Source organism: Neofelis nebulosa, chromosome X (genome assembly GCF_028018385.1).
Source record: "Neofelis nebulosa isolate mNeoNeb1 chromosome X, mNeoNeb1.pri, whole genome shotgun sequence".
Classification (NCBI taxonomy): Eukaryota; Metazoa; Chordata; class Mammalia; order Carnivora; family Felidae; genus Neofelis; species Neofelis nebulosa.
Window position 1 is genome coordinate 89783264 of NC_080800.1, and position 132602 is coordinate 89915865.

General features: G+C 40.2%; 1 protein-coding gene across 4 annotated transcripts; it reads right to left on the reverse strand.

Annotated features, from left to right (window-relative positions):
* Positions 1-5425: 5425 nt before the first annotated feature.
* Positions 5426-93578, reverse strand: ACSL4 (acyl-CoA synthetase long chain family member 4). 4 transcript variants are annotated; one of them, XM_058714110.1, is made up of 16 exons: positions 93311-93578; positions 60916-60966; positions 47585-48112; positions 47165-47342; positions 45703-45812; positions 45445-45583; positions 43197-43347; positions 42918-43041; positions 39641-39712; positions 35718-35857; positions 34165-34337; positions 32097-32171; positions 28036-28227; positions 26794-26908; positions 23619-23776; positions 5426-8350 (listed from the first exon to the last, which is right to left on the reverse strand). In XM_058714110.1, exons 3-16 carry the CDS (start codon positions 47933-47935, stop codon positions 8193-8195), a joined length of 2136 nt encoding a protein of 711 aa, XP_058570093.1. In that variant the 5' UTR covers positions 47936-48112; positions 60916-60966; positions 93311-93578; the 3' UTR covers positions 5426-8192. The 4 variants fall into 4 exon arrangements, with proteins under 4 accessions (XP_058570093.1, XP_058570095.1, XP_058570096.1 ...); XM_058714112.1 differs by having other exon boundaries at positions 47585-47824; positions 93311-93568; XM_058714113.1 differs by lacking the exon at positions 93311-93578 and adding an exon at positions 64449-64516 and having other exon boundaries at positions 47585-47824.
* Between the last annotated feature and the right edge of the window lie 39024 nt (positions 93579-132602).

Genomic DNA, 132602 nt, shown 5'->3' on the forward strand with positions numbered 1-132602 from the left:
TTTTTTTTTTTAAAGAAATGAAACAAAATAAAACCACATCCATCAACCACTTGCCTCATCCATACCACAGGGCTGATGGCTGTCCCTCATCTCACCACAGCAGAACACTGAAGCAGAAAAAACAGCAGACATTGGGCACAGCACAGGGGAACTGTGCAGAAAACAGGGTAATTAAGCAATGGTATGTGTGATGAATGTAGAAACCACCGACCCCCAACCTCCTTGTACATGTTCCCCCAGAACACTGGTCATTCAAGGTTAACCCTCCATACAAGAGATTGGAAGAGACTTCTCTGAAGGGGGCTGGCCCTAGAGGGGAACTCCGAAGATACTGACATGGGGTTTGCCAAATGGTGCGGCCAAAATCACCTGATAGCAAAACTCTTTTCATGAGCTCCACCCACACTTTCAGACCTTCCAGTCAGCTTTCTAGTGCTTTCTTTTTTTTTTTTTAATTTTTAAAAAAATGTTTATTTATTTTGGAGAGAGAGACAGAGACAAAGTGCGAGCAGGGGAGGGAGAGCAGAGAGTAAGTTGAGATAGAGGGAGACCCAGAATCCGAAGGAGGCTCCAGGCTCTGAGCTGTCAGCACACAGCCCAGCATGGGGCTGGAACCCACAGACTGTGAGATCATGACCTGAGCCGAAGTTGGACGCTTAACTGACTGAGCCACCCAGGCGCCCCTCTAGTACTTTCTTCTTAAATGAACAGGCAAGAATTGTCAAACCTTTAAAGAACAGAGAAAAAATCAAGCATCAAGCAGGAAAAAGCAAGTAGTTGTAAACTGGCTCTGCAGAATACAGAAAGCTTAAAAACTTAAAAAAAAAAAACCCTACCATTCACTAACAGAAAGCTTCAAAAAAGGAACGTATAAAAAACAAAAAACTCCAGCTCTTAGAAATTGTTAACATGTTATTTTTTATTCCCTTCCTCTATGTTCATCTGTTTTGTTTCTTAAATTCCATATATGAGTGAGATCATATATTTGTCTTTCTCTGACTGACTTATTTCACTTAGCATAATACACTCTAGTTCCATCCATGTTGTTGCAAACAGCAAGGTTTCATTCTTTTTTTCCACTGAGTAGGATAAAAAATGAGAGGGAGGCAAACCATAAGAGACTCTTTCTAAAAAAATGTTTTGATGTTTCTTTATTTTTGAAGAGAGAGATAGCACAAGTGGTGAAGGTGCAGAGAGAGAGGGAGACACAGAATCTGAAGCAGGCTCCCGGCTCTGAGCTGTCAGCACAGGGCCTGACACGGGGCTCAAACTTACAATCTGTGAGATCATGACCTGAGTGAAGTCAGATGCCCAACCGACTGAGGCACAAGAGACCCTTATATACAGAGAACAAACTGAGGGATGCTGGAGGGGAGGTGTGTGGGGAGATGGGCTAAATGGGTGATGGGCATTTAAGGAGGGCACTTGTGATGAACATTGGGTGTTGTATGTAAATGATGAATCACTAAATTCGACTCTTGAAACTGTTACTACACTATATGTTAACTAACTTGGATTTAAATAAAATTTAAAAAAAAACTAAAACCAAAACCAAAAGAATAGCCATTTACTGATAGTGAACTGTGTTTACCATTAAATATGTCTTTGTTTGAAAAAAAAAAAAAAGAAATCATAAACACAATAGCAGAAATAAAAAAAAAAAATCAGGAGTTTGAAAGAGCCAGGAGAGGAAATCTCCCAGACAGAATTTTTTAAAAGATGAAAAATAGGAACACAAAGAATATTAAAGGATCAGCCCAAGTGATTCACCATTTGAACAACAGACGTGAGAGAGAGAACAATGAAAATGGAAAGAAAGAAGTCAATGAAATAACTCGGGAAAATTTCCCAGAACAGACGTACATGAGTTTCTGGGTTGAAATGGCCCTAGCACAATGGATGAAAACATACAGCAAAGCTCAGTCATGAGATTACAGAGAACATGGAGATTTTATGAGCTTCTGGGGGGAAAAATCAAGTCCTAGGGAAGGGGTGGGAGAAATCAGAATGCCCTTGAACTGCCACAGTAATACTGGAAGCTTAATGTCAGTGGAATAATGTTTTCAACAGGGAGGGGACATGTTCTATCTAGAATTCTACACCCAAGCAAATGATCAATTGAAGGTCTCAAATGTACCTCCCATATATCCCTTCTCAGTAAGCTACTGTGGGATGTGTTCCATCAAAAAGAGGAAATAATCCAAAGAAAAAGACATGGTATACAGGAAACAGGAGGTGCAACCTGTGATTAAAGGTGACGGGAACTCTCAGGATGATAGTGAAGTTAGATTCTAAGTTAATGGAGGGATAGTCTTAAGGTAAAGGAAGGTGAACGATCTAGCTTGAAATTGGTTGGAAGGTTCTAGGAGATACTTCTTCCAGGGATGAAGAATTGTTCGAATTCTTATTATCTGCAAACATTGAAAAGAGATATATGGACACTTGGTGGAGAAACTGGGGTTAAATCCTTAGAAAACCAAGCAAACGCATGAGAGACTTCTTATGAGCACTATGGGGTTCAAAGTGCAGGAAAGGATAATTCATCATAGCTTTCCTCCACACGTTTCAGCCTTGACTAGCATAGTTATTCTAACTGAAACTTACTGATTTGATTACACTTCTATACTGACAGGATGGAAAGTGTGCCCCTGTATCGCGAGAGGTCAATGGATAAGGACAAAGCAGAGATGTAGCAACACACGCACGTTATTTAGATACAAGTCAGTAAATACCAAAACAATCCACTAAGAGTCAAAAGTGGATGGGCCGCCTGGGTGCCTCGCTTGATTGAGCTTCCGACTCTTGATTTCGGCTCAGGTCATAATCCCAGAGTCGTGGGATCAAGTCCCAAGTTGGGCTCCATGCTGAGTGTGAAGCCTGCTTAAGATTCTGTCTCCCTCCCTCCCTCTTTCCCTAAAATGACATCATTTTTTAAAAAGTGGTTGCCTCTGAGGTAGAGGAAGCAGGAGGAATGAGGGCAGGGGATGGCTTTCTTTCACAAACTTGGTAGGGTAGTGGGCTTTAAACCTATGCTTTCCAAAAGTGTCTTGCAAATTCCCTAGAGGTGTGCTAACAGGAGAATGAAATTAGAGATTCAGTTCCTCAGTCACACTAACCCCTTTCAAATGCTCAGCAGCCACACGTGGCTAGTGGCTACTGTAAGGGATAGGAGAGATCCAGGACATTGCCAACTTCACAGAAAGTGCTGTTGGACCGCAGTATTTTACAGGGTTGTGAAATCAATAGGGGGGATCACAACCGGAATTTAAATAAATGAAATAGAATAGAAAGTTGGTGAGCAAGTCATTAATACTGTTTTTTCACATAAACAGTTTCACAGAATATCGCTTTACGTACATGTCAGTGGATGTGCACAGCTTTGTGAATCACGGTAAAAAAAAAATGTTTGAAAGCCCTTCTTTAAATTATGTGTACAGAATGAGGATTTTTTTTTTTTTAAACAAGAGAGTGGCAGACTCCTTGTACCTAGCAGAATCCTCACTTCTTGTGATGGCATCATCCACAGCCTCATTTCCTTGAAGGAAACTTTGGGACCTAGGGCATCATTAAAAAAAACAAAAAACAAAAAAACAGGGGCACCTGGGTGGCTCAGCCGGTCAAGCATCTGACTCTTGATTTCAGCTGGTCATGATCCCAGGGTCGTGGGATCAAGCCCTGTGTCCGGCTCCATGCTGAGCATGAAGGCTGCTTCAGGTCCTTTCTCTCTCTCTTTCTCTCTCCCCTTCTGCCCCTCCCCATGCTCACACTAAAATAAAATAAAAAAACAAAGGGTATCTTTTTTGAAGTTTGGCCTTTGTATTTATTTTTTTAATATAGGAAGAAGACAGTAAGGCTAAGTGGGTATTTTGGGATTTGCCCATGGTTACAAAGCCAGTGATAGAATGAGCCAGGTCTCCCTCACCTCTATATCCAGAACTCTCCACAGTCTTCAGGGACTGGCGATCCTTTTGGGCCGGAGTATGTTGATATGTTAAATAACCTGACAAAGATTGGCTACAATGATGATGATGATGATGATAGCTAACAAAAGCTTACTATGTTTCAAACATTTTACCTGGACTAACGCGTTTTAACCCTCACAACCCCCCTGTGAGGTAGATCCTATTATCAACCAACCCCATTTGTTCAGATGGAAGAATGCAGGGGAGGGGTGTAGATTAACCTGCTCACAGTCACCCAGCTAGTGACCAGACTGAGGCAGTCTGGTCCCAGGGCGCTAACACTATATGACAGACACCCTCATAGAGGTGCCTGGTTGGTTCAGTCCATGGAGTATGTGGCTCTTGACCTCGGGGTTGTGAGTTCAAGCCCCCATTGGGTGTGGAGATTACTTAAAAATAAAATCTTGTGAAAAAAAAATAAAAATAAAATAAAATAAAATCTTGTGGTGCCTGGGTAGTTCAGTCAGTTAAGTGTCTGACTCTTGATTATGGCTCAAATCATGATCTTAGGGTTGTGAGATCGAGCCCCGTGTCGGGCTCTGTGTTGACAGTGGAGCCTGGTTGGGATTCTCTCCCTTTCTCTCTGCCCTTCCCATTGCTCACGCTTGTGCTCTCTAAATAAACGTTTAAAAAATAATAGTAATAACATACACCCTCATATAACTCAGATAAACTGACTTCCTAAATTTTAAGTAGCCTAAAGATAACAGTTATCATTTATTAGCACCTACTAATAATCCACACGGATAGGACTGTGTTTTGTTCCACAATTAGCAGTGTTACAAAGGAGGTCTACTCTATGAACTGTATCAATGTAACAGCTTTGGGTTCCAGCACTCCAAACTAATGGATGGGATTTACACAGGCCAGGTTAGCTGCTTAATGCAATTCCATAAACCTACATTTGAGTACTTTTTATTTTTTTTTTAATGTTTATTTGTGAGAGAGAGAGAGAGAGAGAGAGAGAGACAGGGCGTGAGCGGGGTAGGGGCAGAGAGAGAGGGAGACACAGAATCCAAAGCAGGCTCCAGGCTCTGAGCTGGCAGCACAGGGCCGGATGAGGGGCTCGAACCCTCGAACCGCAAGGTCATGACCTGAGCCGAAGTCGGTTGCTCAACGGACTGAGCCACCCAGGCGCTCCTACATTTGAGTACTTCTTAAATATGCATTTAAAAGTCTGGCTAACAGGGGTGCCTGCCTGGCTCAGTCAGAGGTGCCTGTGACTCTTGATCTTGGGGTTGTGAGTTTGAGCCCCATGTTGGGTGTAGAGATTACATAAACAAACAAACAAACAAACAAACAAACTTTAAAGAAGAAAGGAAGGAAGAATGGGAGGGAGGGAGGGGGAAGCAAGAGAGAGAAGGGAGGGGAGGGAAGGAGGGAGGAAGGAAGGAAGAAAGTCTGGCTAATATTCTGGATTTTTATCTGCAGATTTTTATCTTGGCACATCATTAGGCACAAACTGGCTTGATATGGGTGGTTTTATTTCTTAAGATTCGAGTGCAAACTTAAAAACAAGAACAAACCAAGTTTTTCATTAGGAATAAACACAAAAATCAAAGTAACAATCCTGCAATCGTGCATTTTTAACAGAAAGTACAAAATATGAATACATTATCATTTGTAACTACATTTGAAAATTAAAATATTTCTCTCCAAGTTCCAAATACCACACAATCATTAACCTGTCTTCTTGTCACCTCAAAGACATTTGTCATGTGCTATCAAGAAAACATAGGCAAGGATTATTATGAATCAGTCTTTATGCCCCAAAGAAACATTATTCTCCTTAACTTCTGACTCTGAATCATTCACCTGTATCTCGGTTTTGAAAAGCCATACAATTATATCCTTCCACTCTAGGAAGAAAAACAAGAAAGAAGCAATACAAGTATCAAGGAGGCAAGATATTTTCATGTAATTAAAGCAAAAGTCACAAGTGTTCGATTTAGAAATATACAGAACTGTAGTAAAATCTTTAAGTACAACTTCATTTGATGGCTGACATGTCAGAATAATAGTGAACAGTTTAAATAGGTATAAAAATGTAGGATTAAAATCTTTAGCCTCAAATACTCGAAAAGTCACTATGAACATGGAAAGACCGGTTTACATAAACATGTATATATATATATATTTTTTTGGGGGGGGATGAAAAATCAGGGGGTAGTGGCATCTCCCTGGTCCCTTAACAATATTTGGATTTTCCCAAAGAATTAGCAGCACCCAACTTGAAGTGTTAATTCCATGTTTCTAAAGGACCTATACAACAGATTAGTTGGCAGTGTTCTAGCTTTCTGGAGATGGGAATGGGTCAGGGTGAAGACACTGGGGTATGCATGCATTCACATATTTAAAATCACCATTCCAAATGGGGGGGGGAAATTCACATATTGAATAAAAGATCTAAGGAAATCATCCTTAAAGGATCAACAGTGGGCCAGAACAGCAGAAGCTGACCAGTAGTCTACTTGATGATGATGGTTATTCACTCTTCAAAGGCAAGTCGGGAAGAATGACAATACTCACATACACATAACTTCAGAGTGCTTGCCTTGAATTTGACATTGCAGAACACTGAACAGAAATCTCAACAAAAACCTTCATTCTTGCTTATAACAACACCAGACTATTTTTTCCTTTTCACCACCATATACAGAACATTTAAATATTTTCATTATAAATATCTTAGAGCAAAAAGAATGTATTTTGTTGCAGTGGTGGCCCATGTCTGTACAAAGCAATGTCAGCAACATATATGTGTGTGTATGTGTATATATATATATATATATATATATATATATATATATATAATGATTAAGAAAAAAGTGCAAAGAATAACAGTATTAAGAAGTTTTGCTTTTTACAGTAACTATGGTTCAAGTGTGAAAATCTGTCAGATGTAGAATCCCAGATCTTAATGAAAGATTCAAAAAGAAGCCCGCATTGCCAAGTTACTGCACAAGTTATCAGTCCCTTATCGAGTATCTTCCCTTTTCCCTGATCTAGCATTTCCAGTTTCTCAACTCTTCCCACAGACAGGAAAATAGGGGTAACAGTGTATCCTTCCCTTTAACTTCCCCAAACTCCTCCGAGCAAATCATTCAGAGATTCAAACAAAATACTGGGGAGGTCATTCATCATCACCCGCTTTGCTCAAATTAAAGCTAAATGAATCAAATCAGCAACAGCAAGCAGACCTTAAATTACAAGGCTAATTTAATATGAGTACACTTTCAAATCAATCCCTGTTATCAAAGATAAATCCAGAACTGAAATCCTTTCCCAGGTGGTAATTCTAATGGATTTCATCACCTTTTTGAACACAGAAAATAAAAATACTTCCTGTTAAAATGTGATTTCACTTTTTACCATTTTACCCATGGTCTCAGTCCTTTCTTTTGAACAAACCTAGAAAGACAGCTCTCGACATTCTTCAAAATGTACTTTACTCTTAAGTCGTTCCAATAATTACAGTTACTGATTTCAGACCTCTGAGTTTCCAAAAAAAAGAAAGAAAAAACCAATTTCCCTTTAAATATATCACTAAGTAATTTTTGGTGCATTTAATGTTGTTGTATTCAGACTTCAGGCACTGTAATTATTCACAACATTACAATGATTCTATGTCTAACCTACGCCAACAATTATGAATCCTAAAATGGTTTCCAAGGTACTGTTTGATTCTGCAGATTATATTATGATTGAATTTTGCCTTCAAGATAAATTGTTGGAAGAGAATTTTAAGGCCCTGCAACACTTCTGCTTTGAAGTAGTGTTAGTACATATTTCTTTTGTCATACTTAATATTTAAGCTTCTTCTGAACTAGGAAGACAGTAGACATTGGAAGATACAAATTACCTCAAACTACATTCTACACCAACTCCAGTTCATTTTGTTCAACATTCAATATTTTCCTTTAAGAGAGCAAGCAGATGGTAGGCTAATTTTTAAAAACAGAATTTTTACTCTAAAATTAATGACACAGCTAACGGGAAACAACTTTTCGATTTCAGCTTCATGAGAACTAGGCAAAAACTAAGTTAAAGTAGACTCCATGACTATTTTAATCACTTTGGGTTTCTTTCTTTCTTTTTTTTTTTTTTTACCATGTCTTTAGAATGATATGCCCCTTACATTCTAACAGACAGCTCAATAAGGCTTAAAACTCTAGAACTGAAAAACCACCAGACAACCTCCCGCACACCTGTAAATTACAGAGCAGAATTTTATTTGCCCCCATACATTCGCTCAATGTCTTTGAGGTAATGGTTCTTCAGTTCCTTTCTCTTCAGTTTGAAAGCATCAGTGACCAAACCAGTTTCAGGGGTCCATGGCTCTGGACTCAAGCGGACCTTGATAGGAATTTCAAATCGCTCCAGATTCACTGAAATGAGAAAGGTAGGGGGAAGGTGGGAGAGAGGGAAAGAAAGGGGAGATGGGAGGGAATAGTTAATTAATGATTCCGGTGCCTTCCAATTTCATCGTAGAGTTCTCAAACTATACCTGAATTGTTTCAGTTGAATACAGTTTTAGCCTACAGAGATTTTATTCTACCATATTCCTACCATATGTAGGAAAAGCCTTCAGAGCCTTCCTATTTGTTGTTTCTTCTGCCTGCGATGGTCTTCCCTTTTGGTAGCTGCATGGCTCATTTCCTTACTTCATCCACGTGTCTACTCAAATGCTACTCCTCGGAAAGGCTTCCCTGACCCTTCAGAACAGATGTCCCCGTACCCTCTTTGTCCATCCCTTGGCACGAGATTTTCTTCAAAATACTTATCGCCACCCCACACATCATGTATATTTGTCTCACCTGCTAGAACATAAGCTCCATGAAAGCAGAGTTTTTGTTTCGTTCATTGCCATCCACAGGGCCACATTAAGAGCCCTCAGGAAATACATACGTATGTATTTATTCATTCTGCAGGGACCTAAACCGCTAGCCAGCCGTTCTTCTTGAGCTTTACTATGTATTCAAATTAGAATCAAAAGGGGGATTGTGGATTTCACACTTAAATGGTCTCAAGAATTGAGGTGGCACATACTGCACCTGAGTTAAACAACTCAGCACATGCTGAGATGTCAGAGCACAGAAGAAAATAAGGACACAGAATCAATCAATAGAGTACTCAGTAATTTTAAATTCAATTACACTCCATCAAGTTATTATTAGTAGAAGCTCATTCCTAAAATCCTGAAGGCCCATTAACAGCAATGCTAATCTACAGATGAGCTTTATTTTTTTTATTTATTTTGAGAGACAGAACACGTGTAGGAGGTGCAGAGAGAGGGAGAGACAGAATCCCAAGCAGGGTCCTTGTTGACAGTGAGGGAGCTCCCAGATGAGGTTTATTTTATATGCAATTATTTAAAACAGCAATTTTGGGGCACCTGGGTGGCTTAACTAGTTAGGCCTCCAACTCCTGGTTTGGGCTCAGGTCATGATCTAAGGGTTGTGAGACTGAGCCCCGTCAGGCTCCATGCTGGGTGTGGAGGCTGCTTAAGATTCTCTCTCTCCCTCTCTCTCTGCCCCTCTACCCCTTGCTCATGCTCTCTCAAAAAAAAAAAAATATTAAAACAGCAATTCTGAAGGAGCACACATCTGCATGTTTAAAAACTACTGCTAAACAGCCTAGGTGACTTTAGAAACAACTTGGTTTCAGTGACAAGCACAAAAAGAAATCAAACTCAGGGATGTTTTTGACCTACTACCAGTCCTGAGTTTTTCAAAAGCTGGATTAAATTACTGAATTTCTCATTAAAATCAGAGAAAAATATAAACTGGAGTGTGGAAAAATAATCTTTCCCATTACACAGAACCAAATCCCTAAAAGTAATACCTGAACAGGAACATGAATCTTGCCCAAATTAACCAGGTCTGCTCTGTTGATACATTACAGCTCAGATATGGGGGAGGTGCCAGAAATAAGCCCATCTGTTCCCAAGGTCACATCTGGATGTTAAGGATACAGTTACATCCTCAGCTATAGATTTGGCTCCCAAACCTTTTATTTCATAATACAGTAAAACCTTGGCTTGCGAGCATAATTTGTTCCAGAAACATGTTTGTAATCCAAAGCACTTGTATATCAAAGCAAACTTCAAGATCCATTGGCCCAGTTGTGATCATGTGACGGACTATTTGCATTGCAAGACATCGCTTGTTTATCAGGTTAAAACTTACTGGAAATGTTTGCTCATCTTGTGGAATGGTCACAGAACAAATTACTGGCAATCCAAAGTTTTACTGTACTTCCCTTATTTACATAAGTCCTATTCTGGAAACACTGATAAAATCAGGACAAGGTAGGCATATTATTTCAGTTGCACACAAGCAAATTTAGGTATATTTATAAAAGTGACTCTATTTAACCTTCATGAACTAAATTCCTGTTCAAAGGGGGAAAAGGCTACATTCTGGGAAATGTACATTTTGGGAAATTTCATTTTGGGAACTCCTAAATATTATCTAGTACCACAAGCTTCAGAGAACAATGGGTAATACCCCAGTTTCTTATAAACAGGATACACTGCCAACAAGTGAGAAAGAGCAGGGGGAAGAAAAAACAAACAGGATTTTTACACGTGGCATTTTATATGAATTACCTGTAACATTATGAAATACAGCCTGCAGGTGGCAGCAAATATTGTTGGGTTTTTTTGTTTGTTTCCCTAGCCATTGGTAGTTGTCAAATCACTACAAAACTTTTCAGTTTGTATTCTTATGATAGGTAACCTGAAAGCAAGCCCCACTGGGGTTAATGAGGTTGAAACTAACAATTAATTTAAAGCTTGTTTTTCAGAGACGTGTTTCTCCCTAATCAGCTATGGTTTCTTGCCAGACCCCACTAGCAAACCTGCTAGATGTCTCTGCAGAGGCATAAACTGAAGCTCATGGATATGGCTCCAGCCTGTGAACAAGCATTCCTTCCCCGAGATAATGAGCTTGACACCGATCCAGTTTATACTGACTCACAGAGCATGCACCTAGCCCCTCACCTTGTCCTAAGAGGACCTCCTGAAGGCTGGGGCCAAATTTTGTCTCCTCCTAATGGTAAGTCTGCACCGCAAAGTGAACATGGGATGTATGTTACTTATATGTGCAAGCTCCATCTTTCTTCATTCAGTTATAAGTTTCCCAGCCCTTTTCCTCAAGGTGCATGTAATCCCAACCCGTATGATTATTTTTTAATAATTTTGTTTGAGAGAGCGAGTGAGCACAAATGGGGGAGCGGCAGAGAGGGAGACACAGAATCTGAAGCAGGCTCCATGCTCTGAGCTGTCAGCACAGAGCCCGACATGAGGATTGAACTCGTGAACTGTGATATTATGACCTGGGCTGAAGCTGGACGCTCACCTGACTGAGCCACACGAGGACGAGGTGCCCCCCAACCTCTATGATTATTAATAAAGAAAAGGAAAGGAAAGGAAAGGAAAGGAAAGGAAAGGAAAGGAAAGGAAAGGAAAGGAAAGGAAAGGAAAGGAAAGAAAAAAGAAAAGAAAAGAAAAGAAAAGAAAAGAAAAGAAAAGAAAAGAAAAGAAAAGAAAAGAAAAGAAAAGAAAAGAAAAAAGAAAAGAAAAAACCTTGTCCTGTTCCCCTTCAGGAAGGCAGATTTGAGGCTTGCCCTTCTGTCTCTTTGTTTGGCTGCCTCTTAAACCCTTTCCTTGCTGCACATTCAATGTCTCAGTGATTGGCTCTGCTGAATGTCAGGCATGTGAACTCAAGTTTGGTTACAAATGTGGTGAGCCAGCCAGGAGCTCATTGCACATGGTTTGTCGGCTCCCAGCCGGGAACAGGAGTCTGATGATGAGTCCAAGCAGCTGCCTAGGCTCCTTGTCGCAGGGACAGTTCCTGGGGCCCCAGCTGGACTGGGCACCAGACCTTTGCTGCTTAACTTTTGCAGCAATAGTTTTGGGGTTTGGTTTGGACAGACCTCTCTTGATGAGTACTTCACGTGGGATGGCACGTGAGCTTATTTCTTCCTCCCATTCAGTTGCCTTCAAATAGGGGGTTTTGGTTTGGCTTTCTTAGCTTGAGTAGGAAGCCATGTGGTTGAGTCAGTAAACCTCTGACTTTTAAGAAGAACTAGCAAGTAGGAAGCTGTTTCGTTCAGTTGGTGAAGTTCCGACTTTTGACGAGGACCCAACACTCTTCTGGGCTTTATTTATTGTGTTTCTTGCTGCAGTGTTTGGTATCTTTCGATCAAATGGGCCACATGCTAATTGGAAAATTGGAAATGCCTATTCAGTTCCAAAATGCAACCCTATGGGCTGTATTTCCCCAAACTTGACAATGTTTCATTATGAACCCATGAAAAGGGGGAAAAAATGGAGGCACATGGGTGGCTCAGTCGGTTGAGCATCCAACTTCGGCTCAAGTCATAATCTCACAGTTCCTGAGTTGGGAGCCCGGTGTTGGGCTCTGTGCTAACAGCTCAGAGCCTGAAGCCTGCTTCAGACTGTGTCTCTTGCTCTGTCTTGGCCTCTCCTCTGCTGGTGTGCTCTCTCTCAAAGATAAATAAACATTTTTTTTTTAATTAAAAAAATGATCTTCTTTTTGCAACATGCAACACTGCTTGGCCACAATGTTCATTAGACTCTGGAGAAAAATAATGAACTAACAGACCCAGAAATTATAATGTTATCTTGCAATTAGCTTTGTTCTGTAAAAGGGAAGAAATGGGATGAAATACCCTATGTTCAGTTTTTTAGGATGCTGTATTAGAATAAGCCCATGCAGAAGAAATGTAATATTTTATTTCAACACACAGAGACAGACTTGGAAATTGGGCTTTTAATGTCCTCTCCACAAATATTAGTAAAACAAAGGCTATAAGACTTTGTTTGTATCTTGTGTATTTGTAGGTGTGTCCATAGATGTTGTAAATATATATTCTCTACCTCTGGGTGGTACTGTTAAGATTAATTCATAAAAGAGCTCTATTTAGTTGGTTTATAGGCAAGAGCTTGCTAAGAATTGGGCATTCTTGGGGCTCCTGGGTGGCTTAGTCGGTTGAGCTTCCGACCTTGGCTCAAGTCATGATCTCACAGTCCATAGGTTGGAGCCCCATGACAGGCTCTGTGCTGACAGCTCAGCCTGGAACCTGGAGCCTGCTTTGGATTCTGTGTCTCCTCTCTCTCTGCACCTCCCCCACTCACACTCTCTCTCAAAAAATAATTGTTAAATTTTTTTTTTAAAAGAACTGGGCATTCTTAAAACTCAGAAAGATAGAAACCAACCCAAATGGTTTTCAAGTTCACATGATCTGCAAAAACAGTCAGTATTAAAGCTAACTTAAGGTTGTTTGTTTAATTAAAATGGAAATGTCTTTCAAGTTGCCAGCATTAGATGTAAAACTTTTATTCTGCCTGCATTTACTTAAGTCAAATAAGTTGATAGGATCTGTTACAATTTTTTAAAAATATGCCTTGGGAGAATGACTGTGATATCTTATAAAGTTTTTATGGGTGATCAAAATATAATTGTTGAGAGCAAGTAAATTAAGATAAAAAGGTTTCTAGGTAAACTTTTAAATAGCTTCCAAAATCTTTGGTAACCTGAAACCTTGAAGTTAAATTCATTAAATATCCAGATCATTTCCAAATAAGAGAAAATAATAAAACATTCCTTACCGACCATAGGTTTATGCACTTTTGGTTTCTTTATTACAGAGAATCTAAAGATCAAGTGGGGTCTCGGGGCACCTGGTGGGCTCAGTTGGTTAAGCATCTGACTCTTGACTTCAGCTCAGGTCATGATCTCATGGTTTGTGAGACTGAGCCCCGCATCAGGTTCTGCGTTGACTGTGCAGAGCCTGCTTGGGATTCTCCGTCTCTCTCTCTCTCTCTCTCTCTCTCTCTCTCTCTCTCTCTCTGCCCCTCCCCCAGTCATATGTGCTCTCTCTCTCTCTCAAAAATAAATAAACTTAAAATAAGACAAAACTAACAAGATAAATTGGGGTCTCTTAGTAAACATGTTTTGTGCTTTATTAAGAGATTATACTATGAAAAAAATTATTAAATAAACTCATAAATGTGCCGAGCTAAAAAATTCTGGTGTAAGAGTCAGTTCACAATCGGTTACTATTAGTTTTCACTAGAAATTGAAGTTATAATAGTTAAGAATTCTAATAAATGTAATTAAGACTACTGGAAAAGGGGAACAAGTCTGTATGCAAAGAAAATGGTGTATAAAAGTGTTGAATCACTGTATCGTACCCCTGAAACTAATATTAACAGTGTATGTTTACTATACTGGGATTAAAATAAAATTAAAAGAATAAAAATAAACCAAAAAAAAATCCAAAGGAAATGGGATATGTAATTTTGGTTAAAAAAAAAAAAAGGTATGAAGAATGTGAATACATTTTTGTTGAGGGAAAAGGATTTTGTCCTAAAATAATGAGACTAGTTATTTAAAAAAAAAAAACTGAGGAAAAAAAATCTTTTTTTTTTATTTTATTTTTTTTAAGAGAGAGGGGTTTGTGGAGAGAGAAAGAGAACCAAAAGCAGGCTCCATACTCAGCATGGAGCCTGATGCAGGGCTTGATCCCACGACCCTGGGACCCTGACCTGAGCTGAAATCAAAGGTTGGATGTTCATTGGGTGTTGTATGTAAGCCACTTTGACAATAAATTATATTTAAAAAAAGAGTGGGACACTCAACGGACTGAGCCACCTAGGCGCCCTGGAAAAAAAAATCTTAATGTGAAAAAAAAAAAATTATGGAGGGTTTACAAAGGGAAAGTTTTGAAACAGAATTTTATGTGTGGTCAGGACTAAACTTGTAATAAATGAGTTTTAATATTAATAGTACACTAGTATAAGACTGGAATTTGTTTTTTCTCTGTGTTAAGATAACAAAGTTTTCTTAGATTGTTGGTATGCTCTTGATAGAAAATTACAAACAAAGGTTTTCTTCATCCGCCTGGAAAAACAATTTCTATGTTTTGTCTTTATCAGGCCATTGAAAATACTTAAGAAAGCTGAATCTTCTCCATATTGAAAAAGTTAAGTTTTGCTAATGCCTATGCAACCTTCTGTGTTTACCTTTAAAATCTCGTATTGTCATCTTGGTTAAACAGATAATTATTAAGTTTTTTTAACGATCTGTAATCGTATTTTGGTATGTATTTTAAAACGTTCTGGGGGCGCCTGGGTGGCTCAGTCGGTTAAGCGGCCGACTTCGGCTCAGGTCACGATCTCACAGTCCGTGGGTTCGAGCCCCGCGTCGGGCTCTGTGCTGATGGCTCAGAGCCTGGGGCCTGCTTCTGATTCTGTGTCTCCCTCTCTCTCTGACCCTCCCCCATTCATGCTCTGTCTCTCTCTGTCTCAAAAATAAATAATAAAAACGTTAAAAAAATAAAAAAAAATAAAACGTTCTGATATTTTTGACAAACTTCTCCAAATTCAAATTGTAAATGAAATCTTTTCAACCAATTAGGCTTATTTATTTGGTTTGTCCAATTACACAAGAAGCATTGTCAAATAAGTGCTGATAAACTTTCTTTTTTTAAAAAATTTTTTTAACATTTATTTTTGAGAGAGAGAGAGAGAGAGAGAGAGCATGAACAGGGGAGGGTCAGAGAAAGAGGGAGACACAGAATCTGAAACAGGCTCCAAGCTCTGAGCTGTCAGCACAGAGCCCGACGCGGGGCTCGAACCCACAGACCGCGAGATCATGACCTGAGCCGAAGTCGGACGCTTAACCGACTGAGCCACCCAGGCGCCCCAGTGCTGATAAACTTTCTTAGGCTATACTGTGTAGATAAATGTTATGACTGTTCCAGAAATTATATAAAATTCCTAAGGTCTTGATATGTCCTGGTATAATGTCATCACTTGTAATTCTGATTACTGAAATGTTATGTGTTTGCAGAAGTAACCAAATTTGCCTGTCAATTGCATTATAATAAACTCTTATCAGATTTTTAACCATGGCCAATTTTTACGTCTTTGATCATTTACAGACAGTTATATTTTTGCTCAGATGCTTTTACAAAAGCATCCTGCAAATGTGTTTCATCATGAGAGAGATTCATAAAAAAGACTTTCAACAATTACAGGTTTCTGATAACCTTAAGATCATAAAACTAACACTGGTTAAGAATCCAGAAAAACTGGATTCAAACAGAACAAAAACAACATGGGCCTGAAAGAACTGACAAAGAGGATTATATTTTTTATGACTCTTGTTTGAAACATGCTGGCTCTCTAATGTTGGCTCTTCCAAATTTAAAAAAAAAAAGCTTTTTTTTTTTCTCTTAAGCTAACTGGTCTATAGCAATTTGATGAATTATACCTTTGTAAGCATAATCGAAACATTTATCTTTTCCTCCCCACTTGGTCCCCCCAAAATTCAAAACTCCCAGTGATTATTCTTATTTTCATGGCAGTTACAATTGTTTGCTGAAGTTCAATAAGAATCTGTTCTCCTTGTAATAAGACACTACTGGAAACACTGGTTATATTACCAAGGCTTTGACTGGAAAGTCATATTTGAGGGCAACATGCACGGACCCGAACAGGACCAGACAGCTTTAAAGAACTAAGGTTCAGGGGCACCTGAGTGGCTCAGTCAGTTAAGCATCTGACCTCAGCTCAGGTCATGATCTCCTGGTTTGTGAGTTCAAGCCCCACGTTGGGCTCTGTGGTGACAGCTCAGAGCCTGGAGCCTCTTTCCAATTTGGTGTCTCCCTTTCTCTCTGCCCCTCCCACACTTACTTTCTCTCTCTTTCTCTTTCTTTCTCAAAAATAAATAAACATAAAAAATAAAACAATTAAAGAGCTAAGGTTGAATTTATGGATCCAATAGCGCCCCTGGGAAATATCACCCTGATACCTTGCTCACAGAGTTCCCTGCAGCCATTCCAGGTGAGTAAAGAAGTCACTTCCTGGCAGGTGCAGGAACCTCAGGATATCTTGGTGGGGCCAGGGGGAAACCTCAAGAAGGGAGGAATTCACCCAAATCTATAGGTGTTGCAGGCAAGTCTGAGGGCAATTATTTGGCTTGGCTTCTTAGCCTCAAGAGGCTCTTCAAAGTTCAACTCTGGGGCACCTAGGTGGCCCGGTCAGTTGAGCATCCCTTGATTTCAGCTCAGATCATGACCTTGATCGTGGGATCAAGCCCCTCATTGGGATCCTCGCTGAACCTGCTTGGGATTCCTTTTCTCTCTCCCTCTGCCCCTCCCCCACTCGAATGTGGGTACATGTGCTCTCTCTCTAAAATAAAAATAAAATTAAAAGTTCAATTTGAAACTTCCTTATGAAAAGTTCCAGCAAAGCAGATTCAAAAAGAACATATACGGCCAATCACTGTTTTGCTGCACTTATGTAAATAATTAGGCCAAGTTAAAACTGGATTTATTTTACAAATAAATTTGTCTAAATGTGGCAGATCTTTGATGGAAATGAGGGTGATTTAGACAGAAAAATTATGTTTCAGTAATACAGCTTTGTGGATGTTACATGCTAGTTCTAATTACCTGTTTTTTTGAGTGTTTGTTGTTTCCCCATAAAACTGGGCTGGATAGTCAATTATTCTGGTTTCCTCGGATATCTAGCCATGACTCTTCAAACTAAGATTTCCAATTTTCTCCCACTCCCTTGACTTGAAATCATTTAAAACTAAAACTGGGGGCGCCTGGGTGACTCAGTGGAGCATCCAACTCTTGATTTCTGCTCAGGCCATGATCCCAGGGTCGTGGGATTGAGCCCTGTGTCAGGCTCTGCACAGAGCATGGAGTGTGCTTGAGGTTCTCTTTCTTTCTCTCTCTCTCTCTCTGCCCCTCGCCCAAGTCTTCTCTCTCTCTCTCTCTTAAAAAAAAAAAAAAACACCAAATAACTAAAACTTCCCTTTTCCTCAAGCGCTCTGAATTGAAGCTAGACTGCTCAAAGTAAACTTCAGAGAAATTGCCACAATAGCTCATGTTTGGAAAATCTTCTTGCCTACTGCTGTATCAAGGCCACCCAGAAAGGTCGCCAAAGACATCTGAACTACAAACCAGGAAAATATGTCAGACTGCCACTGCCTGCCCTCACTCCATCTAAAGATGCTTCAAGCCTGGGGATGCCTGGGTGGCTCAGTTGTTAAGCATCCAACTCTTGATTTTTGCTCAGGCCATGATCTCACGTTTCATGAGTTCGAACCCTACATAGGGACCTGTGGTGACAGTGTGGAGCCTCCTTGGGATTCTCTTTCCCTCTCCCTCTCTCTATCTTTCTGCTCCTCACCACCCCCCCCCCATACACACACTCTCTCTCTCTCGAAATAAATAAAAACTTTTAAAAACATGATGCTTCAAGACTGACATCTAGAAACCTTCTCACTGGCAGCACTGGGTTTGTAATTTGCTACAACCACTAACAAGGGGTTTTCTTTTGTTTCCATAGAAATTCCACTTAAAATTAATTACTTGCTTGCTTGCACAATATAGCCCTAAGTTTGAGATCCTGCTGGCATGACTGCCTCCTGAAATGGGACAAGTGTTCTAACTGAGCTGACCTTTTCTCAAGACTAAGACTGGTTCATGCGATATGGAGCAAACTTCTTACCTAAGGTCCAGAACAGAACAGTTGAACCCCAGCTACTAGTGAACCATGTTGATCTGTGTGATCTTTTTCTAAGAAAAATCTTGGTCAAAGGGGGTATCTTCCAATTACTTCTAACCAGCCCTGGGTTAGCCATGCCTTGGCAGTTGGAAAATAAGAGAAATCTACTTATTTAAAAATTAGGTTTCCCTTTCTCTATTCGCAATCTCAATGAAACCAGTTATTGTACCAACCCTCTTAAACCTTTTTATCAAACAAAAAGGGAATGAACACCAGATGGGAGTTACCTGCCTGGTTACCAAGAGGGCAGATTTTGACATCAGTCTGGGAAAACATTTTTACCCTGGAGGGGAATCAGGGCTCATGATCAAGAATCTTTCTATCACCTTAGGCATGCTCACCAACAAAACTGCTGTTGCTGTTGTTGTTGCCCAACAAAAAAGAAAATAAACGTGTTAGCCAAGGTAGTGTTTGATAAGCACGCTGCTTTGGACTATGCTTGCAAAACAGGGTAGGATATGTGCCAGTGCTAACACAACTTGCAGTGTTTATATAATGCTTCAGATTAAGAACAAACTCATTCAGATAAAAGCAGAGAGTAAGCCACTTGGCTACAGTAAATTTCCCCAGAGGGTTCTAGAGAAATTGATTTGGTTAGTGGACTCTTTTCCCAGATTCCTCAAAGGATTAGGTCAGTGTCACAGGGAATACTAAGATTTGGGTTATCTATACTTTACATTAATTAGATAATGTAATAATCAAATATGCTTTCCAATGTTGTTTCAAAACAATCAAAAAAGGAACTGATATTTTGGTCATGCCAAATGTACATGTTAAGTCAAGTACCAGGGAATATTCCCAAAGGGGTACAAAGTTGCTTCATTCCTCAAATCCAGAAACTGTGCCCTTTTGCTGCAGGAAGCAGCCAGAGTGGCCACTGTCCCAACTCCTTCAAGACACAAGAGAAAGCGAAACCATGCCCATAGGTTAATGAGGTTGAAACTAAAAGGAAATTTGAAGCTTGTTTTTCAGAGATGTGTTTCTCCCTAATCAGCTATGGTTTCTTGCCAGACCCCACTAGCAAACCCGCTAGATGTCTCTGCAGAGGCATAAGCTGAAGGTCACAGATATGGCTCCAGCCTGTGAACAAGCATTCCTTCCCCGAGATAATGAGCTCGACACCCAATCCAGTTTATACTGGCTCACAGAACATGCACCTAGCCCCTCACCTTGTCTTAAGAGGACCTCCCGAAGGCAGGGGCCAAATTTTGTCTTTTAATTGTAAGTCTATACCCCAAAGTGAACATGGGATGTATATTACATGTATGTTTGCCAAATGTGCAAGCTCCATCTTTCCTCCTTAAAAGTCGTAAGTTTCCCCACCCTTTTGATCAACATGTATGTATTCCCTGGCACTATGATAATTTAAACAAAAACGAAAGCAACAACAACAACAACAACAACAAAACAACAACCACCAAAAAACCTTGTCCTGTTCCCCTTCAGGAAGGTGGATTTGAGGCTTGCCCTTCTGTCTCCCATTTTGGCTGCCTCTTGAACAAACCCTTTCCTTGCTGCATACTCGATGTCTCAGTGATTGGCTTGGCTGCGTGACAGGGCACACAAACTTCGGTTTGGTTGCAGACCTCACACTTCTATTTAAAACATGAAGAGGCCCACTATAAAAGTTGTGTGCTTTCAGGCAGTTTTAGCTGAACATAGTCAAGACTATTTTATACTTTTTTGCCTTAAGTCTCTGAAATTATAACTGGAAGCAAAAGGTTGGCAAGATAAATATTTCGTGGCACAGAAAAACTAGGACTTATACATTTAAGCTCATGATTACTGTATATTTTCCAAATCACTGATCGTTCAATTTCATGCCTCAATCTAGGAAAGTTATGGGGGTCCTGCAGATCCTAGAACCTTATTCCATTTTTCACCTGGTTGTGATCCAGGTTGGCTTTCCCCATTATTGCTTTTACACAGTGAAATACACAATGACAAATTATTCAAGTCGCATTTTACCCATTAGTACATTCAGCGGGTGACTAAGAATAACAGCCTATTTGCTGAAATACTTTTTGAAATACTACATGAAAAAAATTCTGGTAGCCTGGTGATAACAACATAAAAAGTGTGATATGTCAATAATACTATAACTGACAAAGCCATCTTTGAGAAAAAAAAAAAACATTAAGCCCCTGTCTTTATGGTCATAAAGCAACTTACCTTTCAATCTGATTATGTTAACAGGCATCTGTTATGTAAAACTTTATAGTGTCCACAGTTAACTACAAGCATGTTCTTCTTGGGGAAAAATAGTTTTTCAACTTCCACCCAGTAGCTACTATTACAAATCATATTTTTAAGCCAAAATGGAACCTAAGTAGTTAATTAAAAAAAAATAAATTATATGTAGCCTAGTTAGGGAAATAGGAGTGCTTGTGTACCTCTGATAAAGGTATAAACTAGTCTACAGTTTTTCTGGGAGAAGAGGGAGTTATGTGACAACAGAGAGGAAAAAGCCTTTTAAAAATAGACATTTTCTTTGACTCTGAAATTCCATTTCTAGGGATTCATAGTAAAAAAATAATTAAAAAAATAATTTGAGTATGTAAGATATGTGTTATATTTGTTTACAGTGCAGGACAGAGGAACTCACTTAAAAAGTCCAACAAAGACTTAAGTGGATACCCTGATACTGGAATACTATTTAGCTGTTAAAAATGAAATGCAATTCTGTATCTACTGACTTAGAAACAGGTCAATGATGCTGATGGGTTGGGTATGTTTACCAGAATGTAAGGTCACCATCCAAAATAACTACTGTAATCACATGATTTTTACTTCCTCTTTTATAATTTTCTGTACTGTCCAGCATTTTACAATGAATATATATAACCTAATCAGAAAATGATATTTTCACTTTTTAGGAGGGGAAGCAATAAGGTTAAAAACTGGGTTAATTTAAAAAAAAAAAGAAAATTTATTGGGGCACCTGGGTGGCTAGGTCGGTTAAGCATCTGACTCTTGGTTTCAGCTCAGGTTATGATCTCACGGTTCGTGAGTTTGAGCCCCGCTTTGGGTGACCTCGAACCCTGCTTCGGGTGAGTCCCAATTCTCTCTCTCTCTCTCTCTCTCTCTCTCTCTGCCCCTTGCTCACTTGGGTCCTCTCTTTCTCTCTCTCTCTCTCTCTCTCTCAAAAAAAAAAAATTAGGTTAACAGCCTCCAATTAAGCATGAGGAGTTCACAGTTTCTCTACGTTCCCCTTGGAAAATCATGTAAACAGTTTAAAATAATTTTTAAAGTGAAAAAGTTATTAACCACAAGGAAACACCTGAAAGGAGAGAAAGAGGACACTGGATGAGAGTTCAACAAAATTTTGGAAGACCTAAAGCAAGCAAACTAGCAGTAACTGATGGGGAGCCGAGAGCTAAAAGCTAACGGCCAACAGAGGACACTGACGAGAGGCATTCCCCCTGAGCCCATGCCTCTGAAGACAGAGATGAGGGATACGCTGAAGAAAGAGGGTTGGCCCTCAGCTTGCACAGAGAACAGTTCTTCTCCCTGATCCTGCTCTTCCCCAGCTGGGTTGGAGACAGGTTTTCTTTTCAGAAAAGCGAACGAGAGAAACTCTGGACTCCAGGACACTAGGTACAACAGAAGGAGGGAGTAAAGCTGAGACGAAAAGGATGCTGTGGGGGTAAGAACCACCCACCCTGCCCCCAGCCCCATTCCAATTTCCTCTTTTTGGCTACCGGAAGAGGCAGTGAGGCTAATATCCTCCAGGCAAGGGGCTGAAGAAGTCTGCTTTGTAGAAATGGAATGACTCAAGACACCAACATCTGAATAGCCTGTTGGTAAAGCCCAGTGAGCTTTCCAAACAGTATTTTAGTGCCTCGTTCTCAAATATGAATGGACAGACAAGGATCTGCAGATATAGGAGAAGCTGTGACCAAAACAAGCAGGAAGTGGAACTTGGAGGAGATAGGCAATAACAGGAGAAGAATCCTTCATAAAAGGAGTCCCTTGAACATCCTCGAAGGAATAAGAGACAAACACACTGACTGCATTCATGAAAGAGCAACAGGGTGCTACGGAAAGAACATGGAGGAAATGGGAACGAGCTCTTGAAAATTAAAATTCTGATACTGGAAATGGAAAATCCAATAGCTAGAAGAACTGATAAAGTAGAGAGGCTCTGGGGGCGCCTGGGTGGCTCAGTCATTTAAGCATCTGACTTCAGCTCAGTACAACAGAAGGAGGGAGTAAAGCCGAGTAAAGGAGGGAATAAAATTCATGGTTCATGAGTTCAAGCCCCACATCAGGCTCTGTGCTGACAACTCAGAGCCTGGAGCTGGCTTTAGATTCTGTGTCTCCCTCTCTCTCTGCCCCTCCCCCACTTATACTCTGGCTCTCAAAAATAAATAAACATTAAAAATGTTTTTTAAAAAAAGTAGAGGGACTACGTCAGAATGTAAAACAAAAAGGATGAGATGGAAAACAAAAGATAATAAAACCAGAGGATGAACGCAGGTGGTCCAACAGTCACAGAAACGTAGTCCCAGATAAAGACACAAAGAATCTGGATGGGGAAAAACTATAAAAATAAGAAGGAGCAAACAGACAAAAAAGATAAATGGGTATTTCCCAGGACTGAAGGGCAGAGATCTCTAGATTGAAGGGGCCCACACCAAGTTAGTATCCACAACAATAAATGGTAAGAGATCCACACCAGGGCACCTCATCATGAACTATCAGAACAAAGATGGACCATTCCGAGCACAGGCTGGGTGACCAGTCAGCAGGGATGGTTGTAACATGCAATAAGGAACTAGATAGGTTATTCTACTCTACGACATTTAAGGATCTTTCCGACATACAAATACATTTATATATGTTTCTATATATTTATTATAGTATAATACATAATGTATATATAATGTATGTGTATATACAATTTTTTTTCAAGAGGCAGGTTTTTAAAGCCCTGTATTTTATCATTAAAACAAAGAAATAGACGTCTCAAAGAGACTAATGCACAAGACATCATTAAATGACATCCAGGGACTTCAACAGACAAGTGATTTCTTACTTACTGGCATTGGCAGCTTCTCTAATTTCTTTCAGTATTTCAGCTTCCATGGCAGGGTTATTGCAGATATCGACCCAAGTTCCTTCCACTCCTTTCTGTTGTGCCAAAAGTGTCAACCTTTTCTGATTAGGAACCACAAAACTAATCACATACGACTGATCACTAAAAAATTAGAAAATAACACAAAATAGAAATTAAAACATTGAGAAAAATTGTAAGTTACTGAATGGAACAGTATACATAATTCCAAATACATATTTCTCTTATGTGTTACAGCTTCATTAAGAAGTAATAAAACCCATAGTCCTGGCATAAAGACAGACATTTAACAATGGAACAGAACAGAGAGCCCAGGAATAAATCCTTGCATATATGGTTAAATGATCTTCAAGAAGGGTGCCATCACCACTCAGTGGGGAAATGACAGTCTCTTCAACAAACGATGTTGAGAGAATTGGATATCCATATGCAAAGGAATAAAGTTGGGCCCTTAGCCCATACCACATACGAAAATAAACTCAAAATGGATCAAGGACCTAAACACATAAGAGCTAAAATTATAAAACATCTAGAAGAAAGCACAGGGAAGAAGATTCATGACACTGAATTTGACAATGCTTTTTTAGATATGACACCAAATGCATAGGCAACAAAAAATTGATAAATGGGACTACAACAAAAATTTAAAATTTCTACGTTACCAAAGGACACAATCAACAGTGTGAAAAGTCAATTTATGGAATTGGAGAAGATACTGGTGAGCCATATATCTGAGAAGAGGTTAATATCTAGAATATAGAAAGAACTCCTATAACTCAATAACAACAACAAACCCCCCGAAATAACCCAATTAAAAAGTGAGCAAAGACCTGAAACTATAAAACTCCTAAAGGAACACACAGGGGGTAAGCTCCCTTGACATCAGTCTCAACAATGTGTATTGTTGGTTTTGACACCAAAAACAAAGGCAACAAAAGCAAACATGAACATGCGGGACTATATCAAACTAAAAAGCTCTGCACAGCAAAGGAAACCATCAACAAAATGAAAAGGCAACCTACAGAATGGGAGAAAATATTTGAAAACATATATCTGATAAAGGGTTAATATCCAAAATATGTGAAGAAGTCCTATAACTCAAGAGCAAAAAAAAAAAAAAAATCAAAAAATGGTCAGAGAAACCAAATAGACATTTTTCCAAAGACATACAAATGGCCAACAGGCATACAAAAAGACGCTCAACATCACTCATCATCAGGGAAATAAACGCAAATCAAAACCACAATGAGTTACCACCTCACAACCGCAAGGTTGGCTATCATCAAAAAGACAAGAGATGACAAGTGTTGGCGAAGATGTGGAGAAAAGGGACCCCATGTGCACTGCTGGTGGGAAGGTAAATTGGTGCAGCCACTGTGGAAAACAGTACAGACATTCCTCAGAAAATTAAAAAGAGAATTACTGTACGATCCAGCAATCCAATTGCCTGGACAAAGAAAGAAAAATCCAAAGGAAATGAAAACAAGATATTGAAGAGAGACGTGCATTCCCATGTTCACTGCAGCATTAGTCACAATAGGCAAGGTATGGAAACAACCTGTGCTCATCAGATGTGGGATATATATACAAGGAAATATCATTCAGTCATGGGAAAGAAGAAACTTCTGCCATTTGTGACGACATGGATGAACTCAGAGGGCATTATACTAAGCGAGATAAACCAGACAGAGAAAGACAAATACTGCATGGTATCACTTATTTGTGGAATCTTAAAAACAGGAAAAGAAGTCAAACTCCTGAAAACCAAGTAGAAAAGTGGTTTCCAGGGGTTAGGGGAAAGAGGGACAGGTTGATAAAAGGGTACGAACTCTCAGCTATAAGGTAAACAGGGCCTGAGGATCTAACGTAAAAACATGGTGACTACAGTGGAGAACACTGTATTGTATAACTGAAAGTGAGAGAAAAAATGTTTAATGAGCAAAGGACTTGACATTTCTCCAGAGGTGACATACAAGTAAATGGCCATCAAGCGTATGAAAAGATGCTCCATGTCACTGATCAATAGCAGGGAGAGATCCCCTCGCACCCATTATGATGACTATCAAAAAACTAGAAACAAGTGTTGGTGAGGAGGCGGGGAAATTAGAACACTTGCGCATTGCTGGTGAGAAGGTAAAGATGGTGCTGCTGCTCTGGAAGACAGTACGGCGGGACCTCAAAACATAAAAATAGAGCTACCCTATGATCCAGCGATCCCACATCTGGGTAGATACCCAAAAGAATGGGAAGTAGGATCTTGAAGAGATATTTGTGTACCATGTTCATAGCAATATTATTCACAATAGTCAAGGGGTGGAAGCAACTGAAGTCCATCAGTGGATGAATGGATACACAAAATATGGTCTACCTGCATAATGGAACATTATTCAGCCTTAAAAAGGAAGGAGATTCTGACACATGCTACAATATACAACCCTGAGGACATTATGCTAAGTGAAATAAGCCAGTCACAAAAAGACAAATACTGTACAATTCTATTTATATGAGGTATCCAGAGTAGTCAAATTCACAGAAACAGAAAGGAGAATGGTGGGGAGCCAGGGACCACAGCCAGGAAAAATGGGGAGTTGTTTAATGGACAGAGAGTTTCAGTTCTGCAAGATAGAAAGCTCTAGAGATTGACTGCACAACAAGGTGAATATACTTAACACTAGTCACCTATACACTTAGAAATGGTTAAGATGATAACCATTATATTTTGTTTTTTACAGTTACGTTTCTTAAAGGGTGTAATAAAGCCCATAAAAATAAACCATATTAACGTATAAAGAAAAGGATCTAACCTCTTAGGTTTCTGATTTAGAAAACTTTGACTAGCGGTGTTAACTTCTTAGGAAATTTACTTATGCTATGTCTCAGCTGTTAAGGATGTTGAATGAAGTAAGTGCTGTGGCATAGCTAAGTACTTAGCAAGACACAGAAGGTGTCCAATAATTAGTTAAAACGTCTCAATCATCTCAAATGATCTTCAAACTGTTGAACTTTCAGAAATGCGTAACATTCCCCATTGCTGATGAAAATTTGATGTTTCCCTTATGATTATACGTAATCACAATTTTTTTTTCCAATCATCCTTTTTCTGGAAGTATAGGAGACACAAATGCAGCCTTTAAAATTACCTTTTGGCAAAAGCACAGATGTTGTCTATTAGTGGACAGTTCTTCAATGCAGCTTCAACTTTCCCAAGGGATACATATTCTCCTGCTTGTAACTTCACCAGATCTTTCTTCCGATCTAGAAGTCATGAAGAACGAATGGTAAATTATCCGGTCCATTTTATTAAGATCCGCACAATTCTGATTTTCCCTCAATCTCATTGCCTTAATCTTTATTTACACAGATACTTCTTCTAAAATTCTGTTATAGAATAATGCTTGTTCATGCACATCCATTACAAGGAAAACACCTAGCTGAAGAAGTACTAGCTAAAATGCTCAGTATTTTATTATAATCTTAAATACTATGATAAAGTTAATGGAAGGGAGAGGGTCTTACAGCATTAGATTTGAATGACAGCTCTGCCCATCACAAGCTACATGATCCTGGGCAGGTCAGTTGACCCCACCAACCCTCAATTTTATCAGAGATACTGACACCTACCTCATATAAGAATATAGGACAATGTCTGGCATACAGAACATGGTTAATAAATGTTAATTCCCCATTTTCCTTATTTGACATTACCTTATTAAAATGACAGTGCTCTAAGAAAGAATGTGCTGGCACAGGATGGCACAGCTTGAATAATCATCAGTGGCCTTACAACTCCATATGAATTCTGACTTGCTTACCCATAGCCTGGGAACCCACTCTACATGCCGACAGAAACCCACCTTTGATACCAATGCAATTAAGGATCAAGAAAAAAAAAGTAGAGGGGATTGGTTCTAGATTAAATCATGTTTACCGGGGATTTCCCCAGTAGATCAAACTTCAGGATGAAGAACCAATTTTCCCAAGAAATCTTTAACTACATTCAGGTCAGGTACAGGTCCAGAGACAGATTTAAATGGACCGACCGCTAGAGATATGACTGAGGAAATTTTATGGCTTAAAAAGGACCTGAATGGGACTCTACAGAGTGGTCCTTCCCAGCTGGCTAGTCAAATTTTTATTTTATCTTTTGCCTGATTAAAGGAATAACAGAAGGGCTATTTTGGAGCTAAAAGTCTATTTCACTAGGCTTAGTGAGGGCAGTGCCAAACCAACTGACATTCTCAGAAGAACAGATTATTGTTGAGGATTTATGATTTTCTAAGGTTCCAGGATAGCTGGAGCCATATGTATAGATAGCCACTAGGGAAAATAATGTGTCCACACTGCCTCTTGGATAGGAAGGAAAATGGTGAGAATATACTGACCTATAATCTGTAAACATCCATCAGGGTGAAATTCTCCAATATCTCCAGTACAAAACCACCTTTGGCCATTTTCATCCACAGAGTAATCCTCTGCCGTTTTCTCTTCATTTTTAAAATACCCCATGGAGATATTCTGTCCACCAATTACAATTTCCCCTCTGGGGTTTGGCTTGTCATGAATTGTGTAGCCGCCTGGAAGCCATTAAATTAGTTATTGTTCTAAAACAAAATGTACTTGCATTCATTCTTAACACTCCTGTGCTAATATTTTTCTGCAGATCAAATTTTGTTACTCCTTGGGAGAACATTAGTTTCCATGTATTCACATTGACCTGAGGATAATGGGTAACTGTAATTTGGGGGGTACTGAGGAAGGCGCAATGATAATAACCAACCACCACCCATCCCAAACCTTCCCAATGACAAAATTTCACACTTAGAATGCCACTGAAGCTTGGGGTTCATAGAGCTTTGTTAAGAAAAAATTACCCCCAAGAAGGGTAACGCTTGAAGCTGTTTTAAGTAAATTAGTAATATGCTGGTATCAATGCATTTCAGATTTTTTTCTAAGGAGGTTTTAATACAGGGGCGCCTGGGTGGCTCAGCTGGTTAAGCATCTGATTTTGGCTTAGGTCATGATCTCACAGTTTGTGAGTTTGAGCCCTGCATTGGGATCTCTGCTGTCAGCACTGAATCCGTTTTGGATCTCATCTCCCTCTCTGCCCTTCCCTCTCTTGTGCTCTCTTTCTCTGAAAAATAAAAAAAAAAAATAATAAAACATTAAGGAGGTTTTAATACAAGAGAGCAGGTAGGGAGTGTCTACCAAAGGCAACACCATGAAGTGAGAGGGAAAGAGAAGCTATGGGAAACCAGCAGGAAACTGGATTTTCTTAACTTTGGCCTATGGCCAGTCACGACTTTAGACTTTTTAAAAAATTTTTTAATTTATTTTTGAGTGAGAGACCGAGCATGAGCAGGGGAGGGGCATAGAGAGAGGGAGTCACAGAATCTGAAGCACGCCCCAGGCTCCAAGCTGTCAGCAGAGAGCCCAGTGCAGGGCTTGAACCCACGAACTGCAAGATCATGACCTGAGCCAAAGTCAGATGCTTAACTGACTGAGCTACCCAGGCACCCCACCCAGTCACAACTTTAAAACACTGAAATGACTGACAAGAGCTCTAAAATATTTTACCACTACTCATTACCTATTTAATATTGAATAAAGCTTAATTTAAGGGAAATATACAAAAATCTGAATTCATAAACTGAGATATTGATTAGGTTTTATGTTTAATTTTGTAATGTTTATTTATTTTTGAGAGAGAGTGCTAGAGGAGGAGAGGCAGAGAGAGAGGGAGACACAGAATCTGAAGCAGGCTCCAGGCTCTGAGCTGTCAGCACAGCACCCAATGCAGGGCTCGAACTCACGAACTGCAAGATATGACCTGAGCAGAAGTCGGACGCTTAACTGGCTGAGCCACCCAGGTGCCCCTAGCTTTTAAGTTTATTTATTTATTTTTAAAGTTTATTTATTATTTTTGAGACAGAGAGAGACAGAGCATGAACGGGGGAGGGTCAGAGAGAGAGGGAGACGCAGAATCCGAAACAGGCTCCAGGCTCCGAGCCGTCAGCACAGAGCCCGACGCAGGGCTCGAACTCACGGACCGCGAGATCATGACCTGAGTCGAAGTCGGACGCTTAACCGACTGAGCCACCCAGGCGCCCCTAGCTTTTAAGTTTAAAAAGGATTCAAGCAGAGTCCTTTCAGCTGTTAGCTGCTCTTAAAAATTTTAAACTATTCAATATTTAAATATGAAATCCATTGCATATAAAATATTAAGATCATTCCTATTATATAAAACAAAGTTTCCCTCATGGCAAGGAAAACTCCAAAGACATATGCAAAAATGGCCCCACTCCCCAAAACTGATAGATACTGAAGTACAATAACAGAAAATCAGAAAATAAAAATTAGGGGCAAAATTTGCCTTACCAAGTTGTACGATATACCTGCTTTCTCTAATTTCACTGCCTAATAAATAACCCATCTAATGAAACAGTTGTGCTGCTGAGGCTCAACACACCCAGACACATATTGTCTATGATGTCTTCATATTTTCATCCTAAAATCGGAACAGCATTGCCATGGGAGACAGAAGGAGGACTTAGTCCCAGGATGTAAAGATCTTGGGAATGCAACTGGATTTTAAATGTGGTTTGTAAAAAGAAGTAGTTGTAGGGCACCTGGGTGGCTAGTCAGTTAAGTGTCTGACTTCAGCTCAGGTTATGATCTCATAGTTTGTGGGTTCTAGCCCCACATCAGGCTGTCTGCTCTCAGCACAGAGCTCACTTTGGATCCTCTGTCCCCCACTCTCTGCCTCTCCCACGCTCACATTCTCTCTCTCTCTCAAAAGTAAAATAAACATTTAAAAATAAAATAAAGGGGCGCCTGGGTAGCTCGGTCGGTTAAGCGTCCGACTTTGGCTCAGGTCATGATCTCACGGTCCGTGAGTTCGAGCCCCGTGTCAGGCTCTGTGCTGACAGCTCAGAGCCTGGAGCCTGTTTCAGATTCTGTGTCTCCCTCTCTCTCTGCCCCTCCCCTGTTCAGGCTCTGTCTCTCTCTGTCTCAAAAATAAATAAACTTTATTATTTTTTTTTTAATTTTTTTTCAACGTTTTTTATTTATTTTTGGGACAGAGAGAGACAGAGCATGAACGAGAGAGGGGCAGAGAGAGAGGGAGACACAGAATCGGAAACAGGCTCCAGGCTCCGAGCCGTCAGCCCAGAGCCTGACGCGGGGCTCGAACTCACGGACTGCGAGATCGTGACCTGGCTGAAGTCGGACGCTTAACCGACTGCGCCACCCAGGCGCCCCCCAAAAAAAAATAAATAAACTTTAAAAAAAAAAATTAAAAAAAATAATAAAATAAATAAAATAAAATAAAAAGAAATAGTCATTTGCTCTTTGAGCACTGACAATAATGCACATAGGCAGAAAGTCATAGAGGAGAAACACTTAGGAACTCCAAGTTTATGTCAGATACAGCCCATTCACGGTCTTGGGTTTGAACAACCTAAGAGAATTGTCCTAGAAGGTAACTAACTGGTCCTTTAAATTTTCAGCCTATGGCTCCATTCAATAATGAATATTCCCTTTTAAGATCTTAAGTTTTTAAAAAAAAATTTTTTTAAGTTTATTTATTTATTTTGAGAGACAGAGAGAGAGAGAAAGAGCACATGTGGGGGAGGGGCAGAGACAGAGGGAGAGAGAATTCCAAGCAGGCTCCACACTGTCAGCACAGAGCCCCATGTGGGGCTCAAACTCATGAACCGTGAGATCATGACCTGACCTGAGATCAAGAGTTGGACACTTAACCAACTGAGCCACCCAGGCACCCCTAAATTCTTAAGCTTTTTAATTACTTTTCCTTTATCTGGCAAGGCCAGGCTGTTCATTATTTTGCAGTTAATGCAACACATTTAGTAGTTTTCAGTTTTACCAGGAAGACTGGTTTACTTCTGCCTCCAGCTGCTTTATAGAAAGGATTATCACCAATGTCTATAAAGTGCAGCCCTCCCTTTGCAATTAAATATAAAGATAAAATCATACAAATGGCCTGAGAACTGAGTCTCATCTGTGAAAATGTTTGCGGGGGTCAAGAGCTAAGAGGTTGGAGCATGCATGTGTGATTAGTCAGTCCCTCAATCCCTTAAAAATCTGGGGTTTCATTTCCTGGCCCAAATGTCCTCGCTAGCAAAGTCAAGCTTCCAAAGATCGGATATACATCCTTCTCCAGACCTAGGGAATGCCCCACTAAGATTGTTCTTCCTCTTTACTATCAAGTATTCTCAAGTTCAGAATCATCATGCCTAAATTCCAGAGGTTTTTCTTTTCCTCTTGGGACCCTCTTTACTGAGGAAAAGAAAGCACCGGGAACCAGCAACAGCAAAGAGTCCCTTGCTATCACAGACGACCTAACACTTTAAAGACTGGGTGTCTTGGGGCTCATGGTGGTTTTCAGCGTATCTAGAACCAGTAGAGCTGGTCATAAAACTCTTACCTTCCTGCCAGTCTTTTAGCTTAATTTCACAGCAAATAAGAGGGGCTCCAACTCTGCCCGTAGTATAGTCAGTAACTAGGAGGAAAATGCAACAAATATATTAGCATACCACACTTCAGACTCGTGCCCATGGGAGACCAGGGATATTGGAGTTAGAACCAGAGTCTCACAGATGATAAAAGGCCACTGTGAGTGCAGCGCAACGTGTGACCATGCTTCAGTATTTCAACTCTATTTCAACAGTGCAATCAGTACCAATGTTGTTACATCACTTTCGCTTCTCACGGGCTCTATTTCAGATAATAAGTACAAAAACCTCTGTGAAAGGAGGAAAGCTGCCCCTACCATTATCTACCTAAGATTCCAGGAGGACAGATTTGGATTGGAATTCCTTTTCTGCCACTCACTGATTGACTGTGTAACTTGGACAAATTACTTAACCCCACTGGGCCTCCATCTCCCCATCTATTAAAGGAGGAGAGTAAGAAAACCTACTTCTTATAGAGATATGCTGTAGGGATTCAATGAGATGATGCGTGGATGGTGCTTAACACTTCTTGGCACAAACTCAGTTTTCAATAAATGTTAACTGCTATTACCAAACAGGATGATGACGATATTCTCCTTTTGTAATTTGTAAGTACTGCTATCAATAATCAAGTATTTATAGATACCCTATAATGTACCTAGCATTATATTAAACACTGAAAGGAGGAAACACGTAAAAGATAAGGAGACTATGCCCTCAATGAGCTTACAAACAAACTACCTGGGACAAAATGCGCATGAAGAAACTCAGAGCACATTTAAATACTCAATTTCATGGTACTGGAAGTGCACACAACGGTACCTCAGGGACTTGAAAGATCAATGTGAAATGAAATCACTGGCAAAGACTTAATTGAAGAGTTGGGCATTAAAAGGTGGCTGTGTCCAGTTAGCAAAAAGGGCATTCCAAGACAAGGGAACAGAAAATACAGAGAGGTGAGAGCAAGAATGCCCGTAAGAGAAAGAGAGGAGAGCAGAGCCAGGGTGTGTGTGTGTGTGTGTGTGTGTGTGTGTGTGTGTGTGTGAAATAATGGAAAATAATGATGGATGGGGACAACGGCAACAGATTAAAGATGTCTGGAAGCTAGGTCCACCAGGGCTGAAGCAGTGAGTGTTTGAGGTGGAGATGCCCAACAGAAATATACAGGATCAATCACAAGTGATACAATAGAGGCAGGAATGGCCGCCGAAAGGCTGTTACCTCAGAGGAGTGTGAGGCACTAAGAGGCCAGGTACGAAAGGTGGCGTGCAGGGGAGGGAGCAGTCCAATGAACAAATGGGAAGATCCAATTGAAGTTAAAGTTTTAAAAAATAAACAATTAGAAGACTTCAAAGCTAATGCTGTGAATGGTTTTAAGGATGGTAATACCACAGTCACCAACCATCTGCCAGGTGGACAGAAGGTCTGGGATGATGGCGTTGATTTTGGGCACATGAATATAAAGTGAAAGTGGGATGATCCAAAAAGTATTACCTACCCCAGTGTTTCCCAACCCAAGATGATTTCACCCCTCAGTGGGTATTTGGTAATGTTTCGATTTATGTTCCATTGCCACAGCTGGGAGAAGTGAGTTACTCCTGATACCTACCTGGCTGATAAACATCCTATAATGCACAAGAGAGCCCCACCAATAAAGAATTATGTGGTTTGAAATTTCCATAGTGCCAAAGTTGACACGGCTATCGGGTTTTGAAAAGAACAGAAAACAAACAAGAAGTCATGGCAGGAATATACATTCAAGAGGGAGCATAAAAGTGATGCTTTCTTCCAAGAGTGCAGTTCTCCGAGGAAACAAGCATTTAGACAGAAGAGACTAAAGGACCAGGGTGACAGAATTTTGAGGACTGACAAGATGGCATAAATACAGACAAGGCTTAAACATAAAGGGCACACATGATAGTTCAACTGGAAGTTTCTAGAACTAAACCTGTTCAGGATTACACTGAATCTGTTATTACTTAAGGGGTATAAACATTAGTGGCAACAAACAGAATTATTTGCCATGTTACCACTACTTACCTTCAGTAACTGTGCCGGCACCACATGATTCTGTCAGTCCGTAACCCTGACCCACAGGGCAGCAGAAGCAGACATTCATGAATCGGTGTGTCTGAGGAGACAGCGGGGCTCCACCAGACAGCATCATGCGGACATTCCCTCCCAGCAAAGCCTTCACCTTTTTAAACAGTAACCTTGAGAAAAGCACAAGGGGCAATAATTTGAATACATGCATACATTATGCTTGGTCACATCCTACTGTATAAGCTCTGGGAACTATTTCTTGACTTTGGTTGGACACCTACATTTCAGAACTATGGTGGTAATTAATGAGAGGTTCACAAAGCAACGACTAATAACACCTTGAAAAAAAAATGCCAGAAAATGACAGATGGTAGCTATACTTGTAGCGAGCACAGCATAATGTACAGAGTGGTCAGATCACTATGTTGTCCACCTGAAACTAAGGGAACACTGTGCGTCAGCTATACTTCCATTTTTAAAATGCCAGAAAGACTCTTAAAAATTAAAAAAAAAAAAGAGGCAGTGTTGGGAAACTGCTCTCACATACAGCAAATGAAAGAAAATGATGATGTCAAAGGAAACAAAAATTACAATTGTCTTTAGAACATTTAGTTATTGACCTTATCTCCCTTTTAATGAAAAATGTTTCCCTATCTCCACCCTCCAGCACAACATTTAAAATAGCTGTTATGCTCAGGGTGCCTGGATGGCTCGGTCGATTGAGTGTCCAAGTTCTGCTCAGGTCATGATCTCATGGTTTGTGGGTTCGAGCCCCACATTGGGCTCTGTGCTGACAGCTCGGAGCCTAGAGCCTGCTTTGGATCCTGTGTCTCCCTCGCTCTCTGACCCTCCCCCACTCGTGCTATGTCTCTCTCTCTCAAAAATAAAATAAACATTTAAAAAAATTAAAAATAAGGGGCACCTGGATGGCTCAGTCAGTTAAGTGTCAGACTCTCAATTTTGGCTCAGGTCATGATCTCACAGTGTGTGTGGGTTCAAGCCTCTCACTGGGCTGTGTGCTGAGAGCTCAGAGCCTGAAGCCTGCTGCGGATCCTGTCTCCCTCTCTATGCCCCTCCCCTGCTCTCTCTCTTTCTCTCTCTCTCTCTCTCAAAAACAAACACTAACCAAAATAGCTGTTATGTTCATATCTTTATTACACTGTTTTATGAATACAATAAATCAGAAACCTTCCTGCAGATTAAAATCTTGAGTATCACCTTTTGTCAGAACTGACCCTTTGTAAACTCACACATTTTGATTCCAAAGTCTAATCTAGTTTTTCTTCATAAGACCAAATTCTGCAATAACGTCTTAAACATTTACTCAATTATTAAAATCTGTTCAACTGCCAAGATCAGAGCTCAGAGTCCTCTGTCCATGTTTGCTATGGAAGCAATGAGGGTTAGAAGTGAATAAAAGGGAAATGCAACCTTATGATGATGGTGGTGATGCCCAAAGTAAATTAGCTTGCCATTTACTTCTTCATCTTCCAGATGTAAACACACGATATCTCCAGGCTCACACTACAGAGTCTATGAAATGTACTTACATATTGCAAAGTGGTGCATCGTATCCCTTTTTGATCTGTTCCAACTTGTAATCATACCCTATCTTGAACAGTGTTTTCTGAATATAATTCATCTCTTGGACTTTGCTCATAACATTCTTATAAATTCTGTCCATGATTTCCTAAAAGGCAAGCAAAATATTCAATAATCTGAAAAGAATTACACCAACACGGAGATGGTCTTTAGTTGAAGATACCTTGTTTCTGACCTCTTAGGTCAAAGTTTTTAGTATAATGGATATATTTACTTTATTATATAATTAATTTCACTGACTTTACTTGTTCACGATTTCAAAAAGACTAGGGTCACGTATAGGGATTTTCCGGTTCTATACACTAAGTTTATCTAAAAATTTTAAAAAATGTCTACTAGAGTGTAAATAATTCATTCACCTCCCATATAAGTATCATTTTTAATTCTTTTTTTCAAATATATTCACTTATTTTCCAATAGCACCGAAAAACACCCAACTATGTTGAATCTAATTCTGATGTTTTTCTCGCTACTACCTTGTGACTCTTATAGCATGGCAGAGAGATTTACAGAGTTTCTTAAGAGTTGTCTTACAGAATTTTCTAGAGTTCCTTAAAATTCTTATGTCCCTGTAATTTAGGCATTTCTACTCCCTTTCAGTAGAAGCTAGGATTACAAAAACGAACAGGATTCTTGCTCATGGCTCCTTGGAAAATTCAAGGAGGACTAGGTTCGAGATACAGTGACTCCCAAGGTAATACACGAAACAACAACAACAAAGAACCCTGAAACAAACCAGCAAAAAAGCCCAGACTATCACTAAATGATGTTTTCTTGAAATGAGTAAGCACAAATTAATAAGAATTATTGCATAAAGCACATCTATTTATAAACACCTAGTTTTAAATAGTTAAAGTGGCAATTAGTGGAAATTCAGTTGTGCTACCATGAATAGTTTTATGAATGGCTCTTTCGATATCATAACAGAGCCATTCACAAATAAGGACAGCAAAAACATCTCTTGCCTTATGCTATGGGAAAGTAGTCAGAAAGGAAAAGACAGATACTATATGGTCTCACTTCTATGTGGACTCTAAACCGGCCAACCTCAGCAACAGAGAGTAGACTGGTGGCTGCCAGAAGCTAGCGGGTGGGGCAAATAGGGAGATGTTGGTCCAAGGATACAAACTTACAGGCAGAAGATGAGCAAGTCCTGGGGATGTAATGTACAGCATAGCACAGGGAGTATAGTTAACAAGACTGTATTATATGCTCGAAAGTTGCTAAAAGAGTAGATCTTAAATGTTCTCATCACACACATACACATGGTAACTTTGTGAGACGATGGGTGCGTTAACGTTATTATAGTAATCTTTTCACAATACATACGTATGTCAAATCACTGTACACTGTATACCTTAATTGACACGATAGTATGTGTCAATTATATCCCAATAAAGCTCATGGGGGTGGAGGGAGGCTGCAATGGCATTCAAGGATGGCACAATGTTGTCCTGTCCATTTCCACAGATGGAATCATTGTGTTAACTGACATATTTGTCTAGATCTGTGATTGAGAAATTCCACAAGTTCCCTACAGGACTTTAATATCCTGTAACTATCCCACTTAAGAAAGTGAATAGGATGTCAGGTGGAGGAAAAAAGCCTACAGGAGTGAGACAAATGTGACAGAACTACCTCCACTGCTCTTTCCAATAGATAAGAGTCATGGGCACTGGAAGGCCTCTATGAGTAAGGAACACAAATGATAGTCGTAACAAATTGGCAGGATTTATTATTAGCACAATAAGTCACCCTTCACTTCAACCTAATGTTACATAATGTTCAACTGAGTCAGTGCTTACAAGAAGCAGTGATGTATTCTAAATTCTCAGCTTGTGAATATGTGACTGTACAATACTAAATGGATCTTTCATTCTGATCCAGGAAAGAAACAAACTCAGATAATAGAATCTATCGATTTTCAGTAAAAAAAAGATTTTTTTAAGGCCTATTTATACAGGAGGGGGAGGAGTTAAGGGAACCAACAAAGTTCAGTGAAACACCCATGGACCAGCAACATGAGAGTCTGTTTACTATCCTCAGGCCTAAAGAACCAAGAGGAGAGATGTATTATTGGAACCCGGTGAAGACTGTAGCCACGGGCAAGACCTGGTTACAGCCAATGGGAAAGAGATTGTTCAATGGACGCTTGACAACAGCCCCAAATCGCAGCCCAACAGGGAAGGAGCAAAGGCAGTAAATATGCAAAACCCCTCCTCTCTCCCTGCCCTGTGATCTCTCCTGAGCGCCAGTAATTGGCTGAACCCAACAAAAGACAAGCAAGCCCTGGTGATTCATCCACAGAAGTTAGCCTTCCAAGGCACAAAGTAAAGAAGAATGGACCATGGGCAATTAGAAGATACACAGCATATCCACAAACTCCTGCTTATCCTTCAGGCCTAAATTCAGACATTGCTTCCTACAGTCCTTGGTCTTTTTCCTTCCTTATGTTCTCTGATAGGGTTTACTAGGGACTCCTGTACTTTGAGTAATAAACCCAAAATATTATTTCCCAAAACACCAAACATAATCACAATCCTAAACAGACAGGCATAGTAGTTAAGAAAAGTCTGGTATCAGACTGGTAGAGTTCGGGCTCTGTGACTTTGGGAAAACTTTTTTTTTTTCTTTATAAAACCAGAAAAATAGGATCCACCTAGGAGAGTCTTAGGGAGGATTAAGTGAGATAATCCATCTAAAGCCCTTAGGGACAGGTCCTGAAAACAGCAAGTACTGTAGTACCTATCATTAGCATCACTTTATTATGTTTTAATCAGAAGCTTCTTTCAGTTTCCAAACTTGCCGAATTCTTCAGCACCTCTAAATAAAAAGGCAAAGGCTACTCTGCCCTCTTTTAATTCTTTCGTTATTTAATAATTTTGTAATAAGAAGCTTAAAAAACAAAGTGGCTGAACACTTCATTATCTCATCTCCAATTTTCCATGTACAAAAATAATTCTGGGAGAGATACTGGGATGAGACTTAAAATCTGATCGCAATACAAGCAGTCACGGTATACAGTCCCGCTGGAGTTTCTAAGCCTAAAAGTGCTAGAACATATCTGATTATGCACATTTGAAACACTGTGTGAAATGTTTATCATTACAAGGCCAAAAACGCTGTAACATCTTATTTTGATGTAAGGCAGTATTTCACATAAGGATTTTAAACGTCTGGAACTAAGCTTTTTTCTTTGGAAGATCTCTCAAGTGCCGGTTTTCCTAGTCATGATTAGGGTCAGGAGGCTTGGATTTGAGGCTCAGTTCCATAACTTTGGATATGCTGCTTCAGTTCTCTGGGATGACCTACGCTTCCTTATTTGTTTGAAATTTGTGATTAGGGGCGCCTACGTGGCTCAGTCAGTTAAGCATCCAACTTAGGCCCAGGTCATGATCTCGCAGTCCATGAGTTCAAGCCCTGCATCAGGGTCCACGCTGTCAGTGTGGAGCCTGCTTGCGATTCTCTCTCCCCCCTCTGCCCTTCCTCCGCTCATGTGCGCATCGCGTGTGCACACTCTGTCTCTCTCTCTCAAAATAAACTTTTAAAAAGTTCAAAATAAAAATAAAATACAATTTGTGATTAAACAAAAATGAGATCTAGAATATCTTCTACCTTTGAAATATTATGGCCACTTCTCACGCTAGGTAATCTGAACTAGGTCATGTTCATCACTAATTTTCCAGGATCAGCAACACTAACAGGCATACGTGTCAGAAGTTTGCCAATGCTGATCTCAGATTTTAATGAACACACTTGCCACAATCTCAATTGAGTGAAGTTGTTTAAAACTGTATGCAAAACCCTGAGAGCATCACCTTTTAAAAAGTCCAAGTGCAAGCAATAAAGGACATTTATATTCTGTACTCACCGGAACGGCCGCCATGAGTGTCGGCTTCAGCACAGTACAGTCTCCTTTGCTTCCCTTTTTAATTTTGCTGGACTACATGAAAGAAAAAGCAAATAGGATCAGGAGAGCCAGCCTCAGCAAAAACGTGTGATAATTCAAGTACTGACAGTGACAGAAATTTACACAATGGAATCTGATCTTCTATGGCCCCATTGAGTTATTGGTTACAACTCTCATAACTTGCAAATGTCTAAAGTGGAAGTGGCTTTAGTGCTTTAGCCTGGAGATGATTTCTTCTAGTACATTTCGGCTTTCCTTAGAGGAGAAGCTCTGACTTATAATAAAGGAGAGTGGGATATTTGGGTAAAGTGCGCATTCTTATCTCGCATGTATCAAGCACAGCACAGATCATCCATTAAAAAAAGAGAGAGAATACAAAACCTCAGCTAAGGTACACTGAACACTAAAAGAAAATGGAAAATATTTTAACTTTCTTTGATTAGCCAAATGGCAAAGCCACCTCTTGAAGTCACTGCCGTTGATGAACATGATGGAAAAACACTAATTCGGTAACATTGTGGTTGACAGAATATTGAAGACCCTGCCAGTGACCATGTGGGGATATGCACATATATATCTAAGTATGTATATATTTCTCCTTTCTTTTGTTTTCTTTCATTGCTTACACACATAAATACTATTTGGGATTTCAAATATCAGAGCAACAGGTAGAAAAACTGATAAAGCAGCCCACTGAAAAAGGAAGATGAAAGGAAGAAAGAACCAGCTATAATGCAGTTCATTAGTCTGTAAGTTTAGATGTATGATGTGTCTATTAGTCACGCTGACACAGGCGGGAAGTAAACCAGCTCTTAAGGGACAGTGTGATATGCCAGGACCACCGGCTTCATCATAGAGAACTTTCTGCCAATAGAACCAAATTGCTTTTATCCTGCTTTTCTTTAAGATGGATAAAGGAAACAAAATAACTGCTTGTTGTTTTATGTACGTGCGAGTGTGTGCACATTTGCAAGTGGAAACCAACACCCGCACATGCATATGACACATGGGAGGGCAGCTCTGTAGAGAGAAAGATGGGCTCTCATGTCCTGCAAGTCCAAGCTGCCCTCCATGTAGTGCTGACCAGTTGTCGCTTTAAAGAGCTGTTCCAGGGTAGCACTAGCCACAAGGAGCCCTTCTTCACTTTCTTTATGACTCTATGTAATGGTATCAGTTCTCTTCTTATGATCGCAATAATCTCAGGACAGCATCACGCTTATCTGTTGGCTTCAAATGTGGCACCTCTAATGTCCCACCTGTTTCTGATTTCCTATCTGAGGGAGATTCCTGGGTTTTTGATTCCTAGGAAGATTGAGACTTTTTATTAGGAAGTTCGTGAAAAAGACAGGTGGGGCATTCACTCCAACTGCCCCCCCTTCCCTACACTGAGGCTATTATTTCCAGAAAGGCAGTGAAAGCTAGGGTTGCTAGTCCCTGACTTCTGAACTTCCCTAAGGTGGGGGGGAATCATACTCAAAGCTTATTGAAAGGTGTTTCACATTTTGAAACATTTCTAAATACAAGAAAAGCCCACTACAGTGCATCAAAAACATAATCGTTGTGGATTTTTTTTCTTTTAACATTACAGAGTTTTCTAAAAATTTTTTTTTACAGTTCAAGCCCCAGTCTTATTCATAGATCAATTTTAACTTGACTACATCAAGTCTCGTTTATTACTTTACTTGATCACGTCTTTTCTCCATTACTTTTCTAGCAGATTTTAAATGTGAACTTTCAGCTGAGTAGTTCATACGGCAGCTCTCCATCTTACAAAGAGGTTGTGTTCCCTAAAGTACCAAGTAGGTAGTTGTCTAGAACACAGAACATTTTTCTCATGATAAAGCCACTTCAAGAGGTGGTTGGATTATCCTGGGAAGTTGCAGGGAGGTGGTCATCATTCAGAAAGGACACAAGGACGTTATGGAGTTCCAGGAATGTTCTTTTTTATCTTGATCTAGATATGGATGGTTACAGGGGTCTATGTGTGTACATTAAATGCAATCAAGCAGTGTACTTAAGATTCATGTCCTTTAAGTTATACATCCAAAAACAATTTTTTTAAAAAGATGGTTGGAAAAAAAAAAAAAAGATGGTTGGAATCTCAAATCCAAAGACATCCATTTAACTTTTCTGCCTTAATATCACACAACCTACCTAACCTCTCCCTAAAACCAAGTCATTCCTATCTATACTCGGAAACTCTTTTTTGCCTCAACCTCTGGTTGACATTTTTCTATAGCAACAGATCCAAAGAAGAAATTAAACAACTCTGGACAGTAGGTATTAGCTGTGTAATTTCAAATGCACGTAAAATACGTGAGTTAGCTCTAGCCATTGTTGGGCTTCCTACTGTGAACAAAGGAGAAGGGAGAACCCAGTTGGACTCCAGGCGCAAAGCTGAGGGCTGCCTTTGGATACGCAACAGAACTTTCCATGATGATGGAAAGGTCTGGTACCTGTGCTGTCCAAACTGGTACCCACTAGTGACACTTAGCTGCTGAGAACTTGAAATATGGCTGGAGGGGAGGGGGACAAAACATAAGAGACTCTTAAATACAGAGAACAAACTGAGGGTTGCTGGAGGGGTTGTGGTGGGGGGGATGGGCTAAATGGCTAAGGGGCATTAAGGACGATACTCATTGGGATGAGCCTTGGTTGTTATACATAGGGGATGAATCACTGGAATCTACTCCTGAAATCATTATTGCACTATATGCTAACTAACTTGGATGTAAATTTAAAAATTAAAAAAAAAATAGAAAACAAAAAGAAATGTGGCTGAAGCAACTGAGAAATGAGATTTTTCTCATATCATTGGAATTATCTCTACTTCAGCGTGCTGTTGTGGACAGCACAGTGTTAGAGAAAACTGAGAGCAAAACTGGGCCACGATCCTACCACCACATCTCCTCCCAGAAAACCTATCCCTGTTTATGGGTAATGTATTCAAAAGACTCGGTGCATTTATCTTCTCTACCCAAGCTATCCAGAGTCAAAATCTCATAAAACAAAATGAAAGTAACTGTAAGCTTCAAAATCATGTAAGAAGATGTAGATGAAGCAACGCTAACAAATCCATAACTCTTTTTTACAGCTACATATTTGCCCACAGGGGCTATTTTTGAAGTCGAGGAGAAAGCTGCCAGTGAACTGAAGTGTCTCACATTGGCAGTAATACGTTCTCAGCCAAACAGCGCAACTTAATAGGATGGCGCGGAAAGAGTAAAAGGCTTGTCACCTGGTCAGAGAGTGTAAGTGGAGAAGAATAGCCAATCCTACAGCCGTAGGTAAAGCAAGATATCTCTGCTGTCAGTTCTAGCACATGAGCCAAAGGCAAGTAGCCAATGTAAGTGTCCTTTGGTCTAAAATGAAATAAGAGAAACATGTCAGCCATCAGGAAAAAGGCATGGTTAAGTAGAAACATCAATAGCATTCTCGTTTCTACACAGATGGAGTTTAGACGATGTCGAACAGGAGCTCTCATCGCAAAGAAGAACATGGAATGAGTCTCTCTTACCCCAGCCCAGGAATCCTCTCACACTGGCCTGTCATTCCAGCTATCAAATTGCTATGGTGCATCATCACTCCCTTGGGGCGACCGGTAGAACCACTGGTATACATGACAATAGCCATGTCCGAAGGAGTTGGTCTGTTCGGAGGAACGCTCGCTAAAAGAATGAAAAAGCACTTCATTTTCTTCAGTTTAGAAGTTCAACTGCTTACACAAAGATTAATAAGAGTTTTTAGGTATTTTTTGCATAATGATGAACCATGTAAAACAAATGCTCTCTACTGACAACCGACACAAAAAATGGTGATCGAATTTCTGGTTACCTGCAGTGAGAGTCTTGAACGCCACTGTGGCCCTTTTTCTGGGTGTTGAGCCCAATCCCGGTCTACCCCTGCCTGGCTGAGGTGCTGCACACACAGCAGTGCTGTGGAAAGCTAGCCAGGATTTTGGAAAATCAGGGAGATAGACTATCGTGTGCAAGCCCTTCAGGCCTCAGTTTGCTCACCTTTAAAATGAGATGGCTGGGCCTGATTATGGTTCTCAACCACTGAGGGGCATGAGAATTACCTGCAGAACTTAAACAAAATACAGTCTCTGTCTCTGGCCCCCACCTCTGAGCATTCCGGGTCTGGGATGGATCAAAGGCTCCACAGGTGACACTCATACACACCCCTGATTGAAAGCCACTGGACTTGGTATTTTTCTCACTTTTTATAAAAATAATTTAATAATAACTGAACCATGGACACTGAATTAGATAACCATTATGCATTTAACAGATTATTTTAAGATTACATTCCAAGCAGCACATATAATCCAAAGAACACCAAACCAAAATGATATTTTCTACTGTTTTTAGTGTTGCTTCTTGAAATCTGTATAGGAAATCAGTTTTTCAAAGTACTGAAAGTGTACCTAGATAAAAATAACACCAAGAGGTCCTTTCTCTCTTCTCTCTCTCTCTGTGACTCACTCGCTCACTCACTCCTGTAGTTACAACCCATGTTATGTGTCTGGCTTTGGGACTCTTTTGGGTCTTCCAGATTTAGTGCTTATTGCCCTATCTGGATTGGACCATACTTTGATTCGGTCTAATCAAAATGAGACGGGAATTTTATGATACTGAGAGAGACCGTGTGGAGAGGTTTATAAACACTTCATTCCCTATCAATGGTAATATCTAAATAGTATCTAAATTTCACTTCTCCTAGCCCTCTGTCTGAACTTAGGAATATTATTGTTGTTGTTATCGTAATTTATTGTATTTTCGAAAGAGAGAGAGTGTGTTTGCATAAGTTGGGGTGAGGGGAAGAGGGAGAGAGAGAGAACCTTAAGCAGGCTCCATGCTCAGCGTGGAGCCTCACACAGGGCTCGATCCCACGACCATGGGATCATGACCTGAGCCAAAATCAAGAGTCGATGTTCAAGTGACTGAGCCACCCAGGTGTCCCTGAAGGTACAAATGTTATACCATCTTAAAGGTCCTGAGCTGCAGTGCTATCTTTGCTTTTACTGAATGACTGGGGGAGGAAAATAGAGAGGTCTTCCCAACAGATTATATTCAGCCATCTTGAGCAGGGGTCGGCAGACTCCTTTTCAGAAAGGACCAGACGGTAAATATTTTAGGCTCTGCGGGCCATACAGCCTCTGCCAAAGGTACCCAGCCATAGACACTTGTTAAATAATTGTCACGGTATTCTAGTCCAACTTTATTTACAGAAACAGACAGCAGGCTGTAATTTGCCAACCAATGCACTAGAGTCGTGCTTCTCAAACTATGTGTTGTGAGGACCTTTTCCCCTCTAATGATTTATGGATGGATGCTTTTGTAAAATATAATAAAAAGGCATTATTGGAAAAATGAAATGAACATAACACACAAACTTAAAATTTTTGCATTAGGGGTGCCTGGGGGGCTCAGTCCGTTGAGTGTCTGACTCTTCATTTCAGCTCAGGTCATGATCTAGCGTTTCGTTGAGTTCAAGGCCCACGTCGGGCTCTGCGCTGAGAGTGGAGCCTGCTTGGATTCTCACTCTCTCCCATTCTCTCTGCCCCTGACCCACATGCACACACTCTCTCTCACACACACACAAAGTAAATAAACATTCAATCATATATGGTCTTGATAAAAATTTTAAAACTTTTTTTTTAAATCCAAGAAGTGTACAGTTTTCACTTGCATTACTTCCTTTCCTGACCTACTGACAACAAACCTTAAACAGACGGATAAATTTGTTTTACCGGCTTTACTTACCGTTTTCTGGCTTGGATCCCAACTCTTCTACTGATTGCATGCTGTGAATCTCAAATCCTTCAGGGTATTCTGCTTTATTGATAGTCTTATTGTCCACATAAATTATATGTTTGACACAGTTGATATCTAACAGTGCAGTCTGTTGAACAGAAACAAGATCCAGCTATTAAATACGGGCCCACGGTAAACTCAGTTATTGGACATTTTCATGACCTGTCAGATAACACCATATTAATTAAGAGAAATATTTTTATTTACCTTAAGTTTACTTTCCAGAAGTTCAACGCTAGTGATCAGGTAGGTGGCCTCGGATTCATTTAACCCATGAACTACAGCTTCTTTGCCAAGCGTGGCATATAAAGTCACAACTACATAATAAAAAAAAATACAAATGTGAACTAATTAAACAGTTAGGAGCTACATTATTTAAGTCAGCCTTTTGTGATAGAAACATTCATGGATGCACACGTCTTATAATGTAATTTCATTTCACAGTCTCTGCCAATATCTTTCAACACTGCCTCAAACTTCGAGGTAGCCCCAACTTTTCCTTATAAATTCACAGGATTCTAACATCCTAAACCTGAAGAAACCCAGAAATACTAGAAGTGCCACAACTGTTCAAAAATTAGGCAATCATGATTCTCGAGGTGAGTAAGTTTCTGGCTGAACTGCTAATTCCGGTCAGAGCTAGCCTACCTAGGACTACCCTGTGACATGTAGGTTCACTGGCCATGGCACCAAACAGTGGGTAAGTCCTTGAGAATCTTCAGACTGAGGATCTCAAGTCTGAATCATGTTCTCACTCCTTCTAGGGAGTTTTTTATGTGGGCCCAACGTCCACGCTGCTTAGTGACCTCTAAGCCTTAACTGGGTGGCCAAGGAGATCTAGTCTTTAGGAGCTACCAGAGAAAGGAAACATGGGCTGAAACCAGGACCAGTTAGTATCAAAGGACATCTGCTAAACCTAGATCGGATTGGAAATTCAGCTCTAGGCTCGTAACCAAAACAGCGACGTGGGTAAGAAGAGCCACTTTTCACAAGCTATTGTTTATTGAAGTTGGGTGATGGGTACATAGGGGATCATTTCATATTCATTTTTGTTTGCCTGAAATTCAAACTCCTGATTCCTACACTACACCTGTAGTGTTCTACCTCATTCAGTAAATAACTTAGTGCCTAGCACACAACAGGCACTATTCTGGACTTAGAATTTTTTTAAACCATTTCATGCACAATTGCAAAAACAAATGTTTGTGAAGCAGGAAGACACCCAACTTTACCTTCCGGCCAACATATCTAATGTGCTCATTTCACACGTAAAACAGAATGAGTCAAATGAGATGCCCTGGACGTGAAGCAACAAATTAGAATTATCCTAAGCAATGGTATTTTTGTTTTTAATCATTATTTTGTGTGTCACTTCCTAAAAAACACCCCCAGGTCCCAAATATTTCAGGTACAATTCACTTCCAATTGAAAAGCAAAATCCTAAATTCTATCCATTCAGCTGCCAACTAATTCCCACGCTAGCTCTTAGAAATTACTTTTAACAGGCATTATCAGATATCTTTTAACTACATTACGTACTGCTTTATGGATACAATGGATGCAGAAAAATTGCTAAAGAACACCTACCTTGAAAACAATAAGGTTGCAGGACAATTTCACATGTTACTAAAACCCTTTCTGTCTCCCTTCAAAAACACAAGGCACTTACGAGGGAAGTTGTACTTAAAGCAGGTCTGTGCCGCAATCATCCATTCGGCCCTGGTCTCACAGAAAATGGCAATAGTGTTCTTTGGTTTTAGTCCCAATGCAGTGAGTCCACTACCAAAATTATTCACTCTGCGGTTCACTTCGAGATAGCTCATCCACTTATAAGTCCCAAGAATTAACTGTTAAGGAGAGACATTCTCTGAATATTAGTACATTCAAGCAAGCAATTAAAATACCGTTCAAAGTGTAGAGCTCTAAAATTGCCTTTAAGTGAATATACAGAAGCATGAGCACCTTCTGAGAATTTGTTATGCAGCATATTTAAATGGAATGGCAGCATATTTAACATGCATTTGATTTATGATAAAGTAAAAACATACCTTCCCCTTAAAACCAATTAAAAAGCACAGAAATGCTATACCTTCTTAAAAACCTTTCCATTTGGCTGCATTTCATTTTCTTCACTTAGGATCTCTCTGGTCCCAAGGCTGTCCTTCTTCCCAAACTTGGACACAGCATGATCAAATAACTTATCCAGAGTGTCTGCTCCAGGGATGTCTATGACAGCTAGCGAGTCGAAGTGCGTGACAGAGCGATATGGACTTCCAGGTTTGTCTGAAGTGGGCTTAGCTTTTATTCTCTTTGCCATAGCGTTTTTCTTCTTCGCATTGGTAAGAAAATACCATGGAATAAATATAAGGGCACTGTATATTGTTATTAACAAGTGGACAGGCAGCAAAATAATGGTGAGCACGTTTAGCCTAAGTTTCATAGTGGCAAGGCTTCTACAATGGTGTTTATTTCTTGTTATTCTTTGGCTGCAGAAAGCCTTATTTTGCTGAAGAAGGCAATAATGGAAGCAGCAGTAAGAGGAGTATAGCCAAGGCAGTTCAATTTTAATGATACAGATAAAAGTTAGTAATCTTTGGAAGCCGACAATAAAGTACACCTGTAGGTGAAGACAATGAACCAGGCAGAGAGCAGGAAAAAAAAACAAAAACAAAACAAAACAGTATTAACAAGTTGATAGCAACATTGATTTAAATACTCAGGTCTTCAGTAGTTTATATAATTGATTTGATACAGCAAGTTGAAATAACTGGTCTGAAAGACTGGTATTTTCCATTTTAATCATTATTACCATAAACTTCTCAATTTATTTATTTTTTTGGTTTTTAGGTATATTCTGCCCATCACTCTGCAAGTCACTTGAGTGACACTACTTTAATGCGTACACGAATGCACGGATGTGGTATTTCAGCTTGGCTAAACTTAGGGAATGCCAATGATGAGGTTTCTCTTAAGTATGCCCATGTGAACCAGGTAGTTTTAAACAGGAATGGGTTTTGTAGCCCAAAGGGGAGAAATCCACCAGTTTAAGGCTTACTTCTCAATGCTCAACCCAGAGATACTATTCTGAGTTCCTCATCAAGGTAAATTTCTGCACTAATGCTATGCATTATCTCCAGTCCCCCAAAGTGGAACAATACAATCATAAAGTCATTTCCTAAGTGTCCGTTTTGTGCTCAAAATTGCACCCGTGGCCTGGGAGGAGGAGGAGTCAGAAAGAGGTCCGAAGTAGTGTAAGTCCCGGCCTTCGCTCATTACCAGTTACCACTAATGAGGCCATCTGCACACAAGACAGAGCCAGTGTTTTTCAAATGTTTTGGAGGGAGAGGGGCAGCGAAACAAACCACTCCTTTGAATAAAAACTCCTGCCAACGTCCCACACATGCAAGCAAAGTGGAACTGCTCTGGCTGAACCCAGGGGTGAAGTGTGCCGAGTCCCACCCCGGACTTCCTGGAAGCCTGCTCCCAAAGTGCCCACCGAAGCATTTCCAGTGAAAAGCCTGCTGGAAACACCTAAGTGCTGTGGCATGCGGTACAAACAATGCGACAGACATCATGAGGAAGTGCAAAACGGCCAGCAGTAACTAAGGGGAGCTCTGTGAAGAGTGGACTTTTAAAGTGGACCTGATGTTGGGGATCTGGAAAATTAAGGAGAAAGAATGGAGAGCATTCCGGGCAGGGAAACCACATGGCAAGATGCAGAGGTAGGAGTGAAAGAGCTTTGGGAGAGTGGGAGTGCCCATAAGGACACTAGACAGACTGGGGCATAGAGTGAGTACATGTTGGCTAAATACGCTATGGGTAGTGCAGGATCTGACAAATCAGACCAAGTAATTTTGATCTGATTGAATCAGACAGAAAACTGGGGGCCTCTGCAGGTCAGAAAGAGAGTGCCAATTGGAAAGGAATGGCAGAACCGGCCTCAGGGATGATTATAACTCACAGGGAGCTTGCCTTCAGCTGAGAAAGCTATTTTGGTGAGTGGAAGAGTATTTCAGCGATAAAAACTAAAATAATAGTTCGCTTTGGGACACCTGGGTGGCTCAGTCGGTTAAGCATCTGACTTTGGCTCAGGTCACGTTCTCACAGCTTGTGGGTTTGAGCCCGTGTCGGGCTCTGTGCTGATAGCTCAGAGCCTGGAGCCTGATTCGGATTCTGTGTCTACCTCTCTCTCTGCCCCTCCCTCGCTCATACTCTTTCTATCTCTGTCAAAAATAAATAAACATTAAAAAAATTTTAAATAATAGTTCACTTTGAGGAGACAAATTGAATGAAGCCCATCCTTCTGCAACTCTGGTGGAACCTACTGAACCCAGGACAGTTGTTTGTTTTAACACCAATTACCTTAATCCTGCCTCCACTTTAGTTCATGCCCTGCAACCTAGTGGGGCAAGATGAGCAAGAAACTACAGAAACAAAGACCTGGGTTTCAGTCCCTATCTCTGTCACCAAATTGCTGTGGAAGCTTGAGCTGAACAAGCTATCTGAGCTTAAAATCAAACTAGATCGGTAGCCCTTAACTTCTTAGAGGTGATGGACCCTTTTGAGAATCCAACTGCGACCTATAAACCCAAGATATGCAAAAGGGTCTACGTGATTTTAGGGGGTTTGTGAGTTCCCTAAAATCCATCCATAAACCCCAAAGGGTGACACCAACTCTGAACTAAGAACTGCTGGCTTATATGATTTCCTGGGGTCTTTCCGACTTTAAATTTTGGGATTTACCCTACCTAGAAATTGCTGCCTTGGTCTGACAAGTCGGGTCATTCATCTCTTCAAAACAAGGTATGTCAAGTGTCCATCATGGTGTCTGGTCCTCAATATGCAAGATCCCCGCTAACAATCCTCCATCATTCATTTCACGATGACTTAAATCCACAATAATCTTTCCTTTTTCTAACTTCCTACATCACTTGAAATGTCTACCACTCATTTCAATCCTTGATTATATTATGGATATTCTAAACATCTAAGCCCCTAAGTCCACAGCAAGGACCAGTAGTTCTCAACCTGATCAAACCCAACACCTTTTTCTTAAAACAAATATTCTGTAATACTCTCTTATCAATCTTGAAAGGTAGTCATAGATGATAACCCACTTACATACATAATTTTAAAAAATAATTCCTTACTGGTAATAGAAAGGAGTACCAAAAGGAAATTAATTCAAGACAACAATACTTACTTCGATACGTAAATTGTCAGAGACAGTACCAGAAGTCCCCCCAAAAAAGTCTCTGAATTGATATTATGCCCTAATGAGTACCACCTGACCTTCAATTGAGACATTGTCAGACTTGGGGCTGAAGATATAGACAGCTTTTGAAGGGTTTATAATTTAATTGTATTAGTTGCATTATACATTTTTATTAATCTTTTACACATATTTGCCTTAAGGCTCAGAAGTAGGGCAATGTCTTTTGCTTAATTCTCGTAATAACAGAGACACATTGGTGTAAACACACACACACAACACAACACATACACAGCAGACAAGCCTCAAAGAACATCCAGGTGAGGAGAGCTCTGAGACATCAGTTAGTTCAGGTGTTTTCAAATTCTTTCTGGTGGTGATGAGGGGGGCCTGGGTCATCTACTGGAATAAAATCTTATATGAACATGAAAATACAAAGGTAGATATAGATAGATAGATAGATAGATAGATAGATAGATAGATAGATAGATAAAAGGAAAACGCAGAGCTGCTTTGGGAGGGGAGGACTGACAGCCCCTGACAGGACTCCTTGGAACCCCCGGTTCAGCTGAATGTTTGAACCATCGGCGTTTTCAGTGAATGAGTGACAGCTGAGGCCTGTCCCCTGGTCAGTTGCTCATTCAAGCCAGCCTCTGCCCAGCGTCGCCTGTCATCTGAAAATCTTTCCTTGCCAAAGGTTTTCCAGGGTTACATTCAGGTCTATTGATAAATTGATTTCAAGAAAAGAAGAAAACACCTACTCTGTGTAAGTTTTGAGCCCTTAGTACAAAGATGAGTAAAGCACACATGCCTCAATCATTTACATGCATTACATATGTGTTCATATGTATGGTAGGGGGCAGGGAGATCAGTTCACAAATACATAGAAAATGTAGAATGTAATATATCCCATAAGAGGGGTGCCTGGCTGGCTCAGTTGGAAGAGCATACAACTCTTGGTCTTGGAGTCATGAATTCAAGCCCCACGTTGGGTGTAGAGATTACTAAAAAAAAACAAATACTAATAAACTTTTTAAAACGTGTGTGTGTGTGTGTGTGTGTGTGTGCGCGCGCGCGTACATACACCTTCAGTAAGAACAAAAGGCTAAACATATTCAAGGGGGGGAACTGCATCAGTTTTGGGGGAAAAAGAGATGAAGGAGGAAGTAGAACCAGCTGGAAAGATTTCACAAAAACCATAGTAGTTGAGATAGGTAGGTTTTCAAAAGGAAAAGGAAAAGAAAAAGAGTGGAGAATGAGGACAGTCCTACAGAGAGAACAAATGGATGAGCAAATGGACGGAAGCAGAACAGCACAGGATGGAGGTGAGAACCGGCCAGTAGGGTAGCAGGTGCCTGATGCTTTCCATGTAAGATCCTGCTCCACTTTGGGGATCTAAGTCAATGAGAAAACTGCATTTTTTCAGAGCCAACTTCACTAGCATGTAGCTCTACTGTAAGAGTCACATGCGTATGATGATTTAGCAACTCAAGATTCACCCCCTGGCTATCGCATTACGGGGATATGTCCTCTGCAGAAGAGAAAGGCTGAGTTCCTGGGTGGTAAATGGGTTAAACCGAGGTGGGAGATCTGGGTCTGACCTCGTATGTGCTATGAAGTGTGACTCTGAACAGGTAATATGACCTCTCACAAGCTCTGTATCTCTGTCTAAGCTCATGTATAAAACAGGAATACTGCTTGTGCTATTTGGTGGCATTGTTGGGAGAATCCTTCCCCATGGCCAGCTTACATTCCATGGGCAATAATAATCAGTCTCTGGAATACCCTCTCGAGTTTCTGGCCCCTCTCCCATTTTGTTGTACTTCTTCAGCTAAACTACACCTGGGCTGAATCCAATCCTCCACTGAAGTGTGCACCTGCACCCATGCAGCTGAATTTGGCTAGAAAAAAACCGGATGTGCTGAGCGTCCCCCCTTCACCCCTATTTGAGAAGGACCTGGTGGTGCTGCTCCACTGACTCTTCCCTCACCCACCCCATTAATTTTCCCTGCTTGACTGAATCGTTCCCATAAGCATTGTAACAGGCTATTACCTGTCACTTTAAAAACCATTCCCTCTCTCGGAAGCTCTTCTCTGGCCCCAGCCCCCTTTCTTCTCTTCGGGACTCCTTGAGAGTTGCCTACACTCTTCATCTCCCAGTCCTTTCCCCCTATTTCCTCTGGAACCTACTACTCAGGCTTTTACACACTACCACTCCACAAAAGTGCTCTGATTGAGGGCCCCAATGACTTCCATGCCATCACATCCCAAGGTCAGTTAAGGCTCCCACTTCTCCCTTGATTCATCAGCAGACTTTGACAGAGCTGCCCCCTCTGTTCCTCAATGAAACGACTTCACTTGGCTTCCAGGAGACCACAGTTCTTCCAGTTTTCTCCTGACTTCTCTCGCTGTTCCTTCTCAGTCTTCTTTGCTGCTTCTTCCTCATCTCCCTGACCTCTAAATGCAACAGTCCTCAGTCCCTGCCCCTCCTCTTGTCTTTCTCTCCACCCATGCCATGGGGATCCCATTTAGTCCCACAGCTTCAGATAGCATATATATACGGTGATGACTTCCAATTTTTTCCCCCTAGCCTGGAGGTCTTCCTTAAACACCAGATTTGTCAATCCAACTTCTTCCTCAACAGAGCCCTATCAGTTAAATACCTCAGACTTAATATGGTCCAAGTGGAGCTGCTGATCATCTGGCCTCACACCTGCTCTGCCCAGTCTTGCCCATCTCTGTAATTCCAGTCACTCTGACCAAAAACAAACAAACAAACAAACAAACAAACAAACAAAACCCTTAGAGATTCACCTCCACTCTTCTTTCTCACACATTCCACACCAATCAGCAGCAAATCCTACCAGCTCTGACAAGACACATACCCAGCTGAACTGCTTCCCGCCACTTCCACTGCTACTGTACTGGTTTCAGCCACTATCATCGCACCTGAATAAATGCATTTGCCCATCTGATCTCCCTGCCTCCACTTTTATAACACATTCTAAACTCAGCAGCCAGAGTGCTCTGCTGCAAATGTAAGGCTGATTATGTCATTGCTCTGCTCAAAACCTTTCAAAGGATCCCCATAGGACCCCCTCAGTCCTCACTCTACCCAATGAGACTATGTGATCTTTCCTCTATCTCTGAAATTTCTGACTTCCTCTCCTACGCTTTCCCCTGGCTCATTCTGTTATAGTTCTACCTGTTACTTGCTGTTTCTGAAACACATCAGGCATGACCCTGCCTCAGGGCCTTTGTACACACTATTCTGCCTGGAATGTTCTTCCAAGATACCTGCATAGCTTATTCTCTCATCACCTTTTTGTCTTTACTGAGATACCACCTTCTCTAGCCATCCAAAAATTGCACCCCAACAACCTGCAGTCCCTTTCTCACTCTGTTCTTCTCCTTAGCACTTATCACCAATATGACATATGCTTTCTTCTTCATATTTATTATTGACATCCCCATTAGAACATAAGCTCCATGAGACAGGGTTTACAGTTTGCTGCTGAACCCACAGTGATTACTGTGGTCTTTCCAAGCATTAGCAGTTCAATAAATTCGTTGACTGAAAATAAGAATATACATGGAACTACTCTAAAATAATAAAGTAAAAATGTATGCAAGGACCACAGCCTGAAGACCACCAACCTTAGTCATCTTTAAAAAAGAAAATCACTCTCTATGTCAAGAATAAATAAAACATTTAAAAAAAGAAGAAAAAGAAAATCAGGGGGGTGCCTGGATAGCTCAGATAATTAAGCTTCCAGCTTCATCTCAGGTCATGATCTCACAGTTTGTTGAGTCAAGCCCTGCATCAGGCTCTGTGCTGACACCTGGCAGCCTGGAGCCTGCTTCAGATTCTGTGTCTCCCTCTCTCTCTGCCCCTCCCCCCCCCACATTGTCTCTCTCTCTCTCTCTCATAAATAAACATTTAAAAAAATTTTAAATCACTTGTCCATGCCAACATTCTATGAGAGGGTATCCTGTTAAAATCTGTGCTAATTATAATAAATTTGAACATGTTCTTAGTCACTTAATATGGGGACGCTTGAGTGGCTCAGTTAAGCATCCAACTCTTGATTTCAGCTCAGGTCATGATCTGACTGTCATGAAATCAAGCCCTGCATCAGGCTCCATGCTAGGTGTTGAGCCTACTTAAGATTCTCTCTCCCTCTCAAAAAAAAAAAAAAAAGTATAAATCTGCCTGTTGCACAGAAGTGAAAGATTGCTGTTACAAAAGCCTGAAGGCTTGGGGTGCGCCTGGGTGGCTCAGTCGGTTAGGCGTCCAACTTTAGCTCAGGTTATAATCTCATGGTTCGTGAGTTCGAGCCCCATGTCGGGCTCTGCGCAGACAGCTTAGAGCCTAGAGCCTGCTTCGGATTCTGTATCTCCCTCTCTCTCTGCCCCTCCCCAGCTTGCTCGCTTGCTCTCTTTCTCTCTCTCTCTCTCTCTCTCTCCCTCTCTCTCTCAAAAATAAATAAAACATTAAAGTTATTTTTTTAAACAACAAAAAATAAATAAAAGCCTGAAGTCTTGGGGCAGCTGGGTGGCTCAGTCAGGTAAGACTCTAGATTTTGGCTCAGATCATGATCTCACAGTTCTTGTGTTCGAGCTAGGCATGGGGCTCCACGCTGGCAGTGTGGAGCCTGCTTGGGATATTCTCTCTCTCTCTCTCTCTCTCTCAGCCCCTCCCCAGCTCACTCACTCTAAGGAAATAAACTTAAAAAAAAATAAAGAAAAGCATGAAGGCTACACAATTGGTACTATGTGCTTTTTCACAAATGCCTTTCACAAAGGTATGCTGTCCTTACATGTATGAAGAGTGATACTGCTGCCCTACCAGAGGACATGAACTCTCAGCTGTGCTTCCTTGAAATCAAGTAATTTCACTTATATGGCAACCAGGAAAGGGAAGGCCATCCTTTTCAGTCACAAAATAATTCACTGTCCCTGCTGATGTTCACCGTTCCACATGGAAATCAGATTAATAACTACATACTGAGCATTTACTATGGGCTAGGCACCATGCTTGATCCTTTAGATGCATTATCTCATTTAATCCTTCAGGAAACCCCTTTGAGGTAGTCCCCTCATTTTACTGATGATGCAACTGTCTCAGAGAGATAATATGCCCAAGGTGACACAGCAAAGCAGGGATTTTGACCCAGGTCTAACAGATTTTAAAGTCTATGCTTTCAGCAATACTGTCTATGACCCTGATCATACTGGTATAATCCAAATAGGTGAGAGTGACAAACCTTGTGTATGAAGAAATCCTGGCAGCAATTTTGAGCACTGATCTGTCCCAAATCCTAAGGCATTTTTATGGGTGGGGAAAAAAAGCCCTTTAGGCATCTAGTAAGTCCTAGAAGTCTTAGTGGAAAATCAGATAAAATTTTCTTTTACTTTTTGTCCTGAGGTCAAGTTTAATGTTAAGTATTTCATTCCAGTTACTTCAAACGCTCTCAGATAGTTAGGTTAAAACACAAAAGCATTAGTGGTACATTTAAGCTTTAGCATATGCAAAGTAAACACATACTACATATTGATTAAAATCTGAATTTAAAAGAAGAAATCATCTCCCCCAGAAGCATGTGACACATCAATTTAAGAATGAAAGAGAAAAACTCATAAACTGAAGTCGATTAATGCTAAGACATTTTTTTTTTCAGAAGTTTGAGAAAATGGAGTAAACCAAGCAAGGACCCATGCATTTGCCAACCTGAAACACGCAATAAGGACAAATTAACTTCACCTGTCCTTGCACAGGACTTTATCAAAATGTAAAAGGCATCAATTTGAAAACCAACGATGAACTGTGTGAGTGCTACTTGAAGAAATCACATTTTCAAGTCACACGTTATTTAAGGATAATTTAAATACCAAATAAAGAAACAAGTTGCCTTCTGAAAAGGAGTAGCCATATGCACTAAACATTAAATCAGGAAACAATTATAAAATTTCAAAGAGATTAAACAGATAAAGCGTACCTGTGGCTCTTTAAAAGATCATATTTCTACACAGATGTTGCATCACCAAGACTTTTGTAAAGGGGTGGAGTGCTTTTTTTAAAATCCTAGTTTGTTTCACACATTCTTTAAAAAGTTCCAAACGATATTAACATACAGGAGAAAGCTCAAATACAATGTTAAAAGAATAGCTGCATTTGGTTAATGAAATCAAACTTTACAGGAGCTATATTACAATAGAATTCACTTAATATTTTAAGAGTAAAACTTTAAAAATATTACTGTTTTAAGAAAACAAAAGGCATTAAAAGAATAGCTAGTAGGATCTTTTGCTGTTAGTCTGCAAGACTGAATCATCTTGTGAAAGATATATTCATCAGCCCCTTGTAAGTCTCACCTGATTCAAATTGACAGACCAATCTAATCAATATGGCATAATCTGTACAATCAAGCTTTAAATCCGATACATAGCAATTAGAAGAATACATTTGAAAACTGAAAAAGCAAAACAGAAACAAAGACCTAGGGTGAACATATACATGCCCTATCCCAACACACTGCACCTGTGCCTAGCAAGCTATTTTTTTTTTTTTTTTTTTTGACCAGCAGCGTCTCACAACTATGACTGATCTTTGGGTGCGTCTCTAACAAGATTAACCAAGCCTGTCTACTTCATCACCTGGAGAGTTATTAACTCCTGAAGTCGCCATCCTGCCAGTCTCTTCCCAGCTTTTCCCAGCAAAGAAAGCACCTCAGCTGCCATGTTGAAGATGCTCTTTCACACTGCAGCAAAAGTTCCCTCCCATAATGCCTTAAGAACATCCCCAGCATGCATCAGATTATGTTTTTTCTAGGTCATAGGATCTTGTAATTGGGATCCTATCTATATGTGTTGAAATAAGGTGATCTAATGTGTTGAAATGAGGAGATCTGGGAGCCAATGTTGCTGCCTACATATTTCACATACATTGTGTAATTATATATCTATTCCCCATTTTAAGTGATCACCACACACTTGATTTTTAAATATTAGGACGCTTTCAAAAGTCAGGAGTTGGTTGTATGGATTTTACCCAAAGCTTGCATTTAAGGAATTGTGAGGATAAACCATGCTAGTAATGGCCACATACTGACAAAGCATGATGTTACCATCCAACTTTATCAGACACCTGGAAAAGGGAAGAAAAACTAAGTTCCGAGAGGTACGTGTTTGGAGAAACATAAAAAAGGGTTCAGTGCCATAAAGGGTGAGTAGATAGCACAGTGCCCATTTCAATGTTCTGCAGCTACTGCTGAAAATTAACTGCTACAGATCCCTGTAAACAAAACCTTGCTGCTGAATTAGGGGGCGCATCGCACCGTGGCGTAGCCTTTAATTTTGTCTGTAAAGTCTTCTATTGCCTAGGTAATTTTTCTCCAAAGGAACACAGTTATGGTTTTAACAGATGCTAATGAAAAATAATTGGGTTACAGAACTTCACTTTAAATTAGGGGAGCCTGGGTGGCTCAGTCAGTTGAGCATCCAACTGCAGCTCAGGTCATGATCTCACAGTTCATGAGTTTGAGCCCCACATTGGACTCTGTGCTGACAGCTCAGAGCCTGGAGCCTGCTTCGGATTCTGTGTCTCCCTCTCTCTGCTTCTCTCTCTCTCTCAAAAATAAATAAACATTTAAAAAATTTTTTAAATCAAATTAACTTAGTTATAATAAATGTATTTTGTCCAAGTGAAAGTTACACAGACTGTATCTCCTGTCATGTTACCTACTTGTCAACAATAAAGTAATACAAACCACAAGTATAGATTACAAAAAAAAATCTGTGACCAGCAGTAATACTCCCATAGTAATAACTTTGTGTAGCAGGGAGAATTTTGCAACTATACCTTTTTTGCCACATGACTTACCCTCCACATTTGCTAGAGGAGCCAGTCTAACAGGTTAGTTCTTTGTTAATGTAGTTACCCAGTACTTTATACTGTTAAAAATTATGCAACAACGTAATCTTTATTTCTTACAAAATGGCCAATTAACTCACTAAAATTCAACCCCATGGCCACCATGTGAAACTGGATGACCCTGTTTTGTTTTTTTTTTAAAGCTCACTCTGCTCTTCAGTATTAAATACATCTTTATAAGTGAGACTAATAAAAGAACTCAAAGACTGATCAATCTGTTGAAGACTGAAATCCTGTAACCATTCAGTCAACTCTCAAATATTAGCACTGGTAAAGAGAAGGGCACAGATATTCCAAAGACAGATCATTCAAAATGTATATTATGGGGGGTGGGGTGCCTCACATTTTAGAAATTAAAAAATTATTAACTAAAGCATGTATTTATGAAGCTAAATACAAGAAGCCATGGAAAAGTACTCATAGAGTCAATGTCTCCATACTAGGGATGAGGAATACTTTCCATTCTGCTCTCTTCACGTTCATTTGTTTACCTGGCCCATGCATGTTTCACTAAGGTGAGGGAGGGAGGGAAATGGAATTCGGTATTTCTGTTTTGAAGTGTATTTTGGGATAAGCAAGGCCAAGCTCTGCCAACTGAAGAGGAGTCTCTAAAGTGTCAAAGACACTCCCAAGAACCTGTACACACTCCTGAACACAATTGGCCATATGTTTCTGCTAATGCTTTTTGGCAACTCCCACTCTTTGCCTTGGTAGTTTTTTCTCTTACCTATCTAGATGGGCTGTAGGCCGATTGCTATAAATGTTTATCTATGTTTGCAGTGTGTGTGTGTGCGTGAGAGAGAGAGAGAGAGAGAGAGAGAGAGAGAGAGAGAGAGAAGTAGGGAGGGAGAGAGAAAGGAAACAAACTCTCTGTGGATAAATAAATTAACTATACAAGTCTGAATACTACTGCCCTCACAATGGAACCACAGTCTATTTCCCAAAGGAAACACTAACCTCTCTGGTATCTTACTTCTTTGATCAATCCCGGCGTAGTGTGCTAAGTAGCTGAATGCAGAGACAGTGAATTCAGGTCTGCTTATGAAAATTTCTGGCTGCGCTTAAGGTTTTTCTAATGCAAACTAATAATTGGTCGACTTTAGCACTGAGCTGTACAAGAACATCAAGTCTTGAATTTCTTTACACTTGCAATTCAAAAATAGTTATTAGCACATGAGAACTACCAGTTCGTCTGTTTCAAGTTTATAACCTATTATAATTAAAGCGATTCGTAGAAAGACCAGAAATACAAGAGAGGCAGCATCGTATACAGGGTTTTGGTCCTGGTTCAGCAGCTTGCTGAACTGTAAGACCTGGAACAAATTAAATAACCTCTTGTCTGTTTCCTCATCTGTAAAATGAGAAAGCTGGGTTCTTATTTTAAGATATCACAGACCAGTAAGTTTTTGAAACAAAAAAAGGATGGTGAGAGAAATAACACAGCTGCCTTTTTTTTTTTTTTTGGTATTTAATCCCCCAAATTAGATGGACAGATCTTATAATAACAAGTAATCGTGTAAATGGGAAGAGTTTAGCTTTAAGAACAAATGGCCCATTGTCCTTACTCTCCTCACTTCACCGTGGACCAATAAAAACTTCACTGACCAGCATTTGTCTGAAAATCAATGTTTGGGAAATACTAGACTAGATAATTTTCAACGTCCAAGACTCAAACACTGTGATTCTAATTTAAGTGCTCTGTTGTATTTCTTTGATTCCATGCTATGGTCTAGAGTAGATGCTTCAGCGAAGGACAGGACTGACACTTACAACTCTGAAAATCAGGAATATATTTAAGTCAGTTTTGAGAAACAGTAACTGGATTAAGGTTTAATTTATTAGGGAGGATATATGCTACTACAGATCTATCTTCATCAGTAATAATGAACCTCATTACAGATGAGGAAATTGATGCAAAGGGAAGCAAGATACCTTGTCAAAGACACTCAACAGCCTGTAAGCCTCAAGAGTCAGAACTGGAACTCCAATCTGTGAGTCCATGTTTTGGTATCACTCAAGGAAAAAGATTTTGCTTAGATTTCAATTATTACCTCCCCTTTTATAAATGAGTGATGATGGTCTAAATTTTACAAGGTGTACAGGGTGAAAAGTTTTCCCACTTTACTCTTCCAAATCCTGCGTTTTTAAGACAAACATTGGCAGGGTTTTTCCACTACAAAATGAGTCAAGATGCCTGTTAGTATGGTTAAAACTTAATTTTCTCCAAAAGTTGATAAAATTACAAAGTTAGAATTTTTAAAGAACAAATACTTACAGATTTCCTTTTTCTCTCAAGAAGAACACGTCTATCTTCTTTGATTTCAATCTGCAATAAAAGACAACACTTATGGCTACAATGACATGAGAAAAGAACTCCTTTAAAAAAAAAAACAAAATTCAAGTGCTGTTTTGCATTACCTGTGCACCTTAGCTCATGATGAGCCAGGTATCAAAGGAAAACCAAGAAATGACTAGAGATGATCTGGCTAGAAGTAATGCTATTAGAATCTCAGAAAAGTAATTGAGCCTAATTAAGAAACCGTAGTCAAAACTCTGTGGGGAAAAAATGGCAAGATTAAAAAATGAGTGGAGGGGGTATCTGGGTGGCTCACTCGGTTAAGCATCCGGCTCTTGGTTTCAGATCAGATCATGATCTCGTGGTTCATGAGTTTGAGTCTGGGTGTCGAGCTCTGTGCTGACAGTGCGGAGCCTGCTTGGAATTCTCTCTCTCTCTCTCTCTCTCTCTCTCTCTCTCTCTCTGCCCCTCTCCCACTCTCACACACACACACTCTCTCTCTCTCTCCTCTGTCTCTCAAAATAAATTTTAAAAACTTTACAAAAATGGGCAGAGGAACTGAATAGACATTTTTCCAAAGAAGACATACACATGGCCAACAAGCACATGAAAAGGTGCTCAACATCATTCATCATCAGGGAAATGCAAATCAAAACCACAAAGAGCTATCACATCACACCTGGCAGAATGGCTAGCATCAAAAAGACAAGAGATAACAAGCGTTAGATGTGGAGACAAGAGGATGTGGAGAAAAGGGAAGCTTTGTGCACTGTTAGTGGGAATGTAAATTTGCACAGCCACTATGGAAAACAGTATGGATGTTGCATAAAAAGTTAAAAACACAACTATCCTATGATTCAGCAGTCCCACTTCTGGGTATATGTCCAAAGGAAATGAAAACAGGATAGCAAAAAGATATCTGCACTCCCATGTTTACCGCAGCATTATTCACAACGGCCGAGATATGGAAATAACCCAGGTGTCCGGCCAGTGGATGAATGGATAAAGATGTGGTGTGTGCATACATACAATGGAATATATTCAGCCATGATAAAGAAGGAAAGCCTGCCATTTGCAATGACCTGGATGGACCTTGAGGACATTATGCTTAGTGAGATAAGCCAGGCAGAGAAAGACACATGTTGCATGATGTCACTCATATGTGGAATCTAAAAATTCCACACCTAGGAACAGCGTATAATGGTGGTTATCAGGAGTTGGTAAGGGGGGAGGGGAGACTGGGGAGGTGTTGTTAAAGGGTAAAAATTTGCAAACAGAAAATGAGTAAGTTCTGGAGATCTAATTCACAACATAGTGATCATAGCCAACAAGACTGTGTCATACACTTCCAAACTTCAAAGAAACTAGATCTTAAATGTTCTCACCACCAAAAAGAAATGATAATTATGTGATGCAATAGAGGTGTCAGCTATAACTACTGTGGTAATCATAACAATATATAAATGTATCAAATCAACACGTACGCCCCGCACAATGTTATATGTCAATTGTATCTCAATAAAAAATTTTAAAGTAAAATAAAAAGAAAATGGCAAGAAGCAGGATTCATGCTCTTAACAGTTTTATTTGTACTTCTTATTCCCCCCCCATCTCCCAATCAGGACAGGAGCCAAGTTCAGAGACAGAGACAAAGTGTGACCACAGAAAACTAGTCAATCTACCTAGATATCCCCACCCCCAAGTGCCTGCAGGCACCTAGCGATTTCCCCATAAAAACCTACAATGAATAATTTCCTTTAAACAGCAAAAGGTTCTTTCCAAATTAAAATACAGCCCTGGTCTAGGTAAAACCTACAGATATTTTCATCTTTCCTCAGTGAATATACAGATCAGTTTCATGATGTTCTTTCTTCAAGATGGATATGCCATGAAGGTTTAGGGTCAGTTTGCAGCTGAAGATTAACATATTTTGTACAACACAGGAGACAAGGACTTACCATCTGAATACTCAGAATGGTAAAATAAGGTCCTTCAGTAATTTGACATTGCTTACTTATTGCACATTTCAACACTACTGGGGTATCCTAGGCAGGATTATAATTTTGAAGAAGAAATGAGCTCTTATTTCCACGCAGTAGTACTTAAGCAGGACTTACTTAAGCAGGACTAAGAGAAGAACCCTTCAAAAAAATTTTGGCAGGGGGACCTGGCTGGCTCAGTCAGTTAAGCATCAGACTTCAGCTCAGGTCATGCTGTTGTGGTTCGTGGGTTCAAGCTGTGCTGACAGGTCAGAGCCTGGAGCCTGCTTCAGATTCTGTGTTTGCCTCTCTCTCTGCCCCTCCCCCACTCATACTCTGATTCTTCCTGTCTCTCACAAAATGAGTAAACATTAAAAAAATTTTTTTTAAATCTAGATGCCCCAATGGAAGTCACAAACACCCTTGGGCCTAATCACCACACTAACAAGCTGGTATTAACTCAGTTCACTTTCTCCTTTGCTACCATCAGAGAACAATGAAGGGAAGGATGATATATACCAGGACCTATCAGTAACAGCATGCCTTTTGTTTGATAGAACTACTTTTCCAATGCAAGTGAATATCCACAATCTACTTTTGGGGAGAGGGTGCTGGGGACAGTGTTCAGTACATGTGTGAACACAGATGGTTAAGACTACTTACAGAAGGCATGCTACTTAACATTTTCTTATTTTTCTCCCACAGGGCTAACGTTTGATATCAACACAAGTAAAGTAAATCTCCACATATACATATTAAAGTCCAAAAAGCTCAGAAAGAGAATTATGGGGAGGGAAAACTTCCTATTTCTATATACAAATGGAGAGATTTCCCCCACAGATTAATTCAGGTAAGTGATAAATGACAAAGACTAACCTTGTATAAAATCACTGAAAGACCTATGGGTGGCAGGGGGAGATACATTTCCAGTCTCATAGCCCTCCATCAATCGGGCAAGACAAAGCAACTCTAAGAGGTTCTTGAATATAAAAGATAGACTTTACCGCCTATAACTTTAATGGACATTTCTTTCACCACACAAAAAAAGCAACAGCTGCCCAGCAGATAAAAGGGAACTAAATCACATTTCCTAACATAGCCTAATTTTTTCTGTACAACAGAAAACCTGACCCTGAACTTAACCTCTCTCCTAGCCTCCCCCCTACAAAAATAGCATCCCATTATTAAAGCCATTCTATTAAAATAAATTGAAGAGATAATTTCATATAAAAGGACTAAGCAGATTGTCACCATGCAGGCTCTATTTACAAAGGACTCTGACTAGGAATGATCTAGCAGAAATTAGAATGCAAAGTTTGAACATACTTTTCAGTTCACATGTACACTCAAGTTTTTGTAACACAAGGAAGTTGGAAATCCTTCACAAGGCAAACTTTTAACAGAATACAGCATATAATATAGTTTATTTCCACTTAATGATCACCCGGTGAATGGAAAAAGAGAGAATACAGCTTCTAGAGTTTATCATCTTTCAATTAGGCAATGAGGCAGCCCTGAGAAAACCTTACTCACCGAATACCATGCAGCAAAACTGTGTCCATGCGGCTAATAGGACAGTGATTAAAGAAAAAGCAATACAATACAGAGAAAGACAGATACCATATGGTTTCACTCTTATGTGGATCCTGAGAAACGTAACAGAAACCCATGGGGGAGGGGAAGGGAAAAAAAAAAAAAAGAGGTTAGAGTGGGAGAGAGCCAAAGCATAAGAGACTGTTAAAAACTGAGAACAAACTGAGGGTTGATGGGGGGTGGGAGGGAGGGCAGGGTGGGTGATGGGTATTGAGGAGGGCACCTTTTGGGATGAGCACTGGGTGTTGTATGGAAACCAATTTGACAGTAAATTTCATATATTAAAAAAAAAAATAAATTAATTAAAAAAAAAAAAAAAAAAAAAAAAAAAGAAAAAGCAATACAAATACAAGGCAGTGCTGTTCAACTTCAGACAACCCTCATCTTTTGAGGCAGGCTTAAAAATAAACCATTAATGTGTTTAGTTTTTGCCCTCTTGCAAATAAGTTAGTCTGTTAGTCAGCATTTTGAGAACATTCTTCTACAAGTAAAGTCAATACTGAACTTGTGATAACATCTGCTGTAAATGTTTAAACCATAAGGAATCTTCCTCCTATAATTGATGTCTCAAGGACCCATCCTAGTAAGTTTAAAAGAGAATGTTTCAGAAAACAGTGGAAAATATTAACAAAGTTCTGAGCACTGGTGTTCAAATCTAAAAGTAAATTCTGGTGAGTCCCTTATAAAACAATGTTCTAAGCAATGGTCTTGCTTCAGATAAATACATGTAAGCCACATGTTAACAAGTGCTAGTGAATGAAAACTGCCATACTAGAATACAGTTCAAAGGTTAGAAATGTTGAAATCAAGAAACAACACAGATACAAAACAGTACATATAACTCCATTATATACACATATTTGAGTGGGTAGATATTCATAGAAAAATTAGTAAGATATGTACCAAATATTAATGCTAGCTAGCTATTGCTGTGTGGTAGGATTACAGGTGAGTCCTATGTTTTAATATTTTCATATATTTTCATATTCTTTGTGCTGATTTAATAGCTTCCAAAATTCCCGTAAATGTTGTTTATTGCAAAAATGATTTTTAAAGAGTCATAAAGGAAAAAGAAAATGACATTTTTTTAAACGTTTATTTATTTTTGAGACAGAGAGAGACAGAGCATGAACGGGGGAGGGTCAGAGAGAGAGGGAGACACAGAATCTGAAACAGACTCCAGGCTCTGAGCTGTCAGCACAGAGTCCGATGCGGGGCTCGAACTCACGGACCGCGAGATCATGACCTGAGCCGAAGTCGGACGCCCAACCAACTGAGCCACCCAGGCGCCCCGAAAATGACATTTAAAACAGGCCTACATGACTGTCATAAGTCAATCAAACTACTAGAGAGCACTGCTCAAAATCTAAGCTACAGTACAATCTTTTCTTTTCCCTTTAAGAATATATTTGAGTATGAGTGGTCCAAGAATCTTAAATGTTTCATAGGATCATAGGTCACTTGATTCATAAACAACTAAAACGTATTAAACAAATGTTATAACCTAAATAAAAATAAAATTACAAAATTTATCATGTAATAGTGTAAAGAGTATGGAGATAATTCCAGACTGTCACAGACTAGAATGCTGCTTCATGGAAAAGTTATGTAACCTAAAACAAAATGTGTTTTAAAAATATTCATGATATCTCAATAAAGAGGTTTAAAAACCTCAAACATTACAAAATATAAAATACAAAGTGAAAGCATGTTTTTTATTCAATCTTGTAGAAGTAAGAGCTTTTAATAGTATGGTGGGTACCCTTGGAGACATTTTTGTAAGCATATTCTAATACACTCACACATGCACAGCTTTTCAGCAAAAACTGAATCATACTATCTATACAGTATGCAACTTTGTGAGTTCGAGCCCCACATCCGGCTCTGTGCTGACTGACAGCACAGAGCCTCCTTGGGATTTTCTCTCTCTCCCTCTCTCTCTGCCCCTCCTCTGCTCTCTTACTCTCTCTCAAAATAAATAAACTTTTTAAGAAAAGATGGAGACATACCAAAGGAACACAGGGGCCAACCCAAAAGAGCTCCCAATGGTCAAATCTGGGACAATTTGAACAAATAATGATAGTGTTAGCCTAAATCCCAAAGAATAAAATAAATATCCATGAGGGCATACTAATAAAAATAAATGATTGAATAAATAAGTACACAAGGGAGAAGGAACAAATATTCCTTATACAAAAATTCTAACAAATGTGGAAGAAATAAAGGAAATAGAAAACCTGGTGAGTGAAAGTTTTAAAGTTAAAACTGGTCTCAAAGTATTATCCCCAAATATGTATTAATACAATATAATAAAGTAGAAGCATTTATAACATTTATTAACTACAAAGAGAAAAACTATAACTTTACTGTACAGAAACACAACTGACATCACCTTAACTAGGTGATCAAGGTTACCATCACTGATAATAGGGCACATCGACATCGCATACCCCCGACAGGACGCACTTAGAAGGAGACAACATTGCTTCTGTGGTATTCTTGCCCAAATTACATCATCTCAATCTAACCAAGAAAAAAAAATTAGGTAAACCCAAATTAGGGACATTCTACAAAGTAACCAGTATTCCTCAAAGCTGTCAAGGTCGTAAAAGACAAAGACTGAGGAACTGTCATGGATTGGAACAAACTAAGGAGAGCTAGAGTCTTATGCTAAATGAAATAAGTCAGAGAATGACAAATACCATGTGATTTCACTCATATGTGGAACTTAACAAACAAGCAAAGAGGAAAAAATGAGAGAGAGAGAGAGAGAGAGAGAAACCAAGAAACAGATTCTTAACTATAGAGAACCATCTGATGGTTACCAGAGGGGAGGTGGGTGGGGGGGCTGAGTGAAATAGACGATGGGGATTGAGGTGGGCACTTGTGATGAGCACAGGGTGATGAATAGAAGTGTTAAATTACTATATTATATATATGAAACTAATATAACACTGTAATCCTACGGGAATTGAAATTAAAAACTTAAAGTTAAAAAAAATGGAAGAGACTAAAGAGATACGGCAACTATATGAGAACCTAGATTGGATCCAGGAACAGAAAAAAGGTGTTACCGGAAACACCGATGAAATTTAAACAAAGTCTGTAGTTTAGTTAATAGTATTATACCAATATTAATTTCTTAGTTTTAACTAATTGTACTATAATTACATAAAATGTTACCACTAGGGGGAGCTAGGTGAAGGATCCACGGAAATGATGTACTAGGTTTTGCAACTCTTTTGTAAAAGTTTAAAATTTATTCCCCTCAAAAAATTTTAATGCTCTATAAAATAGAATACATCATTTCACATTCCCACCAGGAATGTGTTAATATGCCCATTTCTCCACATCCCCTCCAACACTGCATTGAATTCTGTTCAACAGGCACCAAAAACACTTTTGTGATATTTTTCAATGGATGTATTATTTACAGTAGTCACTATATCTGAATTTCTTATATGAATGAATATGAATCAAATCCTTTGCCCATTTTTTCCACTTGATTATTCATTTTTTTCTTAGTGATTCATAAGAACCCTTTATATATTAAGGAAATAAAGCCTTTGTCTGCAGTATTCTTCCCAATATAGTTTTTCTGTTGTTTTGGGTGCTTAGGGCCAAACATTGGTTCTCAAGTTTTAATAACACATATTGGTAGTCTCATTTGTGGCTTCTGGGTTGTTTTTCCACTTCAAGATTATAAAAATTATTTCCTCATAGTTCCTAAAAGTGTGATTGCCAAGTCAAAGGCAGATTGAGGGGGTAGGAAGGGTGGGAAAGAAAACTACTAATATATAATAAAAAATTATTTTCCAGAAAGGCTGTACCTATTTATATTTCCATCAGCAGCATTCAATATTTTACTATGAAATAATTTTTAATAGGAAAAATGTCTACCTTACTATTCCACCCAAAAGAAACCATTTATCACCTTGAAAAAATATATATCATATTCATATTCTCTGGAATTCTCCGGTGTCAAAGACTTCATTCATGTCCTTCTTTCTACCCAGAATTCTGCTCAAATGCCACCTTTTCTGGGATATCTTCACTGATACCTTGAGCTAACATTTCTTGCCTTCTTTTGAACTTCTACAGCTTTTCTCCAACAGCTTGAAACTTCTAACATTTTTTTAAATGTTTATTTATTTTTGAGAGAAAGAGAGACAGAGACAGAGTTCGAACAGAGGAGGTGGAGAGAGAGAGGGAGACACAGAATCCGCAGCAGGCTCCAGGCTCTGAGCTGTCAGCACACAGCCTGACGCAGGGCTTGAACCCATGAACTGTGAGATCATGACCTGAGCCGAAGCCAGACGCTTAACCTACTGAGCCACCCAGGCGCCCCAACAGCTTGAAACTTCTATTACATTACCTTGTATTATTTATGAATTTGCCTTAATCACTTATCTAAACAGTAAGCTCATTCAGGGCAAGGACTGCGTCTTACTACCTCTGTATCCCACCTTGGCTTGAAAATAGCATCAAATACTTGTTGGAATGGACAAAATAAATAATCTAACACTTGTCAGAGAATACAGCTGGTTTAAATCATTATTTTTTTTCCCTTCACAATTCATATCAGCCTTCACTTTATTTGTAACTATTTTTTTTATTTATTAATGAAGTATAGTTGACAAAATGTTCTATTGGTTTCAGGTGTGCAACACAGTGGTTTGACATTTCTATACTATACTTAAGCTAGAATTTCTGTTTACATTATCATCTTCGGCAGGTATTTGGTAACAAAAAACTACCATTATATTTTAGAATGATTATAATCACTTTTAGCCAAACAGAAAGTCCTTTGTTCTACTCCTAACTCAAAAATTATTCTTGTCAGTACCGGGAAGAACATATCACCCGTATATCCATGACAACAATGGATATTTCTTCGCATAGTTAAATCTGCAGTATTCTGGGGTAGTTTCTTTGTTGTACTTTCTCGGTTTTGAAGCAATGCTTATTTATGCTACACCCATTGCCTTTACCCAAGCTCAAAGACAGAGTCTAGTTTCAATGCCAAGAGAAATACTCCAACTCTAGAATTATGTTACCACCCATTTTGGTATACAAATTCTCCCCCTATAATTAGTATCTTTACACACACACATACATTTAGTTTTACCATTAGTATGATAAACTTTATACACATGCGCGTGCACACACACACACATCTATGTAAACTCTGTGTGTGTGTGTGTGTGTGTGTGTGTGTGTGTGTATAAAAATAACAAGTACCTGAACTACAATATAGGTACTAGACTTCATCTGGAACAGAAAAATAAACTAGATGTATATAAATTCCACTCCTTACTTATAAAGTTACAGATTTTTCAGAGCCAAAATAGGCATTAAAATGACAGTAGTGAACTAGTCTCTAAAATGATTCTCTTCTCGGGGCACCTGGGTGGCTCAGTCAGCTAAGCGTGCAACTTTGGCTCAGGTCATGATCTTGAGGTCTGTGGGTTTGAGCCCCATGTCGGGCTCGCTGCTGTCAGTGCAGAGCCTGCTTCATATCCCCTGTCTTCCTCTCTTTCTCTGCCCCTCCCCTGCTTACGCTATCAAAAACAAACAAACAAAAAAAAACAAACATTAAAAATATGTACATTAAAAAAATTCTCGGGGCGCCTGGGTGGCGCAGTCGGTTAAGCGTCCGACTTCAGCCAGGTCACGATCTCACGGTCCGTGAGTTCGAGCCCCGCGTCGGGCTCTGGGCTGACGGCTCGGAGCCTGGAGCCTGTTTCTGATTCTATGTCTCCCTCTCTCTCTGCCCCTCCCCCGTTCATGCTCTGTCTCTCTCTGTCCCAAAAATAAATAAAAAACGTTGAAAAAAAAATTTTAAAAAAAAAAAATTCTCTTCTCTCTCTTCTCCAAATGACCATAGGAGCTAAAATAAAGTCTACTTTCTAGAACATTAGGAAAGCATCTTATGTGCTTCCCTATGCAGGAGAATTAAGAATTTCTTTCTCATCAGTATTGATTATTCTTTACTCTTAAGATGAATGTGAGAATATTAGAACACAGGGGCGCCTGGCTCAATCAGAAGGGCATGTAACGATCTCAGGATCATGAGTTCAAGCCCCACATTGGGTGTAGAGATTACAAAAATAAATAAATAAACTTTAAAAAAAGAATATGAGAGAACAACAAAAAAGTTCCAATCCTTTCTGCTACCTAGGATTAAATTAACAACAGCATCAAGAGGGAAAAACACATCTTATTTAAAAGTTCTCAATACTCAACTGCATTTAAATAAGAATTTCTTTAAGTAACAAACACCAATAAATCCTTGTAAGGTCTGCCTAAATATTTAGCTTCGCTATTATAAAACACCAATAGGGGAAAAAATGTTTTAACACATGAAAATTGCTGTCGCACTGGTAATTCTTGACTTGGGACCAACAATGTTATAACACTGATTTTTTAAACATTTTGGCCAAATAGATTGCATCATATCAAAAATTGGACATACCAAATCCCTTCCTTCCAAGTTGATTCAAGAAATGTTTTGATACACAGATGGTTCTGGATTTATAAGGCTTTCATTAAAATACTAAAGACCCAGGGGCACCTGGGTGGCGCAGTCGGTTAAGAGTCTGACTCTTGATCTCAGCTCGGGTTATGATCTCACAGTTCGTGGGTGCAGGCCCCCCATCGGGCTCTGTGCTGATGATGTGGAGCCTGCTTGGGATTCTCTCTCTCTCCCCGTCTCTCTCCCTCTGCCCTTCCCCTGCTCTCTCTCTCAAAATAAACAAACTTTAAAAAATTTATAAAAAAAAAAATACTAGAGACCTGAACAATACTTGAATGCAGTGCTTGTTACTCTAAGTGATTCTCACCAGAAAGTACTCCAGTATAACAATTCAAACTTTCCAAAAATTCATGTAATTTTTTCCAGAAGTTACATTTTGTTTTTAAAGACAACAAAAGCATGAGTCTTAATAAACAGTATGCACAGAAAGGGTAAGTCATAAACGATAAGCACTCATGGAGCAATAATTTTAGGAGGAAAAAACCTAGCACTTTCCCCTAAAGTTGAGATTGATAAACTACTTGAGGAAGGAAAAAATATATATTTTTAGAAACACAGACTCTTGGAGCTAAAATACGGTCTGTTTTGATGGTTCTCAAAGTATCCAGGGCCACCAACTCCTTGCACTACTAACTGTTGATATTATATACCCACTTTCATTTCACCAGGAATAATTTTTATTTACTAGAACAGCAATGCGTGGAAGTTCCATCAGAAGGAGTGCCAATTAAGAATAAAGAAAGTACTCAGTGCTGCCAAATATATACAAAAAGGCACTTTATATACTGTTGACAGAAGCATAAATTGGTACAAGCTTTACAGAAAGCAATTTGGAAATATGCCTCTTACATCATACTCCCAACCTAGTTATTTCACTTTCTACTTCTAGGAATATCCTAAGGAATTAATCAGAGGTGCACACACACAAAAACGTAGACAACACTCATCACTGTTTTAAAAAGAACTGAAAAACAAAGAATTGCAAATGCCCAAATGGATGGATATTGGTAAAATAACGATGCATCAATATAATTAAATACTACACACTCATCAAATGCAGCACTGCCAAAGCGTATTTAAGGATATATTCAAGATATATACAGTTTCATTGGCTTAAGAGGAAACTTGAACAATATCAACCTCTTCAAACGGTATGCAGACTACAAGCTGAAATATTAACCCCCCCCCCCGCGAGGTTGTAGAATTATCAGTGATTTTTAGTTTTATCCTTATATTTTTCCTACCCTTTCTAAAACTTCTGCAGTGAACATATTAGTGTCATCATTTAATAAATAAGGAGAGAATAGAGCACTAGTCTTTCAATTAATTCTAGTGTGTATCTGTGTTTGTGTGTGTTGGGAAGTGACAATGAATAGGGCCTCTAAGGCATTTGGTGCTACTCAAGTGGGGAAGTGACACTGTAAAAGGATCCAAAAGTTGACTTCAACTGTGCTACCAAAAGATTAGACACTTTTGTTCCTAAACTACCTAGACTCAAAATAAAAGAAACTTCTTTTGCTCATGCAACATAATCAACAAAGCAGAATAAAGTTCCTTTTTTCTTGCTATAACTACAATGTTAAATGTTCCCTAAAGCTAACTGTCCTCATGGTCCCCTATGCCAAAATGTGACTAACAACCATTGACGACTACTGGCAAGTGAATGCACGATATCAAAAAAGCAGACAATCCTAAGGGGTTCCACACAGAATGAAATACAAGTAACTTCTAAAAAGCCCAGGGTTCCACTCGCTTATCCTATTAAAATAAGCAGGAACTCAAATGCCAGAGGATATCTGTGTAAGATTTAATAGACACCCCGTCATACTTGCCAACTCTTCTGCTCTCATAAAGGAAAAGGGTTTTTGTCTGACCAGCATCAGCCCTCTAGGGGAAATCAAGGCCTTCTCTCCGAAAAGGTATCACAAGCAAAAGGCACCAAGTGGGGATCACCTTGTTGCCTTCCACTCAGGGGCTAAGAAGAATTTTGAAGCAAGGGCACTTCAGAACTGAAGTCTCCATCAGTATCCAGTTGTTTACAGCCTCAACTCTGGGACCAACTTCTCTGAACTTCAGAGTGTATCATCTTACCTAAGACTGTCTTGCTTTAGACATTCCAATCAACTGTGATATCACATTACAAACGCATACTCGCTTCAAAAAGAAGCAGGCAGAAAAGGCTGAATCATCTCTTTCCCTCAAAGTTTTCATTTCAAAATGTTTCGGGTAACAGTAAAGTATCATTAAGTAATCTCACTTCCTGTAAGGCCCAGACGGCTAGGAGCGTGTCCTGCAATAATCTCGAAAGGGCCTAGCAGCAGAGTCCACAATACTAAACACTATCAAAAGAGTACAGTTGATACACATACAATTGCACTGCAACATATAATAATATATCTACTTGAAAATTAATGTTTTTACTGTAAAGTCAAGGGAAAACGATCTGTGGCTGCTGGTTAACTCAACTGGGTTGACCCAGTGCTCCTGAAGCTAAGCCCACAAATTTGATGCTTATGTGAACAGGTTCAAATGATGGTGGTCACACTTGCCAGTCTGCCAGAGTCTGTCCCCTGGTTTACCTGTTGGCCCAGTGTAATTATTGTCAGAATCCTCACCCGTTTTTTGGCAAAAACATTCCTAGTGGTGACTCTAGTGATAACTCTAACTCTGGCCCCACAAGAGAACAAGGCAAGAATATATGCTACATCTGCAAAAGCCAACCTTCACTAGTGGAGAGAAATACAGACTCCTGATTAAATCCACTGTCATATACAAAAGGGCAGGTAAATGAAAGTACCAGCTTTGTGCCATTAAGCATACATATGTGTACACACATGCACAATTCTTTATCCCCAGTGTTTCAACAATGTAAAATTATGACAATCTCAGTTTACATACAATGCAATAGTTATAATCCAACTTCTGAAATCTAGATTAAAACCTTAATTGATAGGGGCGCCTAGGTGGCTCAGTCAGTTGGTTTAGCATCCAACTTGGACTCAGGTCATGATCTCATGGTTCGTGAGTTCGAGCCCCACGTTGGGCTCTGTGCTGACAGCTCGGAGCCTGGAGCCTGCTTCAGATTCTGTGTCTCCCTCTCTCTGCCCCTTCCCCGCTCAGTCTCTCTCTCTCTCTCAAAAATAGACAACATTAAAAAAAATTTTTAAACCTTAATTGATAAATTCAAACTGAAGTATTCAATTCCTCATCTTACAAAACACATGCTTATATTTTAAGTACATAAAAGGATAAATCACAACCACTATAAGATCTCTCCATTTATAGGTTCTTAATTTATGACTTTTAAAATAGTCCTATTTAAGAAGTTGTGTTTACCCTTTAACTAACTTTAAAAGTCAGAGGAAAGGATATTGCCAAATTAACTGTAGCAATCAAGCAAAAATTCCAGCCTTGCAGGGATACATATTTTATTACTCATTCTTTTTTACAAAAAAAAAAAAAAAAAAAAAAAAAAACAAGTAATTATAACTTCCCATCAATGATTCTCTGGAAAATACAGGGTAGCAACCTTAGAGCTGCATATCAAATGAAGTACTTGGTTCCCAATCAATGGTAAAAGACCAAAGCAAGCTGGAGAGTTTCTGGGCTAACCCAGATGCTGTAAGCTTAAAGAATTTTTCACATGTTTATAAGTTCTGGCTCTTGGAATAGTCTGTACCTAGTATAACCTCATATTCAGCTTAGTAAGAAAAATTGTATTTCACCTGGCCAATCTGAAAAAAAAGACCACAGATTAACAGGATAAGGTCCTATGCTTCATTGAAGGCTAAAGAAATAGACCATGAAGCTCCAATATAACACAATGCCCTGCTGAGAGGCAGTCTACCATGGTAGTTAGGAGCCAAAATGCTGGAGCCAGATGGCCTGGGTCCAGCTCCTGGCTGTGCCCCTTTCTAGCGCTGGGTGACCTGGGGCAAGTTGTTTAACCTCTTTACCCCATTTGCCACAATTCTAAAATGGAGGAAGTACTATTACTACCTGTTGTGAGGACTTGTGTGAGGCTCAAATCAAGCTGATCTCACAAGCTCTGGCCATTATAAACTTTAGTTTTTCAAAAGAACCAAGCTTAATCTCTCACCTTGGAGTCTAACACATGCTTTTCCTTCTGCCAAGGACATTCTCTTCTCCCTTTTCCTGGCTTCCTTTAGGTCTTAGTTTAAATAGCACTTTTAAAAAGCCTTCCTTACCTCCCCACGTTACGTCAGGTGTCTCTGCTATTTGCTCTGCGGGCACCCATACAGCACAGTACTTAAACTTGTTCAAGTTTCTGTTCCCTTGCTGGGCTGTAAGCTCCTTAAAGGCAGAGGTCATGCCTGTCTTGATCCCCACTATAATCCACAGGACCTAGCACAGTACAGGTGCACTGTAAATGCTTACCAAATAGTTTCTGGATGAACACGGGATGAATTAACAAGTCCTGCTACACAGAAGGGAAACTAAACAATGACTTCCAAATTAAATCTTTCACTCTTAGGTAGATGTGTATGCCTCTTCAAATCTGACCTATATAAAAGCGCTTCCCCCCATACAACTGAGAAGCTTGAAATTAAACACAAGAAGTGCCATATTCTGACAGAATACACACTTGATGCCCATTTTGGGTAGGAATCAGGACTTCATAAGCAGACCAAATAACAGTCTATTCAGTGTGTTTGCTTATTACTTCTTGACTAGTGTTCCAAAGCCTTTATTTAAATAATGATTATCACTGCAAAGTTATATAGCTAGTATATGAAACCCAGCTAGTATAATGAAACCCAGAAGTGCCATTGGCATAGGTTGGGAGAAGAAAAGGAAGGGGAAACCATGAACATGGAAGTGCATAAAAGAAAGGGGAAAGAATGAAAATACTTGATATGTTGGAGGGTGGTAGAGAAACATGAGCCGTTCCTCTATAAGGCACCACTGGGTGGCACCTGTGTCCCTGGCCATCCAATACAGATCTGCAATTAGGAGACCAAGCTGTTGGGCTATCTTGCAGAGAGCTTAGGTTGAATGTTCAGCAGTCAATTTTGAAGGGGGAGTGTGTGAACACTCTTGCCTGACAAAATGTGTCTGCTCACCATTCTAAATGCAGGCATACTCAGTAGAGTTAGAGGACAGGGATTCTCAGATGAATGAGAATGGAGGAGGAGAGCGGGAAGGGATCAGAATAACCTAGAAAGCTCTTTTTTTTTTTTTTTTTTTTTTTTTTTTGGAGAGAAACAGCATGCACGAGCAGGGGAGAGGGGCAGAGGGGAGAGAATCTTAAGCAGGCTTCATGCTCAGCACAGAGCCCAATGCAGGGCTTGATCCCATGAGCCTGGGATCATGACCTGAGCTGAAATCAAGAGTCAGATGCTCAACCAACTGAGCCACCCAGGTGCCACCTGCCCACCCATTTCTTTCTTTTTTTTTTTTTTTTTTTTAGAAAGCTTTTCCAACTATTAGGCTGACCCATATAAAACTGCCAATAGTCAAAACCTGTTACATTAAAAAAACAGCAGTTTCAAATGACTCAACCTAATACACAGATATTTAGAATCACTCGCTTAATGAGCCATTGTTACTGAGACTAGTGTCCTATTTCTCAGGTTTATGGGCAGGGCATTAAGAACACATGCATAGTTTGGCCTTAAGGCATGAAGAATTAAGCTCAGAAATGGAAACAACAAAATGTTTTAAGGGTAGGGAATAAATTAAACTATGTTAAAAGCATTAGATGAGGAAAAATGTAAACACAAAAAATGCTATATTAAGTGTAAAAAAGCAAATTACAACACAGTTTGTAACTTGTCTCTTAGGGAAATATGAATAGTTTTTTTTTTGTGGGGGGGAATGTTCTATAGGGAATATATTCTCTATAGAAAAAAAAATATGGAAGGATGTGTATTAAAAATATCAGTAGTTGTCTCCTTGTAGGGGGATTACCCATATTTTGTCTTTTTATCTAAACAGGTTTTTTACAATAAACATGTGTAACAATTTCAGATCCTGGAACAGAAAAAAAAAGACTGGTAGAAAAACTAGAGAAATCCAAACAAATTGCATAGTTTAGTTATGAGTACTATACCAATGTTACATTAAATGTTAACATTAAGGGGGAGCCAGGTAAAGATATACAGAACCAGTGAACTATGTTTACAAATCTGCTGTAAATCTAAAATTGTTCCAAAATGAAGCACTGTTATTTTTTAAAAATAAGCCATCTAGTAAGATCACATTTGAAAAATCTAAAAGAAAAAATGCATTTGGTTAAGAGATCCTGACATATAAACAAGAATATGTTGTAATAAAACTTCTTTGACAGTAAGTCCCTATGCCCTCTAGCATGACAACAGAAAGGTGTGAAGATTATTACACCACATGGCCTCTCCTGAATATGATAGTGATGTCACCCTATTGTGCACAGACTCACTGATGCAGGAAACAAATGGTTCAGTCTCTCTTTTCTTTGATTTTATAATCATCATTGCTGAAAACTAACCACCATAATAACATTTCTATTTGAGGAAAGTAATTAAAAATACATATAGCCTGTAACAACCAATTTCCTTTGTAATATTTTTTTTAATTTTTTTTAACGTTTATTTATTTTTGAGACAGAGAGAGACAGAGCATGAACGGGGGAGGGTCAGAGAGAGAGGGAGACACAGAATCCGAAACAGGCTCCAGGCTCTGAGCGGTCAGCACAGAGCCTGACGCGGGGCTCAAACTCACAGACCGTGAGATCATGACCTGAGCCGAAGTCGACCGCTTAACCAACTGAGCCACCCAGGCGCCCCTGTAATATTTTTCAAAACCTAGTTTCTTAAATCCTGGGTGGTCACAGGTGCATGCACATTCATCTGTTCAAAAACAGATCTGTTCAAACATCTGTTCAAAAAGTATTCCATGAGCATATACTCATGGAGCTTACTATTCAATAGATAATATTGTAAGTGGACATTAGACTAACACTGAGAACAGACATATAGGTAGAATCGGAAAGGAGGGTTGCCTATGAGGCAACCCTTGACCCTATAATAATGGCCCAACCAGACAATTACATACTTTTTTAAAAGCTAATAATAATAGCTACCCTCTGTCCAGTTATGTACGTATTACTGCTTAGGTATTCATTGGCTTGGCTAAAATGTACTTTTTAAAAACTTCTTTCAAATACTGGGGCAAGGAAAAGTCTGCAAAGCCAAAACATGAAAGCAAAGTTCTGAAAAACAATCAAGGAAAATGCAGAGCTGGAAAACACAAACCAGAAACTGAAACTCCAGATCGATTTCACCTCCAGACGACTTGCCAGCTTTTACAAATGACACTGCCTTTTGGCTACACCACTACTCTGGCAAACATAAAATTTGGAATAGGCTAGTTCCACTGTGGAACATATCTAACAGAGGTTTTATTACTTGGGAGGTTTCATTACTTAAGAATTTAAAACTCCTCAAAGTAAGGAAATTATGCACAGGATGAGATCTGCAAAAAGCATCTCAAAAACAGATTTAAAGGGGCACCTGGGTGGCTCAGGTGGTGAAGCATCCGACTTCAGGTCATGATCTCACAGTCTGTAAGTTTGAGCCCTGCGTCAGGCTCAGAGCCTGGAGCCTGCTTGGGATTCTGTGTCTCCCTCACTCTCTGCCCCTCCCCCACTCGTGCTCTGTCTCTCTGTGTCTCTCAAAAATAAACATTTTTTAAAAAATTAAATAAAACAGATTTAAAGAGAAGCAGCAGAGCACTAAAAACTCCCAAGGAGAGCAGGAGTCTTTCTCCTATCTCCGTGAAACACTACTGCTTAAGGAGGGGTACTATGTGTCATATAAAGGTCAGCTAAGAAACTTGCTACAAGGTTAACAGTGCTGATATTTCCTACTAACAGGTGCTGCCGTTTATCCCTGAAGCATTTAACTTGTGCTGCATCTGCAATGTAATGTGCCTATAAGACACCCTGTTGCAATTACTTCTGAAACATTTAATCTAAAATATGTCATCATTTTTTAATGTTTATTTTTGAGAGAGAGAGACAGAGAGACCGAGCATGAGTGGGGGAGGGGCAGAGAGAGAGGGAGACAGAATCTGAAGCAGGCGCCAGGCTCTGAACTGTCAGCCCAGAGTCCAATGCGGGGCTGAGCTTACAAACCACGAGATCATGACGTTGGACGCTTAACCGACTGAGTCACCCAGGTGCCCCGCTTTTTTTGTTTTGTTTTGATGTTTAAAATATATCAGCTTTAAACTAGGTTATAATTCAATCCTCCTCTAAGCATCTGTAACCAATCTGAGCAGCAGTAAACCATAAGAACGCAGTTTGCTTTTGTATGTACATGGGCCAATCTGCTGCTTACTCTTCCTCAAAAGCAAAACCAAGGTCAACCCAGAGGAAGGTCTGAAAGCAATAGCTGTCTGTTACTATACATCTTCGGGTCTGATACTTAAGTGACAGTGGCTTACAGGCCAGATTTTTAAAGAATAAGAAAAGGGATTATCCAAGCACTTCCAACACCTTTCCAGGGTTGCCGTGCCTGTAAGTAGAAGAGGAAGGCAATGAGGTTCAGTGCCTGGTGCCAAGCCCAGGCAACATCCTGCTCTTTCAACAGCGATGGGGCAGTGCCGGTAAAAGCAGGAAAAAAAAAATTTTTTTTAAGGTCTAGCAATAGCAGAACGTGGCCCCAGACCTGGCCAAGTACCAAATTCAACACAAATTCTAAAAGTTCAGAACATCATTCCACAGAACAATTTTATGCAACCCAAATATGTAACTATGCCACTCTGAAATGTCACTGATTTTCTTTCACACAGGAGGGAGAGGTCAGCAGCAGAGGCAGCAACAAATCTTAAGAACTGATTTTGCATCCTAAACAAAGTCTGAATCACTCTCCCCAAAGCAGAAGAAACTTTTTCTCGTGATTTCATCACAAAATGTTGTAACATCTAGAGGAGAATGGACACAGAAAATTACCTTAGTGGTACATTAGAAAAGAAGAAATCAAGTCCAGGTTGAGAACCAGTTCTTTCAGCCAAAATTAGCTGCTTCTAAAGGAATCGCTTGCGTATGGCTGACAGATGGTAACTAGACATTGTGGTGATCATTTTGCAGTGTATACAAATGTCAAATCACTATGTCGTACACCTGAAACTAATACAATATTGTGTGCAACTCTAAAAATAACAAAATAAAGGATACATCTTTGATTACCTACTCAATGAAACAATAATCACACCTTTGAAAAAAGACAAGACTTTTGCCTCAATTGTGCAGAATTCCACTGGAGACTGTGGTATCACCAAAATAAACACAGCAGGGCTTCTCAATATACTCTTAGCTTAAAGAACCCTATAGGCTACAACTTGTTTTTAAAATATGTCTTTAGAGGGAGCGCCTGGGTGATTCAGTCGGTTAAGCATCCAACTTCGGCTCAGGTCATGATCTCACAGTTCGTGGGTTCAAGCCCCACATCCAGCTCTGTGCTGACAGCTCAGAGCCTGAAGCCTGCTTCAGATTCTGTGTCTCCCCCTCTCTTTGCCCCTGCCCTACTCACACTCTCTGTCTCTCAAAAAATGAATAAACGTTAAAATATATATATTAAAATATGTCTTTAGGAGCGTCTGGGTGGCTCAGTTGGTTAAGCATCTGACTTTGGCTCAGATCATGACCTCACAGTTCATGGGTTCGAGCCCCAGGTCAGGCTCTCTGCTGACAGCTCAGAGCCTGGAGCCTGCTTCGGATTGCATGTCTCCCTCTCTCTCTGCCCCTCCCCTGCTTGCTCGCTCTCTCTCTCCCAACAATAAATGTTAATTTAAAAAATTTAAAAAATAAAATAAAAAATGTCTTTGCAGCACCAACTGAAGTTGAGATCCCTGGTTTTCAAACCTTAAGGTACACTCTGGGTATAGATCATATATTCACTGCTTCCTCCCACTCCTTTGGCAATGTCCTAGTATAGCATCCACCTCCTCTTTCCTGCCTGCGGTGCCCTAAGTGACAGGTTCCTTCACTCAAAGGCAGGGAGGCAGATGGCCAATCTTCCCCAGTTGAGGACAACTAGAAACAAGATTGTACATAAGCACTTTCTCCCTAAGAGGTTTAAAAAACTGCCATCTTCAGGGTTAGGGGCTTGTTGAGAAAAAGATCAGCTGTCTGAAAGTTGTGTTAGTGTTAGGGACAGCTCTCCCATTTCACCAAATGTTATCATTGCAAGCATAGGCCAATCACTCTACACAAACATTTCATGTAACCAAAGAACAAGGACATAAATGCAGGCTACCATAGAGATGAGAAAGGGAGTGGGTGACTATCTGGGCACTGGTATGTCTTCTTCCAAGGGCCAGGGTGCCATGGTTATGGCAGTCTCCAGGGTGAGCCCAACGCTTATGGTTATGGCAGTCTCTAGGGTGAGCTCACTGAGCTAGGATTCGAGACAGCCAGCAGGGCTGTGTCGTTTTAAGCCCACTGAATAATCTGTATTCCTGGGGTCAAGAATCATCCCTCATTCACTTCTACCCACCCAGTCCCCAAAGAAATGCTGTGAAAGTGAGGTGGGGGAATTCTATTTCAAAACAGAAATTAAAAAAAACAAGGCAGAGGTTTCATGAAGATTTCCATTTTGCAGCTGTCTCTTCTAAAACTACCTTAAAGGAAGGCGCCTGGGTGGCTAAGTTGGTTAAGTGTCTGACTCCTGATTTCAGCTCAAGTCATGATCTCATGGTTCTGGAGTTTGAGCCCCGCATTGTCAGGCTCCACGCTGTTAGTCTTGGGTGTGTGTCTCTCTCTCTCCCTCCCTCCCTCTCTCAAAACAAACAAACTTAAAAATAAAACTCCTTTAAGGGATACCACTTGTAAAGAATAAATTATTTGGGGGATATTTCCTAAAGAAAGCTACTGCCCTGCAAACATTTTAATACTCAACAATCTCTTGGTGGTCAAGAGAATATTAAAATTAATTAATTTATATACGTATATAAATACATATATAAATTAAAAATCTGCTTCCACATAAAAATCCCGGGCTCTATACTTGGCACTAAAAACAAACTCTAGGAATACAAAAATTTCTGGGGGAAAATTTAGAGTTGTACAACATCCTTATGAGTTCAATCATTTTTCTTAAAAATGTGTAATGTAACTGTATTTGAATGGATATGCCAATGCTTACACTTCTATTTGGGGAAATAAACACCACATAGCTTCCCATCTGTGGCTTGCTATAATTCACCAACAGTGAGCCTGAACCCTGCACCTTTTCTAATTTCCATAAAACTACTTGCTTCACAGAAATTCTAATGGACTCCTGGTAAGGAACTGCCTGGGCACCAAGGGAATCCCAAATATTTTCCCAAAGACTTTAAAACATCTTAAAATTTTTTTTTTTTCAACATTTTTTATTTATTTTTGGGACAGAGAGAGACAGAGCATGAACGGGGGAGGGGCAGAGAGAGAGGGAGACACAGAATCGGAAACAGGCTCCAGGCTCTGAGCCATCGGCCCAGAGCCTGACGCGGGGCTCGAACTCACGGACCGCGAGATCGTGACCTGGCTGAAGTCGGACGCTTAACCGACTGCGCCACCCAGGCGCCCCTAAAACATCTTAGACCAACCCTGCAATTGACCAAATGCTGAAGGTTTCTGTGGCTCCAGGTATGAGAATAGTGATTTCCCTGGTCTGCTTTTCTCTTTTCTGCTCTACTTGTCTGAAACACATTCAGCTAGTTCTGCCCAGTTTGACCCCTTGGTCCAGTTGTGATTTTTCAACTCTTCTTTTAAGCTACTTCTCAACTTAGTTATCTTCAGTGGTCATGTGGAACATAGAATCTTTTACTTGGATTCACCCCATGAGATATTGGTGAGGGTCCTGTCTTCTCTTCTGTGTTCAAAGCCACAACTGAATTTTAAGCTCGTTGACCAAGTTGCTGTTTCCTGTGTGAGGGAAGTTTGCAGTTTTCAGTTAATTTGAGAAGCAGAAACAACTAACATATTCCGGGCATAGTGATGATCACCAGCTCAACAGTAAGAGCTCTGCTCGTTTCTCCAGATTTTCTTTTATGACTCATCACTCAGGTACCCCAAGGGGAGTGGTCCTTCAAAACCCTGTCATTATTTTTTTATAGCATTAAAATACATTAACCACATATTAAAGGTAATAAACAGAATACCTAAGAGAAAACAGTAATGTTTCCAACACCCTCTGTAATAGCCGAATCTTGCAAGCTCCCCTCTCGTTAATCAAGTAATACAGAATGTCTATCCTGACTCCTGTGTAAAATCTGCTACCCTGACAACCCCAATGACAGAAAAAATCCTGGTAATGCAAAATCAGTTTCCAAAAAGCCAAGATGCGCAGCTTTCAAGAACAGTGACACTGGGGCGCCTGGGTGGCGCAGTCGGTTAAGCGTCCGACTTCAGCCAGGTCACGATCTCGCGGTCCGTGAGTTCGAGCCCCGCGTCAGGCTCTGGGCTGATGGCTCAGAGCCTGGAGCCTGTTTCCGATTCTGTGTCTCCCTCTCTCTCTGCCCCTCCCCCGTTCATGCTCTGTCTCTCTCTGTCCCAAAAATAAATTAAAAACGTTGAAAAAAAAAAAAAAAAAAGAACAGTGACGCTGTTCCGATCGCCATAACAAAAACACGAGCAGGTACGCCGTTGGTCTTGACATTCATGCTGTTGTCTACGGGGTAGACTCTTCTTCTGGTACTCTACTGCTTTCATTAAAAATGGCTAAAGTTATCAAAAAGTATTCAGTGTAATGTAAACTAAGGTATTTCCACCTCTAAATCCACAGCACAAACCCGGAAGAGGTTATAAAGGAACCTTCAATGGATGTGCTTAATAAGTGCTTCAGGAGGACATGAGAGAGAATACATGACATACTTGCCCAAATCAAACTTGATCCTCCAACATGGTTCTCATAATATTCAATTTTATATACCACAGACTGAGATGCCACAAAGATTCATGTTGCTACAGATAACCTAGACTTTCTTCACTTTTATAGGTTGTAAAAGAATACAAGTATGCCCACACCTTTGCCAAAAATTAGAGCAGCTGGGTGTTCTCTGAGTCAAAGCAACTGTTCAAGCTCAATTTTAAAATCCTTATTAAAACCAAACTCCACCGAAGAGAGATTGCTAATGACATTTTGATATATCACACACTTATACATCATTACTAGTAACTACAATTTAAAGAACATGTTCATGGTTAAATTCAAAACAGAACTGAACTGGTTCAACATCGAGAATTTAAGTGTTTTTTAATGTTTATTTACTTTTGAGAGAGAGAGAGAGAGAGAAAGACAGAGCATGAGTGGGAGAGGGGCAGAGGGAGGGAGACACCGAATCCGAGGCAGGCTCCAGGCTCCAAGCTGTCAGCACAGAGCCTGATGCAGGGCTCGAACTCATGAACAGTGAGATCATGACCTGAGCCAAAGTTAGACGCTTAACTGATTGAGCCACCCAGGTGCCCCAACATTGAGAATTTTAAAATTCCTTGGTTATTTGTGGTTTTTTTAATTTTTTTAATGTTTATTTTTAAGAGAGAGAGACGGTGTGAGCAGGGGAGAGGCATAGAGGGAGACACAGAATCCAAAGTAGTCTCCAGATTCTGAGCTATCAGCACAGAGCCTGATGCAGGGCTCAAACTCAAAAACTGAGATCATGACCTGAGCTGAAGTCGACACTTAACTGACTGAGCCACCCAGGTGCCCCTTGGTTATTTGTTTTTAATTTTTTTAATGTTTATTTATTTTTGAGAGAGAAAGAGAGAGGGAGACAGAGAGTGAGCGGGGGAGGGGCAGAGAGAGGGAGACACAGAATCTGAAGCAGGCTCCAGGCTCTGAGCTTCCAGCATAGAACCTGACATGGGGCTCAAACCCACAAACCATGAGATCATGACCTAAGCCAAAGTTGAACGCTTAACCGATTGAGCCACCCAGGCGCTCCAAAATTCCTTGGTTATTTACTTTTGGTGACCACGGCTTTTTTTTTTTGGTAAGATTATAGTTTGCCCTAGAAACCAGTTATTTTAACTGGAACACTATTTACATGGCAGTGTTTTTCTTTTCCCAACAAAATGTCTTTTTCACTTATTCATAACTACCAATCATGAAAGATGCTCACACCATAATGCCAAGTTGAAGAAAGCAAATTACAAATTGGTATATATACAGCAAGAACCCATTCTTGTATAAAGACATGGTTGCACATGACCATACACATGTGCATGTGTGTGTGCAAGTGCCCATACATGTGTGTACACAGTTTTGTGTGCACAAGCATATATACCCAAAAGTTGATAATAGATCTCTCTCTGGGTATGGAATTACAGTGATTTTATTCTTTATACTTACACTTTCAGTGCAGAAAGTTAGAAAATACAAATAGTACTTTAACAAAGAAAGAAGTTACCCTAAAAAAAAAAAAACAAAAAAACCTCTGTGCTCACTAAACACAGGGCACTACATTTCTAGTACAGTGTCATCGTATAATGCATAATAACGGGATCATAAGTATCCTCCAGTGTGTAAATGTTCCATACTGTTATCTGTATAATTACTATCAAAATAGTAATCACAAAGTTAGAAATTCACTAGAGAATTGTACAGGGTGAAAAATAAACACATCCCTTATACTGCCTTTCATTAGCAACACTGCCTTTTCCCCCAGAGGTAACTACTCATGGTATATATCAATCAGACCTTTTTGTATTATCCATACACATAAGGAAGGTTCTGTTTGCTTTTAGAAAAGTGGAATCACGGTATATGAAGGGTGCAGACTCCCTCCTTCCCCTCCCTCCTTTAACAACGTACTTTGGAACTCCTGTGTCAGTTTACATAGGTTTGAAGGGGTTTCTTTCCTTCAAACACCCTATGGTATTCCATAGAACAGCACATTATTTACATCATTCCTCTATTGACGGATATTCAGGTTGCTGTTAAGTTTTCACTGTTATGACCAGTTTCAGTGAAACCTTATACATATCTAGTTTCCTAACAGTATTGCTGCATCAAAATATTTTTTTAAAACATTTTTTTAAAAATATATGTACATTTTAAAATGAGAGGATTTGGGTATTTTTTTATCAAGAAGCCATACAATTTGTACTCTAAGTAACAGTGTATGACAGTTCCCATGTCTTTGCTAAAAGTGGATATTATATTTAGTTTTGCCAATGTATTTGGTGAAAAGTGGTTTTCATTTCCTTAATTACTAGAGGGAATTTGAGCATCCTTTTTCTTATTCATCATTTTTATTTCTTATTCTCAGACATGCCAATTCATAACCCTCTGCTACTTTCTCTAATGTGTGCCTTTTTCTTACTGACTTGTAGGAGCTCTTTATATATAATGGATATTACATAGTAAAAGTCTTTTTCATAATAGGTGAAAGATTTATGTGATCTGAAGAGAAGAAAACAGAGTATATAGCAGAATCCTTTTAATCTAATGTTATTTAGTTAATTAGTTAATCAAAACAGTTGATTAGTTAATCGAAAGTGTCAATTAAAATAAACAATCATAAAAATATGCACATGACAAACATTTCATCTTCATTAGTAGTAAATGTACACCCATCAAACTTTTTTTAAAAATTTTTTCTATGTTTATTTACATTTTGAAAGAGAGAGCACAAGCTGGGGACGGCAGAGTGAGAGGGAGACACAAAATCTGAAGCAGGCTCTAGGCTCTGAGCTGTCAGCACAGAGCCCGATGCGGGGCTCAAACTCACGAGCTGTGAAATCATGACCTGAGCCGAAGTCAGACGCTCAACCAACTGAGCCATCCAGGAGCCCCCAACTCATCAAACTTTTGATACAGGGCCAGGAGGCCAAGAGGCCAAGAGGTTTTTTTCTTTAACTCCAGGCCCACTGATTGTGAACATTTTTAAACTGAATTCTTAGAAAATGTAGAACTTCAAAGAATTTAAAAGACACTTACAAAGCACAATGAGTGAAGAAACACTTAGATTTTATAATTTTTTTATATAAATCTTTTATCTAATCTTACCCACACTTAACTGAATGGTAGTAACTTGCTTTCAAGTCTCCAAAACACTGGATTTGTTTTGTTATAATGACTTGAATGTAACTATCACCCAACTTCAACAATTATCCACATGTGCTGACTTTTCTTTCCTTTACCACTGGATGTACTCCATACTTCCACCCCATCCCCCCAGACATCATATCATTTCATCTGTGAATTTTCACAGGTTAAGTATCAATAGCATTTGTTCTAATGGTAGGTCCTCAAGCATACTGGCACACTAGAGACCAACCTACTAAATCCCAAGTGTTCAGTGCAGTGTATTTTACAAAGGAAATGAAGAGCATCATGTAATGTGGTAGGTCAGTTAAGAAGTCAATTAAAGCTTCTATTGCATATGTAAATGGTATTTTCCCCTAGTCTGTCTCTTACATTTTAACTTTGTTACAGTTGTCTTATGCTTTCCAGAAAAGCATTAAATATACCGTTAAAATTTTAAACTACACCCTTAATTTCTTTCTTTCTGTGAGGTAGGGATCCATTTCTTTCCAAATATACGACCAACTGTCCTAACTCAATTTCCATTTTCAACATCACCCACAGGGTGTTTAAAAAAAACAAAACTAAAGTGTCAATTTCTAACGGACAAAAGAAAGCTATGCAAACAAAACAGTAAACCAACAGTCTAAGTTGAGCTTGATAAGATCAAACTCCTATGTATTTAAAGGTTTGGGAGCCAGAGCAACAGCACTGCTGTACCAGGCTCTGTCATTACCACTCTGGCTTACAGTTAGGATCGCCAAAGGACATCACAAAAGGGATGGACATCTCTCTGAATCTCACGGGTTGCCCTACCTGAAAATTTACATCACAACGAAATAGCCCACTTAACAAGAACAACAAAATCAACTTTCCCAACCCTCTATCCGTTCCTTAATGCTGCTCCTGGACCCAAAAGCCTTGTAGACATAGGAAAGAAAATGAATACACTCTTCTGAACCACAATTTCCCATAGAAGTGTAACTAAAAAGTACTAAAAGACAAGGTGAAGTTTGTTAAATTTCCTTTATAACTCAGAGATGTGATAATTTAGAAGGCTGTTTTATCTCTGGGCAAACTTTTTCTGGAAAGGACCAGAGAGTAAATAGGCTTTCAGAGCCATACATTCTCTGTTTTGACTCTGATGTTGCATTTTGAATGCAGCCAGACAATACATAAATGAATGGATGTGAATGTGTTCCAACAGAAGTTCATTTATAAAAATAGGGTAGGATTTGGACACCAGCACTGTTTTGCCAGCCTTTGCCTTATACCAATGATTGACCTTTATCAAGTAGGAATCCACTACCCTAGCTGTCTACTCTTCTGAGCAAATATGGTGACACTGAAGAGACAAGTAATAATTTCAGTACCACCTTACAGAAATGAATACTCTCAAAATTAATCACTAGCCTTTTCCTGTAACTTCTTCTCATAATTTGAGCACATCCATTTTTCAAAGTATCAAATTGTAAGTCACCTTAAAGCTAATGCTTATTTTTAAACAAAACGAACACTAAGTGGCTACTATACAAGGAAAGCAACAGTCTAGACATACACATTCAAAAGTCTGGTATTCATTATTCTGAGAATCAATAGTGAGTATAAAAAGCCTCTTAAGTATATGGTCATGATTTGTGACCTCACTACTGAGAACATAGAAGTGAACTTTTAAAGTATGTTTAAATGAGAGCCCAAATTTGTTCTTTGGATCACTTAACAGAAACCTTGATTTAAAAACCATACATACTCTTTTACCCAGTTTTAATTTAGAAAGTGAAACCAAAAATCGCCTTGGCACATCAGCATCTCTTTAATTTTAAAAGATTAATCTTAACACTTCACAGCCTGGTTGAGGCAGAAATTATATTTTCAAGGCACAAAGGATGGCAGCCATTTTAATATGGCAAGAGCATGTGTGAGTATGTATTCACACTCGAAGCCATCAAGGCAACTTATTCACAGAATGCATTTGAGCTCCAGGATTGCTGAAAAGGAAAACTGTTTACACTGCTTACAGAAATACTGAGTGTCATGCAGACCAGCAAGGAATAAAATTAAGGGACAAAGGCACACCAGACCCCTGGACACCCAAGGCACCATCCACAAAAGGAAAAATTGATAAACTGGACCTCATCAAAATGAAAGGCTTTTGTTCTTTGAAACTCCCTGTTAAGCAGATGAAAGACAAGCTATATAGACTGGGAGAACATATTTGCAAGCCACGTACCTAACAAAGGACTAGTATTTAGAATATATAAAGAACTTTCAGAACTCAACAGTAAAACCAAAAACAAAACAAAAAAATAAATAAATAATAAATCCAACTAGAAAATGAACAAAATATGTGAACATACATTTCACCAAAGAGGATACAGAGATGGCAACTCAGCACATGAAAAGATGTCCAACGTCATTAGCTATTTGGGAAATGCAAATTAAAACTATGACAAGATATCACTAGACAGCAATCACAATGGCTAAAATATAAACTAGTAACCACAGCAGCTGGCAAGGATAAAAAGCATTCATTCATACGTTGCTGGTGGTAATGTAAAGTGCCACTCTGGAAAACAATTTGGTAGTTGCTTTTAAAATGAAATATACAGGTGCCCAGGTGGCTCAGTTGGTTAAGTGTCCAACTCTTGATTGGCTCAACTCATGATCTCATAGTAGTGGGATCGAACCCTGTGTCAGGTTCTGTGCTTGGCATGGAGCCTGCTTGGGATTCTCTCTCTCCCTCTCCCTCTCCTCCTCTCCTGCTCATGCTTGTGCGTGCTCTCTCTCTCTAAATATAAATAAAAATAAACAAATAAATAAAATGAAACATGCAACGACCTTACAACCAGCAACTGCACTCTTGGGCATGTATCCCAAAGAAATGAAAACTTATGTTCACACAAAAAGCAGAACACAATTGTTCACAGAAGCTTTATTTATGATAGGTTAAAAATGAAAAAATAAAAATAAAAAACCATGAACCAACCAGATGTCCTTCAACTGGTGAATGGTGAAACTGGGGCACATCTACACCATGGAATAGGACTCAGCAATGAAAAGGAACTGGATACTAGAGTCCCTACGTGAATCTCCAGGGAATTACTCTGAGTGGAAAAAAAGCTCATCTCAGAAAGTTACATACTGTCTGATTCCATTTATATACCATTCTGGAAATGACAAAATTATAGGCATGGAAAACAGATTTGTGGCTGCTTGGGGCCAGCAAGGGAGGGGGACTGCTGTGGCTATAAAAGGGCAACACCAGGCATCCTTGTGGTGATGGAACTGTTCTGTATCTTTACTGTGGAGGTGGTTACATGAATTTACCCATGCGATAATATTGCACAAAACTAAATACACACACCCAAATGACTGCATGTAAAACCGGTGATCTCTGATTCAGGTGGATGAATTGTATCTATTTTTTTTTTGTAATTTTTTAATGTTTATTTATTTTGAGAGAGAGAGAGTGAGCAGGGGAGGGACAGAGAGAGAGGGAGACACAAAATCCGAAGTGGGCTCCAGGCTCCGAGCTATTAGCAGAGAGCCTGACACGGGGCTTGAACCTACCAATGGTGAGACCATGACCTGAGCCGAAGTCGGACGCTTAACTGACTGAGCCACCCAGGCACCCAGAATTGTATCTATTTCAATTTCTTTGTCATGATATTATACTACAGTCCTGCAGATGTTACCACTGGGGAAAATTAGAAAAAGGGTATTATTTCTTACAACTGCATGGGAATCTACAGCTACCTCAAAATGACCAGTTAAAAGACAAAGAAAGAAAAAGAATATATAAGGCCAGCCAGTGATAGGAGTGGAAAAATAAAGCTTTTATTTTTGCTAACATCTCAGGAATTGAAAGTCAAGGAAGGGGGGAGGGAAGGAACGCCAAGAAGAGAATCTATAATACAATCATCTCCTCCTCCACTATGGGGGTTTAAGTTCCCCCAGGATTTTATGTCCCTGATTTGAATGTTCTTGTTGTTAATAAATATAAACTGTATATACATCTATCTCTTCACAGCCCCACCACAACCACCCCAGACTATAAACTCACGAAGAGAGTTTTCTTAACCATCATATCCTGGTGGCCTGGCACCAAAACTAGGGACAGCTGAAGGAATGAGATAAGTTCAATGAGTGATAAATGAATGAATGAGATGCCAGCATATTCTTAAAGTTCCTAGTCAATTACAGTTACAAGGCAGTATGTATATATTCACTTTCAAATTTCTGAAAGACATGAATGTTTTTTAAAAAGTGTTCTATGCACGTTTCACTTGCAAGCAGAAGTTAACAACACCCAACTTTTGTAAAATGCCTCCCAATTTATAGACTTCCACATATACTCATTTGATAAGATAGGTTATGAATTATGCACACATAAATTGGAGCAAGCATATGCAGATGTTTGAGAAAAACATTCTCAACAACTGTTATAACTAAGGACTTAGGCCACAATGTTAGTGCTGCTTACATCATATAATCATATATCTATCAGTATAAGAACAAAGAATTCAAATTGGGAGGCTTATGGCTCACTCTGCCAACCATCAAGAGGCTTTTACAGATGCAAAAACCAAGAGAGGTTAGGTGACTTGTTCAAGGTTATACAATTGGCTAGGGCTGGATTCAGAGCCTCTCCAGAGTCCCAATTCATTTCTCCTCTTAAATTGAATTGGGCAAGACTCTCTTATCTCCACCCATCCCACACCTACCCAAAACACAAACAAAAATGTTAATCTGAATCATTAATTTTTTAATAGGGTTTTTAGGGGAAAAGCTTTTAATTGTTGCAGTGCACCTTCCCATGGATGTTTAAGTGTCAAATTCCTTCTAGTATCAGAACAATATGGTACTTTATTCTATGGTGCGAGTATACTAACGGTGTAATGTTTCATCCTCCACCCAAAGAAAGGGTGGAGAGGGTGTTAACTCCAACAGGAGTTTTACATGTCTCACACGTTAGTAGCTTCAATCGAAAAAGAGAGCTATTTTATAATTCAAGAGGCCTTATGCTATAAAAAGCTTGACTGATATCCTCATTGACAGTCCTGTAATTGAATCTTCCATTGCATGCTGCCTTAGGTATCAAGAACAGTTAAAAGTATTAGAGGCAGAATAAAAGAAAAACTAAAGTGACGAGCAACTACCAGGAAATGGGACTTTAATTAGGTTTAAATCTCTGTTACGCAGCAACATGTAACTAAGCATGAATTTAGAGGTCCTAGAGTCAAAACACTAGAGGAACCTTATTTGTGCTCTAGTTCAACATCCTCATTTTTGCAGATGTAGAAACTGAGGCATTGATTAAGGACTTAACCAGTAAAGCAGCCTACTTACTTATTCAGCAACTCACCGTCGTTTCTTGGAGCCATGGCTGATTTTTTTTTTAAGGTGAGAGACTATACCAAAATTAATTTCAAGAGGGTGGGGAAATGCGTTTCAAGGAGGAGATGCTGGAGTGCGGAGAAAATATGACGTCCTTTTTAAAATATGTAACCCCTTGATGGGGGTTAGGCAATGAATCATATTCTCCTTGATTTTTCTATGTGCTACAGACATCAGCCGCAATTCTTTCTGTAGGGTCCTCAAATGAGAGGAAGAGGAAGTGAATGAAGCTGATGCTAAATATAAGGCATTCATGAGGACAGGGATGTAGACAGAACGGGGGGGAGGGCGGGGTGAAGAGCACGCTTCTGCTAGAATTCAGCCGTTTTCTAACGCACCTAAAGATACGGAAGCCAGGAAGAGCTGGGAAGGCAGGGCATCTCTCAAATCCGAAGGGCGGATGCTGCTAGGGCCAGAGGGACCACAGAGCACTCGGAGACAGAGCGACCCCGAAGGGACAAGATGGAGTTGAGGTCTAGGGGCGCCCTAAAGGTCGTCTGGAGGTCTGGCAAGCACTTGATGTGCTCCTTCGCAAAGGGTAAAGGCAACGCACAGTAAGCCCGGTCGGGAAGATGCTTCTGGCCCTCGGGGGATGGAGGACGGTGGGTGGCAGGAAGAGAAGGAGGCAGGGCTCTCGAGGACCCTGGACTTCGGAGGAGAAGACACAGAGACTCCCGGGAATCTTCCCAGCACCGGGAGGGAGGCGGGCGGGTAGATCGGCCGGGCTCCCAAGGAAAGAGAGCCCATTCCGGGAACTGGGACGTCCCCTCCACCTCCGCGGGGCTCAGGTGCGGGACGGCGGCGCCGCCGGAGCTGGGGCCCCTACCGCGACAAGGGTCAGCAGCCGGGGCTATACTTACCGGAGACGCGGTCCACACGGCGTCTTCGCAGCCGGCCCGCGCCTGGCACCCGGAAAGCCCGCGGAAAAACCGCGTGCCCGCTAGCGCTGGGGCGAGGAGGGGCGCGCCACGGAAGCCGGAGAAAAAGCCGCAGCGGCCCGCGCGCACCCGGACGGCCGGCGGAGGCGGGACGAGGCGCGGCGCGGCGCGGCGCGAGCCCGGAAAAGACGCGCCCGGAGGGGCGGGCGGAGCGGGGGCGCGCGGTGGTGTGGCTGAGCGGGCCGAATCGCGGGCGGCCGACGTCTCGGCCCACCCACGCTCCCGCCTCCGCTCGCCCCGGACGTCAGCCGAGGAGGCGGGGCCGAGAGGGCTTCCCGAGACGAGGGAGGGCGCTGCGGGCGAGCCGAGTCGACTAACGGCTCCTCCCTGGCTCGCCGCAGCCTCTCGCTCTGGCTTCCGAGTCGCCGGGAGGGCGGGCCGGCTGGCCGCGTTATCAAGTGTGTTTTCGGAAGGGCCTGGAGCCTATCCGATTTCAGCGAGGTCTGGGACGCGCCCATCGCCCGCACCTGTGCTGGCTTCCTAGGACTCAGCCCCAGGATGAAAGTTCCCCTCGGGTCATCTTCCAGCTGCCCTTTACAGATACTCATCTTTGGACCTAGCCTCTCTTTCTTCTGAGGGAGATCCTATTCTTTGATTAAAGGCATCCTGCTCCTCCAAGCCTGAGCCAATGCCCTTGTTCCTTTCACCTCGCCTCTCACTGCGTTAAGACCCCAGCTCCCTCTCGCTTATGAAATACCAAAAGAATGGGGAGGAGGGGGGTTCACTTTATGTCTTTCCTTCCCACCGTGGTGTAATAGCAAAAGAGCCGACAGCTGATAAGGGTCACCGCGGCATTTTGACATTTTACTGGCCATGATCGTAGCTCATGAGCCAGTCCTACAAAGACTGTTCCCAAGAGATTCAAGAAATTGCTGTTAAAAACAGAATTCTGGTGAACTGCCTCAAGACTGCAAAAGGGACAGACCATAATTGTAAATGAGCCATGACAAACTGCAAGAATATATCACCAGAAGAAGTAAAAAGCACCAATATTCTTCCAAGCTCCCTGATGCATAATGGAGGACTAACTTCCTATTCCTGCTAGCAATGGACATTTCATTTCATTTGCTATTTCCCATCTTCCCATAGAATTACTTGTCACCCTACAGGCTAGAGTCATTGTTAACTTTACCATGCATCCAGATCATCTTGGGTGCTTGTTAAACTATGGGTGCCTATAGCTACAACCTCCGGATACTCTGTTTAGGATCTGAGGGGGACTGAGAAATTTTATTTTTTTTTTTTTTTTTAAATTTTTTTTTTTTTCAACATTTTTTATTTATTTTTGGGACAGAGAGAGACAGAGCATGAATGGGGGAGGGGCAGAGAGAGAGGGAGACACAGAATCGGAAACAGGCTCCAGGCTCCGAGCCATCAGCCCAGAGCCTGACGCGGGGCTCGAACTCACGGACCGCGAGATCGTGACCTGGCTGAAGTCGGACGCTTAACCGACTGCGCCACCCAGGCGCCCCGAGAAATTTTATTTTTTAATAAGCATCCCAGGTCATGGTGGTTGGAAGCCAACATACTTATTCTGGACTGGGATTACTCAGCCAATTTCCAACAGGCCCGCCCACTTACATTTAATATGCCTACAAATATTACTACGGCAATCATGAACTTCCTTTTTCGAGATTGACCTAGAAAGTTGTGGACTTCAAACGAATTTCTCATGTTTATTTTATGAGATCTTGTTGCAATAACAGAAATAAGTAATAATTTGCCAGCTATATAATTCACTGGGTGTCTGCAGTATACAGAGCCCTGTCATCCATAGCAGGGTTAACACAAATGAAATATAAGGAATGATCATCCCTGCCCTCAACAAATTTAGTGTCTAGTCATGAAATTAAAACACAGACACAGGACAGACCCAGTATAGCACGTAAGTCAATCTGTTGGACCAAGAAGAAAAAGAACTTATAATTAAAGAATACTTTGGTCCATTTCCTTCACTACCTATCATTTAGCTCAGACCTCTTCAACTAGGTAATCTCCTCTGAACACTGAGTCCTCAGTTTACTGAAGTTCCTCCAGCGTTACAAGGTAAAAAGGAAACCCTGAAGCTATCAGGTTTTGTTGGTATGTATGAATTTGTATACATACATACCTGTGCATATGCATGTGTGTATATATGGATATAGATATATTTATCAGACCAAGAAACTACTTGAATGTTTCAAGATCTTTATCACTTAGGTTATTCATTAATACAGACAGTCCTGGCTACCTTTATCACATACCAGATCTCCCCTTCTATGGTTAACCACACCCAGGATGAAGCCGGAAGAAGAGCTACAACTCCAAAAAGGAAATCAAGTGTATCCATACTATTTCTAGCTTTCCTTTCTCACTCCTTCAAGGTCCAGACAAAACCTTGTTTAATTTCTTGTCATCGGAAACCCTCAAGCATTCCTACCCAGGAACAAAACATTCCTCCCCCCACCCCCACCCCCCCACCCCCCACCACTGCCAGCTGCCTGACATTTTAGAGAGAACATTTGCACGATTGTTTACTAGCTAGGAAGACATGGGATTATTACCCCTATTTTACAGGTGGAGAAATAGATGCAGGTTAAATGACTTGTCCAGTCACATAAGTAACTAGTAACAGAGCCTGGGTTTCCTAACCATGGTTCTCACATCTCCTACACTACTGCCTTTGTGACTACATGAGGTTTCCTGGGTAGTAAGTCCTCCCCAGAACTACCAATCAAATTAGAAACAGAAGAGATAAACATATGGAAATGGAAAACACAGTGCAACTGACAGATTCAAAATACAACATCAAAAGCACTTAAAAGCATGAGAAATAGACTGAAGCCAAATGGAATTTAACACGGCAGCTCTCTTAGCAGGTACCGATATTTAGGCCTTGCTCATTTTACTCTCCTGTAACAAGAAGCTGAAAGAGATAGCCAAGCTGCTCCTGGCATTAGTTATTTATGGAAGGGCAGAAAACAACGTTCTTCATGGACTGTGTAACAAGCCTTTGCGTGTTAAACATACTTCACAGGTTTGTAAAATAATAACTTCCTCCTGTGGCCCAACTACACGCAGCAGGACTTTATCATAATATTTGCATAGACATGTTATGTTTTGTCATTAGCGAGGCCTTGTTTTTTTCAGGCCCCTAACGAAGCCAAATACTGTCTTCAAAGGTATGCCTTAACAACTGGTAAAATCAGAAACCTAGACAAGAGATGATCTTACTGTGAATATCCCAAGCTACTGCATTAAAAAATGGTCAGCAGTGTAGTAGCTAGATCTAAATGTTATCTTTCGAGAAATGATTCTTTCATCTTTTTCAAATGATGATTTCTTTTCATCCTGGAATATTGTACAGGTTTTTATGTGAACTGAAAAAATAAAAAAATAAACATTAAAAAAATTTTTAAGTGAATTCCTATCCCCTCTAAATAAAAGCCTCCACAGTGTCCTTGCAAATTGCTTTAGCAATTTCTTCCCAAAAGTGGGTGGAAAAAAAGAACAAAATATTCAGATTATCTGTAAGGCCAGAGGCAAATGAAATGGTCTGTGGTTGTCATCAGATCTGCATGGAAATTACCTTTAGTATGTTTTTGCCCACTTTCTGTAGTGATTCTAGCCCGATAAGGTTAGGGGGAAAGATAGGTCATCAGTATCATAACTCACATTCAATCTGTCTTCATTTTCCTTTCCCTTTCACATACAAGAAGATTAGATTTCATCTCCCATTCTTAAAAGACAAGTCAAATCACAACAACATTTTTTAATGTCCCTTACTCAGAATCATTGACTACTAGAGCCAGGAGGCCACTAAGAGGCAGACTAACAGGACTGAAAACCATATGGGCTTTGGACATGGACCAAACTAGACCAAGTTACATAATCTCTTCAAAGCCTCCTCATCTGTAAATTGGGGATAATAATGGTCCCTCATTCATAGGACTCTTCTGAGGGAGGTTAAATGAAACCATGCCCGTAAAAAGCCTGGTTTATGACAAGTGTGGAGAAAATGGTGGCTATTAATTACTAAGTTTGACCTCCTCATTTTACACGTGAGAAAAAAAGGAAGCTGGTACCAAAACTCACATCTCTCCATTAGACCACACCAGTCTTTCTCCAGATTCTCCTATTTACTGACTGACTTTCTTTAAAGCCAAGGGCGAAATTCCTTAAGTTTCTACAACCACAACCTTCACTTTCATTTACTAAATCACCCTCTGACCTCCAGGCTTCAATCCTCTAAATATGCCCTTTGCTAGTGCCTTCTATGAAATGGACAAGCCCCTTCATTATACCTAGATATTCATTCTGCTTAAACCTAGTGCTTACTCAAAGCACTCCTTCTCCAAACTAAAATGCTATAATAAAACTGTCTCATTTGAGTGCCTGGGTGTCTCAGTCAATTAAGTGTGCCACTTCAGCTCAGGCCATGATCTCGAGTTTCGTGAGTTGGAGCCCTGTGTCAGGCTCAGTGCTGACAGCTCGGAGCCTGGGGCCTGCTTTGGATTCTGTTCCTCCCTCTCCCTCTCTGCCCCTCCCCCCTTCCCCCCCCAAAATAAACAAACATTTAGGAAAAAATTAAAAAACAACAAAAACACTGTCTCCTTCACGTGGAACCCAGTACAGGCCAAGTTATTGTTATTAAAATGAAACATCTTTAGCAACACTTTTAAATAACAATGGCCACCAGGTATTAAATACTATGTGCCAGACACTGCCCCAAACACTTTGCACTTATTATTTCATTTTACCCTCACAATAAGCTTATGAGGTAGATATATTACTATTTCAGGGGAACATGTGCATATCACTGAATAAGGAATATTTCACATGCCCAGCTTATTATCACATAAACCCGTCTAAAAGAGAAGCAAATTCTCATGTGGGAGCATTCTACTTCTATATTAGGCACAAGGGGACCCCTCCTATAAAAAGACACTTAAAGCAAATACGTTGAAGGTGAACTCATAGATTTTGAGAGTCACTTTTAGCTAGGTTATGTATCTAATCCAGACTATCTATACAGACAGCTTTGAGAATCAGGGTCTAACCTCAACTTTCTGCAATCTCATTTCAATAGTATTTATAAAAGAATTCAACAAATCCGATTTTGTTGCCACTGGGGAAAATATTAGGTATGGCAATGGAGATCAGCATATGAATTAGTTCTCTCTTTGTTGAGCCATGAAGCAAATTAGGCCTTATGTAAAATTGTCTGAACTGTTTGTAGCGATAAGTTGCTGTCCACAGACTAATACATTCCTGAAAGGCTATTTTTATTTTTTTAAGTTTATTTATTTGTTTTGAGAGACAGAGAGAGCATGTGTGCACCAGAGGGGGAGGGGCACAGAGAGAGGGAGAGAGAGAGAGAATCTTGAACAGGCTCTGCACTGTCAGGGAAGAGCCTGATATGGGGCTTGAACTCACGAACCTTCAGATCATTACCTGAGCCAACATCAAGAGTCAAACACTTAACTGCCTGAGCCACCCAGACACCCCTGAAAGACTCTTTTAAAGCAAATTTCGGGGCACCTGGGTGGCTCAGTCAATTAAGAGGCTGACTTCAGCTCAGGTCATGATCTCACAGGTGATGAGTTTGAGCCCTGCATCAGGCTCTGTGCTGACAGCTCAGAGCCTGGAGCCTGATTCAGAATCTGTGTCTCCCTCGCTCTCTGCCCCTCCCCCACTCATGCTCTATTTCTCTCTCTCTCTCTCTCTCTCTCTCTCTCGCATGTGCTCTCTCTCTCTCTTGCGTGCGCACGTTCAAAAATAAATGAAACACCAAAGCAAACTTTCACACAGTAAGCCCCAGTTATCCACTGATTGTCTCTTTATTATTATTTTGCTTATAAAAGAAGTACATGTTTGCTTCTTTTGTTCAAATAGAAGTTTACAAAGTAAAAGAATCTCTGATCCTGCTCTATGGAGATAATGACAGCTATGAGCAATCTGATACATATCTTCCCAAATGCACATATATGGTCACAAATACTTATTTTTTCAAAATGAGAATATATTATACACATTGCTCTACAAATTGCTTTCATCCACTTAGTATATATCACAAACATCATTCCATGTTATTATATTTGTATGTAGATATCTAAATAATTAGGCCCCCCCCTTTTTTTACTGCTACCCAGTATTCCATAGTTCAGGTGTACCATAATGTATTAGCCATATCCCTATTGATGAACATTCAGGATCTTTCCCTAATTCTTCACAATACTCCAATTAATATCCCCATGCATGTGTCTTTGTGTATTTGTTCAAGCATCTCTATATAGTTGAGCCCTGTAAGTGGTAATGATGCTGGGTCAAAGAGTATGTGTATTTTATTTTATTTTGTTTAAGTTTATTTATTTATTTTGAGAGAGAGAGATAAAGCAGGGAAGAGGCAGAGAGAGAGGGAGACAGAGAATCCCAAGCAGGCTCAGCGCTGTCAGCTTGGAGTCCGCTTCAGGGCTTGAACTCAGGAACCTTGAGATCATGACCTAAGAGGAAATCTGGAGTCAGTCGCTTAACCGACTGAGCCACCCAAGCGGCCCAAGTATGTGCATTTTAAATTTTAAAAGATACTGTCAAGTTGTCTTTTAAAAGGACCAAACCTGGGGCGCCTGGGGGCTCAGTCGATTAAGTGTCCAACTTCGGCTCAGGTCATGATCTCACTGTTTGTGGGTTCTAGCTCGGCATCTGGCTCTGTGCTGACAGCTCAGAGCCTGGCCCTGCTTTGGATTCTGTGTCTCCCTCTCTCTCTGTCCCTCCCCTGCTTGCGCTCCCTCTCTCTCAAAAATAAATAAACATTACAAAAAAATTTTTGAAGACCAAACCAACTTACATTCCTACTTAGAGTATATAAGAGTGCCATTTTCGTCATATCCTTGAAAGCTTTGAATAGTATCAATCTTTAAAAATCTTGCCAATCCAGGGGCACCTAAGTGGCTCAGTCAGTGAGATATCTGACTCTTGATTTTGGCTCAGGTCATGATCTCACGGTTCATGTGTTCAAGCTCTGCCTTGTGTCAGGCTCTGCACTGATAGCCCAGCATGGATAGTGAGGAGCCTGCTTGGGATTCTCTCTCCCTCTCTTTCGGCCCCTTCACCATTCATGTGTGTGTGCACGTGTGTGCACTCTCTCTCAAAATAAATAAACTTTAAAAAATAAATAAAAAATAAAAATCTTGCCAATCCCACAGGCAAACAATGCTATCTCATTACTGTTTAATTTCCATTCATTAAAATGTTTGAGGGCTGCTTGGGTGGCTCAGCCAGTTAAGCATGTGATTTTGGCTCAGGTCATGATTTCATGGTTCATGAGTTTGAGCCCTGAGTCTGGCTCTCTGCTGTCAGCCCACTGTGGATCTTCAGTCTCCCTCTCTCTCTGCCCCTCCCCTCATTTGTTCCCTCTCTCATAAACTTTTTAAAAAGTTTGATAATCATATGTATTTTTCTAAAAGTAATAACTATTCATTACAGAAAATATAGAAAACACCAAAAATATATAAAGAATGCTCTTTACATCCACAATTCTGCTTCCCTGAGTGAGCCACTAGGAATATTTTGATGTATTTTTACCAGTTTCTTCTTATGCATATTTTTTTCCAAAACTGGAACCATTCTATACATTCAGTTGACCCTTGAACAGTGTGGTGGGAGGGTAGGGGTGCTGATCCCCTGTGCAGTGGAAAATCCACATATAACTTTTGATTCCCCACAAACTTAACTGCTAATAGGCTATTGTTGACTGGAAGCCTTACAGATAACACAGCCAATGAGCACATATTTTGTATGTTACATGTATTATACACTGTATTCTTACAAGAAAGTAAGCTATAAAAAAAGAAAGTGTTATTATGAAAATCATAAGGAAAAAATCATAGGGAAGAGAAAATCCATTTATAGTACTATACTGCATCAAAAAATTCCATATATATGTTGTTCAAGGATCAACTGTATAGTATTGTGTGCTTTTCTTCACTTGACCTTTAATGTGAGCCCTCTCCCATGTTATTAAAAATTATTTAAAAATCATGTTGAAGGCTGCATAATATTTTAGCATATGGATGTTACCTAATTAATTTAACCAGTCCCCTATTGTTTGTGGGGCATTTAGGTTGGTCTTTAAATTTTTCTAGTACTGTAACTGATCCTGTTCTGAACATCCTTGAATATAAATTTGCATGTCTCTGTAATTAGTTTTTTGAAATAATTCTTAGATGCAAACTTGCTGAATCAAATGATACATTTCAAGGTAATTGACTAGAATCCCTAAAACACTTTCCCTGTGATTTTCAAAAGCAATTGAAAACAATAATTTGTAGTAATAGTCCCATTGATAAATAGACCCCAATAAGAAGACAAACACATGCACTGATCTTCTGTAAAACCATAAAAGCAATTTTAAATTAAATTAAATTAAATATAATGATTCTTGAAATGAGTCACCGGCACAAAATAGTGCCTGATTTGGGGTGGAGAGATTGTTTCTTTTGTTTAGGATTTGAGTTTGGGCAGTTTTTTGGCAGGTGTACACTATTTTAACATTTTACTGGAGAAAAAAGGTGGGGACAAATAGTTTAATTGAACAGAACACACTCACCTTAAAAGCCTTTCAGCTTCAATTACACCTCCCTCCCCCCAGACCTCACACTCAATCCTGTTCCCAGCCTTTAACAGAAGTGACTGCTTTTTTGGAAATAAACAAGCTGACCTAGGGCTGAAAGAAAGACTAAATACAGAAAACCAAGGAAGGCACAAATGCAAAATAGGCTTGCAAATTAACAAAAAAAGAAATAGCCAAGGGGTAATCAAAACATCAAAAACAGGTCTTCAGAGAATGGAGATCATATCAGTTCCCTGGTCAAGTTGTGTGATTGTAAATTTTGATACAGCCTTTATCTAATCTACTATTGTTTTTAACTTGAGGAAACCTCCAAAATTGGAAATAAATACTAATGCAAAGACTAGAGCTTTACTGTTTTCATTAGCTCTGTATTTTATTTACTTTTTAAGCTTTTTTTAAAAATTTAAATTCCAGCTAACAGTGTAATATTAGCCTCTGGCATAAACCCCTGGTGCTCATCACAAATGCACTCCCATTGGCTCTGTATTTTAATTCTAAGATTATGAACCAGCTTGTACTGTGTTGTAGCTGAAATGTAACATAACCCTTCCCAGATAGATCTTAAACTCTTGACTCCTCATCAAGGACTAAAGTTGTTAATTGTACTCCTGACAATGAGATGATCCAGAGCAGCCTAGAACCTGTGTTAGCCTGGCTGGAGGGAGGGGTGCCTGGGTGGCTTAGTCGGTTGGGCATCCGACTTCAGCTCAGGTCATGGTCTCACGGTTTGTGGGTTTTAGCTCCAAGTTGGGCTGTGTGCTGACAGCTCAGAGCCTGGAGCCTGCTTTGGATTCTGTATCTCCCTCTCTCTATCTCTCCCCTGCCCCTCTCAGAAATAAAAATTAAAAAAAAATTAAAAAATTAAGAAAACAAAAAAACAAAAAAAGACCGGCTGGAGGAAGGCCCGTATGGTGGCAGGGCAGAATCCCCTTATCATTTATTGTAACTTCCCCTACAAGTGAAGGGGGTGAAATGTTTCAAAACCCAGTGTCTCCCCGTGGAAAATAAAATGCATCATCAGGTGAAGTGAAAGTCAAGGTACCTCATTTGAGGTCACAAAAGTTCTAGAATGAAAGACTGGAAAAGTTCAGATGAGAAATGTTTTAGCCACTGACTAGGAAATAGTGCAATGTCCTGTCTGAGTCAGTTACACTGTTTGATAAACAAACATCTAGGACACACATTGCAAAATGAAGATTAAGAAACCTTAGGGCAGAGGGCAGATCATCACACATACAAGTGTACCGAGGCACTCAGCCAACACACACATAGGAGCCTGGCTTCAGAACTTGGAAGTCTATGACCCTGGGCCTTGTCTTTTCCTTTTTCAGCTTATTCTGTTGATGCAGGTTTGAACTGAGGCGACAGTTTTAATTTCTATACATACAAAGAAAGAGTATGCATTTGCCTTTGAACTTTAAAGTCCATAACACGTGAACTTCGCAAATAGAATTTCAGAGCTGCAAAGGACTTTTAAAGATAATCGAGAGTCCTATCGTTCATTTATTTACAAATGAGGAAACTGGGGCTCCTAGAGGTTAAGTCATTTATTCAAGGTTACAAAGCTAGTTATTTTAGAAATGAGGGCTGGAACACAGATCTCCTGACCATCAGCTCAGATCTCACCCTACTTTGCCACATTGCCTGCCCCACCTCCATTTTCCAGAGGTTTGATGACCTAACCATAAGCACAGTTACTATAATCGCACTTATTAAGGTGCTCTGGATTGAATTTGATTTTGATTTTGATTAAACAAAAAGAATCAAGAATATCTGAGGAAAACAGGAACATAGATAGGGTCTGTTCAATTTACGTAGACCGTGTCCGAGAAAGCAAGCACAAGTTTTAACGGGAAAGATTTTTTTTTTCTCATTTTCCTATCTTGTTCGGGAAACAAGCCCACAGACATTTCCAATACACTGTCAATTATTTGCGTGTGCCCAGTTGACTCTGCAAAAGACCCAATCCAGGGTGCAACCTCCTTCTTACCCAACAGGCATAGGAAGTCAGTTGTCAACTTGTCCTGTGTACCACTGCTTTCCTTATTCCCTGTTTGCCACTTTTATGACATTCCTCCTATTTTGTTTAACTGTGTCAGCAAATATTCACGGTCTCTACGACTTGATATCAGAAAGGAACTTTCCATTATTGTGGAAAATGTGACATTCTCAGAGGTTGGGGCCAGGAAGACATTTGGGGCATCTGCCAAATATAATTCGGTAACACTAGCTGTCTCATTCCTGTTTGCCTCTGATCTTTCTATCTTCTATACCATATACATATGACAGAAACTATAAACATTCAGAAATATCCTAAAGTCACCAATAGTCTACATTGAAAATGACCAATAAATACAGGGAAAGATGCTCAGCATCATTAGTCTTTCGGGTAATATAAAATGTAAATCAAAGCCGCAATGAGGTAACACTTCCCACCCACTAGAAGGGCTGTTTTACAAAAAAGGAAAGGGGCGCCTGGGTGGCTCAGTCGGTTTAGCGTCCAACTCTTGATTTCAGCTCAGGTCATGATCTTGTGGTTTATGGGATCGGGCCCCATGTCGGGCTCTATGGTGACAGCAAGGATTCTCTGCTTGGGATTCTCTCTCTCTCCCTCTCTCTCTGCCCCACACCCAGCTTGCTCTCTGTCTCTCTCAAAATAAATAAATAAGCATTTTTTCAAACACTTTTTTTGGAAAATAACAAGTGTTGACAAGGATATGGAGAAAATGGAAACCGCCTATATTGCTAGCAGGGATGTAAAATGGTACAGGTGCTATGGAAACCAGTTCAGAAGTTCCTCAGAAAGTGAAACATGAGTTATCATTTAATCCAACAATTCTCCTCCTAAGTATATGTCTAAAATAACTGAAGACAGGTACTGAAACAAACATATGCACACCCATGTTCATAGTAACACTATTTATAATTTCTAAAAAGTGGAAAAAACCCAAATGCCCATCAATTTATGAACAGATAAACAAAATGTGGTATATCCATACAATAGAACATTATCTGCCCATAAATATGAGTAGACACTGATACATGTTACAACATTGATGAACCTTAAAAACAGCCCACCAGAGGTACCTGGGTGGCTCAGTCAGTTTAGCGTCCGACTCTGTTTCAGCTCAGGTCATGATCTCATGGTTTGTGAGTTCAAGCCCCACATGGGGCTCCATGCTGACTGTGCGGGACCTGCTTGACACTCTCTCTCTCCCCCCCCACCCCTCCCCACCTCATTTTCTCTGCCTCTTTCTCAAAAATAAACTTAAAATTTTTTTGGAAAAAAAAAAAAACTTGCCAAGTGAAAAGGGCAAGAACAAAAGATCACATATCGTACGATTCCATTTATACAAAATATCCAGAATAGATAAACCCATAGGGACAGGATACACAATACTGGATGCGAGAGCTGAGGGAGAGGATACAGCTTAACAGGTATAGGATTTTACTTTGAAGTCATGGAAAGGTTTTGAAACCAGTGGGGGCAATGGTTGCACAATATTGTGAATGTACTAAATGGCACGGGGTTGTATGCTTCAAAATGGTTATGTGAATAACAGGTATGTGAATTTCACCTCAAAAAATCATTAAAAATCTGCACTGAAAGAACAACACTAAAGATTACAAACTTTCTGTTTTCAAGAGTTCATGGGGTGAAGCATCAGAGGAGACGCTGGGGGTAAAATTTATGTTCAGTGAGTCGTGGGGGTGTTTTTCTTGCTCACTTGTCTTGGCTCATTTTCTAAGACTTAATGTTTTCTATATCTGCATGATACTCTAAGTCCTGAAAACTAACAGCTTCAGCACTGAGAGTTTAATCTGTTCTCATGGATTTTTTTTTTATTTCTCTTAAATGGGAAAAAAATATCTAGGGATAAAATACTAATTTAAAAAATTTTTAATGTTTATTTGTGAGAGAGAGATGAGGGGCATGAGTGGGGGAGGGGCAGAGAGAGAAGGGAACAGAGGATCTCATATGGGCTATGTGCTGACAACAGAGAGCCTGATGTGGGATTCAAACTCACAAACCTCAAGATCATGACCTGAGCAGAAGTCAGACACTCAACCAACTGAGACACCCAGATGCCCCTAATTACTTTTTAATTCAATACCATATCCAGAATTACCTGAATAAATCCTTCACTGACATACAATATAAGTTATAATGATTTTATGATTTAATAAAATTACCACACTGTGTAGTGTGTTTCTAAATGATGAGGCATTCAAACTACCAATGTTCTTTGAAAACATTCCACAGTTTGAAACTTAAGTCCCTAATTCCCATTTTTTTTCTTCTTTTTAATAATTGTTTTAATTATATTTATTTTGAGAGAGATAAAGTACAAGCTGGGGAAGGCCAGAGAGAGAGAGAGAGAGAGAGAGAGAATCCAAACAGGCTCTGCAGAGTCAGCGCAGAGCCCAACGTGGGGCTGGAACTCACAAAACTGTGAGATCATGACCTGAGCCGAAATCAAGAGTCAGACGCTTAACCGACCGAGCCACCCAGATGCCCCTTGCCTTTTTTTCTTAAGAGATTAATGAAGTGAAACACATTCCCTATGAATTCAGAATTTCCAGAAATTTTAAATATTTATTCCAAAGTCCTTCATTCATGCATTCAGTCATTCAACAAATATTTATTTAATTTGGACTCTGTGCCATACTGGGTGTGGGCACACAGATTCAAGCTGAAATAAAAAGACAAAGTCCCTGCCCCTAGGAAGCTTACATAGTAATGTAGAAGATGAACAAGGTAATTCCAGAAAGTGGTAACTTCTACGGGCAACATGAAACTATGAAATCAAGATCATGTTTGTGTGTGCATGGAGGGTATACTTTAGATAGCGTGATTAGCTTTGCCGAGAAGGTGATGTCTGAGCTGAGATGAAAGTCATGGAAAGGAGCCAGCCGTGGTCACCCAGGTCTGGAGGAAGAATATTCCAGATAGAGGGGATGGATCATCAAGTGCAAAGGTCATAAAGCCAGTCTGGCCTTGGGCCTTGTACTGCTTGGATGGGTCAAGGGAATCGAGGGCACAGGGTCATGGGAACAAGACGTAAATGTAGAGAAGGCCTGGTTTTTCAGAGTTGTATAGGCTAGGGTTAAAAGTTTGGTTTTACGAGGGTATATCTGTGCTCTGAAATGTCTTTCAATACCAGTGGTAACCTGGTTACAAACGCAGTAGCTAGTGGTGAAACACACACACACACACACACACACACACACACACACAGATGCACACTTAAAAGGGGATATACCAAGACAACTACACCTCTCTCTGGTTGTGAGAAATTAATGTGATCAACCTGGAAGATTTCTTTCTTGCCCACTAGTCCAGGGTTTCTCAATCTTGGCAATATTGGCATTTGGTGTAGATAATTTTTTCCTTAAAAATTTTTCAATGTTTATTTCTTTTTTGAGAGAGAGAGAGAGAAAGAGACAGAGCATGAGCAGGGGAGGGCAGAGAGAGAGAGGGAGACACAGAATCCAAAGCAGGCTCCAGGCTCTGAGCTGTCGGTACACAGCCCGATGTGGGGCTCAAACCCACAAACCCTGAGATCATGACCTGAGCTGATGTTGGACGTTCAACCGACAGAGCCACCCAGGCGTCCCTGAGAATTCTTTATCTGGGGAGCTGTCCTATGTACGGTACCATGTTTAGCAGCATCCCTGGTCTTTATCCATTAGATGCCAGTATACCCATCCCTCAGGGTTGTGACCCCTCTTAAACATCTTCAGATATCGACAAATGTCTTGGGGTGGGTGGTGCAATATTGACCTTGGTTGGGGCGCCTGGGTGGCTCAGTCGGTTAAGCATCTGACTTCGTCTCAGGTCATGATCTCACGGTCTGTGAATTTGAACCCTACGTCAGGCTCTGTGCTGACAGCTCGGAGCCTGGAGCCTGCTTCAGATTCTGTGTCCTTCTCTTGCTCTGCTCTCCCCCCTCATTCTCTCTCTCTCTCTCTCTCAAGAATAAATAAAACATATATTTTTTTTAATATTGACCTTGGTTAGTACTATTGTTCTAGTGTGGAGCAAGGGAGTGAAAAGGTGCCATGTACAGAAGGCAGACTTTGAAGAAAATGGCATTTTCTTTTTAATTTCACCTTTCCTACATCCAGACTCATTCCAAAGCCTCTCTTGATTCCCAGAACTCATGCAGTGGTGTTAAGTAAATATTCAGTAAATTCATTCAATGCAGACTACCAACCTGTACACATTGAGCCAAAATTTTTCTTTGACAGCAGGGTGGTGGGTGCAGGATACCACTGCATTTGAATCGTCTGGGCAGCCGCCTCAACTTTCCAGCTCATTCTGTTTATACAGAACCTTAGAGAGACTACATCTCTTACTTTGTGTTCATATGACACCAAAAGAATTACTCATTTTATGCATTGCAACAAAGTTCTTTGAAAACACAACTTTTATTCACTGACTTCAGTGAGCCTGGTTGGCTCCGTCAGTGGAGCGTGCAAGTCTCAATCTCAGAGTTCTGAGTTTGAGCCCCACATCGGGTGTAGAGCCCACTTAAAAAGTAAATCTTAAAACAGAATTAAAGTGTCTGAAATATGTATCCAGGCATCCATACTGGTGTGAATGAGTGATGAATAAAGCAATATGGAAGAAGAGACAAATCTCCCACGAGGAATTCCAAATAATTTATGTAGATATTCCCCTCTCAATGACATGGAGCATAACTACTCACATGGCAAGTCAAGGCTGCACATGCCATCAAAGGCAGTGGCAATAACATTAGAGCAGACAAACCTCATAAACACTATCTTGGACAGGTGGTCAACATTAACACCATCAATGATAGGTCATTCTGATATCCCTAGATATGATGTGACGACACTTGCACCTGACCTCTATTGTCCTTCCTTTTAAAAAGCCATAACCAAGCATTGGGTGTTGTATGAAAACCCAATTTGTCAACAAATTACATTAAAAAATAAATAAATAAAAATAAAAACCCATAACCACAGTCTAATCATTAGAATAACATCAGAAAGATGGACATTCTACACAAGTTCTGACCTATATTCCTGCAAACCCTCAAGGTCATCAAAAGTGAGGAAATTTCTGAGAAACTGCATAGGCAAGAAGAGCCTAATGAGTCAGGGCAGCTAAATACAACGTGGTTTCTTTGATGAGCTCCTGAAACAGAAAAGAATATTAGGTAACAACTAGGGGAATTTGAAGAAAGTATAAAGTTCAGCTAGTAATAACGTGTCAATATTGTTTCTTTAGTTGTAACAATACACCCTTCTGACCGTGAGGTGTTAACAAGTGGGTTTGCAACTTTTTGCAGTTCTAAAACTATACTCAAATAGACAAGTTTATTTTTTAAAAATGCCTGCAGACATGGCCAAATGTCCCCTAGGAGGCAAAATCTCTCCCGGTTGAGAGTGACTGCTCTAGGTCCACGTAACCATTTGTTTTTAATTATAACATTTTTCAGCCTTTATATTTTACCAACTCCCAAGTTTTTATCCATGCTGGCAGCAACCCTTGATGGGCAAGAATTTTTCTTATGACTTCAAGATCTCCTGAATCGTCACCCACAGCTGCCCCAAATTTCCTCCTCTCTAGTTTTGTCTGGCAATTCACAACTTGCCAATTGAAGTGGGGGTTCATTGTCATATCCCTCAAGGGTAACAATATCTAATAAATCGGGTCTATACTTCTACTTCCATAGTTTGCTGATTTGTTTCTTTTGTGTGATTTTCAGGGTTTGAAAACCTTCGTGGTGAAATGACTAGCTAAAAATGGCTACTTGAACTTCACTGCTGCAGTAACTGTACTTTGAAAGCAATACTGTGTTCATATTAAGGTCGCTTTGCCTGTAGAGATATTCCACTGATTTATGGAACAGAAGGCTTCAGCTTTGGACATGAAATAGAATTAATTTAAGGCAAAGGGGTCTGCCAAACTCAATGTCATCAATCACTTTCCGTAGCATTTCATGATGCAAGCCCACCTCAATTAGCGGTTGTTTCAGCTATGAGTGCCAATTAATGTCTGTCCTCTTCTGGATCTAAAGATGAAGGAATAAAGGGCTTTGACTTAATATTGAAATTAAGCCTGAGAAAATGAAAAAAGATCAGTGAGAGAGACAAAGGGAGTCAGTGACTCTTTCAAGGTTTAATTCTCTTTCCGAGATGGTAGTTCCTTTCGTATCACTGTTTCCTTCCTCTGATACGCTCTTCCTCTTCCCACTCAGGCCCTGATAGAAACATAGCCTGTGTTTTTATCATACACATAACAGAGTGTCTTGGCTGGGCTCAAGCTAGTGCTAGAACTTCATCGGAAATAGGTCAGGTGATAGTTTCCCTTACTCCTTCCTTTACTTATTGGCATAAGTCTATAGGCATGGAGACTTTGGAATTGGGACTGAAGGAAGAGTGATAAGTTGGTGTGGTTTTTCTGGGGCACACAGAAGAGAGAGAGATCTGGAAAGAATACAGGGCAAGTAGAGTGTTTGATGCTTTGGCTAGCCCTTTGGGTTCAAGGCCCAGTGGGGAAGATAGAGCCAAAAGCTGAAGGCACTGTTTTCCTGAAGTCCCTTCTATGATTCCGGGCTCAAATTATGCTGTTTAGAGCCAAAGTGACAAAATCTATATGAAGTTGGGTGACAGGCCCAGCTCTTAATACCTCAAGGACTGGAAGTTCTGTGCTATTTGCACAAAGGGCATCAGCAATGGAGGCAGTGATGAGGTGCCTTAACCAGTAGTCCAGACTATAAGAATGTGAGTGAGATATTCACAGGCACATGTGGTAACAGTCCCCCCCCCCTTACCTCCCCACTGAGAGTCATCAGAAATAACTGGAGAGTCTTTGGAATGGGGTTAAATTCCTCTGTGAGCAGGTGGGGCCTTGCAGCTGATGAAATTTGGATAGTAGGGTTCATGTGATCTCATTTCACCAGCTGGAAAAGTCTGGGATAGTTGTGTTACATAATTCTTGTTTTCTAGGGCTTGCTGTTAATAGGAACTGGGAGTTCTTAAGCTTACCTCCATTATAGACTAATACCGCGCCAAGCCTAAGCCATCATTCCCCTCCTAGAACTAAGGGAATTCTACTGCAGTTTCCACTGAATCCTTTGAGCTGTCTTATCTAACATCATAGTCACTGGCTACTGCTCTCATCCTCTATAAATTCCCTAGAGTTAGTCTTCCTTAGATAGTCTCTTAAGTCAACAAGGACAATCCTCCTCCAGAAGAGTCATTTAACTTTATCCACCTTGGTAAGCTCTAAATATCCTTTTATAAACACTTCCCAGAGGGAGCCACTTGCTTCTTTCAATTACCAATGATTTCTTCTTCTTCTTCTTCTTTTTTTTTTTTTTTTTTAAGTAGGCTCAACACCCAGCATGGAGCCCAACATAGGGCTTGAACTCACAACCCTGAGATCAAGACCTGAGCTGAGATCGAGAGTCTGGCGCTTAACCGACCGAGCCACCCAGGCGCCCGTGACCAATGATTCTTGTTATGAAAGTGAGTCTCTTCACATCATTACTTTATTGAAAATCTAGACTTTTGTAATGCTGGGGGGAATATAACATTATTTTGTTCTTTGTCTCATTTTTTTGGTACTGTTTATCAACATGGAAAGCAGGTAATCACACTCTTTGCATTGTGGTGGATACAGAAAACAATTAAGCGAACATCAAGATTTCTCGACTATATTATCAACTGACAAAAGATTTGTCACACATTTTCTGGACCCTAGCCACATGTCGTGTTGCTGATTCATATAAGATCCACTTAAGGTTTCAGAATAATATGGTTGGTTGTACTGTAGATATTGGTATCCTGACCACTCCCCTCTATCACTAAGGATATGAAAGAAGGTCATGCAATAGGTTCATTTTTATTTTTGACAAAGCCAATACTAACAACCCAACAAGGAATTTGGATACTAGTCTTTCCAGTAAGCTTCTAATCTGCTTCTCAAGTAACACATAATTCATCCAAGATCCAAGTGCTCCTGCAGTCTATGTATAAAATGGAAAATATTCACAAGATGACATGCAAAAGATCAAAAAAATAGGGGGCGCCTGGGTGGCTCAGTCAGTTAAGCGCCTGACTTTAGCTCAGGTCATGATCTCGCTGGTTTGTGAGTTCGAGACCCGTGTTGGGCTCTGTGGTGACAGCTCAGAACCTGGAGCCTGCTTCAGATTCTGTGTCTCCCTCTCTCTCTCTCTGCGCCCCCCACCTTGCTCACGGTCTGTCTCTCCCTCAAAAAAATAAACATTTAAAAAATGTTTTAGGGCACCTGGGTGGCTCAGTTGGTTTAGGCATCTGACTTCAGCTCAGGTCATGATCTCACAGTTCATGAGTTCAAGCCCTGCATTGACCTCTGTGCTGACAGCTTGGATCCTGGAGCCTGCTTCAGATTGTGTCTTCATCTCTCTCTGCCTCTTCCCGGCTCGTTCTCTCTCTCTCTCTCTCTCTCTCTCTCTCTCTCTCTCTCTCTCAAAAATAAATAAACATTAAAAAAATTGTTTAAAGATCAAGAAAATAAATATGAATACTACTGAGTTCATATACAAGACTTTATCATGGAAGTGTTACAAAACATTTTAAGATATTCGTGGAGATAGACAAGCAAAACCTAATGACAAATCCGCTATCTAGAGAAAGAAAACCAAAATTATAAGATAGATGTCTCGGCAGATTAAGCAAGAAGAAATAGTGGTAAAACAACAACATCAGTCTTTAGAGCAATCCAAAGATCTTCAGAGTTTGGTCTAGGGTTTCTTTAATAACTATAGCATCATTGTCTTTAAGTCAGATGAAAAACCAAGATGACCAAAAAAGAGGTCTTAAAATGAAGCTAAGTGAAATTATACTAGCCCTCTTGTGATGCACATTCCAACAGTTTCCATATAGCAAGAGCAATTTCAGTAAGTATAAACAGGCAGCCCCTCTCCCAGAGAAAATGCCATAAAGTGGGGCGCCTGGGTGGCTCAGTCGGTTGAGCGTCCGACTTCAGCTCAGGTCATGATCTCACGGTTTGTGAGTTCGAGTCCCGTGTCGGGCTCTGTGCTGACAGCTCAGAGCCTGGAGCTTCTTCGGATTCTGTGTCTCCCTCTGTCTCTGCCCCTTCCCCACTTGGGCTCTCTCTCAAAAATAAATAATCATTAAAAAAATTTTAAAAACCACAAATCAGATTACCTTCATGTGTTTTTTGTTTTTTTTCTTTATTTGTTTTTTAAACATTTTTTAATGTTTATTTATTTTTGAGAGAGAAAGCAAGTGGGAGAGGGGCAGAGAGAGAGGGAGACACAGAATCTAAAGCAGGCTCCAAACTGTCAGCACAGAGCCCGATGTGGGGCTCGAGCCCACAGACCATGGGATCATGACCTGAGCTGAGGTCTGAGGCCCAACCCACTGAACCACCCACGCACCCCTGTTTTTAAAATTTTTATCTAAACATCACTGATATAACATCTACATTGAAAGATGGCATTGGAAACACAATAGGCACTTCTGGTTTCCTGTCCAGCATGCAAGGAGTTTGGAAGTCACCCCTCCATCCTAACAAAAAGTACAAAAGCTGAGCAAACTGAAAAACCCACTCTCTTAGATCCACAAAAGAAGTGAGATCATAAGGCAAAATGTTGCCCTTGAAAGTGGAGAAACAGGCAGATACAGAGACTCACAACTTACCTAAGCAGAAATTCAGGGCAGAAATCTCCACAAGAACCAGTACTGGGGTAGAAAGTCCTGATTTATAATTAATGAATTATGGGAGGCTTAGCGGGGACAGGTCCAAGAGTTAAAAATTCCAGGGGCGGGGGGGGGGGGGGAGGGAACCCTACACTTTTGTCACTTTCACCTCCTGGAGCTCTACCAGGTTCTTAAAGTGAAGAAAAGAGGAAAATCCCCTTAAGCTTCTGTTAGAGGGAGGAGAAAAGGAACTATTTCTAAATAGACCAGGGCATTCTGTTCTTCTTAACAAGACCTGACCTCTAGAGAATTTCTTTTACCACGGCCTAACCTACTGGGGTTTTAGCAGAGCCTAACTGACCTGGGGGAAAGGTAGTAACTCCATTTCAGTTTGCTCTAGCCTTCCATGAAAGGGAAGGGATGTATCCAACTCCAGCCCCTTCTGGCCACCCTGTCATAGCTAAGATGAGGGAGGAGGACCGAGAAACACTGGTAAAGTTTATGGTCCACTGGCACAGGCTTATTAAAAGACTGAAACCTGATCATTGGACTATGAAACACTTCCCCTGCCCCCACACCTTATAAGCACATTCCTGAAGACCTATTTGCTGGAAATCTTTTCATTCAGTACATCATGTTTGGCTTTCAACAAAAAATTGAGACATACTAAATGGCAAAAATACAGTTTGAAGACACAAAGTAAGCATCAGAATCAGACTCAGATATGGCAGGGATGTTGGAATTGTCAGACTATTAAAAACAACTGAGGGTGGCGTGCCTTGGGTGGCTCAGTCAGTTAAGCATCGAACTTCGGGTCAGGTTATGATCTCACAGTTCGTGGGTTTGAGCCACGCATCGGGCTCTGTGCTGACAGCTCAGAGCCTGGAGCCTGCTTAGGATTCTGTGTCTCCCTCTCTCTCTGTCCTTCCTCTGCTCACACTCTGTCTCTGTCTCTTTCTCTCAAAAATAAACATTACATTAAAAAAAATAAAAACAACTGGGATTAATATGCTAAAGGCTCTAATGAAAAAGTGAACAACATGCTAGGACAGATAATGTTAAGCAGAAAGATGGAAATTTGAAAAAAGAATTAAAACGAAATACTAGACATCAAAAATACTGTAACAGAAATGAAGAATGCCATTGATGGGCTCATGAGTAGACTGGACATGGCTGAGGAAAGAATCTCTGAAATTGAGGACATTACAATAGAAACCTCCAAAACTAAAAAGCAAAATAATCTCAAAGCAAGCATAAGGAAGAAAACAATTAGTAATAGAGCAAAAATCAATGAATTTAAAAACGGGAAACCAATAAGGAAAGTCAATAAAATCATAAGTTAGTTCTTTATAAAGATCAATAAAATCAGTAAGCCTCTTGCTAAGCTAAGGAAAAAAGAGATATGACACAAATTACTAATACTAATGTTAAAAATGAAATAAAGGGTATCATTACAGATCTTATGAACATTAAAAGGATAATAAAGGAATAGTATGAACAATGCCATGCCCATAAATTTCATAAGCTAGATGAAATGGACCAATTCCTTGAAAGATACAATCTGCCAAAACTGACACAAGAAAAATTGACAATCTGAATAGGGCAATATCTATTTAAAACATTGAACCAATAATTAATAACCTTCTAAAACAGAAAGCATCAGGGTCAGATAGATTCACCGATGAATTCTACCAAGCATGTAAGGAAGAAATTATAGTAATTCTCTACAATCTCTTTTAGAAGATAGAAACAGAGAGAATTTTCCTAACTCATCCTATGAGGCCAGCATTACTTTGATACTCCAAACCAGGCATATATATTATTAGAAAAGAAAAATATGGATCAATATCTCTCAGGAACATATAAGCAAAAATACTCAACAAAATATTGGCAAATGAATCCAACAATATATAAAAAGAATTCTACAGCATGACCAAGTGATGTTCATCCCAGATATGGAAGGCTGGTTCAACATTTCACAATAAATTAATGGAATCTATCATATCGACAGACTAACGAAGAAAAATAACATGATCATATCAATAGATGCAAATAAAAGCGTATGACAAAATCCAATATCCATTCATGGCAAATACTCTCAGCAAATTAGGAATAGAGAGGAACTTCCACAAGTTGATAAAGAACGTCTGCAAAAACACTACAACTAGCATCATCCTTAATGTTGAGAAACTAGAAACTTTCTCACTATGATCAGGGGCAAGGCAAGGATGTCCACTCTCACCACTCCTTTTCAACATCACATTGGAAATCCTAACTAATGCAATAAGATAAAAAAAAAAAAACGTAAATAAAATGTGTACAGATTGGGAAAAGAGGCATAAAACTGTCTTTGTTTAAAGATGACATGAGTGTCTATGTAGAAAATTCGAGTCAACAAGAAAACTTTCTGAAACTAATGAGCAATTATAAGCAATTATCCTGCATCCTTATTAGTTGCAGGATACTAGATTAATATAAAAAACTCAATCACTTTCTTATACACCAAAAATGAATAAGTGGAAATTGAAATGAAAAACATAACACTATGTACATTAGCACATACAAGATAATTAAGTTTAAATCTAATCGAATATGTACAAAGCCTCTTTGAGAAAAACTATAAAACTGATAAAGAAATCAAGGAAGAACTAAATAAATGGAGTTATTCCATGCTCATGGATAGGAAGATTCAATATTGTCAAAATGTCAGTTATTCCCAATTTGATCTATAGATTCAACACAGAACCAATCAAAATCCCAGCAAGCTATTTTATGGCTATCAACAAACTGATTCTAAAGTTTATAAGGAAAGGCAGAAGACCCAGAATAGCTAACAGAATATTAAGGAAAGACAAAGCTGGAGAACTGACACTATCAAACTTCAAGACTTACTTTAAAACTACAAGCATTTTTATTTATTTTTTTTAAAAGTTTTTAAAAAATGTTTATTTTTGAGAGAGACAGAGACAGAGCGTGAGTGGGAGAGGGGCAGAGAGAGAGGGAGACACAGAATTAGAAGCAGGTTCCAAGCTCTGAGCTGTCAGCACAGAGCCCAACAGGGGGCTTGAACTCATGGACCATGAGATCATGACCTGAGCCGAAGTCAGACACCCAACAGACTGAGCCACCCAAGCACCCCAAGAATTTTTATTTTTTAATGTTTATTTATTTATTTTGAGACAGAGACAGAGACAGAGAGAGAGAGAGAGAGAGAGTGAGAGAGAGAGAGAGAGAGGGAAGGAGGAGCACAGAGATAGAGACAGAAAGAATCCCAAGCAGGCTCTGTGCTTTCAGAATTGTGAGATCATTACCTGAGCTGAGATCGAGTCAGACGCTTAACCAACTGAGCCACCCAGGCGCCCTGAGAATGCACCTCTTGATCTTGGGGTCATGAGTTCAAGCCTCACACTGGGTGTAAAGATTACTAAAAATAAATAAATAAATAAATAAATAAACAAACAAACAAACAAACATTTTTTTAAAAATAGAAAAGATGCAGAGCGTCTGGGTGGCTCGGTCAGTTAAGCAGCCAACTCTTGGTTTCAGCTCAGGTCATGATCTCATGATTTTGTGACTTCAAGCCCCATGTTGGGCTCTGCACTGGCATTGTATGGAGCCTGTTTGGGATTCTTTCTCTCCCTCTGTCTCTGCCCATACCCCACTCACGCTATCTTTATCTCTCAAAATAAATAAATAAACTTAAAAATTTTTTTAATAAAAAAGAAAAGATGCTCCATATCATTAAGGAAATGAAAAGTAAAACAACAATGAGTTATCACACACACCTGTTAGAATGACTAAAATTCAGAACCTTGATAACACCAGATGCTGGTGAGCATGTGTAGCAACCGGAATTCTCATTTTTCCGAGTGGAAATGCAAAATGATGCAGCCACTTTGGAAGGCAGTTTGGTAGCTTCTTACAAAACCAAACTTATTCTTAACATACGATCGAGTGTTTGCACTCCTTGGTATATATCCGGATGAGTTGAAAACTTGCATCCACAGAAAAACTGCACATGAATGTTTGTAGCAGCTGTATTCATGATTGCCAAAACTTGAAAACATTCAAGATGTTCCTCGGCAGGTGAATGGATAAATAAACTGTGGTACATCCAGATAATGCAACATTGTCCAAGGCTAAAAAGAAAAGAGCTATCAAGCCATGAGAACATATGGAGGAAATTTAAATGCATATTACAAAGTGCAAGAAGCCCATCTGAAAAGACTACATAGTGTATGATTTCAAACTCTATTGTGTTCTGGAAAAGGCAGATCTGTAGACATAGTAAAATGCCAGTCATTTCCAGGAGTACCAGAGGGTGGAGGGATGTATAGGCAGAACACAGAGGCTTTTTAGGACAGTGAAAATGATGATCATAGTGTGACAGTGTAAGTTCATCAGTTCTAACAGATGTCCCACTCTGGTTCCAGATGCTAATTGTGGAGGAGGGGAGGTGGAGGCAGTGCATGCATGGGGGCAGGGAGTACATGGGGAACTCAATTTGGCTATGAACCAAAAATTGCTCTAAAGAAATAGTCTATTTAAAAGGGGAGAAAATCACAACGGACCCAGTGTTAAAATTAAATTATTTAATAACACTAACAAGGTGTCATTCTTTCCAACAGTTCAACATCAGAAATTCCAGTTGCAAAATTCCCTCCCTTTCATTTCACTGGCATTTATCTTTATGGGGACCATAACTCCGTCTATTTTTTGCCACCCTTGAATGTTAGGCTAACAAAACGTAAGTGACTATTTGCAACTGGGCGTGGCTGTGGAAACTAGTCAATAGCTTGAAGCATGGAAAAAAAACTGAAAAGGTCCAGTATGTTTGCTCCAGGGAAAAGAAGTACTGGTCCAATGTACTTAAATCTACTTAGTTATTCATTCGATATGGATTTACCAAGCACTCACTTTGTATCTTGCTCTCGGGGAACTGACAACCTAGTGGTGAGACAGACTAGAATCAGGTAACCACACTACCAAACCTCAAAAGGAACTTGAGAAGTACAATGAAGGCTAGTACACAGTGGTGTGATACCTTTTATTTATTCTTTTTAAGTTTATTTATTTATTTTGAGAGAAAGCTTTCACGCAAGTGGGGAAGGGGCAGAGAGAGAGAGAGAGAGAGAGAGAGAGAGAGGGAATCCCAAGCAGGTTCCACACCACCATTGCAGAGCCTGATGCAGGGCTTCATTCACCAACCTGAGAGATAAAGACCTGAGCTGAAGTCCGATGCTTAACCTACTGAGCCATCCAGGCGCACTGCTGTGATGCCTTTTCACAGTTGGAGTTGACCTAGTCAGGGCAATCAGGGAAGGCTACCCCAAGGGGCTTACTCAAAATGAAACTGAAGGATGAATAAGAGGTGAGAAAGAAAGGAACAACAAAGAAATCAAATAAATTAAAGTTTGCAAAGGCCCCACAGCAAGAAGGAGCAGGAAGGGTGACAGGGAGAATGTAAAGACAGATGTGGCTATAGTGCAGAGAGTGAGGGAGTTCCAGATGAGCCTGGAGAAATGAGTGTGTGCCCCGTCATGCGGCCTTGCAGGCTACCTTGAGAAGTTTTGTGTTTATCATAAGAGTGATAGGAAGCCATAAAGCTATTAAGCATGAGGATGATATGGTATTCCTCATGCCAAGACCATTCTCTGAAACCACAGAACAAATTAGAAGGGACCCAGAGTGGGGCACCTAGGTGGCTCAGTTGGTTAAGTGTCTGACTTCAGCTCAGGTCATGATCTCATCATTCATGAGTTTGAGCCCCGCGTCAGGCTCTGTGCTGACAGCTCAGAGCCTGGAGCCTGCTTTGGATTCTGTGTCTCCCTCTCTTTCTGCCCCTCCCCTGCTCACTCTGTCTCTCTCTCTCTCTCTCTCTCTCTCTCAAAAATAAATAAATGTTTTTAAAAAGAGAGAGAGAGAGCTACTATACTCTTCCAGACTTGTTTCTGTCCTGGTGGGAAAGGGTGGAAAAGGGAGGGCCACCGTACTATTGTGATCTTCAAGGTGGTGGGGTCCTACATGCCCAGCCATTTTCTGAGAGTGGAGCTACACCATCAAAGTTTACAGGCTTCTCAGGGGCACCTGCATGGCTCAGTCAGTTAAGCATGTGACTCTTGATTTCGGCTCAGGTCAAGATCTCACGGTTCGTGAGTTCGAGCCCTGTGTCTGACTCTGGGCTGACAGCGTGGAGCCTACTTGGGATTCTTTCTCTCTCCCCTCTCTCTCTGGCCCTCCCCCCAACTCACACTCTCTAAATAAATAAACTGAAAAAAAAATTAAATTTTAGAGGTTTCTGGTCAAGGTCTCTGCTCTGAGAGAGAGATTGAAAGAGAGAGAAAACAAGGCCTACCCCCTCAAGACCTTACTAAATTCTGTAGTTCATGTTTTTTATGATGCCCTTGGGAACCAAACGGGAGGAACAAGTTAATAACTCGGTCGATTTAACATTCTGACCTCTGAGTCAAAAAAGTTACTCAATAATTCTTACAGTGGCGGATGAGGGGGTGGGGCCTTCAGAGTCAGGAGTCTGTGGCTGTGCTACTGACTCATAAGCTGGATGATCATGGGGTAAACCATATCAATTCCCTTAAGTTCCTTATCAGTTATACGGCCTGTTCTTCCTATCTCTTGGGGTGGTTATTAGAGTCTGATGAAATCACAGATGTGAAAGCATTTTGAAAATGTCAAACGTTATCACACCAAAAACTAAGCCATCAACCCCCAGACTAAGCCTTGAGTAAGATACAATTTTGTTACACCATGCATGTATCAATTCCTGTTCTAACTGTCTTATGTCCAAATCATGTTTCTTTTTGAAAACAGGACTTCTGAGCTATTGAGATATATGCTAGCTGCTTGTACCACTACGACTAAATACTAAAATATCTAAATATGACATTGTTATGTTAATCGATATTCCAGGTTGCAAATGGAAACTCCTTTAAAAACAAAATAAAATGTAAAACCCAACGCTCATTTTGATCATAAGGTGAGTTCAAAGGCCTTGACTTAGCCCACTAGACCTTACATTATCTAGTTCTTATCTCTTTGACCTCCTCTTGTGCCACATCCCCCTTCCCTCACTCTGTTTTAGCCCTTTAGCGAAGACTTCTTTGCCATTCCTTGAGTAACCCAAGCACTGTCTTGCCCCAAGGCCTTTGCGCTGCTCTTACTCAGAATGCAATTCCCTCTGACATCCCTCATCTTATTCAGATCGCAGAGGATGTAGAGGCCTTCCCAGCCACCCTATATAACTAGCCAGAGCACCCTACTTAAAGTTGCACCTACCCCTATCACTTATCACCTTTGTCTCTCTTTCTCCATCTTCTTAACTTGATTCTTATTCCTCATAGCACTTATAACCAACTGACATCCTATATTTGTTTTACTGTTTTCCCTCCAACAAAAATGTAAGCTCAGTGTAGTAGGGGATTCTTGTCTGGTTCATTCCACTGCTGTAGCCTTAGCACTTGGAATATAGCCCAGCACATAGTAGGCACACAATAAAAAGTTGTTGAATGAGAGAATGAAAAAAAACATGTTCTTACTGCTCCCTTGGCTGGCAAAATCCTTCGTAATGCAGCACCTCACACTCATGCACTCGAGGAATTAGAATGCAGGAATTGAGGAGCAAGATACTTCTGTGAGCATGATCGCTTGGCTGATTTTGCAAAAATATCACAGGTGTTATGTTATTTGGACCTAACAGAAGCCCTTAATGGCACCAACAGAACCGGGCTATGGCAACTTTTGAGTAAACCCGGTTACCTTGAAAATTCCTGTGGGTTCAGAAGTTCCCCATCACTAGAGATGGACATCTTATCTAGATGTCCCTGAAATTCCTTACCTTACCGAACGAAGTGTGCTGGGATCAGCTACAAGCTATAATCAGCATTAATTGTCAGGATAGATTCACCAAAAACCAAGCCCTAGAATGCAATCAGACTACTGGCGTTGAACAACAGTCTTAGTTCATTATAACCCAAACCAGAGAAGAGAACACACAGAAATGTACAGCTGCCAATGCCAACCCCAAATGGTGGAGTCATCACAGAAGGCCAAAGCAAACTTTGTGCACGATATGGACTATCTGTTGGTGTCGTGAATCTCAATTTTGTTGGACCTTGGGCGTCTGTTGTTTAAGTGATCCCATGTCTGGGATCATATGACCACTTTACAAGAGGAGGGGATGGTCTCTCAGAATATATCACGTAAATAACCAGCACTCATAAGAACAATGAACAAGATTTAAAAAGAAAAAAACAGAGTCATGCATTGTGGAGATAGCCATGACAGAACTGTCTTGAGGAAGTCTGTTAAATCACGTCAGAAAACTGAACGAAATACGTTAGAATTCACAGTCACATTTCATTTAGTCAAATATGTTCTGTGTTTTTAATTGAGTTGTAATTAACATCTAACATTATATTAGTTTCAGGTATACAACAGAACGATTCGATGTGTGAATATACTGCAAAATGATCACTATAACAAGTCTAGTTAACATCCATTACCATATACAGCCGTAAAATTTGTTTCTTCTGATGAAAGCTTGTAAGGTTTACTCTCTCAGCAACTTTAAAATATGCAATGCAGTATTATTTCCCAGAGTCATCATGCTGTGTATTATATCCCCCTGACCTATTTATTTTTTAACTGAAAGTTTGTAACTTTTGACTCAATTCAGTCATTTCTCCTGCCCTTCCAACCCCTCTGGCAGCCACCAATCTGTTCTCTGTACTTATGTTCCCTTTATTTTTAAACTTTGTAGAGTATGACTTACTGATTCAGCACTGTAGTCACTGCTTGCTTCTATTTTCCATTTTGTTTACAATAAAGAGTTAACAAAGTATTGACATAGTTCTACTTCCTCTCACAGGCTCAGGGGTAGCCAGATCCCTAAGCAGTGACTCTAATACCTGCAACTATATACTCATACATTGACAATGACCTAAGATGGAGTGAAACTCCTGGTAGAAAATTCTTTGCCTTCAAAATCATATGATTTCACTCATATGAGGACTTTAAGAGACAAAATAGATGAACACAAGGGAAGGGAAACAAAAATAATATAAAAACATGGAGGGGGACAAAACAGAAGAGACTCATAAATATGGAGAACAAACTGAGGGTTCCTGGAGGGTTTGTGGGAGGGGGGTGGAGGGGGAGTGGACTAAATGGGTAAGGGGCATTAAGGAATCTACTCCTGAAATCATTGTTGCACTATATGCTAACTAATTTGGATGTAAATTTTTAAAAATACAAAATAAAATTTAAAAAAAAGAAAAAAAAAAGAAAATTCTTTGTCTTCATCCTCTTCCTGTTCAATGTCATGTCATGCCCAACAATAATACATTTATTGACTGAATTTTATGTGTCTGGTACTCTTATCAAGCACCAGGATTTTAAAAGCTTTATAAGGGCACCTGGGTGGCTAAGTGGGTTAAGCGTCCAAATTCAGCTCAGGTCATGATCTCACAGTTCGTGGGCTCAAGCCCCACATCAGGCTCTGCACTGACAGGTTACAGCTGGAAGCCTGAATCAGATTCTGTGTCTCCCTTCCTCTATCTCTGCCCCTCCCCCCTTGTGTGTGCTCTCTCTCTCTCTTTCTCTCAAAAATAAATAAACATTTTTTAGAAAGCTTTCTACATCTTGCCTTCAAACCTCAAAATTCTAAGTGGTACCACTTGAGAACAACAGCACATAAACTGTTTTCATATTTAGAAATCAGAAACTGGGCAACTCTTTTGGAGTAAAGGATTCAGACAGGGAGGATGGCAGAGTATTTAAAAGCACAGGTCTTGTCTGGAGTCAGAGTCCTCCAGATCCAATTCTTGCTCAGGTACTCCCACAAGCTGTGTGACATAGACATGTTGTGTAACCTCTCTGGGCCTTACTGTCCTGAACTGTAAAGCAGGAATAATAATAATAACCTGTGCACCATTGAGTTGTTGAGAAGAATATATGAAATAATCCCATGTAAGGTGCTTGGAACTAAGCCTGATTCATTGAAAGCACTCAATAAATGTGAGCTGTTATTATGCCAAAAACTCAAAACTGGCAAACTCTATAAAGAGCAACTCTGGCTACAAATCAAAGAAAATCTTCTTTTGTGAAGATTGGTAAAACTATCAGTTGCCTGATATCCTTTTGTGTCAAGCCCTCATACACAGTGGTCATTATAAATGTATAACTAGGAGATCTAGCAATATATGAGAAGTTAAAGTCACTTACAGGGCTTTTATTTTTTTTAATTTTTTAAAAATGTTTATTTATTTTTGAGACAATGCGAGAGACAGAGTGCAAGCAGCAGAGGGACAGACAGAGGGAGACACAGAATCTGAAGCAGGCTCCAGGCTCCGAGCTGTCAGCCCAAAACCCGACGCGGGGCTGAACTCAGGAACCTGGAGATCATGACCTGAGCCGAAGTAGGATGCTTACCCGCCTGAGCCACTCAGGCACCCCAAGGGCTTTAAAAAAAAAAACAAAAACATACATTGCTATACAAAAGGGGTTGGCAAATTTTCTCTGTAAAGGGGTAGATAGGAGATATTTTAGACTTCACAAGACAGACAGTTTCTGTTGCCACTACTCAATTCTCCTGCAGTGAGATATTTACATATTTACAACAATATGCAAATGAATGGGCATAGCTGTGTTCCAATAAACTTTATTTACAAATACAATCTTTGGGCCAGATTTGGCTCATGGGTCATTGATTGCCCACCCCCACTCTGAAGAATTATCCTGGCTTATCAGGGTTCTAATGGCCACTTCAGCTGCATGACCACAGAAATCAAATAAATGTGGGAATAAAGGGAGAATAAAGGGAGTGAGAAGAATTGAAGAAACGAGAAGATAAACATTGGCTTCTCCAAAGTCCCTCCCTCATCCTAAATGGTCTTAGACACCTTACAGGACCAGGGAACAGCATGCTCCATTTATTGTCTCCTTCATTGAATACCTGAAGGTGAAGCATTTACCATGAGAAGTGTTGCTGTAGTTGTAGAGCTCAAGGTAGGCTTTCCTGAGGAACCTAAATCTGAAGCTCAGGCTGATATCTGACAAACAAGTAGTCATTTGGGAATAGGGCAGAAGACCATTTCAAGCAAAGGGACCAACAACATAGGCTCTGTGATGGTAGAAAGTCTGGTGCATCAGGGATGAGAATAAGGTCACCATGATTTGAGTCCAGAGAACCCAATGGAGCATGGTGGGACATGTGTCTGCAAAGGCAAGTAGAGGTCAGCCTATGCAGGATCATGTGGTAGCAATCAGTTATTCATTTATTCAGTAAATATTTACTTAATATTACTCTATGTTAGACTCCATGGATACTGTGGTAAATGAGAAAGGCAGACATTAAACCGACATGCATATAAATCTATAATTAAAAAGTTCTGCCTCTGGAAGCTCTATGTGCTGAAACCCTGTTTAGTGGCCTGATATATTTTTAAAAATTACCTGGGCTGTTCCCAGGATGCAGTCTCAATTTAACTGAGAAGACCTGTTTAGGGTTACATGCAAATGTATTACTCATTCTACCTTTTTCTTTTTTTTTTTTAATTTATTTTAATCTTTATTTATTTTTGTGAGAGAGAGAGAGGGAGAGACAGAGTGTGAGCAGGGGAGGAACAGAGAGAGGGAGACACAGAATCCGATGCAGGCTCCAGGCTCTGAGCTGTCAGCACAGAGTCTGACACAGGGCTCGAACCCATGAACTGTGAGATCATGACCCGAGCCGAAGTCGGACGTTTAACCGACTGAGCCACCCAGGCACCCCTCTACTTTTTTCTTTTAAGTCATAGGTGAATTTGATGTATCATCACCAAGGCTAGCCCCACGAAACACCATGCTTCACATGACTTGCAGGTTAACAAGGAAGGAGCCACTAATGACCACTTTTTTGGAGTGTAAGCTTCCAGAGAGATGTGGCCTGCTTGTGATGTTCACATGGACAAGGCTTTACAACTTGCTATGGGCATGACTGTGACAATATAGTCTGAGTATTTGACCCATGAATTCAATTGTTTCAGTCTGAGCTGTTTTTCTGTTTTTTCATTTTCTTTTCTTTTCTTTTTTTTCTGTCTGCTTCCCTTACATATTTATTCCTGAGATAAACCCTGTCAATGTATTCTAGCTTACATTTTAAACCCTTAGAAGGAACAGGGATCTGTTCTAAGGAATTGCAAGCTTAGCAAGTGCTTTTTGATGTTAGTGGCTATGAAAACCTAAGGAGACTTTTGAACAGTTTCAAAGAGATTTCATGACAATGGTACTGTTTCTCTCTTAACCCCATGGCCTATTTTTCTATCAAAGAAGGAAATTAAAGTGTCACAGAATGACTTGCTTTATATAAAGCTGGGCTGATTGCTATCCAGTACTTGATGCTAGAACCAGATGGGTGAATGGATTATTTCATTATCTCCTCTACTGCAGCAGTTCTGGTTCTCAAAGTGTAGACCACAGATGCTTAGGGTTCCTATGACCCTTTGTGTGAGAGGTAAATATTAGTTTCATAATCATACTAAAATATTATTGGCTTTTTGCAGAGTGCTGGTATTTGTGCTGATGGTCAATGACAGTGGTGGGTAAAAGTGCTGGTGCCTTAGCCTGGATCAAGGCAGAGGCATGAAACTATTCTACTTGTCATTGTATTCTTTACCACTGTTCACTTACAGATAAAGAAATGCCATTTTCCGTAAGAATGTCCCAGATAAAGTAGAAGTTATAAAAATTATTTTTCTTTTTTTAGGTTTATTTATTTTGAGACAGAGAGAGTGAGAGCAGGGGAGGGGAAGAGAGAGGGAGAGAGAGAATCCCAAACAGGCTCCGTGCTGTCAGCACAGAGCCTGATGCAGGGTCCGAGCTCACAAACCGTGAGATCATGACCTGGGCCCAAGTGAAGAGTCGGGCACTAACCGACTGAGCCACCCATGGGCCCCTAAAAATCATTTTTCATTAAAATGCCATTTTTGTTAACATGCATTCATTATTTTTTATTTTAAAATTAATTAGTAAAAACTAAAATAAATGAAGAAATTATTTTAAATTTCTTGGCTTTCATATCTAATTTGATAAAAATAGGTAGCTATACCTCACATAAACAAAAGATATTTGGGGCCTCAATGATTTTTAAGAATATAAGGGGCTCTTTAGATGAAAATATTTGAGAACTGCTGCTCTCTTAACCTTCCAAACATCACTCTTATCAAGACAAGTTTCCTCTTTTTAATTATAGGTCACACGCAGACTTTTCATATCTCCAGATCAATCTCTTCTTCATGACTTCTCAAGAATAGTGGCTAAGGGCTCTAAAATAACCTTCTAGAATTCCTTAATCACTCTCTTGCATGTTCAACCGGTCTGTTTCCTCTCATTCTCTTCTAATGTGGTGTTTTTGAAGGACTGACCTGAATTTTCCAGAATTTTGGTGTACTAGGAAGCAGCAGCAGCAATTGTGGTTTCTGTTTACCCCACACAATTTCCTGTTCTTCTCTTTCTATCAACATCATCCCCTTCCCGTTAAAGAACTCCCTCCCCATTCCTTGTCTTCCTGATTAAGCTGTCAGTCACAGTGGTCCCACCCTCACACCGACCCTGCAGACTACAAAAGTGGGCACATGATCCGGGTTTGGCCCCACCATAGCACTGCGTCTCCTGGGAAACAGTGACTGGTCTGAGGGAGAGGGCACATGACCTAAGCTAAGTGAATTGGAAGCCTTACCCAAAATTGTCTGAAATAAAGGTAATTCTTACTTTGATCATGAGTTGTACGGGTGTATGATCTGGGCTACTACCCAGTATCATTCCCACCATACAAAAAGAGCCTGTCTACAGAGTAAATCCAAGCAGAGACAAGAAGAAATAAAGATGAGTTAGAGAGAAAATTCTGTCACTGTTGAATCCTTATTGAAATCTCTGAGGCCCTGGTTCCTGGCAGCTTTTTCTCCCTTTGTTTTCTAGGTTATGTGAACAAATAAATCCCTTTTTTTGTGCTAAAGAAACCATTCTAGTCGAAATAATTTGGAATGGTGCATTTGAGGAAGTTATCTAACCTTCTGACTTTAGTTTCCTTTTCGGAATATCTACTCCCTCATTCACAGATTGAAGGACTTTTTTTTTTTTTTAAGTTTATTTATTTATTTTGAAAGAGAGAGTGTGTGTGTGTGTGAGCTGGGGAGGGGCAGAGAAGGAGAGAGAGAATCCCAAGCAGGCTTTGCCCTACCAGTGCCAAATCTGATGCAGGGCTTTATCCCATGAACTGTGAAATCATGACCTGAGCCAAAACCAAGAGTCGGGCGCTTAACCCACTGAGCCACCAGGCACCCCCCAGATTGAAGGATTTAATGAGACAGTTAAAACACACTGAAAACTATAAAGCATTATACAAGTGTTCAGTATAATATTTTCCCTCTGTACCCCAGTAGCAAGTGACTAGCCTTGCTGTCCCCAAACTATTTTTAGAACACTAAGTATACTCATAGCAAATCCTTGGGTCTAAAAATGGCTTAAGGGGCCTTGAATTTCCTCTGGAAGTCAAATAAGGCCTACAAACCCTTTTTACTACAGTTCTATATCAAGAGGTTTTACCCCGCACTTAAGCTACTTCAAGAATCATGAGGACACCAGGAAAGAAGTGACTGTTCAAGAATCTGGCTGGAGGGGTAGGGGCCAAGGACAGCCCCAAGATGGGCTACTTTGGCATGAAAATTATTTTGAATTAAAAGCAATCAAAATAAGCTTCTGCACAGCAAAGGAAACAATACACAAAATTAAAAGGCAACCTACAGAATGGGAGAAGATATTTGCAAATGACATATCTGATAAAGGGTTATATCCAAAATCTATAAAGAACTTATCAAACTCAAACCCCCCAAAACACATAATCCAGTTAAAAAACGGGAAGAGGACATGAATAGACATTTTTTGCAAAGAAGACATACAAATGGCCAACAGACACATGAAAAGATGCTCAACATCACTCATCATCAGGGAAATTCAAATCAAAACTACCATGAGATACCACCTCACACCTGTCAGAATGGCTAAAATAAACAGCACAAGACACAACAGGTGTTGGTGAGGATGCAGAGAAAGGGGGACCCTCTTGCACTGTTGGTGGGAATGCAAACTAATATAGCCACTCGGGAGAACAGTGTGGAGGTTCCTCAAAAAGTTAAAAATAGGGGGCGCCTGGGTGGCGCAGTCGGTTAAGCGTCCGACTTCAGCCAGGTCACGATCTCGCGGTCCGTGAGTTCGAGCCCCGCGTCGGGCTCTGGGCTGATGGCTCGGAGCCTGGAGCCTGTTTCCGATTCTGTGTCTCCCTCTGTCTCTGCCCCTCCCCCGTTCATGCTCTGTCTCTCTCTGTCCCAAAAATAAAAAATAAAAAATGTTAAAAAAAAAAAAAAGTTAAAAATAGAACTACCCTACAATCCAGCAATTGCACTATTGGTATTTACCCAAAGGATACAAAAACACTTATTCAAAGGGACACATGCACTATCAACAATAGGCAAATTATGGAAAGAGCCCAAATGTCCATTGACTGATGAATGGATAAAGAAGAAATGGTACATATACATATATATATACATATACATACACACACACACAATATGGAATATTACTCAGCCATAAAAAAGAATGAAATCTTGCTATTTGCAATGTCATAAATGAAGCTAGAGAGTATAATGTGAAGTGAAATTAGTCCGAGGAAGACAAATATCACAAGCTTTCACTCATATGTGGAATTTAAGAAACAAAACAAATGAACATAGAGGGGGGAAAAAGAGAGGCAGACCAAGAAATAGACTCTGAACTATAGAGAACAAACTGATGGTTACTGGAGGGAAGGTGGGCAGGGAGGCAGGGGTGGGTGGAATGGGTGAAGTAGGTGATGGGTACTAAGGAGGGCACTTGTTGTGATGAGCACCGGATGTTGTATGGAAAAGATGAATCACTAAATTCTACACCTGAAACTAGTATTTTACTATATGTTAACTAGCTGGAATTCAAACAAAAACTTGGAGAAAAAATATTAAATATTGGAGAAAAAATCAAGAAATAAAAATTGACAAAAATGAAAGCATTCAAAACCCAGCAAATTCAGGGAAAGCTCTTGACCCCCCCAGCCCCCTCAACTGCCTGCTTGTACCAGGAAGAAGGCTATTAACAGAGAATCCTCTTTACCTAAGAAATGTATCTACACAATAAGGCAACCTTAGTTTTCCACACATCTCCTTTCACGCTCCTGCTAATGGTCTCTCTCCCCTTTGTATCCTCAGACCCCTACCCCTCTCCTTAGCTCATATACGCATCATGTTGTCTCACTGTCTTTGGAATCTCCATGTCTGTGTGGATTCCCCATATGTACATTATTAAATGTGATTTTCGGAGCACCTGGGTGGCTCAGTTGGTTGAGGGTCCGACTTTAGCTCAGGTCATGATCTCACGTATCGTGGGTTCAAGTCCTGTGTCAGGCTCTGTGCTGACAACCCAGAGTCTGCAGCCTGCTTCAGATTCTGTCTCCCCCTCTCTCTGCCCTTCCCCCACTCGTACTCTGTCTCTCTCTCTCTTTATCTCTCTTTCAAAAATAAGTAAACATTTAAAATATTTTTAATTTGATTTTCTCCTGTTAGTCTGTCTCACATCAATTTGATTCATAGTCCAATTAGAAGGACCTTGAAGGGTGGAAGAAATTCTTCCTCCCTAACAGAGGTCCCAAGGATCAGCTCTCAGAGCACTTCAATAGGTCCAGACCAAAAAGGCAAGAGAGAAGGGTGCCTGGTGGCTCAGTGGGTTAGATGTCCGATTCTTGATTTTGGCTCAGGTCATGATCTAACGCTTTGTGAGTTCAAGCCCAGTGCAGAACCTGCTTGGGATTCTCTCTCTCTCTCTCTCTCTCTCCCCTCCTCTGCTGGCACTTTATCTCTATCTCAAAATAAATAAATAAAATTTTTTTAAAAAGAGGTGTGGAAGTGTGAGAGGGGAATCTTAAAACTATTGACTCTTTTTTGCTGAAAAGGTTCACTCAGTCAAAACTAAATAAAGACTGGAAAGTCTTCAGAGGACCGTCACATGTTAACCAAAGAGGACTCCCACACAACTAAATGCCACTTAATATGAAGCATAAATGAATGAATCAAAAAAAAAAATAGCTCAAATGGTGGGAGGAATAGAGTCAGGTGAATCATCTATAGCATATGGAATTTGGGGTGTAGGTGGGGGATAAATGCCATAGGAACATTCATGGTTCCACACTGTGCTTGGAATCTCTAGGTGAAGAAATTTTAACCAAGGAGCACCTACGTGGCCCTGTTGGTTAAGCATCCGACTTCAGCTCAGGTCATGATCTCATGGTTTGTGTGTTCGAGCCCCACGTCAGGCTCTGTGCTGACAGCTCAGAGCCTGGAGCCTGCCTCAGATCCTGTGTCAATCTCTCTCTCTCTCTGCCCCTCCCCCACTCATGCTCTGTGTCTCTCGGTCTCTGAAAAACAAATGAACATTAAAAAAAAAAAAAGAGTGTTCTCTCAATGTGGCCCAAGGAATCCAAGGACTCCACTGGATCTGAACCAAACTGTTCTCGTTCACTAGTGGCTGCTCTATACTGTGCCTTTTTAGAAAAAGACAGAAGGGGGCATCTGGGTGGCTCAGTCAGATAAAAGTCTGACTCTTGTTTTCGGCTCAGGTCATGATCTCGTGGTTCATGAGTTCGAGCCCCCGCGCCGAGCTTGTGTTGACAGTGCGGAGCCTGCTTGGGATTGGCTCTGTCTTTCTCATTCTGTTCTTCTGTCACTTGTGATCAATAAATAAACTTTAAAAAAATCTTAAAAAAAAAAGAAAGAAAGAAAAAGACACAAGGATCCATGAGGCCTCCTCAGGGACACTCCTTGGTTGTATCAAAAGTCTGACTTCCCCTTAAACAACTCTTCTAAAATTTCTCACTGTCTCTTTAACTGAATTTGACTATGTGGCTACAGAGGGCAAGATTTCCCAGGTGAGTCTTCCCACCAGGACAAGGATCATTTCAATGCTGGTGCCTGACACCCCACCCAGCAAGAGGGCAGCAGGAGAGTGATTTTATTTAAATTGTTCAAAGAGCAATCTTGTCCAATCGTCTTTTTAAAAATGCAAGGACGCTGACACAGGCGCTTGCAGTTTATATTCCAGGTAAATGTGCATCGTTTTTATTCATTAGAGGAGGAACAGGAATGACTTTTAATTTTGAACGAGGGCTTGATAATTAACATTTGTTTTTTCAGTTCTGCCAAGGACCTGCCAGATGGCCTTGTTCCTGAGCAGGGGGAGGGGGGGCGGGGAGCAATGTCTTACTCATCACTCAGCTTTTCTGTTTCTTATAACAATGTCACAAATCTCCTTCCGTTCTGATAGTGCTTAGGCCCTCTTCCCTGTTATCAGTGAGAAATCATGGGGCTTCCTAATTGTGAAATTTAAAGGAGAACATAGCAACATACCAGCTGTTGAAGCCTGAACTGACGCTGCCACCACCACCGCCACCACCACCCGGCCCTCAAAGGCCACTGGCCTATTTCCTCCATTAAAAAACAAATTTCACTGAGGCGCCTGGGTGGCTCAGTCGGTTAAGTGTCCCACTTCGGCTTGGGTCATGATCTGCAGTCTGTGAGTTTGAGCCCCGTGTCGGGCTCTGTGCTGACAGCTCAGAGCCTGGAGCCTGCTTCCGATTCTGTGTGTGTGTGTGTGTCTCTCTCTGCCCCTCCCCCACTCACATTCTCCCACCCCCCTCTGTCACACACACAAGTAAACATTTAAAAAAATTTTTTTTAAAAACAAATTTCATCTTTGAAGATTTGGGTTCACCTGCCTCAGTCAATAGTATTCCTCTGATAACCACAGGGAATCAACTTTGCAGTGCCTTGAAGTGAATTTGGAACA

Bases quoted from the DNA above. Each gene is read 5' to 3' on its own strand.
- ACSL4 (XM_058714110.1), bottom strand. From the start codon at position 47,935: ATGAAACTTAGGCTAAACGTGCTCACCATTATTTTGCTGCCTGTCCAC. The intron at 43,042-43,196 runs GTAAGAGAGACT...ATTTCATTTTAG, and splicing joins GAGAGGATTCCTGGGCTGGG to ACCAAAGGACACTTACATTG. The intron at 26,909-28,035 runs GTCAGTATATTC...CATGACTTCTAG, and splicing joins TGGATGTTTACAGATTATAG to ATCGGAAGAAAGATCTGGTG.